We start from the raw sequence: 144,179 nt of genomic DNA on the forward strand, positions 1-144,179 counted from the left end.
AATTATTATAATTATTATTATCATTCTAAAGCACTTGGTAGTTTATAAAGCACTGTCCTCAGAACAACGCTGTAAGGTTTTGTATTATATTGTAATAAAAATATTATAGAGGCAGTTAGATGGCTCACTAGTCTAGGAGTCAGGAGGACTTGAATTCAAATCTGGCCTCAGATACTTAATATCTCTTGGCTGGACAAGTCACTTAACCCAAATTCCATTGCGAAAAAGAAAAAAAAAAGTATTATAGGAACCCATTTTGAATTAAATGAAAACAAAATGAAGAATGGTTAAATGATATGATCTAATGGTTAATTAGTGGCAAAAAAAATCTATATCTTTCAACTTCAAAACTGGAGTTTTCTTTAGAAATGATAAGGGATAATTGGGAAAAAGGAGAAATACTAGTTTAATTCTAGTCAACTCAATTCTATTGGTGGAAAGTAAATTGGATTTACATTTGTAGGACCTAGATTGAATCCTGGCTCTGAGACTTAATTTGTGTTCTTTGGGAAAATCAATCCATGTGAGCCTCAGTTTGTTTCTTCATCTGTAAAATGAGAGATTAGAACCAGATGGCTTAAAATTTCATTTTTATTATTATTAATTTAACAAACATCAATGAATATGAAAATCTATCTATACAAGATGAAAAGAAAAAGATCTGCATATGAAAATTTGAATCTCCACTATATATAGCCTGTTTGGATTTAATATTTCATATTGGACAAGGTTGCCCTGTTTATATGCATTCCCTTTCTGAACTTTCTTCTACTCTCATCTGCTTAAATGAATGATTCATTGATTCTTTTTAAAAGACTAACTTTGACAACCACTCTGCTCTCCTATTTGATCTCTTGTCCCTTCTCACTAAATAAAAACTATCCCTTGTAAATATGTATAAAATCCCTTTAAAATATATCTATCTGCTATCTGTTCATACATCTATCAATCTATCCATTGATATATTCATCTATCTATCTATCTATCTATCTATCTATCTATCTATCTACTACCTATCTGACTGAATACCAGTCTATCTATTTAATCTTGAGAGATGAGTGAGTTTGCATTTAGGTGAGGTGTCTCTTCCTCCAGAAAAGATTTCTTTATAATTTTCCATGTTGCATAGCTAGCTAGCCTTTTGGAATTCAAATGCTGACTTCTGCCAAATTCTGAGAGGCATAATACACAGGAGCATTGCCTGATTCCCCCATAGAGGCACTAAGATTTTCCTAAGGATTTAACCTGTCGAAAAGGCCTACACTTGAGAAAACTTTGCTTTTGTGACTGATGTTCCAGAAAATCCAGGTAATACCAGTAAGATGTCTATTGTCTGTTATAAACCAAAATATTAGAGAATGGAAACAAAATTAGCAAAATGTCACATTTTTTTTCTTGCACAAACTTTATTTTCAAAATGATCAGAATAGAAACTGTTTCCTGCACAATTTCTATGGGTCAATCAGAGTAATAAGAAACAGTCACTCAGGGTGTCTCTAAACACAAACTAGTACTTAGATTTGGTTTGATTTTTTTAAACAGATTTATTGTCAAATTTAGTCAATCCAATGGGTTAATGAGCAGTTGTCACCTTTTTTAGGTGCTCTATTTCCCAAACTTCAGGCCATGTTGCTTATTTCCATCCCTGTGCCTCAACTTCACCCTCTCAACCATAGCATAATAGGTGGAGCTCTGCACTTGGAAGTGCAATTTAGAATTTTGCCTTAATAAGAAAAACTTATTAACTATGTGATAATGGGGAAAGTATTTAACCTCTTAGAACCTCAATTTCTTTTCTTTCCCTACAAAATTGAAATAATATCTGTGGTGCCTCAGTTTCCTTCTCTGCAAAATGGGAATAATCATACTTGTATATATCATCCAGAATTGTTTTAAGGTTCATATATGTCAGTAATATAAAGTACCTCACAAACTTTAAAGCACTATGCAAATAGTAGTTATTATTAGGTTACTAGAATTTTTAATAAGACTTGGAAGTTTTTTCACTTAAAAGCATATCATATTTTTCAATTACATGTAAAGATAGTTTTCAACAATCATTTTTGTAAGATTTTGTATTGCAAATTATTCTCCTTCTCTTCCCTGCCAAAACAACAAGCAATCTGATATAGGTTATATATATATATATATATATATATATATATGTATATATATATATATATATATATATATATATACACACACACACACACACACACACACAAACGTGTTAAATTTATTTCCACATTAGTCACATTGTAAAAGAAGAATTGGGACAAGAAGGAAAAACCATGAGAAGGAACAGAACACACAAAAAGTGAAAAGAGTGTGCTGTGATCCGCATTCATTCTCCATCTTCCTTTCTATGGCTGTGGATAATGTTTTCCATCATGAGTCTTTCGGAATTGTCGTGAATCATTGATATTACTGAGAACAGCCAAGTCTATTACAGCTTATCATCACATAATATTTTTGTTACTGTGTACAGTGGTCTCCTGGTTCTGCTCATTTCACTCATCATCAGTTGATGTAAGTCTCTCCAGGCTTCTCCGAAATCATCCTGCTGGTCATTTCTTATAGAATACTGATATTCCATTATATTTCTATACTACAACTTATTCAGCCATTCTCCAATTCATGGGCATCCCTTCAATTTTCAATTCCTTGCCACCTCAAAAAGAATTGCTACAAACATTTTTGCACATGTACACCTTTTCCCTTTTGCTTCCCAGTGGCACTGCTGGATCAACAGGTATGCACAACTTTATAGTTTGGGAGATTTTGGTTTTCTTTAAGATAACAATATATTTTGTTGCATAGAATGTATATAATCTTAGCTCAAAATATGTTAAAATTTTCTTCTAAAATCTTTATATTCTTTCACATTGAAGTCATCCCCAAACTCTACCTGTTCTTTATTCCAATTACACACACATATACACACAATTACACACACTTCAAAATACTTGGAGATCTTTTGTGTAATTATCTCAACAGCCTTTCCTCTAATGGAAATTATCTACATGTACTGCAAGTATTAGCTGAGGGTCTTCTATCCAATATGAATGGCAGCTCATCTGGCTCAACCAACTCCTAGTGTAGGAGAGAGATGCTGCTGAACTTGGGCTTACTGAAAGATATTTACAGGTTATAGGAAATGGAAAGCAGTTCTTTATTACAAACCATTGGAGGAAGCAAAATATTCTCACAGATGATATTCCTGGGGGTGTGACATGACCTTTACCTGACCAACTATTGCTTCAGAGATTGTCACATAGAGTCAATTAAGCCTCATCTAACCGAAACAATGAAATGTTGTCCGACATATACTTAGTATGCAGTTGACTCTCCAGGCTGTTATGAGGAAAATTTATTTTTAGACAGCTAGTCATAACTATGAAATCTAGGTGCAGAAGACAGAAATTTATGTGTATGAAGTCTACCTGTTCCCAAATTTGATTTCACTTGGTATCAATTTCTAACCAATTGAGCTAATCAGTCAGTCAATAAAGCATTTATTAAAAGCTTACTATGTGCCAGGCATTGTGTTAAGTGCCAGGGATACAAAGAAAGGGAAAAGAGAGTGTTTTTAAAATGTTTTTAATTAAAGCTTTTTATTTTCAAAACATATGCATGGATAATTTTTCAACATTAACTCTTGCAAAACTTTGTGTTCCAATTTTTCCCACCCCTTCCCCTAGATGGCAAGTAATCCGTTATGTTAAACATGCTAGAAAAATATGTTAAATTCAACATATGCATACATTTTTATACAATTATCTTGCTGCACAAGTAAAAAATCAAATCAAACAGTAAAAAATGAGAAATAAAATAAAATGCAAGCAAAAAACAAAAAAAAAAAAAAGTGAAAATGCTATGTTATAAACCATACTCACTTTCCACAGTCCTCTCTCTGAGTGTGGATGGCTCATACCATCACAAAATTATTGGAACTAACCTAAATCATCTCATTGTTGAGAAGAGCCACGCCTTCAGAATTGATCATCATATAATCTTATTGTTGCCATGTATCATGATTTCCTGGTTCTGCTCACTTAGCATCAGTTCATATAAGTCTTTCTAGGCTTCTTTGAATTCATCCTGCTGATCATTTCTTACAGAACAATAATATTTCTTTTTTTTTTTTTTGGAATTTTTTTCACAGTATATATGCATGAGTAATTTTTTTATAATATTATCCCTTGTATTCATTTTTCCAAATTATTCCCCCCTCCCTCTATTCCCTCCCCCCGATGACAGGCAATCCCATACATTTTACATGTGTTACAGTAAAACCTAGATACAATATATGTGTGTAAATACCATTTTCTTGTTGCACATTAAGTATTAGATTCCAAAGGTATAAGTAACCTGGGTAGATAGACAGTAGTGCTAACAATTTACATTCACTTCCCAGTGTTCCATCTCTGGGTGTAGTTATTTCTGTCCATCATTGATCAACTGGAAGTGAGTTGGATCTTCTTTATGTTGAAGATATCCACTTCCATCAGAATATATTTTCATACAGCATTGAAGTGTACAGAGATCTCCTGGTTCTATTCATTTCACTCAGCATCAGTTGATGTAAGTCTCTCCAAGCCTCTCTGTATTCCTCCTGCTGGTCATTTCTTACAGAACAATAGTATTCCATAACCTTCATATACCATAATTTACCCAACCATACTCCAATTGATGGGCATCCATTCAACTTCCAGTTTCCAGCCACAACAAAAAGAGCTGCCACAAACATTTTGGCACACACAGGTCCCCAGAACAATAATATTTCATAACATTCACATACCACAACTTATTCAGCCATTCTCCAACTGATGGGCATCCACTCAGTTTCCAGTTTCTTGTCACTACAAAAAGGGCCGCCACAAACATTTTTGCACATGTGGGTCCCCTTTTGATAACTTTTTTTTGGCATATCTTCAAATTGCTCTCTAAAATGGTTGGATCCATTCACAATTCCACACCAGTGTATTAGTGTCCCTGTTTACCCACATCCCTTCCAATGTTTGAAAGACAGTAGTTTTTTTTAAAGAAGTATTTTTATTTCTTTTTTTTTTAATTTAATAGTTTTTATTTACCAGATATATGCATGGGTAATTTTATAACATTTACAATTGCCTAACCTTTTGTTTTAATTTTTCCCATCCTTCCCTCCCCAGAAGTATTTTTATTTCATTAAATATTCCACAATTACATGTTAAAATTTAAAGTTGTTTAAAAAATTGGAGTTCCAAATTCTTTTCCTTCCTCTTGCCCCTAAAAATTATATAAGACCATGCAAAATAATTTTATATTAGTCATGCTTGAAAAGAAAACACAAAAAAAACAATAAAAATTAAGAACTTAAAAAAGGTATGCTTCAATCTGCATTTGGAATTCATCAATTCTCTCTGGAAGTGAATAATATTTTTAATCATGGGTCCTTTAGAATTGTCTTGAATCAGGATATTGATCTGAGTAGGTAAGTCATTCAGCTGATCATCATTACAATATTTCTGTTACTGTGGTACAATGTTGTCCTGGTTTTCCTCATTTTACTTGGCATCAGCTCATGTAAATCTGGATGGGTTTTTCTGAAATCAGTCTGCTCATCATTTCTTATAGCATAATAGAATTCCCTCATAATCTTATATTACAACTTGTTTAGTCATTCCCCAATTTAAGGGAATCCCCTTAATTTCTAATTCTTTGCCTCCACAGAAAGAGCTGTTACAAATATTTTTGTAGAAACCGTCCTTTTCCCTTTTATATATTTCTATGGGATATAGACCTAGTATTGCAAGTTTGAAGGATATGCACAGTTTTATAGCCCTTTGGATATAATTGCAAATTGTTCTCCAGAATGGTTGGACTAGTTTATAATATTACCAACATTGCATTATTGTCCCAATTTTTCCACATACTCTCCAGCTTTTGTAATTTTCCTTTCCTGTCTTCTTAGATAATCTGAGAAGTGTGAGATGATATTTCAGAGCTGCTTTAATCTGCATTTTTCTAATCCATAATAAATTTAGTTCTTTTTTCATGTGACTATTGATAGCTTTGATTTATTATTTTGAAAACTATCTGTCCATATTATTAATCATTTGTCAATTGGAGAATAACTTGTATTTTTATAAATTTGACTAAGGTCCCTATATATTTGAAAAATGAGGTCTTTATCAGAGAAAATTGATACATTTTTTTCAGTTTTAATTTTGGCTGCATTGGTTTTGTTTGTGTAAAACCTTTTTAGTTTTCATGTAATTAAAATTACCCATTTTGCTTCTCATAATCTCTTGTATCTTTTGTTTGGACATAAATTCTTCCTTTAGTCATAAATCTGGCAGGCACATGTTTTCTACTCTGCCCTATTTATTTATATCACCCTACCCTTTATTTCTAAATTGCTTATCATTTTTTATTTGATTTTGGTATGCAGTGTGAGATGTATGTCTATGCCTAGTTTCTACCAAATTGCTCTCCAGTTTTCCCAGCAATTTTTACCAAATGGTGAGTTCTTTTTCCCCCGCAAAATTCAAGTTCAGTTTATTTTACTTATTTTTAAATTTTTATTTATTTTATTTTATTTTTTATTATAGCTTTTTATTTACAAGATATATGCATGGTAATTTTTCAGCATTGACCCTTACAAAACTTTCTGTTCCAACTTTTCCCCTCTTTTCCCCCATCCCCTCCCCCAGATGGCAGGTAGATCAATACATGTTAAATATGTTAAAGTATATGTTAAATACAATATATGTATATATATCCACACAATTATTTTGCTGCACAAGAAAAATCGGACTTAGAAATAAGGTAAAATTAACCCGAGAAGGGAATAAAAAAATGCAAGCAGACAAAAAAAGAGGGATTTGAAATGATATTTTGTGGTTCACACTCATTTTCCAGAGTTCTTTTGCTGGGTGTAGCCTGATACTCTTCATTATTGAACAAATGGAACTGATTTGGTTCATCTCATTGTTGAAGAGAGCCACGTCCATCAGAATTAATCATCATATAGTATTGTTGTTGAAGTATATAATGATCTCCTGGTTCTGCTCATTTCACTCAGCATCAGTTCATGTAAGTCTCTTCTGGTCTTTCTGAAATCTTCCTGTTGGTCAAAATGGTGAGTTCTTAACCCAAAATATTTGATCTTTGAGTTTATCAAAGATTACTAAATGATTATGATAATTTACTACTGTCTTATTTCTTAGCCAATACAAGAATATTCTGATGAGTATTTAGTTATATAGCTTGAAATCTGGAACTGCTAGACCATTTTCCTTAACATTTTTTTCATTGATTCTCTTGATATTCTTGATCCTTTGTTTTTCCAGATAAATTTTACTACTATATTAAAAAATTCTATAAAATATTTCTTTGGTAGTTTAATTGGCATGGTACTGAATGAGTAATTTTAATTTTTTTTTTTGTTTGCTTTTTGTTTTACAAAGCAATTGGAGTTAAGTGACTTGCTCAGGATCATACAGCTAAGTGTTAAGTGTCTGAGGCCAGATTTAAATTCAGGTCCTACTGACTCCAGGGCTTATACTCTATCCAATGTTCCATATAGCTTTCCCCTGAATAAATAAATTAGCTTAGGCAGAATTGTAATTTTATTATAATAATTTAGCCTACATTTAAAGAACCAATATTTTCCCAATTAAATCTATGAAAAATGTGTTTTTTGTAATTGTGTTTATGTAATTTCCGGGTTTGTCTTGGCAAGTAGATTTCTAAGTATTTTATATTGTCTGCAATTATTTTAAAATGGAATTTCTAGTCCTGTATCCCTGGTAAAAACCTCACCTAGTCATAATATATGATCTTTGTGATATCTTGCTGTAATCTCCTTGCTAGTATTTTGCTTAAAATTTCATATGTCTAAAATGAAGTAATTCCTTATCTTCACCACACAGACATCCCCAACAACCTTTTGACACAGGTGATGCCTCCTACATAAGACTTTATCCTATGCTCTTCTCCATCCTTAATTATTAACAATATCTCTCTCTCTTGAAATTATGTTATGATTTTGTTGTTATTCAGTCATTTTTAGTTATCCTGACTCTTCATGACCCAATTTGGTGTTTTCTTGGCAAAAATACTAGAATGGAAAAAAAAAATGGAAAAAAAAAAAAAAAAAAAAGAAAGAAAAAAAAATACTAGAATGGTTTGCCATTTTCTTCTCTAATACTTTATGATACTCTATATTAATTTTTATTTATTTACTACTGTGTTGTAAGTCCCAATAAAATTTAAGCTCTTTGAAGGCAGGGACTGCTTATTTTTGTCTCTCTATCCCCAGTGCTCAGGACAGTCCTTTAGGTACAGGACCATGGATTTGGAGAAATCTCAGAAAAAATACATACTGAACTTCACCTAAAGAAAGACATAGACAGTTGCAGCAAATCATATGCCAAGAAGCCATTTATTCAGGATCTTTGCAAATGATCCATTTTTATGTAGTTACATTGCTGAACATGGCTTTCCTGCTTCCAGAGATGGCCTTGGTAATTATATGGAAAGCCACAGCAGTGAATGTTTCTGAGGTTACACCACAATCATCATGTTCCTCTCACAGTTAAGGCTCCTTCAATTACAGGATTACCAACCAGAATAACCATAAGAACACCTTGGTATTATGCTCAACTTGCCAGGAACTGTGTTTTATTTATTTTATTCCTATCATTCTATCACATCCTTTCTTTTTAATAAATCTTCTGCTTATCATTCCTTAACTAGTTAATAATCACCCATTGTTATATGCTACTAGGATTTAAAAAAATATGAAATGACTATAAGGCAACAAATTTATTAAGCACCTACCATGTTCAATGCTTGGTATTAGATGCTGGGGAGAAGTTCAAAGAAAAACTCTAGGCTTACCGCTTTAAGAAATAATTGAGGCCAGAGAAATCACTCTCACCTAGGGAGGATGGAGCATCAGAGAGATCCTCAAGAAGAAGGTATCAACTGAGCTAGGAAGCATCTGAAAAGACAAAGATATAGGGAAGTCCATATAAAACAGTATATACTTCCTCCTTTCTACCCCTTTTAAAAAAATCATAGTAATTTCTCAAATCTCCCTATCCATCCCACTGAATTTTCCCTTGTAACATTGCCAAGCAATGAAGTATAACCAACTGATTGCAATTAAGTCTGATGATGTATGCTATATTTCCCACCCATAATCCTTCATCTGCCCAATGAAAGAAACAATATGTTTCCATTTTGTCTTCCATTACCAGAATTTTTCATTGCCATTGATCTCAGTTTAGCTATTTTTATAGTCACTGTGCTTATTAGGAGTTTGGTGAAGCTTTCTTTATTTTGTATCACTTTATATGTCTTCCTATGTTTCTCTGAATTCCTCGTAGTCTCATTACATTCCCCATGTCGAACATGTTGAGTCATTTTCTCATCACTGAACCCTACCCTCCCACTTTTTACTACCACAAAAACTATTACTGTAGATATTTTGACCTGCATGGGATTTTTCTTTCTAGAATAACTTACTACTCTTTCTCCAGTTTGACAGTAATGCAGAAGAATATGATAGTTTAGAGGGTATCACGGTTGAGACAAGATTTTTTTCTTTTAGAATAAAGGAGATCTAAGCCTGGTTGGAAGAAGAATAGAAAGACTCAGTCAAAAGGTTATTATTTTTAGAAGAGGTAAGCAACTGAATTTGGGGGTCCTCCCCCTCCCAACCCTGCTACCTAGTTAGTGGTCCACACCAGGAATTTTAGGAATAAATCATCACAAATCAGATCAGATGGTTTATTTTATCTCCATGTAAACAGTTTGCCAATGTGCTTGGGCAAATGCCAGTTTGATGGTTTAAACCAATAATTTTGTAACTTCCTGTCTGCTTCTTGGTCATTTTTAATGGGTACGCTATGCACTTGGTTACAGAATGTACATGGGTAGATTACAAAGTAGAAATTATGGTATAGCATTGGCCAGAACTCATGACATGTGTGGTATAATAAGCCTCCTCTAAAAACAGACTGGTCAGTGTGTCTTGCCAGAAATATCAGGAAAACCAATGGTTTCACCTCAGGTCCCTAGAGGAGTTTGACTAAGTATGGTCTAGAAAAGTATTTACTAACCTAGACTATATTAATTATTTACTTCCCTCAGTTTATACTGGCCAGTCTTTATTCTCCTCCCAGCTCTGGTCCTGACTTTCTTGACTTCTATTTCCTCTTGCTCTGTCCTTGACTTTTCCTCAACCACCTCAACCCACTCCCACATTTCAGTTCCCTTTTGTGTGTTGTGTTCCGTATTAGAAGGTAAACATACTGACAATGAGTTTTATGAGGAGGAAGTCCAGAAGTCAAGAGACTTACTGAGTTCAGAGATATCATGTCATGAGTGGAGCTATCCCAGCTATAGAGCAGAATAACTCATCTGGCAATAATATCACATTCTGCAATGAACTTTGTGAAGACCTTCCAGACATCAAGATCCAAATGTATGCCTACTTTTTCCTCTAGTAGGCTGTGTGTGCTTTTGTGGGAGAGATACTTGATAACTATGTTCTTGTGATAGTTCTTTAATCAATACCTTTACAAAAGAACTACTGAATCTATGATTGATTATTAAGGGAAACAATAATAATGATAACTAACATTTATATAATACTATGCACCAGGTACTGTGCTAAGAGCATTACAATTATTATCACATTTGATCCTCACAACAATCCTGGGAAGTAAGTACTGCTATCATTTCCATTTTACAGATGAGGAAATTGAGGCAAACAAGAGTTGTGTCTTACCCAAAGTCTCCCAGCTAGTAAATGTCTGAGGCTATATTTGAACTCAGGACTCTATCCCAGTACTTTATCTATTGTGTCCAGGAAAACAAATAGGAGATTGTTAGCTAGTTTTAGTAAACTCACAAAGTTATACCCAGGATCCTAAAAGTAGAAGTAGTTTCCCTTTTGGAGATCCAATTGACCAGTATGAATGAGTGTGGGTATGTAAGCCGAGAAATCTGTCAAATACAAATGAAGGAGTTAAATTTAACCACCAATTCATGTAGTGAGCATTAGATATTGGATTTCAATGCTTCATATTATGCATACTGCTTCCCTGGACCCTCACTCTAACACAATTATCCTTTATCTCTCTATTGCATTCCTTAAATCCCCTTGAAGATCCCAACACAAGTTGTACCTCTTCACCTCTCAAATCACCTAACCTCCTACATTAATGAAAAAATTATGGTCCTTTGTAACAATCTTCCTCATCTCCTCTGCTTTACAACTCAAAACTTTTCTGTATATTTCACCTATCTTTCGTGCCTCTGATGACAAGCTGACTCTTCTCCTTGGCAAGGCTAATCCTTCTACTTATGACTGCTAGGGAGATATGAATCTTCACTCTTGTGACTACCCCCCTCTGATTCGCAGGTGGGAATAGCCACCAGCTCCTCCTCCTATTGGGACATTTTTGGCTCTGTCACCTGGAGGAAGATAGGCACAGAGAGTGGCTGAATGATTTTCTGAATCCCCAAAAAAGATTTAGAGGGATGTGCCAGCCAACAAGTAACACACTGCTTGTTTAGGTTCTGAAGAAGGGAGGAAATAAATGAGTTGGATTCATCCTAATGCTTCCTGGATTGGAAAACAGAGACTGGGTCCAGCAAGGTGGGGGAGAAAGTGGCTCCCACCGTGCTCAAATAGGTCTTTTGTTTGTAGAGCGATGCTTTGTAAAAGAAGAGAAGGAGGAAATAGCCTGGAGGCATTTGAGCAAGAAAGAACTGTAATATGGCAGGTGGGATTCCAGATAATCCCACCACAATTTGGCTATTCAAGAACTGATGCCATTTCTTGGTGAGACGAAGCAATTGCTGGGGGCATAGTAAAAGGAAGACTGCTAAAAGTAAGGACTCCTAATTAAAGCAGTAATGCCTAACTGAAGCGATAGCACTGAGAAGGACCACTGAAATGGGCAGAAATCCAGCAACTGTGGAAATACAAAGTGGTGGGTGCATTTTGTAAACACAGTAAATGATGAAGCACTGACTATGAAAGCAAATAGGAGATACAACTTTTGCATTACCCCTCACTAGAGATGTAGGAACTGTGCATTCACAAAAAAATAAAGAAAGGAGGAAAAAAGATTCATGATCCAACAATCTCAAGGGCTTGCTGTGGGCAAATAGATAAGGATTCACTTTTCCATAATATCATTGCCTAAAATATGGATAGTATCTAGAGAAAAGTATTGACCTGAGCTCAGATGTTGATTGACCTAGAGATTGCTTGGGAGCAAAGTGGAGCTAGAAATGGGGAGATTCATGGAAACTTCCAGCTATAGGAAACTTCCAGCTATAGGCAAAAATGGTGTAGGAAAGCAGGACTGGAACAGAGAAGGATATAGAAATGGTACATAAAGTCCAGGACAAGACCACATAGGAAGTCATGATGTAAGATGGAGAGGGTGTTCTAACCTCACTTATACTAGATTGACACCTCACCAACTCCCAGTTTGGTGGTGTGAAATTATTTATACAAGGTTTAGAGCAGGAGATTAGGTAGATTAGGTAGAGCTGATCTTCCTAACTCAAAACTTTGGGAAAGGAAGAGGAAAATGGCCCTACCTCTTTGTGGCTGGATTTATTGGTTCATCCTATTAATCCTACTAATTATATTATTATTAATATAATAATCATTAATATAATTAATATAATCTAGACAAATCCTATTAATGCATTTCTATTCTTGTAATAAATATTTTATGTTCAAAATATTAATTAGTAGAGTTGGTTGTTTGCAGATGATCAGAAACAAGTCTATAAATAGTTAAATTAGGATTTTATTCCAGAAAGACACAGAGAGATGGAGACAAAGAGACAGAGAGAAATAGAAAAACAAACCTTTCCCTGGGGTAGAGCAAAACACAAGCCACATCAGTGTTATTACAAAGAAACCTTTCAAGGCTAAAGAAAGAGTCCATATAATCAGAGCTTTGCTTCTGAATATTTGAGCTACAAATGAAACAGGTTTTATTTCTAATGCCTGGTAAGGTTGAATACTGATAAAGGAAGTTGATATTGTTATTGGGAAGTGATAATATTTTTTGGTTTCACCTGAATCAGTGCAAATAGTCTATTCAAAGATTACTAAAGTACTTTTCTCAGTTCTTATTCCTCTTTTTGCAACTCAGGCAATATTTGAATACCCCTCCCCCTTTTGGGACACTCTTGTTCCTTAACTTTCGTGACAATGATTTCTTCTGATTCTTTTTCTACTTGTCTTATAATTATTTAATTTCCTCGGTTTGTTCATCAGCCTCTAATTATTTATTGGGTGTTATTCAAGGTGCTGTTTCATAATTCTAGCTGAATATGCTGGACCATATTCTCTTGGTGATTTCATCTATTCCTCAGGATTTAATTTTCATCTCTTGTGAATGAGTTCCAAATCTTCATCTCCATCTTTGACTCAGTACTTCATTATCTGTCTGTCTATCTCTATCTATTTATCTCTTTCTGCATATGAATGTAAAGGGATTTTGGAAATGAATTTCTTCAAGCAGAAAAAGTCTTCAGTGACTAGCTATGAGGATCTGTGAGAAAATCAAGTTCCAGATAATATTTTAAATTTCTCTCTTAAAAGGAACTGTGAGCTCTGAGCTGGGTGTGGCTGTGGGAACAGGAGCAGTGAGTTATAAATTCCACTGACCTGGGAGTTTTGGCCTGATCCTTCAGTTGTGGCAGCTGGTTGCAGCAGCAGCAGAAATGACAGAAGCACCTTCAATTTGAGTGATTGAGAAGATGGAATGGCAGCTGTAGTAGAAGTCTAAAATCTGAGGAAGCTGAGCATTGAGAAGCAACAGCTGCTTATAAGAGTCAGTATTTGAGCCCTGGAACTGAAGCTGGCTCTACTTTCTGTAGTCAGAATAGGATCATGGTTATTGATTTACCATATGTGGTTATCTTACTTTTCAGGTACCAGATGGATACTCCTTTGTTTCCACATGAGACAGTAGACATTTACTCCAAAGTTTTACTGTCCTTTAAAGTTATGTTTAGATCTATTTCTTTTTAATTAGCATCAAATACATTTTCACTAAATAAAAATTAAGTCTATGAACTGCTTGGAGTTCTTATTATTAAAGATAAGAATTATTATTAATAATAAGTTATTGCTTAAGTATGAAAACAACTAGGGATAGCTGAGTATTGTTTGCACTAGTTTACTACACGGAGGAATAAAGAGGTCTAATCTCTCTGTCTAAAATGCTAGAATTTTATCACAGAAGGGGACTCAAGCAAAAAAAAAGAAGAGAGAGAGAGAGAGAGAGAGAGAGAGAGAGAGAGAGAGAGAGAAGATAATTTTGTGATTTTAATTTGTGAAATTTTAAAAAACTGAACTTTCCAAAAGTCAAACTAAACTAAGTCCAGGGTTTTTCCTTCCTTTGCTTTACTTGAAAAATGAGTCAGAGCATCATTTTGCTATCTGTAGCAAAGCTAGTTTGTGGGATTCATAGTTTCACTCAGTTCTTCTCTACCACCTCTCCCCAAACATGCAGAGAGAGAGATCTTTCTTTGTGGGTAAAGTCAAGGACAGTGACTAGGAAGTAGGAACTACCTAATAGAAGGGATAGAGTATGACTGACTCTGGATGGCAACATTCACATTCCAAACGTGAGGGCCAGAAGGACTGTATTTATTTTTTTCATTTTCAGCTTTGCCTGCTTCATCTATACTCAGATAACTACAAATGAGAATTTTGATTATGGATTTTTCCCCTTGAACTTTTGACTCTACCTTCGTTTTGGGAAATTAGACAATGATTTACTACTTTTTTCTGATTCTGTTAAGGCAGAATTTTCTAAATAATTGATAGATAGTTGTACAACAAAACTATCATTTCCAAAACTTGCTTGCTTTGAACATCCATGAAATCAGTTCAGAGGCATTTAGCAGAATAGAGTCATTATTGCATCCCTACTATAAACCCATAGCAGTAGCTTTTAAAAAATATATTTTCTAATTGCTCAATTTTAAAATATTTTTATATTAATAAGATTGGCTTATAGCTTTTTTTCCTCTACTTTATCTCTCCCTGATTTGGGCTTAAAACCTATATTTGTCATATTTATATAATATATATTCCCCAATTTTATGTATACATATATAGCACAATAATATTCTATTACAATCATTACACAGCTTGTTTAGCCATTCCCTAATTGATGGGCATCCCTTTTATTTCTAATTCTTTGCCACAACAAAAAAGCTACCATAAATATTTTTGTACAAATAAGTCCTCTCTTCCTCCTTTTTTGGATGCTTTTGGGATATAGATCTAGCAGTGATATTGCTGGATCAAAGTGTATGCACAGTTTGATTGCCTTTTAGGCATAGTTCCAAATTTCTCTCCAAAATGTTTGGATCAGTTCACAAGTCCACCAATGATGCATTAGTGTATTTGTTTTAAAGAATGAATTTGATGATGTCTTTTTTTATTTTTGTAAGTTTATATAGAATGAGGATTAGTTGAAATTTAATTTTTGATAATAATAACAGCGCATATTTATATAATGCACTAAGATTTTGCAAAGTATTTTATATATATTATCTCATTTGATTCTTTAAAAACAGTTTTCCATTTTTTTTAAGTTTAGAATTTTAAATTCTATAACTCCCTCCCTCTTTTCCCCCCCTCCATGGTAAGCAATTAGATATAGATTATATATGTGCAAACATGTAAAATATTTCCATATTAGTCATCTTGTACAAGAAGGCTAGAATAAAAGAAAGAGGAAGAGAGAGAGAAAGAAAGAAAGAAAAAGAAAAAAGACTTTATTCAGAGACTTTGTCTATATTCAAATAATATCAGTTCCTGTTTCTGGAGACAGAGAGTATGCTTCATCATTACTCCTTTGGGATTGTCTTGGCTCATTGTCTTTCTAAGAATAGCTAAACTATTCACAATTCTTTAAGGTACAATATTGCTATTATTGTGTACAAAATTCTTCTGATTCTGTTCACTTCACTATGCAAATTTCCATATTTTTCTGAAATCTGCCTGCTTGTCATTTCTCAGCACAATATTATTCCATTACAATCATTACACAGCTTGCTTAGCCATTCCCCAATTGATGGGCATCCCTTTTATTTTTAATTCTTTGTCACAACAAAAAAGCTGCTATAAATATTTTTTGCACAAATAAGTCTTCCCCCTTTTCCCCTGGCCTTTTTTGGATGTTTTGGGGAGTTTGGGGGATATAGATTTAGCAATGATATTGCTGGAGCACAATTTGATTGCCCTTTAGGCATAGTTTCAAATTGCTCCCCCGAATGTTTGGATCAGTTCACAAGTCCACCAAAGATGCATTAGTATATTTGTTTTGAAGAATTAATTTGGTGATGTCCTTTTTATTCCTGGTAAGTTTTTATAGAATAAGGACTGGTTGACATTTAATTTCTGATAACAATAGCTCATATTTATATAGTTCTCTAAGAATTTTACAAAATGCTTCATATACATTATCTCATTTGACCTTTAAAAAAAATCTAATGAAGTAAATGCTATTATTTACTCTATTGGGAAAACTTCATTCAGGAAATGTTGAAGATAAAATTTTAATGCAATTTCTTTTTTTGTATGTTTTTTATTGAAGTTTTTTATTTTCAAAACATATGCAAAGATAATTTTTCAGCAATGACCTTTATAAAACCTTGTGTTCCAATTTCTCCCCCTTCCCCCCTCCCTTACATGGCAAGTAATCCAATATATGTTAACATGGTAAAATATGTAAATCCAATATAAGCATAATATTTATACAATTATCTAATGCAAGTTTTCTTGACTTCAGGTTTAGCATTTTTTTTTGTTAGGCTTTATCTTCAGTGATATATTTATGGCTTGTTCAATTTGCTTTCTGAAATAAATTGGGTTATTTGAAATGTTTATTTCCTGTATTGTTAATTTAGATATTTATATTTTTGTTGATATTCATCTATTTAAGTTCTCATTTTGTTGGCATATTTGTATATCATAGTTTTGATAATTTTCATTATTTCCTTTCCATTTGCTGTGAATTTTTTTTAATTTAGGAAATCTGCTTTGCTAATTTTTTTTTTTTGGTCAAATTGGTGGTTTGTCAGTTTTGAAAGATATATTTGTTGTATGGGGATGTTTTTGTTTTAACTTTTCTTTCTCTTTTGACTTTCAGAGTTTCTTTGTGCTTAAGTATTATTTTATTAATGTTCTAATTTTACTGATTGTACACTCAATTCATTAATTATCTTTTTTCTCTTCTGCTATGTATATATATATATATATATATATATATATATATATATATATATATGCTCAGATATATAAAATTTACTTTAAAGACTTCTTTAACTGCATCCCATGAATTTTATATTATTTTAGTGTTAAAAGCCTCTTTATTTTAAAAAGTTTTATTGATGCCTTTTGTTTTCATATAATTCTCTTTATAGAAATATTTATTGTTTCATTCATTTTTTGACTGATTCACTGTTTAGGCTATATTTATTTAGATCTGTATCTAGGGTTAGATCATAGGGTTAGAGTTGTAAGAGATCTTGGATGTCTAACATTCTCTTTTATAGGTGATTGAAACAGAAAGAGGTTAAGTGCTTTGTCTTAGGTCACATATTTAGTAAGTGGCAAAGTAAGATTTAAACCTAGGATCTATGACCTTGACTCCAAATACAAGAATTTTTCTGTGGCATCCATAGTTCTTTTGTGATTGATCTTTTAAATATATACATACATATAAATATGTACGTATTTAAAATATATATAGATATAAGTTTGAAAATGATGTGTTTACTATTTCTGCCTTTTTACAGTTATATTCTTTATGCACTAGCAAGTAATCACTATGTTAATAATTCCAGTTGCCTGATGGCATCTGTGTATCTCTTCAGTTTACCAGGTAGCCTGGGTAGTCCCATATCAGAATATTCATTTAGCTAAAATCAGGAAAGAATGAATAGCAAAAACAAAAACTAAGCATCCTAGAGATGCGGAAGTGCTAAAAGATACATAGTAACTAGATGAGGGAAATCATCCAGTGCTTCCTCCTCCCAGCAGCTAAATACCAGCTCAAAGTAACTTTCCTTACTCAAATCCAATAAGCAAAGAAATTGAGAGATGAGCAGGGTAGCACCTGTTACAGGCATACTTAGTGCTGGTTTAGCAACTCCTGAGTCATTGTTCTGGCTCTTTATCCAACTGGTTGATTTTTTTCATTAAATAGTATCAAACTCTGAGTCGCTAATAACAGGAAACTGTCTCTCCTATATTTCCACATGATGAGAACACCTTTGTATTCTTCCCTTATACCTATCCTCATATCCAAGACTAGCTTTGTAGTATTTCTGGTTCCAAGATGGAGAAGTAAGAAAGGATCCCTTTGAAGCCCTCCCCAAATCCCTTCCAAATAACTAGAAAATTACCTTGGAATTGATCTAAGAGCAGAGAAGCAGTTTACCAGCATGGTAGGGAAGATCATCTCACTGAGGGAGGGGAATATGATCAAATGGTATAGGGAAGAGGGGCAGCAGTCAGATTCACAGCAGGGGGCCTGCAGCAAGAGGTCTAAATTTGGGACAATCCAAGAGACCCCGCCCTCTTATAAACCAGCAGCTCTCTAGTGAGAGCTGTACATGAAGTGAGGCAAACCCCCACCCCAGCGCTTGATCCCATTGCTGACCAGTAGTGAAGCCCTATCCTGTAGCTGGCTAATAGTAAGACTCTGCCCCTGGGGATTACTTAGCAGAGAAATCCTATTTCTATAGCAATCCAGAAACTGGGTCCCACCACTGGGGCAGACCAGCAACAAAATCTCTCCTCCAGGGCACCCAAGAGGGGCCAATGATAAGTCCCATGCCCCAGTATAAACAAGAAGGAAAGCTTACCCTCCACAGAAAGCAAGCAGCTAAAACCTGAAGTTGTGAAAGTCAGCAGTAAGACCTCGAGCTCCAGCACTAAAAGCTGGAACAGTAAAAGAACCAAAGCCCAACTCTTACATAAAGATACTAAGTAACAAAAAGGCAGAAAAGATGACAAAATAACAAACCAAAAAAAAAACCAAACAAACAACTTAACTATACAAAATTACTAAAGTGATAAAGGGGATCAAGATATGAACCTAGAAGACAATAGTGTCAAAATGGCTATATGTGAAGTCTCAAAAATATATTTTGGTCTCCAGCCCAAAAGAAATTCCTAGAGGAGCTTAAAAAAGGATTTTAAAAAGCAATTTAGAAAAGTAGAAGAAAAATTGGGAAAAGAAATAAGATTAATGAAAGAGAATCATGAATAAAAGTCAATAGCATGGGGGAAAAGATTTACAAAAATTTACAAGAAAATAACTTCCTAAAAGCAGAATTGGCCAAATGAAAAAGGAAGAACAAAAGAACAAAAAAAAAAATTGCTCAGGAAAATAATTCTTTAAAAATTAGAATTGAACAAGTGGAAATTAATGACTGTATGAGACATCAAGACAGTATAAAACAATCAAAAAGAAAAAGAAGAAATTGAAATTTCTCATTGGAAAAACAGCTGATTCAAAAAAATAGATTCAGGAGAGAGAATATAAAAATTATCAAACTACCTGAAAGTCATGATAAAAAGAAAAAGCCTAGACACATCTTTCAAGAAAAATACACACATATACATACACACACTATATACATATTTAAGATGTGTGTGTATGTATATAAATCAGAAAGCAAAACTTAAATTAAAAGGATCCACCAGTTACTGTCTAAAAGAGATCCCAAAATGAAAACTCCCAGGAACATCATAGTCAAATTCCAGAGCTCACAGATCAAGGAGAAAATATTGTAAGCAGTCCCTCTCATCCAGAAAAACCCCACCATACTGTAAAGCTACAGTCAGAGTTACACAGGATTTGACAGAAAGAATTGGAAGACTTGGAATATGACATACCAAAAGGCATAGGATTTAGGATTCCAATTAAAAATCACCTACCCTGAAAAATTGAATGTAATCTTTTAGTGAGGAAAACTGGACATTTAACAAAAATAGAGGATTTTCAGGCATTTCTAATTAAAAGACCAGAGCTGAATAAAAAACTGACCCCCCCCCAAATACAAGACTCAAAGGAAACATTAAAAAGGTAAAAAAGAAACAACGAGAAAACATAAGACATTCAATAAGGTTAAACTGTTTATATTTCTATATGACAAAATAATTGTAAATCCTAACAACTTTATTGGCATAAGAGCAATTAGAAGTAATGTGTAGACAGAGGGGTGGATGTAAAGTTATTTTGATAGGACAGTACCCCTTCCTCCCCAATAAAAGAGTGAGAAAGAAAACTGCACTGGAAGAATAAGGAGGCAGATTGGATGTAGTAAATAATTCCACATAAAAGAGACATGAAAATTCTATTATCCTCCTCGACTCAAAGGGAGAATAACATATATACTTAGTTATATAACCATATAAAAATATAAATATATATATATATTTAATATATACATTTATAATATACATATAAATATATATATATATATACATATATACACACAAATCTGTCACACCATATAAGGAAGTAAAAAGGGGGTAAAAAGGGTACTTTACCACAATTTATTATACTTCAGCTGAAGTAAACAAAGATGGGGTAGTAGTCATGATCACAGACAAAGCACAAGCTAAAATAGAGCTAATTAAAAGAAGGAAAGAAGGAAACATATTTTTTTGCAAGACAATTGGGGATAAATAACTTGTCCAGGGTCACACAGCTTCTAAATATTAAGTGAATGAGGCACATTTGAACCCATGTCCTTCTGATATCAAGGCTGGTGCTCTATCCACTGTAACATCTAACTGCCCCATGAAACTGTCTTGCTGAAAGGTTAAACATTTAAGACTTATAAATACTAAGCAAACATGTACCAAATGATTTACCAACCTCATTTTGGAAGAAGTTGAATGAATCACAGGAGGAAATAGATAATAAAACTATACTAGTGAGGAGTCTCAACTTTCCTTTCAGAGACCTAGATAAATTTAATTAAAAAAATAAATAAAGAATAACTTAAAGAGGTGAACAAAATTCTGGAAAAAATAGGTATGATAGATCTCTGGAGAAAATTGAATGGGAATGGAAAGAAATATGATTTTTCTCTTAGCAGTACATTGCTACCCAAAAATTATCCAAAAACTGATTATGTTTAAGGACATTAAAAATCTTACAATCAAATGAAGAAAAGCAGAAATAATAAGCACATCCTTTTAAGATCACAATGCAAGAAAAACTACATCCAATAATTGATAAATGGAAAGAGAGATTAAAATTAATTGGAAATTAAATAATATAATCCTAAAAAACAAGTGGATCAAAGAACAAATCATAGAAGGAATCAATAATTTCATTAAAGAAAATGACAACAATGAAACAACATATCAAAATTTATGGAATGTAGCCACACAGGTACTTAGAAGAAAAGTTATATCTCTCATTGCTTATATGAATAAAATAGAAGAAAAGCAGACCAATGAATTGAACATGCTACTTTAAAAATCAGGAAAAGAACAATTTAAAAAAAAATCTCAATTAAATATAAAATTGGAAATCCTGAAAATGAAAGAAGAGATTAGGAAAATTGAAAGTAAGAAAACCATTTAAACTAATAAAACTACAATCTGGTTTCAATGAAAAAACCCAATAAAATAGATAAACAATTGGTTACTTTGATTTTAAAAAAGAAAAGAAGAAAACAAAATTACTAATATAAAAAATGAAAGCGGGGAACTCACCACCAATGAAGAGGAAATTAAGACAATTGTTAGAAGCTATTTTGAAAAATTATATGCCAATGAATTTGAAAATCTAAATGATATGAATACTCACAAAAATATTAATTACTCATATTAACAAAGAAGAAATAAAATACTTAAATAACCCAATCTTAGAAAAAGAAATTGATCTAGCCATAAATTAATTTCTTAAGAAAAATTTCCTAGGACCAGGTGGATTCACAAGTGAATTCTACCAAACATTTACAAAACAATTAATCCCAATACTATATAAACAATTTGGAAAAATAGGCAAAGGAGTCTTACCAAATTCTTTTCACATCATAAATATGGTACTTATACCAAAACCAGGAAGAGTCAAAATGGTGGGGGGGAGGAACTATAGCCTAATTTCCCTAACAAATATTTAAGAAAAATTTTAGATAAAATATTAGCAAAGACATTATAGCAATATAGTATAAAGATCATATCTATGACTTGTGACCTCTGACCAGGTAGGAATTATACTGGGAATGCAAGGCTAGTTTAATATTCAGAAAACTATCAGCATAATTGACCATATCAATAACAAAACTACTAGAAATCAAATAATTATTTATTATCATGATAATAGATGAAGAAAAAAAATCTCTTACAAAATACAGCATTCATTCTTGTTAAAAACACTAGAGAGAATAGAAATAAATGGAGTTTTTCTCAAAATGATAAAACACTATCTAAATAAAACCATTAGCAGGCATTATATGTAATGCAGATAAACTAGAAGCTTTCTCAACATAATCAGAGAGGATCAATGCCCATTATCACCTCTATTATTAACTAAAGTACCAAAAATATTAGCTATAACAATAAGAAAAGAAAAGAATTAAATGAATTAAACTATCAGTTCTGCAGATATGATATTATGCTCAAAAATGAACTAAAAACTATTTTAAATTATTAACAATGTTAAGAAGGTTGTGATAAATAAATCCACATAAATCATCAGCATTTCTACATATTATAAAATCCAACAGCAAGAGATAGAAAAAGAAATTCTGTTTAAAACCACTGTAAAACAATATAAAATACTTGGTGTGGTGATCTACCAGCCAAAACATACCCAGGAACACACGAACAATATATAACACTTTTCACAAAAATAAAGTCAGAAGCAACTGGAAAAATATCAATTACACATGGGTAGGTTGAGCTAACATAATAAAAATGGCAATTCTATCCAAATTAATCTATTTATTAATTCCATACCAAACTATCAAAAATTATTTTTTGAGCTGTAAAAATAATAACAAAATTCTTCTGGAAGGATTAAAGCTCCAGGATATTAAGGGAATCAATGAAAAAATTCAAAAGAAGAAGTTTAGATATACCAGATCTCAAACTGTATTATAAAGCAATAAGTATCAAAATAATCTAGTATGGGCCAAGAAATAGAGTGGTAGATTAGTGAAATAGATTAACCATAAACTACATTATGATAAAAGACCATAGTAGTCTAGTATATGATAAACTCAAAGAGCAAGTATCCTGGAATAAAAACTCATTATTTGAAAAAAAAAAAAAAAACTGCTGGGTAAAGTGGAAAAAACATTTCAGAAACCAGGTATAGATCAACATTTCAAACTATACACCAAGTAAGGTCAAAATGGGTACATGATTTAGGCATAAAAAGTAAGCTTGAAATAATTTGTCAGATTTATGAATAAGAGAAGAATTTGGGACCAAAGAAGATATACAAAGCATTACAAAATATAAAATAGATAATTTTGATTACATAAAATTAATAAGTTTTTGCTCAAAGCTAATGCAACCAAAATTATAAGGAAAACAAAAAACTTTTTTAGCAAATATGTCTTATAAAAGCCTCATTTTTCAAAAATGTAAAGAACTGAGTCACATTTATATAAATATAAGTCATTCCCCAATTGATAAAAGGTCAAAGGCTATAAATTACCTATTCATAGGTAATGAATTATTACAAGTAATTTTTATTTCTTTGTCTGAAAATTACCTATTTTCAGACAAAGAAATAAAAATTACCTGTAATCATATAAAATGCTTTAAATTATAGTTAATTGGAGAAATGAAAATTAAAACCACTTAGAGGAACCTCATACATATCAGATTAACTAATATAACAAAAAAAGAGAAAATTATAAATATTGGAGATGTGAGAAAATTGGAACACAAATATACTGTTGGTGGAGTTGTGAACTGATATTATCATTCTAGAGACAAATTTGGAACTTTGCCCAAAGGGTTATAAAACTATGCATATCTTTTGATCCAGCAATATTATTACTTGGTCTGCATCTCAAAGAGATTATGAAAAAGGGAAAAGGACCTATATATGCAACAATATTTATAGCAACTCTTTTTGTGGCAATTAAGACTTAGAAATTGAGGCAATGCCAATCAATTGGGGGCTGAATAAAATTTGGAAAATGAATGTAATGAGCTACTATTGGGCATTAAGAAATAATGAACAAGTAGATTTCAGAAAAAAACCTGTAAAGACTTGTGCAAACTAATGCAAAATTAAATAAGCAGAACTAGTAAAACACTACACAGTACCAGCAACATTGTGTGATGATCATTAGTGAATGACTCAGCTCTTCTCACCAACACAATGATTCAAGACAAGTATAAAGGACTCATGATCAACCATACTATTTGCCTGTAGAGAAAGAAGCAATATTGATTGAATACAGACTGAAGGAAGCTATTTTTTATTTTCTTTCTTTCATTTTTTCTTTTATTTGAATCTTTGTGCACAAGATTACTAAGATGGAAATGTTATACATAATTGCATATATGTGTAACCTACATTTAATTGATTATCAGTGAGTAGGGAAAGAAGACAAACAGGGAGAGATAAAATTTTGAATTCAAAACTTTAAATAAAAATGTTTTAAATTTTTTTGAGTTAACTGGTCTTTTTTCATAAACCAGCCCTATCTAAGCCATATTTACTTATGCAGAATTCTTTCCTCCCCCATCTTTTGGTTTTCTTTGCTCTTTTATTTCATTTGGAACTGACTTAAGTATACTAAAATTTATCCCAGATCAGATGCTGTTTCCTTTTTCTGATCTAAATATTTGATTTTATTAGTGTATAAAAATCCCAGAATGGAAACTCTTTCTACTGATAATTATTAGTTGTGTGTAGGCCTAGATGATCCATCCATCCCTGAAGCTTCCTTGATGTATTATTGTTGTTGTTCGAGTTTAGGATTCCCTATCTCATTCAGGCTAGAAATATAGCGGTCACCCTGATGTTTGAGTGGTCTAGATTTATGGCTATAAGAGAGTTGTTAAGAATCCCTTTTTAATCGGCCACAGGTTTTAGGAGTGAAAGAATTCTCTCATTCCCAAATTATTAGTTGCAAAATGAAAGTTTATTGTTGGATAGAAATCAATTTACCAAGAGATTGACTTCTATAGTGGCAAATCTATGGAAAATGGAGTTTTGCACAGAGAATGCAGTTCTCAGTGGACAGAAGGTCCTGGCAGTAAAGGGAACTACCAAGGTTCATCTGTAAAAGACCTTCATTGAAGGAAGCTATTATATTGGGTCTTACTGGGGCCTGGGACAGCCCAAGCAGATCAGACCCTGTGGAGGCTAGTGGGTGGAGTCCCAAATTGGCTCATCTACAAGCTGGGTTTCAGCTTGAGCTGGAATTTGAATAGAATTGAATGAGTTTCTTTAATTCAATAGGGTTGGGATTCTTTTGTTCAGGACCGAACCAACCCCACCTAAATAACAGAATGAAACTGTTCTTCTTGTTTCCCTTGGGCGGGGTCCCTCACTGAGGCAGAGTTGAAGATTTTCTCCTTCAAGGAGTTTTAGAGTTTCCGGGTCCCTTCTTCAACCCCATAGCTCAGTCCCTGTGATGATCAGCATGGGTGTTTTAATCTACACTCCATTTCTGACCTGGGCTGACTCACAGCTACCCACCAGGATACCAACTTCAGAGTAGACAACTGATTCACAGCCCATTGCAGCTCAGAACTCTTAAATTGAGTTATCCACAATCTCATCTTCCCTGGAAGCAGAAATTACAGGTATACACCCCATCCTTGGATCACTGGCACCTCCATTTTAAAGAAAGTGTCCAGGGCAGCCATGCTCACCCAAGCTTCTTTCTCTAGCAATCCCTAACTTAATAAATGCTGCTGGATTTGACTTGATTTTAAGGGCAGCACTCTACCTATACTCCACAATGAGGTAACAGCCTTGGGGAAATCCAAGAAGCATTTGAAAAAAACATTACATTTGAAATTAGAGTGTCTGGGTTCCAGTCTTCCTCCTGCCACTTATTACTTATGTGACCTTAAATGAGTTACTACTGTCCTCTCTGCGTCTCAGTTGCTCCTTTAGTCAAATAAAGGGATTTCAAAGATTTTTAATTTGGGGTGTGTGAGTTTAAAAATATTTTGTTGATTGTATTTCCATATGACGAGTTTCCTTTGTAATCCTATATACTTAGGGCACTTAAAAACATTGTTCCAAGAAATCTATAAGTCTTTTCAAATTCTTCCACATGGTTCTGTGACCCCTTAAAAGATTAAAAATCTCTGGAATGGTTGATCTCTAATATCAACTCATGATAAGTGCCTATCATATAAAATCTGTATTAAGTTTAGTGGTGGAGTATACCACAAATACACTATGAATATAGAGAAGAGTGGGGGAAACTGTATTTAAGTTTGACCACTTTACTTTCCCATCTGAGATCATGTTTTTACAGGGTCAGTATCCCTTCTAGTCAGTAATCAGTTATCTCAGTTCTTGATCAAATTACCCTGTCACAAATACATCTCCAGCTACCAATGGTTTTCAGAGGGCTTGGGGTCTTAGTCCTTATGTGTGATTCTGTCTATGATGTTCTATAGATGAAACTGAAAGGAATCCACCTTCTTCCTCTCCATGCTCCCCACCCCCCACCCCAAGGGCTCTAATCAAAAATTGGCATTATTTTACCTCAAGTCATTTGTCTTTCCAAAGAAATGATACTCCCACCTTGGGGCCTTGCATATTTCCTTCATGTGTAAGTGACTTCAGCAATCACCTCTACATATACACTGCCCTCCAACCCTGCCCCCTCGAGCTACTTTGTTGGACCATGAGAAATCTGTCTCATTGAAAAGCATGAGCCTGAGGTGACTGTCCTATGAGATCCAGATGCTGAAACACCTGGAGATTTTTAAAAAGTGAAGACTAACACTCTGATGTTTCAGAACAACTATTTCCATTCATTAAATTGTAATTCAATTCCTCCTTAGTGGCTGTGCCTTGAACAAACGGACTTTAAGGGAGATGAATCATCCTTTTGCTTGTATTGTGAAGGTCTTGGTTATTGACAGGTGACTAGAGAGAGCTCAGGATTGTTTCAGGCAAAAGCGGAATAAATTGGATTAGGTAATGACTTTCAGGGGATTTTGTTTGTTTCTTTCTTTTATACAAAATATATAAGATTATAAAAGCAGTGTGGAAATTCTCTAAATTGCAAATCTGAGTAAGGAAACCTATGATTCATTATTTTCAGGATCTACTAAACATAGGGAGCAGGCTAGACAAAGAATACATTAACCCTTTCCTTCAAAATGAACTTTGGTAGCTTTGTATCCAATTAGCCTGGCAGAGTTTGGATAAGGATTATTTGATACAAACAATGACTATAATAATGTGAATGGGAAATAGCAACTCCAAAAGTTGAAACTGAATATATGAAATGATTGTCACCACGTTTGATGTGAAAGGAGATAGTTGAAAATTGAGTTCTTTTTCTTCTCTGCAGAAACGGGAGACCCTGAGTGTGAAACACTATATAATTCAAGACTTAGTTGATGACTTTATTAGTGTCCCTGAAGTGTTTTTCCCGGTCTTTTTCTTTGCTATAAGAGATATGGGAGAAGTAAAGAAGAATATTTTAGGAAAATAGAGATGATGTAAAAAGTTATATAAATTAACTGGATGGTAAAATGGATAGAGAATGGACTTTGAGATGAAAAGACCTAAGTTAAAAACCTTTGCCATTTACTGCCATACTTACTGTATGACCTTGGGCAAATCATATAAAATGGGAATAATAATTATTTCTACCTCACAGAGTTGTCATGAAGATCAAATGAGATAATATATGTAAAGTACTATGTCAATGTTAAATATTATTATTAATAAACTATAAATTAAATAAAAAGATAATTTGAAAATTTCTATTATCTATTTTCAGGGGATTGAAGATACCCCACAGGCTGAAGTTTCCAAAATAAAACATTGCAAGGGTGATTTCACCCAGGAAAGGAATCTTTTGCCTTTATTGAAAGTCCATAGAGATGTCTTTGTTCTCTCACCTTCCAGATTCCTTATTGTTCATACTCTCCACACACTGAGCAAATACTAATTTTTTCTTGTATAAAAATGAAATTTATAAGAAAATAATGTCAATGTTTTAATTAGAATAATAAAATAGATAAGGGTAATAAAACAGTGTATTTATCATCATTCAACTTGGGAAACCCTAAATACTTTCCACTTGCAAGCCATTGTACTAGTTGCTAGTAAAGAAGAGTATACATTTTATTGGAGAGAAACAGAATGGGCTGAACTTTAAACACAGGATATACACAGAACAATTTCCAGCAGGAGTGCTCTGGTTTAATTCAAAATTCACCTTATTCATGCTTGAATAGTACTTCCATAGAGCACACTGGAAATAGACTGAAAGGAGGACATGAAAGGAATGGAGCTGACAGAAAGGTAAATGATCAAGAGAGGGATCAGTTAGTGGAGTCTTGACGTTTGACTAGTAGAAGGGTGAACCATGCTGAGTATACTCACCCTCCAATTCTTAGCTAGATAACTCATTGAACAGCTGAGTAGGCTATTTTTTCTATGTAGGAGAGGGTCTTCAGGAAGACTTTGGATGCTAAACTGGTGACTGGTACATAAAGTAAGGGAAACAAGAGCATATGGTTGGTCTTGTTTGGTGGTTATGGACCATCATAATAAGTCTACGAGTTAATTGAAAATAATTTTCCACCAGCCCTGAAGTCAGGTGGACCTGAGTTCAAATCTAACCCTGGACACTTAACACTTCCCAGCTGTGTGACTCTGGGCAAGATATTTAACCCCAATTGCCTCAGCAAAAAAAAAAATAAATAAATAATAATAATAATAATAATTTCTTCAAGGTCCCCAAATGTAGCTCAATTTGTTTTATTCAATGTTAATTTAAAAACAATTAAATAATTGTTGTTGTTTTTTTGCCCTACTCTAATACATTTTCATAATATGGATAAGACTCAATGTTCATGAAAGCAGAAAGAAAAGCTAGCTGGAAATACTTTGGATATAGCCACAGAATCAACCCTTGCAGGATAAAGTGAGGGAGAGAATTAGCTAAAACTAAATAAAACTTTTGAATGAATACCCTCTGTAACTCCCATCAGGAAATTCCAAAGATATGGTTCTCACAGCGATGGGAACATACTAACCAGTTGGACAGTTCACTATATAGCTTACAACACAGTCTCCCCATGTCACAAGGGTGCCTTCAGGCTCCCAGAGTAATATTAGATTGCACACATGCTGCTCTCTGGATTAGCTGCTAGATTTGCAAATGTATAGTTTACAATGTGGTAAAAGCATTGTGGGGGTGGGGTGGGGAAAATGGGGCTCTGAGAGGTTTAACTGACAGATCGTCTACTTGGGGTTGGGGGCTGGGTGGCTACCATTTGAAGCTCTCAGCTGTATTAATGTGGCTTGGGTGCCTTCTGTGCATTTATACCATAAGAATAAATCCAAAAAGTGATTTTATTGGGGGAAACCTTCAAATAGAACCTAATTTCTTTCTCTGGATAAGACCTCTGGTGCTTCTGAGGATTCATATAAATTTTTAGAGTTTGAAGCTGGAACTTTATTAGCAGTGGTTTCTTATTAAATGAAAAGTTTTTTATTCAAGGTGTGAGGCTCAGTTCCTCTTTACTCAGGGTTAGCTAGATATCAAATCAGTATGACTGGAGTATTTAGAGAAGGCTGAAAACCTGGAGCCCAGTGTTACCGTGTTATCTGGATGACCTAGGACCATTATCCCATCTCCTTTGACTATCCAGAGGGGTAATATGGCAAGGGAGGTTTTATGGCCTGGAATATTGAAGACCTGGATCCTCCTTAGTTTTCTGATTTGGGGGGAATCAATAAGTTTAGGACACTTTTTTCAATGTTCCAATATGGATTCTAGCGCAGAGGTGTCACATTCATTGTCTCCTTCAGCCCACAACATTCCTCAGTCTGGGTGAAGCAGATTCAAATATAATTGGGAAATTTTAAACAAAAATAAATTAAAATGCAATAAATCATAGATGATGTTAATTTGTGGTTTCCTAAATGGATATGATGAGTCCCTGAGTAACTGGGTGGGACTGACAGAGAGATGTTTAAATCCCTTTCCTTGCTAACTATATGGTCTCCCACTCTATTTCATATTTACCATTCCTGCTGTTTATTATATCTCTTCATTTTGTCTGTAACCTCTTCTCCTAAATAAACATATCTTTTGCCAAAGAGAATGGCCACTGTGAATTCTTCACGTGACCGAACCCCATATTTGGTGCCTTATCATTTGAACTAGGCAATAGTTTCCTATATCACATCAAATAAGCGACTCTCAAAGATCCTTGGGTATTGGCAACAAACAAGGTTATACCAGGACATAGCTCTCTTCAACAGTGAGATGATTCAGACCAGTTCCAATAGTCTTGTGATGAAGAGAGCCATCTACACCTAGAGAGAGGACTGTGAGAACTGAGTGTGGATCACAACATAGCATTTTCACTCTTTTTGTTGTTGTTTGCTTGCATTTTATTTTGTTTCTCTCTCTCTCTCTCTTTTTTTTTTTTTTTTTTTGATTTGATTTTTCTTGTGCGGTAAGATAATTGTATAAAAATGTATACATTTAAATAAAAGATCCTTATGTATAAGTCAGTGTCCTTGTTTCCTTCCAATCCTACCTTTTATAGGAAGTCTTTCCAAACCCCTCTTAATTCTAGTATCTTTGTCAATTAGTGTCTATTTATCATATATGTACATATAAATGACATAAATATTAGCTATTATTACTGGCATGTAGTAGGCACTTAATAAATGTTTAGTTTTTTCCTTCCTCTTGAGAATTTACTTTCTGTTTATTTTTGCCCTTTAAGTATTAAAAATGTCTGCTTACATGTTATCTTCTGCTAAAATATTATAAGCTCTTTGAGAATAGGGATTGTAAATGTTTATTGACTGTTTGCATGATGAATGAGTTGGATACCACTTTTCTAGAGTATTTTCAGCTATTTTGTCTTTAGAACCTAGAAACAAAGCTTGCCTTTGGCATTTTCCATTTCTTTCTCTGTTACTGCCCCTATCTCTTTTCAAGAACTCCACCCCACTCCACTTGCCCAGTGGGCTTAATTGTCCTCTTACCTGTCCAGTGGCTTCCCTCAAGTTTGTCCTCATCAAGTGCTCTCTTAGGCTATCTCCTCTCTATCCAAACCAAAGGAAACTATGTTAAAGATGAACAACTATTAATGGAGCATGACATCACAGAGTCAGAGCTAGAAGAAACAGCCAAGATCATCTAATTCAAATCCTGCATTTGAAATATGAGCAAATTGGAATCTTAAGTGACTTGTTCATAGGTAGTAAGTGACAGATTTGGAAGAAAAACTAGATCTTTATACTCAAAATACAATGCTCTTTCCTTGACATGATGAAGGCTTTTTATATGTGTCTGTCTTTCAAGATCTGCTTCTAGTAGGAAAAAATACCTTAACCCAAAGCAATGAATCTTTAAAGGTGAGATTTCAGACATCAAAAAAATAACTTGGGAATATGGAGTTTTTTTCCCTTCAGAATGCAGGAAATCTTCCCTATCCCTTCTGAAATCACATCTTTAAGGCACTCTCATTTTTTATTGTATTATGTAATAAAATACAATTTTATGTATTAGAAATATAATTCACAATTCTTAAGGTTTACAAAGCATTTTACTCATAACAATAGCATGAGGCAAATAATAAACACATTATCATCCCTACTTTAGAGAAAAGGAAATTGAAACAGAGCAAGGCTAGGTGATTTGGTCATGGTTCCATTGGTAGTAAGATGCAAATTAGAATCGAAATCTTTGTTCTCCAATTCTTCCTTCTTCAACCTCTGACCATTAACTGGAGACCAGAACCAGTCTGACAAGTAGATGTGTAAACAATTATTATGGGTGCAGTGGGAACAACACTGAATTTGAAATCACAGACCCAGATTTGAATCCTTAATTTGCCATTTAATGCATTTGAGACAAGAAAAGTCATGTGCGATCTTTGGGCTTCAGTTTTCTCATCTGTGAAATAAAAGGGTTTGACTTCATTACTTATCAGTTCCCTTCCAACTGTAGAGCTATGATCCACTGGAATAGGTTTTTGTTTCTGCAGTGTAGCATGAAGAGCATTGTTCTATCAGTGTGGTAGTATCCTGATCCTATACTGGGCTGATCAATGAAGATGACAATGTTGATTTTTTTTTTCTCCCCTTTCATTCACCCCATCCTCATGTGTGTTGGATTAATCCTTTCCATTCACTCTTCGTCCCCTACCCTCCTGTGTAACTTTCTTTTTAGCTGCGTCTTTGGTTCTTCCCCTCTGGAAGAGTGGTTTTCTTTTCAAACCAGCCTTGGAAAAACACTTGTCCAATGTCTCACTTACTGTATGAGTCCTAGCTCATCATCATAGCCTCCCCCTGGCAATAACTCATTGGTCTAGAAAGATTTGAGCCTAAACTTCTTTCTCTTCTCTGAAAAATTATTAAAAAAATGTGAATCAATAATTCACTTTTTATAGCTTGAAGTCCAAGCCAGAGAATTTTTTTTTTGGCAAAATAGATACCACAGTCATCAAAATCTATTTCTCTCTCTACTTTGGTATGTTCCTTTCCTTCCTTTCTGATACATTTGAGTAATGAAACAGATTTATCAGAAATGTAATGATTAACCACATTTTTAATACTTAAAGGGCAAAAGTAAACAGAAAGTAAATTCTCAAGAGGAAGGAAGAAACTAAACATTTATTAAGTGCCTACTACATGCCAGTAATAATAGCTAATATTTATGTCATTTATATTTGCTTACTATACTGCTACTTTACAATTATTCTTGCATTTGATGCTCACAATAGACATGCAATAATTGCTATTGTTATTCCCATTTTAGAAAACAAAAGACTGAAGCTCCAAATCCTAGAACTAGTAAGTTAGTTTCTCAGGCCATATTTGAGCTCAAGTCTTCCTGACTGTAAGCTTTTCATTGCAATCACTGTACCACCTACCTGCCAATGGAGACAGAGAAACAGGACCACAGGAACATCTTGCCTAGTATGCCTCCTGGTGTGGGAGGGAAAGGGGAAATCCTTCATCAACTTTCATCTCAAAGTCTAAACAGTTCCAGCAAACAGCCATCTGATTTGTGTGCATGGTTGGATCACACAGCCCATGTCCCATGGTTCAGTGCTGAGGGTCTCACAGTGGGCACATCCTCCATAGTTCTCCAGGGAAGTTGTATGGGTTTCCAACATAGCTACTGTTTGAAATCATAGCCCTCTCTCCTCCCAGCCAGTGCCATCCTTTAGTCATGGTATGTACCTCTTGTAATTTCCATTCTCTACCTTTCATAGTATAAGAGGTGCTAGCCTATCTGTCACAAAATGAGAGTTGCTTCCTTGAGGGAATGAGATAGAGTCACTTGGCTATTTCTTTCCCACTGGGCTATTTCTTTCCTGATTCTCAATTATCCATCTCTAGTATCCATATCTCTTGAGCAACCCCAAAAGCTGTTACACTGGTAAGACACTACCCACCCCATCCTCCAAAAAATTTTTCCCACATGAGTTTGTCTGCTGAGGTGTCTAAACCATATCATTAAGGTTATTATTTGGCATTCTAAGGATTTGTTAATCTTTTAGTTTTTCCTATTAACATGGCCACACTACTGGGAAAGAATAACTGAAAACTTTTTATTAGCTCATACTTCAGAAAAGATTATTTAACAATTAGTACAGATCAAGAGAGGGACCTAAAGGTAGAGGTAGAGGTGACCTTGAGAAACCAAGGGCACAAGGAAGGGGAAGATGAAAGAGGCACTAAGAGGATATCAAAGCACCATCTCATTGGACCCATAATTTTGTAGAGATTGGGTCAGTTAATTGATGCCTGTATAGCCTTCCATAATGAGGAAATCAGAGCATTACAAAATCAGAAAGACCTCCAAAGTCCCTTCTATGACTTCTCTAGCTTGGTACATGCTAACTCATCCCTCATCACAAACCCCACTACATCCAGTCCCTGCTTAAAGAATTACAATGAGGAGAACCACCAGTCCCCCGTGTCAGCCCATTCCACTTTTTGGCCAACTCTAAATGTTAAAAAGGTTTTCCTTGTACCAATCCAACATTTGACTCTAAAGCTTCCAACTATTACGCCTACTCTTGCTCTCTAGAGCCAAACAGAGAAAGCCTAATCCCAATTTAAAATGACAGATCTTAAAAGACTTAAAGACAGTTGTTTTGTAGGAATAAAACTTTTCAGCCTTTCCCACACTGTCCCCAGTATACTCTGTACTAAGGTGAACATCCCAAGTACCTCTTGTTGATTTTCATATGCCAATCCTTAATGTCTGTCACCATCCTGGTGACCATGCTTTGAATGTTTTTCATTTAATCATTGTTCCTAGTAAAAAGTAGTACCCAGGACTGAACACAATACTCCAGAAGGGAGTCTGACCATAGTAGATAGGGGACAACTCCTTGGAAGTAAAGAGGCTGCATCAACACAGCCATTGACCTAAGTGTTTTAGCTCGGAATATTTTTTTCGGCATCTCCATATATAGCAACAAAAATCTCACGGTCAGCCAAATGCTTGAAAGCGGCTGGTGAATATGCACCTAATCTTGGTAATTTGGCAGTACTGTCTTTGTAATCTTTATTTTCTCATATGTACATTGGGGATTGTACAAGGTAATATCAAAGGCAGCCTCCAATTCAACCATTTTAGGATTTTAAAAGTACTTCAGGATTTGAATCTCCACCTACCTTAGACTAACAAGCTACAGAGAGAAAAGAATAAAACTCTTGAGATCTCAATTGATTATATAGGCTGCTCCAGAACGACATGATAGGCAAAATAATAATAATAATAATAATCATAATCATAATCATACTTGCAATTATTATTTCATTTGATTCTCACAGCAACCTTGGAGGAGGATGTTAAATGCCCATAATACCACCATTATACATATGAAGAAACTGAGGCAGAGATAAAGTTGACTTGCTCATGGTCACACAGCTACAATTTAGGCTAGATTTGAACTTCCTGATTCTAGGTCTAGTTCTTTCACCACTTCACCCTTAAAGTTATCCTATATGTTTTCTTTCTCAAATATATCTCTTCTCCATATAGCTGTAAGTTTAGGGGATATCCAGACACCAAGAAGATATGGGCTCTCTTCTTTGAGGGGGATTTGAGATAACCCCCCTCAGGCCATGCTCCTGCATTTGGATAAGTCCCAACTAAAATCCCATTTTCTATGCAGTGGTCCTCAAAGTTTTTAAATAGGGGGCCAGTTCACTGGCCCTCAGACTGTTGGAGGGCCAGGACTGTAGTAAAAACAAAAACTCACGCTTTGTCTCCACCCCTCAGCCCATTTGCCATACCCCAGCAGGCCGCATAAACATCTGGCCCAAAAGCCGTAGTTTGAGAACCCCTGTACAGGAAGCCTTTTCTACCCTGCCTCAATTCTAGTGCTGCCTCTCTACTAATTATTTCCTATTTATCTGGCATTTAAGCTGGTATGTAATCTGGTATTTGTTTGCTTGTTGCTGCCCCCTCCCATTAAATAAACTCCTTGAAGATAGGTACCATCTTTTGCTTCATTTTGTATTTTCAGCACTTAACACAGTGCCTAGCACATTAATTGATTGATTGCTTCTACAAGCTAAACCACTGCTCTTAGTTTTCCTGATCACATTTCATCTCCACAACACTGATGTGCTTTCCTTGGCAGTTTCATTTATAGAGGAATGTTGTAGGATGGAGAAAGCATTAAGGTGGCTTCTTCCCTGTTTCTCTCAGATAATGTACTAAATCCAAAAGACTCAAAGACCCCTTTTTCTCCATTCATGACCCCTCAAAGGAATTTCATTCTTGCTCAGCACCTACTCTTGATGCTCTAGATATATTTATAAAAATGAAAAAGGTCATAGAGGGGAGAGAAGTGATAGTATAGCTTTTGGTCACTTTCTCCAAGATGGTGATTCCCAACTTGTTCTTGTATTTTCAAATCCTGATTTTGTTTTATTTTATTTTTTTAGTGACATGACATCACTTCCCAATCCTCTCCATAACCTCCTGTATACCTCATTCCTATCCTCTAATATTTCTCCAAAACAAGGTTGCTTGATATTGAAGGATATGTACTGGACCTGTGATTTTATTGAGGTCCTAGTGAGGAAATGTTCTTTACACACATATTTGTAACTTAAAGAGAGTTGCCTGGAATCAGAAAAGTTAAAATCAGGGTCACATAGCCAGGGTGTGTCAGAGATAGGCTTTGGGACTTATATTTTCCAAGCTCCAAGGCCAGCTCTCTATTTACTCTATGATGTTGTTTTTCATTGTCGCTGTCATTGTTATCAATTCCTGAAGAGCCAACAATGATAACAGCTGATTCTCCACCTCTGAGTGGAGTCTAACACTTCCTTCTTGAAACCTTGGATTCTTTCATGATCTCAAAGTGCCCACTCTCAATCCCTATGCTGATGAACTGAGTTGAGTCAATTTGCAGTCACTAATCCAACAAATGGATTATTAAACGGTTTGGAAATTCCAACTTCCTGCCCCTCTGGAAAGAGTCTGTCCTGATGTTACTCTAATCATTGTTAAAATATGGGCAACCCTTTTTTGAATGTCCTGTTAATTAACATTAACTGGAGTAGCAATGCAGTATAATAAATAAAACCCAACAACAAAGTCAATGTGAAAGTGTTGACAAGTTTTCACCCTACTTCAGAACATGGGTGTGGTAATTTTGGCTTCCATTAATGTTGCCACACTCCTGGATTGCAAATAGAGGAGTACTTGACTGAGTTTACCCAGGCTTTTTTTGTTTTTGTTTTGTGGGGTTTTTTTGACCAGTTTTCATAGCATTACATACCTTAAAGCATTCTATAAATTCGAGCTATCTGAATGGCAGGTTTCTGATTTCCTTGAGGTAGCTGCACAAGAAAAGAGAAAACTCCAAAGAAGGAAAGGTTCTTCCTCTCCTCCTCCCACCCCCTTTTAGTAAGAGAGGGAGACAACCAGGCCCTCACTCCCCAAATCCAGTCAATACTCTGGGACAAAGCACTATTTGTCCTGCACTAACTGTGGCTCTGTGAGAGAAAGACACAGCTAGAGACATAGAACTTGACAGGAGGAGAGAATCTGAGTGGGGAAATATATTTGAGTCAACAGCACAAAGACAGTTGTTAAAACTATGTAAGCAGATGAAGTTTTCCAGAATGCCTAAGTCTGGGAGCAAGAATTAGCTTTACTGCCAAGAGAGGTTTCTCCACATACTGAGTGACTTTTAAAAGTTAATCCCTCAGGGGTGGAAAAAACTGTCTCTTGACAAGGGTAGTTTGTTCATTTTTGTTGATGGAAAAAAAAATAGCCAGGGTGAATCACGTCAAATCTCCATCATTGGCTAATTGTGATATGTTTGTGAATAAGCAGGAGATCCGAGAAAGGCAAGACAATTAAAGAAGCAGCTTGCTAAGCATTTCAAGTAACTCATTTATTTTTTGATTTAACCAAAGCAAAAGGAAGACATCCCGACCTAACCCTTCGGCCTGGACACGTGGCAAGAAAGGACAAGAGACAAGTCTGGCTCCGTTGCAAGCGGCAGGGCGAGATCAGGTCACCTACTGCAACTGCGGGGATGAGGCCGGAGATGCTGGAGAAGCATCCAGTCACACAGAGAAGCCACATGTGGCCCAGCGGCAAATGACAGGGAGGGGAGGTGTCAACAAACTGAGATCCCAGAGAAAGGCAGGGTTGTCCGTGCATTGGAGCGCCCCGTGGCAAACCATCGCGTCTCTTTCAAGTTTCAATGAATAGAGAGGCTTCCTCGCCAATGCAAAGAGTTCCCGGGGGGAACGTGGACGTCAAAGGGAGGGGGCGAGAAGAAGGGGGAAGGGGGGGGGAGAGAAAGGTAGTTCATCTGTATTTTGTTGTTTGTAACATTCATTCGATCTTGTGTTATTGTGAGGGTGCAGAGGAGCAGCCTTCCCGATGGGAAGACCTAGATTTAATATTAATAACAGCTAGTCTTTACGTAGTGTTTTAAGGTTTGCCAAGTGCTTTCCATAGGCTGTCATTCTGATCTTCCCAAGAATCCCGTGCTATTATTATCCAGATTTTACAATGAGAAAACTGCCCGGGGTCATCCAGCTGGCGAAGGCGAGGCGGAATTAGAATTCGGTTCTTCTGGACTCCAAGTCCTGCGCTCTATTCGCTGGGCCACCTAGCTATTAAAAAAGGTTTAAGTCCTGCCTCTGGCACATGCTCCACGGGCAAATCACTTAATCTCCCAAAAAAGGCCCCAAATCCATAAGGAAGGTGTCAATCAGCAGAGATAGAAGTTCTTCACTGAGAGCTCCTGAAACTAATTAAATCACAGATCTAGCCAGAAAATAAATTAGTATGTGAGGCCATGTGGCACAGTGGATAGTGTGCTGGATCTTGATTTTTGAATCTTCATTTAGAGGCAGCAAGGTGGTAGCTGCGGTGAAGATAGAGCACCAGACTTGGAGTAAAGAAATTGAGTTCAAATGTACTTATTGATGTTGCCTGCCTCAGTTTCCTCATCTGTAAAATTGTCATTTTGACAGATGGATAATCTATAATTTTTTTTTTTTTTTTAGCAGCTGCCTCTCGGAATTATTGTTGAAGATAAAATGAGATAATCTAAAGTGCTTTGCAAACCTTATATAATTGTTGGCTATTATTATTGTTGTTTTCTGAATTCAAATCTCTGACACTTATTATTTGCTTAATCCTAGGCAAGATGCATTTTAGCTTCAAAGCTAGGGCCTCATCATGCTATTTAACCTATATATGTGTCAAACAACTCATCAGGAACTATTCTCCCAGGATTGGGATTTATTGTTAGTGTCTACCAAAGCTCAGATGCCTTATTAGGATGGGGTGATGACTAAATTCTCAAAGACTTCAGCAGAAAAACACAAGATCTAATAGCTTGCATCAAATTAGAAAGGCTTGGAGTGTGATCCTGAAGGGACTGTATGTCTGGCATCTGAAAACTAGACTAAGTATAGAGAGGATTATTACTAGAATAGCCAAAGAATTGCACATAGAATGCATTTTTTTTTCCACAGCAACTTTTGAAGATTGCCTACTTAGTTGTAAAAAGTTTATATTTAGTTGGGGAAAGGTTTCTCTCTTTCAGTGAAATCAGAGGTCCCAGAAGTACTGAAACATTGTTACTCAACTTTTCATATATCCTCTCTAACTAGATCAAGAGATCTTTGAGGCTTATTAGCCATTCTCCCTCCCCCCACCATTACTTATTTATCTCTTATGATTTCCATAAAAGAGATAAAAAATCTAGTTATTTACATAAAAAATAATACCCAGAACTTTCATAGCACTTTAAATTTTTTGAATTGCTTTATGTTATCTTACAGTAGCCTCATGCTAACACATCGAAGCAGGCAGGACAGTTATTATTACTTCCATTTGACAGATGAGGAGCCCAAGACTCAAAGCAGGGTCACACGGCTCGTAGGTATCATAGAGGGGATTTGGATTCAGATCTCTTTTGACATTGAGCCCAGTTCTCTTTCCATTACTAGGCTGCCTCTCTCATTTAACACTCAACATGTATTGATTTATTTTTTTCAGCTTCAGTTACTCACAGTAATAGCAGTCATCATCCATAACAGCAGCTTTAAGTGTGAAGAGCAGTTAGATTTGTGTATTCTTTTTAATCTGTGAACAGATTTTTGTAAGCAGTTCACTGGAAATATTTGTTGCTTACTGCTGTCATAACCACTCATGCTTATTTACAAAGTGCTTCCCCCATGACAACTCTCTGAGAAGATTGATAGTTGTAAATTACCTTTTGATAGGATGCCCATTCCTTTGAGATTGATAAGACAAGATTTAATATCTTTTATATTTCCTAATGGGAAACAAACTTTTAATTTCAAAGTTTGCACTGAAATGAATGCTTAAACAAACTTGTCTTCAGCTTTAAAAGGTATTATATAGTATATAAAATTATGTGATATATGTATTTGGGTGATTAAAATTATGGATTCTGCATATTAATTTAAAATCTTGTGACTATCAGATTGTCCCAGAGAACTTTCCAAAGTGGTGACTACCTTTTCAAAAAGAAGAGGTTTTTCACTTTGTTCTTTGCAGGATCAACAGTACCTGGATTACTTGTTAATGACCCTGATGTAAAGTCTTTGGCCAAAAAAGAACTGGGTAAACTTTGTCAAATACTCCTCTATTTGTCTGCAATCCAGGAGTGTGGCAACATCATAGAAGCCAAAATTACCACACCCATGTTCTGAAGAGGGGCGAAATCTTGTCAACACTTTGACATTGACTTTGTTGTTGTTTTATTTATTACCCTGTCTTGCTGCTCCAATAAATTAACAAGATAACAACAACAACAAAAAAACGATTGCCCATATTTTTACAATGATTAGAGAAACATCATGACAGACTCTTTCCAGAGGAGCAGGAAGTTAGAATTACCCAATAGTTTAATCATCCATTTGCAGGATTAGTGCCTACAAACCCCATTCAGCTCAGTTCGTCAACACGGGATTTGAGAGTGGCACTTTGGAGAGGTGAAAGAAGACAAGGTTTCTAGAAGGAAATGTTAGACAGTAGTGGAGAATCAACTATTATCACTGTTGGCTCTTAAGGGACTTTGGGGATAACCAGGAATTAGGAAGGTGCCCATTTTGTGCAAACTGATCAAATACAGATGTTCGCAGGGAGTTGACCTTATTGACCGTGTCTTAACTAAAGATTGCATGGTAAACAGCTGGTCAGTAGTAGGGAGAAACCATGTTTGGGCAGTAGTGTGTAAATGTGCCTATAGTTTGTAGGAAATGAATGACACTGCCCAGACATCTGTTCTATTGAAAAATGTTTCACTTACACAAACTTTGTATGTCAGGGAAATATGGTTAAAAAAAAAAAAAAAAGAATGCCTGCTTTTGCTGGGTGGCTTCTATGAGTGCTAGACTCCTAAAAGACTTAGGATAGAAATATTAAAAATTGGTACTAACTCTCCCCTCTTCCTGAAATATCAGATTTCATATAAAACTCATCAACTGAGCTAAGTATTAGGCTTGATCAATGGCAGGAAACCAGGGGATCAAATGTTAATAAATCAGAAACAGAAACCCCTACTTGAGCAGAAATATATCAGGAGGCTGAAAAATAGGGCAAAGCACTTGATAATTTTTTCTGGTTCTTACATATAGAGAAAACAAATTGTTCAGATGTTCTTTGGATGGGAACACAAATAAATAAGGAAATACAATTATTGTTTTCAGGGATGGGGAAAACAAAAAAACTGAAGACATTGAATTTGAAATAGCTTATTTTTATAGAGTCTGCCTAAAGGATCCTGATGGAAAGTAAAGATCTCAAGCACTTGTTTGTAGATACAATTTTGTAAAGGCTGATTTAGTTATTTAGAAATGACTTTATTAATAATGTACTAATAATATTTAAAAGCTGATAAGTAGGTTTTAATGCATATTCTCTCTTACGGTTATTCTTTACAAGGACCACACCTCCAGTGATGTATCTGCTTACAATCTCATTGCAATCTCTCCATAATTTTAAACATCTTTTCAGTATAATTTAATACTACATATTAGTGTCCCACTTTTCAGATGCAGCTGTTTCAGCCATCCAGTTCTAGAGGCATATGGACTTTGCTCATTTATTTCTGCAGACCTCGGGCATGCAAAAGCTGAGGACTGAGCAGTCAGCTAGTCAAGGGCAAGAAGTTATAAAAGGCTCACTGAGTGAGCTAAGATCAAATCAACAAATTGACATGTCTATAAATAACAAGTTCCTTTCTGCATTTTTGAAACTTTCAAGCTCTCCCAGCTTTTATTTTCTTTCATACCATTTTTCCCTCCCTCCCTCCCTTCCCCACCTTGAATAAAAGAGGACTCAAAAGGTCTTCGGTCTCTCTGGCTGGAAACTGTTTGCTTCTGTGAAAACAGAGGGCTAAATTAAATTAGAAAATCCTGGTATTCAGTAGGACAGAATTTCCCTTCCTTCCTACTTTCTCAGTTCACAATCTATCACCTAGAGTAATTAAGACCAGGGAGGTATCCTCTTCACTGGATTAACCTTAACTAAATTGTGTTCATTCAACAAATGCCCTTTTGATTAGCCAGAGCCAGGCCTGCTGGCTTGGATACACCCACCTTGTAATTCTACACACTTAATTAATTTCAGATGAATAGCAAAGGGGAGATAAGTTAAATTCCCCAATTAATAAACATATAGATTCTCATGCATTTTATCTTAGCTTAAGGTTTTCTTTCTTAAGGAAAAAAAAAAAGAGAAAAAGACTAACTGAAGGCTTCTAATAAACAAACTGAAAACTACATGCACATGTGATTGTGCAAAGCTGGTCACTAACTGGTTCTAGCTTCCTTGCAGAGGGCAGACAGCACAAAACAGACAGTGCAGCAAAAAGTAACGGCAGAAACATGATTTTGGTTTGGATTATTCTCTATGTGCTGACAGGAAGCATTTTTAGATGCTCCCCCCAGATTTTAAATCTTTAATTTTTTGTTTGGTACATAATTATTTGGGGGAGATTCTTAGCTGTGCTCACAATTGATTCCAGCAAATGTGTGTTTAAATATATATATATATATATATATATATATATATATATATATATATATATATATATATATATATATATATATTTCTCAATAGTAGATTATTGTGAGGAAGAAGAGGAATTCTCAAGGGATATAGTCTAAAGGTGTTTGTTTAATCACCCAGATTTAACAAGTATCTAAACTACAATAAAATTCACCATTATGGACCTCTCTGGCAGCAAAGAAAATGATTCCCTTATAATAAACTAGATGTGGGGGATTTTTACGCACTATAATTTATCTCACATTAAAAAAAAATGGCAAACCAGTTGCATAGGATAGATTTACAGTCTTTTTCTTAATCCCAGGAAATTTATATGTCTAGTCTCTAGTCATTTTAAAACAAACTAACTACTGATCTATATAATTGTATTCAAAAAGAGTCTCTATGGGTAGCTTTCTGGAAGGAGGCATTAGCGCCTTATGATTGGATCCAAATGAAAGAATATTTAGGGACTTAGGTGAATATATATTTGCTCTTTTCTTTAAAATCTGGCAAGGAATTCTAGTTACATAAAACAAAATATAGCTCCAGAATGTCACAGAATGTGTTTAATTAGGTGGAGAAAAACTGTTCATCGGGGGCTGGAAAACTAAGTAAATGACATAGTCCACTTCACACATGAGATTGCTTTGATTTTGTAAATTCTACCCTTTATTGTAATTTAAAGGCAGCTAGTTATGTATACTTTGGCTTTGGGTTCTAGCCATTTACCGAAAGTAATTAGGAAACCCTGTACCCCATTTTTGACAACCACTTATACATGAAGCTGATTAAAAATCATTACACATTATTTTGCCCACAAATTAAATAGGGAATTTAGTAACTAACCACTAAAAGGGAGTGAGGAGAAAGTGGGAGACTTGAGAAATCAGTTCACTAATTGTCTATTTGTAAAAAAGAAAATAAAAATCTTTGAGGTAGTTGATGCCATTGATGAGATAGCTACAAAGAACAAATGCTATTCACTGATGGCACATTTATGCATGTCTTACTTAGTTCACAATAAATCTGGGGCCATAGCCCACTGTAGTAATGGTTTTTCAGCGTCTATCACCTAATGAAGTGTCAGATTTTTCCTATCTTCTCAGTTTCAGACTTAAGAAAATTACACATGGATAGTTCAGTTCCCCATCAAGATATCTTATTCTCTTTAAGCACGGGTTATAAATTTTGGTGATGTAAAAATCAAGAAAAAATTTGTTGAGATTAAATTGGGCTGTCAGTGACCACTTATACTCTCTTCTGATCATCAGAATTCTTTGCAAAACTTCCTTCTGTCTATGGGGCAACCCCCTTTAAAAAACAAACTTTAACTTTAAAAAGATGATCCATTTTGTTGCTTGTGTCTCTCCATGTTGAGGAATAGCAGCTGAGATTTTCTCATGAAAGGACAGATGAATTTTGCAGTGAGTGATGTCTATAGATACATGATTTTAAAAAAATCAAAATATAATTATTTGTACAGAGACCTAGCAACTCACCAAAATATGGTGCGTCCTCATGGATCCAGAACTATTCTAAATCCTGGTCTGGGGGGTGATTTAAAGAATTCGTTAGGAGGATAACTAAATTATCTGGATTGGTTTGCTGCAGGGACATCTGTTCAGCCAAACAATGCTTTAAATTTAAAAAAGAAACACAAATAGGAAAACTCGTTAATTTTGCTAATCTAATGTACGTAGGCCCTATTGCTGGCAGTATAATTTCTTGTTCTCTCTGCTATTGTGTCGTTATACCCCTAACAAAATCTAGCTCGATACATTCTTTTCTTTTCTTTTTTTTTCTTCCAGTTTCTGCTTTTGAATTAGGTCCTTAGAGAAGTCCACGCACATAGGGGGCATGTCTGAATGTACTGTCTAATGGGGTTCTAAACAGTAATAGGAGAGAGTCAGAAAATAACCTTCAAGCTTCCCCGGAGTCCACAGTTAGCGTCCACCCCAGAAGAGAACTCCCAGACTCAGAAGTAACAGCTCTCTTGGAAAGGTACTGGGTGCTGCTGAGGGTGTTTAAACACCCCCTCCCACAACTGTTCGGCGCCGAGGGCTGAGCTGTCTGGCCTTTGTTTGTGGCCCTGACCCTACCATGAACCCAGGGGTGGGAATGAGCTCCCGGCTTCCCGGACTGCGCGCTGGAAGGCTGCAGGTGCTAGCTGTTCAGCAGGGGTGCAGCGCGGGGACCTTGCCCTTCCTCTCCCCGCCCAGGTGGCACGGCACCCTCCAGCCGGCTCCTCCAGGCCCGACAAGGGGCTGCGAGCCTCTTTAGCCCAGCATCTCCTCTCCTCCGCTGCCGCCGGCCACCCTGCCCGCCTACCTGTCCCGAACTCGTGCGCGCTCTCATTCTCTCTTCTCCAGTCGGCGGCTCAGAGCGCACACTTTTCCTGGGAGCGACAGGGACAGGAGGGCATGGTCACCAGAGATTTACAGCCCTGCTCGTCTTCTCGTCCTCCCGCGCCGAGAGAGCTCCTCTTTCCACCTCTATACTCAGAGAGCAGATCGGCACCAAGGAGTTCGTTCCTCCCGCGGCTTGAGACTTCCAGGTAGACTGGGCGATTCCCCGGCTGCGCCTCCGCTGGTTCCCGTGTGGGCCGCCGAGATGCTCTCGAGCTCCCTCCTCCCATCCCTGCCGCCTCTCAGAGGAGGAGGCCGCGCTACGCTATCAGCGGGATTGAGGGGGGCTGCTGGGGTCCCCGGCTCGCTGAGATGACAGGAAAAAAAGCTCAAACGCAGGCGGGTTTCCGATGATAGAAAAAAGGAGGAAAAGGGCCGGATCTGTGGAGGAGGAACAGATCATAGGGTTAGGTGTAGCCTTCCTGCCTCGCTGAGCTACCCAGCCCATTTTCATGCTGTTTCCTTTTCTTTAAAAAGGGGAGCCAGGCTCGGGAGCCGGCGCTCGGACGTTTTGAGATGAAGGTATATGTGAACGGGGAGAAGGAACTTCTAATGGGGATGTAGTATGTGTGTGTGCAGGTATGGATAACTGAAGCCAGAAAGGGTCCCAGAGTGACAGAAGAAAGTTCTTAGGTTGTTGCTTGGGTGACAAGTTAGTTACCGGGGAGGTTTAAGGGTTGGAGAGAAGGGGCTATGGGTTGTTATAGAAGAAAAAGGTGGCTCATAGATCCATAGAATTTAGAATTGAAAGGAACTAAAGGGGTTATCTAATCAACGCATACAGTTATCTAGTTTAGTCATTTTACATAAAGGGAAACCGAGGCCCCAAGTTGCTTGTTTAAAAGCACCTGTCACGCTAAATTGCTAAGTCAGCAGTAGGACTTGGTCCTTAATTTTTTTTTTTTCTACATCGTGCCATGGGGATGGAGAAGAGGGCCCTTCATTCTTTCATCCCTGTCTCAGGATCAAAATAGAAGAATTGGGGCTGACCCAGAAGGGGACACTAGGAGATTTGGGGATTAGAGATTAAGAAGCCCCAGCTTCTTATGCACATGGATAGCACATGGATCACATGCTAGGATTTTCCCAGGAATCCCTGAAGTATCCCTTACAGTTGGAGTCTCTAAGAAGGGTGGCAGAAGTGGAGAGCAGGTGGGGACAGGGAGATGGTCTGTTTATATGGTGACTTTCCAGAAAAGAAAAAAAAAAAAGAAAAGAAAAAAAACAGGAAGCTATTGTCCCAACTCAGGTTCTTACTTTCCCTCTCTACCAAACTACTGAGAGCTATTTGGTTTAGGGTGGAGAGGATGGAGAGTCAGTAATCTGGACAAGCTGTGGTTCTGAAGTCCATCTAGGCCTGAATCTCTTGTTCTGGAGACAGCTGAGAGAATTGGTTTCCCTGTTTCCATTCACCCATCCCACGGACAATGGGCAGAGAGGTTTGTCTATAGTAGTTCCGACAGGCAGATGCCAGGACCACTCTCTAGGCAAAGAGCTCAAAAACTTAAGAATAGGAATTGATTTGCAACTGAATTCTCCATCTTGGAGCTTGATGATATTAGGAGAATTAAATTCAGGTTCTATACCTCTTGAGATCTGGAACTATGTCCTCAACACCCTACCTAATAGTTCATTTCTCAAACACTAGACTGGCCCCTGGCTTGAGTATTTCTGTTTATTTATTTTTACTAAGGGTGCAGGTATGAAGTGGATTGTGGGGTAGAAGAAAATCCTTATTCTTGGTTAATTTCATTTGTCCTGCTCCCTTACTGTCCCTTTCATCAAATGGCTGCCACCTTCTTGTTACATCTCTGAATGAAAGGATTCTTTGGTTCTGCTTATTTATTACCTGTTTGAAAGGGGGACTTTTAAGGGATAGGAATTATAGGTTATGAAGTAGGGGGTTGAAAAAAGCAGCACTCTGTTCAGATACTAGTGCATTAGAGAAATAGATAATGCCCGTTTTGAGGAAATATAGACAGAAAGATTGCTTGACATGATGTGAGTCAGTTCCTAGGACCTTTTTGGGTGCTTTTAAACTTAGAAATCTTGGCCCTTGAACCCAAGAATCATGACTCTCTTTGAGACTTTCTTTGCCCCAACCCAATGGGCATCCTCCAGACCCAGCAGACAAGGGAATCTTGGGACATGATGGGATTTCCTGAGTGCCCTGCTGCCCAGGCCTCCAGCATATTTGTACCTTCCTTGGCCTCAGGCATGGGGCGGGAAGAGGAATGTCCCCTTGTCTCTCCTGCTCTTCACATCTGTACTTGTTTAAAGCTCAGCTGGTGGTCCCAGTGCTCTGGAATGCCAACTGCAGGGCTCTCCTTAAACAGCAAAATGCTCTGATTAAGGAGTCAGGGAAGGCAGGCAGTGTCTTCTAAGATGATGAAAACCCAGAAGACCAAAACATACTGAAAGGTTACTGTTCTGAGCTGGAGTTCAGAGCTGGCGGATCTGCAGCAGCCCAGGAACTCTGAATGCCAAAGCTTGCTGGCTAAGTGTCTCTGAAGGGACCTGAGACCAGGAGAAATGCTAAGAAAACGTGTCAGAACAGGGGCATGCTGCCTCACAGTTGTGTTCCCAAGTGTGTATATTTAGCCATCACACACCCCTATTTCCAAATACTCCAAGACATGAATGGGTGGGGGGAAGGGAATGAACTGTACTGACCCAGACCTGGCCTGGGCCATAGGCCCTTTTATGACCGTTGCATATGCTACCCAGACTTCCCTTTTATACTATACACATTTGATCCAGACAAATATATTCTAGTTATAACTTATAAAATAGGAGCCTAGTGGTTTGCATTTTTTTTTTTTTTTTTTGTCCAGAACTTTAAAAGCTACAAAGAAACCATGTCTTTAGAGAAGCAAATCTGGGATAAATGCAACTTCGTGTATTGCTTTTGTGAAATAAAAGCAGTTGAAACTTTCTGGGACTTAACTCCCCATGAGGCTTTTCTTTTTCTTTTTTAAAATTTAAATAAACTTGAAACATTTCTCTGGCATTTCACACTATGCTTTGGGACTCTTCAAGTCTGAAAGGTGGAACTAAGGCTCTTCTGTATTTCTCTGCCTTTTTGCTTACTCTGAAGCTATTGCCCCTACAAGGAAGTTGTTTTTAGCAATCTGGAAAAGAGAAACCATATGCTGAGTCAGCACAAAAATGGGCCCATTTCTTTCAATAACATTGCCTATATAATACATGTAGTCTTGTGGAAATAATGGGAAAAGGAGACTGGAGGTCAACTTTCAATGGCAGAAATGCCTCAAGGCCTGCTTAGTCCTACAGAGACTTGATTGAACAAGTGTCCTTCCTTCTAGAGGAAAAAATATGTCAAGGACATATCTCCTAACAAGGGTTAAATCAGAGCTCACTTAATGTGAAAGAGAACATGGGAAATGGAGCCAAAATACAATTCTCAAATCATAACAACAAGAAATCTTTTATCCTCCCTAGCAGTTATACCACAGAATGTTTAAACATGGCCCTCAACTCGGCTTTTGGGACAGTCAGGAAGACGGCAGGCTCCTTGGATTGGAATCTTAGTTTTCATGTAATATCTTGAAAGGCATTTCTCAAAAAAAAAAAAAAAAAAAAAAAAGTATTGTTTCTTCCTTTAGAATTTAGAAAAGAAATGTCTACTTACAGATCCTGATGGGACTGGGCTCTCCTTTTATTCAAGAATTCTGGTTTTCCAGATAGAAATAAATGGGACAAACAAATAAATAAAAGATTTATTCCTCAATCTGTTAAGAGAGATTTATACAGAAAAATTGCATGCATTTTGCTTAGCTGTTACTTGAATTTCCAGAATAAATCTCCCTACTAAAGAAATCTTTCAATTTCGTTGGTAGTAATTCAGTGTTTCTGGGGTAGCACTTAATAACACCCTTATGTTGGTTGTATCTGTGTTAAGTTACAACATTCTATAGATTTAAAAAAGCGTATAATAAGAGATTGGTTAAGTATTGCTATATTACTTCACACTTTCTCTTTTATAGTTAAATGAAATAAGTAAACTTTTCAAAAAGATTTCTTATGTTGATGTGCTTGTCCATGGGAAAAATATAGGCTGTTTCTAAACAATGAAAAAAGTATCTCCCTAGAAGTGACAAATTCAGTCACCTTGTTTGCAGTTACTTGCCTAAGTGGAGGAAAACCATCAGAATGACTGACTAGGGTTTGTTTTTCTTTTTCTTTTTTTTTTTTTTTTCATCCTTTATCTGAATATTTTGAAGTCGGGTAGAAGGCAGTCTTTAAGAAAGCAAATCTTTATTTTCTGTGAACCTTTTTAAAAAATTTTTATTCAAGTCTTCTGCAGAGAATAATTTACAGTCACACATAGAGAGGCACTAAGTATCCTAATATTATAAAGCAATTAGTATTTGATTAAGCCCAAGTATTGTCTTAATCCCTAGGGGACTAAAAACTTGATAGGGGGAGTATGTGAGAGTGTCTTAACCACTGAGAGAGAAAAAATATGGAGACAAAAATTCTTCTGTGGCTAAATTAAATTCCAGGAGCTAAATAGAAAAGGCATGACACTCACCTGCAACTTAATTATGAGTGCTTTACTTGGGTCCAATTGATTATAATTGTATTTGCCAATTATTTCTTACATGGATTTAAATATTTTAAAATAAGATTTATTGATATCTTTTGTTAGTACATCAGTAATTTCCAGATATAATCAATATTGAACTCCCTTCTTTAATAAAGGAAAACATTTAATGAAAGCCAAATAACTTTATGACATTGGTGTTTGATAGTATGCTATCTCTATAATTCTCTCCCTCTATCAATAAGAAGCAAGTATGTTTCATTCTCTGCTTTCCAGGCCTGAAATTGGTTGTTAATTTTTTTTTTCTGTTTGACTCTTCATGACCCCATTTGGGGTTTTCTTGATAAAGACACTGGCGTGTTTGACATTTCCTTCTTTAATCATTTTACAGAGGAGAAACTGAGGCAAACAGTATTAAATGACTTGCCCAGAGTCACATAGCTACTAAATTTTAGAGTCTGGATTTGAACTCAGAAAGATCTTGCTTCCTGATTTTAAACCCAATGTTTATTCATTGTGCCACCTAGCTGCCTTAGATTTGTTTAAATTCTGCCAATTCTGTTTTCTTTCCTAGTTACTTTTCCCATACTGGTACTGTCTAAGATGCTAAATTAATAATGCATATCACAAGTCTCTTAAAAAATTGAGAATGAAAAGTGCTATAGAAATCAAGCAATGAGAGGCACCATAGTATTGGGGAGAGTTCTGGATTAGGTATTGGAAGTACAGGATTGGAGTTCTGCTGCTGCTACTTATTCTACCAGTGTGACGTCGAGAAAGGCATTTCACCACAGTAAACCTCAGTTTCCTCATCTGTAAAATTAGGAGTTTGATTGGAAGAACTCAGATCTCCCTTTTAATTCTAAATCTCTGATCCCATATAAGAAAATGGTGATCAATAAACTTTAGACTGTATGGAAAATGTATTGTCTAAGTTGGAAAATCCTAAATTTAAAAGATGATATGTTATCAGAAATATCCGTAACAATAGTGAAATCAGGATTTGTATCAGTAGAATTCTCAAATGTCCCTTCCATTTTATCAGCAACACAACTGAAGTGAAAAGATTTGTGAACTGATACACAATAATTGGGATTTAAGGTCAGGAGTGCAATAGTTTCTGCTCCACAGTATTTGCTCTTTTTACTCAATCTTTAGATTTAGATTTAGATATTTATAAGGATAATCATAAGAGGAGGAGACCTTCCATTAACTAGATGATAAAATCAAAAGGAAAATTATTCCATTCTGCTTGTTGTCTCATACACTCCTGAATCATAGAGTTTAGGTCATGAATGCTTATGAATGCTAAAGTATCATAAAATTCAGTCATTTAAACAATCGAAGCAAAAAAAACCCACCCATACCACTTTAAATAGAACTTTAGACAACTCTGAATCTGAGACTTGGGAAGCAAAGCTTGGAGTTTGCTACTGGCCCAGAATCAACTTTGAAAATTAATTTCCCAGGGATTTTACATACTTTGGGTATAGAGGCTGGGGCTCTACACATCTTGAATAGTTAAAAACTAGAAAAGCCAAATGTGAGTCTCTTAACTGCATATGAAACAGGCAGAATTACAGTTATTTCCTCTGGTTGTAGCAACTTGAGTATTTTGGTGGCTATTAATGTGCAAAGAGAGATTAGAGTCCTAGAATCCTGAAAGATTGGACCTGGAAACGAGCCTGAAAGATCTCTGTCTAATCGCTTCATTTTACATGTTGAAAATGCCCAAAGCCCAGAGGTTATGATTTGACTAAGGTCACGTACCTTATTAATGGCACAGCCAGGACAAGAGTCCAAATCTCCTGATCCTTAGATCAATGTTTTTTCCACTACACCAACAGGCCTGCTCTGAGTTACAGATTTCCAAATAATGTCCAAGAAACTGACACCCATCAGTATGGTGGAAAGAGCTCAACCACATTCATTAGAGTTATGTGTCTAGGAACCCAAAATGCAAGCCAGGCTTTTTAAGCAGGGTCCCCTCATTTGTCTTCAGAAAAAAAGGCAGAATATAGGAAAAACAGAACTAATAAAACTTCGTCAACTTCAACAAGTTGGCTCACTGTGTTGGCAGCAAATGACAGCTTAACTCTTTACAAGAAACTCAGAGCACCTTGGAAAGGCGTCTATAGTCTGCTTTTGTTGAGTGAAGGCCATAAGGTATTTTTCCCCCCAAGATTATTATTATTGTTATTTTAGTGATGTATTTAGAAGTTTCAAATTCTTACTTATAACCAGAGGGAGAAGGAGTTTATATGTGTCTTTTTTTTATAGAAAAGAACAAGAACGATGAAGCTCATGTAATACTTATGGACCCATTTATTGGTCTAATGGCATGCAGAGCCAAGTGACATTTGTGGAATAGGTTGAATGAAGAAAGGTGTAAGACAGAAGAGGGAGAGAGAGAAGAGAGAGAGAGAGAGAGAGAGAGAGAGAGAGAGAGTGAGAGAGAGAGAGAGAGAGAGAGAGAGAGAGAGAGAAGAGAGAGAAAAAGAGAGAGAGAGAGAGAGAGAAGAGAGAGAAAAAGAGAGAGAGAGAGAGAGAGAGAGAAGAGAGAGAAAAAGAGAGAGAGAGAGAGAGAGAGAGAGAGAGAGAGGAGAGAGAGAGAGGAGAGAGAAAAAGAGAGAGGAGAGAGAGAGAGAGAGAGAGAAAAAAAGAGAGAGAGAGAGAGAGAGAGAGAGAGAGAGAGAGAGAGAGAGAGAGAGAGAGAGAGAGAGAGAGAGAGAGAAAATCATTTTAGATTATTTGAGAGAGGACTCCTGGGAGAGTTACAAGAGATTAGAAAATAAAATCTAAGGAGAAATGAGGAACTGTGGATTAATCAGATTAAGAAGAGAAGGATGAAGGACCTTTTATTTCTTAGCAGGTTATTTTACTGACAACAGAACAAAAGAACAGGATTTAAATTGTACAATAAAGGGCTTAGGTTGACCATAAAAGGGAGAAGACCTGGGTAGGGCTAAGAAACTCTTTGCAATGGCTCATGAACAAAAATTGCAAAATCTCACTTTCTGTGCATCCTCAAAAATGGGATTGATTCTCTATGACTTTGAGCCTATAGGGAAATAAAAAAATGGGCCAGGTTTATCCAAGGTTTTCCTCTATTTTATATTTCTATATTTCTGACAAACAGCATAAACACATTCCTACCAAGAAGAAAATGCTTCATCTGTCCATGAAGATTATATCCTAGGAAAAGGAGGAAAGGGGAAAGACAAACAGATCGACAATCAGAAAGCAAAGGGGAAAAATTTTTTCATGAGTGGTCTGTAGAGGTGGTAGTGTGGATGAAAATTATTTTCTATAATGAATTATTTTGGAAAAAATAAATTTTATTAATTTTTTTCCTATCATAGTCATTTCCACTGTGACTCCACCTTCTCCCTCCCCCCACTTCTAGTGCTGAATATTCATTTGTAACAAAGGAACAGCTTAAATAAAAGCAACTAACTCCATGGTCCTGTCTGACAACATATGCCATGTTTTACCCTTGCATAAACACCAACCTAATAAACCAAGTTGAGAGAAGTATATTTCATTTTTCTCTCCAGAGGATTAAAATTGAAGTTATTATTTTTAATTATTAAAATTATCCAGAACTTGGCTTCCTTTTGATATTCACTATATTCATCATGCATGTTATTTTTTACTTCTGTCTTCATCACTTCATATGTCTTCTCATGTTTACTATTTCTTATTGCACAATAATGTTTCAATACATTAACATACTTCAGTTGGTGCTATATTTTCTTGCTCTATGGGTACTGACATTGTTTCCAATTCTTTGTTATTACAAAAAGTGATGCTATGAGGGCTTTGGTATAAATGGTCTGTAACCTGACTTAACCATTAAAAAGTAAGCTATTTCTAGAACCAAAAAGGTTTCTGTGATAAAGAAGCTACCCAAGACATGAGCCAGAGTTACCAAACCTGAGGAGTAGTTAAACTGGTCCACTTGCTTCTTTAATTTGCTCTCTTAAATAGATCATAATTTTGGCCATTTCCCAGCAGTCAAGCATGAAATCTCTTTAGCTGGATGGCTCCCCATTCCTTTTGACCTGCATAAGAAATATTCTTCTCAAATCCCAAGAATACCCAAATCCAGAAAATTCAGAGATAACATACCTGGTTCCATTGGGCCCCTCCGTCTCTTCCCACCTTCCCCACCCCCAATCAAACTACCAAACTCTCACATCAATAAAAGGAGATTGGAATTCCATTATCTTTCTTTTCTCTATTTTCTGCTATCTCTCATCAGCCAGCTGCTAAATTCATCAGGAAAAGGCAGCACACAATTTTAAATTGCACTGTATGCAGAGAATCTTTTCACAAGGGAAGCAAAGGGCCAAGGGCTCTAGCTTTTGACCAACAGCAGAGCTAATTTTTATTTTGGCCAAATGAAGAGCTTCCTTTTACAAAATCTGAGCTCTGAAGTGCTTTATAAAATCTCAGGAAGTTCCTGCGTACTGTTTGTTAATTTCTAAGTTTACAACTCTGCAGTTTGAGTGGATGTTCTTCCTTTCATGAGATCCTCATCATTCAGCAACATTTATGTCTGTACGGTAACAAGATTTGCAAACAATTTTTACTTCCTTATTCCAAGTTGCAAACAGTGACCCAATTAGTAGGAAAACCAGTTCAACAATATAAATAGAAAAAAAAAAAAAAAACTAAACTAAAGTTAAAATCAAACATTGTAAGGAAAGTGACCAATTCCATCCTTTATTTTCCAAGGTGAAGAACATTGAGTCTGAAACACTGCATATACTATAAGATTTGATTGATGTGTTGGCTGGTTTTGCCAAATATCTTTCTCCCTTTTTCTTTTTTTATTTCTTGTTGTAAAGAATGACTCTCTCTGTGGGGAAGGGTGAGGGATATAGTGGAAAATGAAGGTTATGTAAAAACAAAATCTATCCAAAAATTAAAAAAAGAAATTAAGCAAGTTTTTTTTATTTTTTTTTATTTTTTAGCAATCTTGGGATGCCTCTCTCTTCCCCTGGGGTTGGAGGGAGACTCAGAGTGGGATGAAGGGAAACCAAATTGACAAAGAAAGATTTGAAAGGTCATTTCATTTTGAATGAACTGAAGCCTGTGGCCAATCTCTCCAGTGGTTCCTATGTCCATCCATCAACATGTACTCCTTACCACAGATTGATGCTTCCAGCAAAAAGTGGTGCTTCAATGGACGTGATCCAAAATGACTCATAACAAATAACGTGAGGCAAGAAGAGGCTTAGGGACTGGACATCTGTCATGCTGTCTATAATTAAAACTTTTCTCCCTTAAATGCTGTGGACAGAAGTTAAGCAATGTGTGCTAGGCTAGTTTTTGTGTGCCAGAGATAGTAAACGAACTTCTATTGACAACTTCTTCAGGAGAAGTGATGGATAAAACAATCTCCAGTGTTTAACACTGAAATTCAATGCTGCTGTCTTATAGCTTCTGACATTTTTTTTTTTTTTTTTTTTTGGTTTTTCTACCAAATACATATACTCCTGAAAAAAAAAAAAAACACAACAATAACAACAAAAAAACTAACATTAATATAGTTCTTTAGGTTTTGTAAAGAACTTTGCATGTTATCTGATTTGATCTTCACAACTACCTTGTGAGATAGGTATCATTATTCCTATTTTACAGATAAGGAAACTGAGGGTACATTGTAGTTAAGTTACTTGCCCAGAATCACATAACTAGTAAGTGTCTAAAACAGGATTTGAATTCATATTTTCCTGAATTCAAGCCTTGTCCTCTATCCAGTGTGCAAGGTAGTTACATTGAAAAGGTGTCAAAAGGGTTGCTTTAACATTTGGACCTTGATGATGCTTCTTGGGTTATTTATCATTTTCATTTGAATTCAATAAACATTGGGTATCTACTTTATGATACTATGATAGTGTGCATTCTGTTATTATAATGTTTTAAAATTTGTGAAGTCCTTAAAAGACATTTCATATTTGAATTTTGAAATCCCTTCCTGGTGGAGGGATTATATATACATATACATATACATATACATACACACACACATATTATTAGTCACTATAACAACAACTATTGCTGCTGCTTCTTTGTTTTCCTCCTACTACTCACTCTTCCTCCTTTTCTTCTTCTGTTTTCCCCAGAGTTACTCATTGTCAGAGTGGGCTTTGAACTTGTCAGAAGTGGCCTTATAAACTTCAAGTCCAAGACTCTAGCCACCAGTCTAGGCTGCATAACATTAGCAAATTTACCTGGAGATTTACTTTGTGAAGATGAATAAGGTTGAACTTCTCCATTCTTCTCATAATCATTGCTAGCACTAATGTTTATTGAGTACCTATTATGCCCAGGGCACTGCATTGGAGCCGAAAGAAGATAGGCTTGAATTATGTAAATTAATGGGTGGTGTTGACAGGATAATCATGAGGTTTGTACAAACCCAGAATATTATAGCTAAAGGCTACATCATCTCTACCTTCTTCCATTCCTTGAAGCCTGAAAGAGATAGTTTTAAATTAAGAATTTCTAACTCATCTCAGAGAGAAATAGATTGATGACAGAGGTAGAATGAGATGGAGGTCTAAGGGTTAGTCTTTGAGCTTCAAATTCCACCAGATCATTGAATTTTACTCCTAGGACTTAACATTTTTCTTCAACAAAAAAATTAAGAAAGTAAATCAAGGACCTCCATGTCCTTTTCCAGCTCTGTAATTATATGGTAAATTGTAACGGATTAGTAAAGGAAGCTGGGAAGAATGAAAATACCCCTATCCTCAGAATGAGATTAGAAAGGACCTCTGTTTTCCCAACTATGAAATGAACAGGTTGGACAAGAAGATTTCTAAAGTCCCTTTTAGACAAAGCATTCTATAACAACTGTGTCTTCTCCAAAACAACTTTTCACAGCCTCCAACATTTACCAATGTTGTTATTTCTGCCTAAAATATATCACCCAAAGGCAGATTTCTGGGGACCAGTCAATTAGAAATGAAAACCCAGGATTCTTGGGAGGCTTACAGTCTGCAAAGCTAGAGGATAAAGTTGGGGAACTGGATTCTAGGCTTTGTGACATAATCTCTTTGACCTTCTGGCCAGCTCTATAATCACCAAGCAAAGTCAGGAATGAAGATACCCCAAAATTCAACCTTTCTTCTCCACCTCTTCCCTTCACAAGAAATATGATACTATGGAAAGTATCTGAATTTTGAATACATTCTAGGTTTGAATGGACAAGTCTTTTGACAATTCTTAACATCTTTTAAAAATGAGGTAGTTGAATTTTCCAACTACAGGTCCCTCCTGTCTCTAAATCTATGATACTATGATCTAGGAATTTCAACATGAGTACCAAGAAAGGCCATTGCAGTATACAACAAAATCTACAACTTAGATCTGGTAACTTGGTTGACTGAAATATTGACTGAAAGGAAGACCAATAGGGAAAGAGAGTGAAAGGGAATTTTGTCTGCTTGCTTATTTTCTTCATAAATGGAGTAGTCGCTTAAGAATAAATGGTGTGATTTGAGGAGTCCATGAAGGATCTTTCCTGTACCTAAATATCATGAATAAAGATGGCCAAAGTTCTGTGACTGAGAATGCATTGAAATGTATTAAGTTTGATGTAGCTAGTTGGCATGGTGGAAAAAGTGTTGGATTCAGAGTCAAGAAGATTTGAATTCTAATCCATACATAATCCACACTTAATATCTGTGTGACTCTGGGCAAATACTTGATCTCTATTTCCTTAAATGCAAAATGCACATTATAATGGAATCTCTCTCAAAAGATTGTTGTGAGGATTAAATGAGATAACATAGATAAAATGCTTTACAAAACTTAAAATATTTTATTCCTTTCCTTATTCTCTTTTAAAAATGCAGCTACTCAAAGAACCAAGAGAGCATTGTACAGAACAACAAGACCATTTGATAATCAACTCTGATGGACTTTTCTCTTTTCAACAATGAGATGATTCAGGCCAATTTCAACAGACTTGTGATGGAGAGAATCATCTGCATCCAGAGAGAGGACTATGGGAACTGTATGTGAATCACAACCTAAGTTTTTTTGCCTTTTTGAAATTGTTTGCTTGGGTTTTTTTATCTCTAATTTTTTTCCTTTTTTATCTGATTTTTCTTGTGCAGCAAGATAAATATGGAAATATGTATAGAAGAATTGTACATGTTTAACATAGATTACTTCCTATGGAGGGGAAAGAGAAAAATTTGGAACACAAAATTTTGCAATGGTAAATGTTGAAAATTGTTTTTGCACATATTTTGAAAATCAAGAGCTATTATTTAAGAAAAATACAGCTTTTCAAAAAAGGCTAATATGTAAAATCCTAGCAAATAGTAAAAGTAGTTAAACTGTATCAATAAGATTTCCTCCCTGCCACAGAAGAGGTTGGTGCATCTTGAATGTGCCTGGAGTAGGGAAGATGTCCAAAGGAAAAGCCCTGAAGATTAAATTTGAAAATTTTCTTCAGGGTCAAACCATGAAATAGGGACACCTTCTGGTCCACCAGGAAATCAGCTTTAATAGAAGAAAAAAATCACATGAAGAAAAAAAAGTTATTGGGAGACAGCCAATGGCACCTGAAATTAAAAACTGAGCTAGGAAGGGCACAGAAGATCTCTCCAAAGCCAATGGAGGAAATCATCTTCTCAATAGATGGACTTGATTCCTTTCATCTGGAAGAGATGGTTCTTGCCAGTAAAAATTCCAGGGCATGACAAGATTTGCTGTCACGGGAAACAAATTTGTACTGGGTAAATTAAAAGGATCTTCTGGAAGATGGGACAAATTTGAACAGAGGGTGGAGAAATTCACATGGTCAGCTGAAACTTACTCCCTTGAAAGTGTATGCCAAAGAGAAGAAAATCTTAAAGAGGAAAAATAAAGGAATATGAGTCTTCTCAGTGCCAGATACACCATTTCCCTGAGTCAGACACATCATAAAATGTTGCAAAACTGAATGAAATGGATGGACTCAGTGGGTATTATAAATAATCAAAGGTTTTCAGTGTTGTAGCACTGAGGGGAAAAAATAGCACCAATACACAACCAAACAGATCTTAAAAGGTTGTTTGAAATAAGCTATCTTGGCTAGTCTCCTCAGCTTTATTTCACAACTGAGGAAATCTCTATGTCAAAGGCAGAATTTTTGTTTTGGAAACACTGAATAAGAAACCATGAGTTATTATTTAATCTTCTTCCCATCTTCCCTTTCTTAAAGTTTCCAAACTTGTGAAGGATGAGTTGGGATCAGTCATCTTATTTTCTGATAAATAAACCAGACTTGAAGTTGAAACTGATGTTGAAGATAAGGCAATATGATGGGTGTCTTCACTCAGAGGCAGGGAGAATCCAACAGGAACCAGAATTTAAGAGCCCCTACCTTGAGCCTGGTGGAAGGATAAATGGAGTTCACCACAAAAATTCACAGAATATTTTCCCTCCCCCCACACTAGGTGCTAATGATAGTTCTGCTTTATTTTTAAGAGAGAGAGAGAGGTGTGGATAGATTGCTTGTTGGATTTGGAGCAAGAAAGAACTTGGACCTTCGACACTTATTAGTTATGTGAATCTGACCAAGTCCCTTGATTTCTACATGCTTCATCTGTAGAACAGAGGTGCTGGATTCTATGGACTTTTTTTTTTTTCAAGTTTTTATAGTTATGTGATGCTGGACACCACTTAGTGTTCATATCACATTCCTCAACTGCAAAATGAAGGTAATAATATCTCTCATAATACTGTTGAGGGGATCAAATGAGATAGTATTTGTACAGGATCTTGATAAATGTTAGTCGTTCTTGTTGTCTATCTATCTATCCATCCATCCATTCTTAGATTCTGAATGTGGGAAAATAGTAAAAAGTCTTAGTAAATTACTTTTATCTAGACACTTTTAAGAAACTAGTTAAGGGGGCAGGTAGTTGGTGTAGTGGATAGAGCACCAGCCCTGAAGTTTGGAGGATTTGAGTTCAAATCTGGCCTCAGACATTTAACGCTTCCTGGCTGTGTGACTTTGGGCAAGCCACTTAACCCCAGTTGCCTCAGCAAAAAGGAAAAAAAAAAAAAAAAAGAAAATAATTAAGGGAAACAATTGGGATAATTTTCAACATTCATCCTTACCAAATCTTGTGTTCTAAATTTTTCCCTCCCTTCCTATTCCCTTTATTCTAAACAGTTGAGTTTCATTGAATTGAATAGAGGGATTTGAGGAATTGGAAACCCTCCCTGGAGTCTTTGAAATTTCATTATAAATGTTATGGGAAGTCAGAGAAGGAAAAGATTAGTATGGGCTAGAGTAGGTAGGACAGTCTTCCTAGGTGATTGGAGTTAAGTTGGATTTGGACAGATAGAAAGGAAAGAGGAGATAATTTCAGTGAGCAAAGTCACAGAAACAGGATTGGACCTGTCATATGCAAGGATTATTGAGGAGACTTTGTTCCATACCTGGAGATAATCCTTCCCCCGTCCCTGAAGCTCATGCATTTTCTCATGTCATTTCAGTGAACCTTGACATCCCAAGAACCAGACCAGGAATTACTGAGGCTGTCCAGATATCCATCAGTAGCCATACTCTTCTTGACCTCATGGCTCTTGGACTCTGAGGACATTTTTCTCCAAATCCTCCATATGGAAAACAGTTCTGTAGGGGCCTGGCTCCAAACATAACTTGTTTGTCTCCCTTGGGATACACAGTTGTTGTGAAAGTGCTTGTCATAAATATGCCAACCCAGCTACTCCCAAAGCACTTGACCTTCCTCTGCCCATCCTTCCCTTTCCATTTTCTGTCTCACTCTAGTGTATCAATATTCCTTCCTTCTCTTCTTCATTCAGGGATAATTTCTTTCACTGAAGCCTAATAGAGACAAAAAGGCCACGAAAAGTGATGAATTATGATGTTCAATCAGTTCTGCTATATAAAACATAAAGTACACTAGCATGCTCATTAGGGCTGCTTCTCCTGCCCAGAATGTCCCCAGTACAGACAGACTACTCCTCCTTTTTGTAAAAGTAAATGGAAAATCAAGTGATTAAAGGGATAGAGTAGAGGTTGAGGTTCTAATGGGGCTCCCTACTCACAGAAAGGTTGATTGTCACTTCAGAAGATTGGTTTGATTAAGAATGAGAGCTTTTGGTGGGATCAGGGGGAAGGAAAAATGATATAACCCCAGCCTGTCAAGATGAACTGCTTAATGATGGTGTGATGACTTATCAGATACTATGAACACTTATTTTCTTTATTCCTAGCACCCAGTAGTGAGACATGGGATCCAACTTTTGGCAGCAAGTGAGAAAAGGAAAAACTGATATACAGGTATATTGTCTTAATCCCCTTTCTCCAGCGAGGCCATTTACTCCTTAAGAGGAAGGAGTATATTTCCTTTTCGTATATTCTCTGCAGTACCTAGTCCAGAGAGGAGCACACATTTGTTCAATAAATATTTGGTGAGTGATTGATTTCTAGTCTATTTGTCTGGATTTGGACCCATTCACACACAACAACTTAGTCTACCTTCCTTGATAAGAGGCAGTATGGTGGTGTTTTTAATAGTATTTTATTTTTCCAAATTCATTCAAATTCCAAATACATTCAAAGATAGTTTTCAGCATTCACGTTTGCAAACTTTGTATTCCAATTTTTTCTCCCTTTCTCTTTCCCTCTCTTCTCCCCAAGAACAGAAAGCAATCTGATATAGGTTCAACATGTACAATTCTTCTAAACACATTTCTATATTACTCATGCTGCTCAAGAAAAATCAGAACAACACAGGGCAAATAATCAATAGCTATAGCAATCTAATATTTGACAAACCCCAAAACCCCAGCTTTTGGGATAAGAATTTGTAATGTTCTGTCATCTCCAGAAACTGCCGATCGCCCTCTGGGATGAGATCTACTGTCTCAACTCAATCTCTTGGCCAGACTCCTCCTCCTGCAGAGAGCTGCCAACTCTGACCCAGAGGGGAGACTTCTCTCCCTTGTTCAATGTTGCCTCCTTTATCCTCCCAGAGAATGGGCATGGAATAACTCAGGGGCTTCTGGGAAAAAATACTTCAACCAATGAACTTGCTCCTCCTAAGCATGCAAGCTCCTCCCCAGAAGTTCAAAGGGGTAAAACTCCCCCCAAAGGCTGGAACTAGAGAATTGTTAAGTACTGACTCAGCATCTAGTAAGAACCTAATATCTCATTATCTCATTAGCACTTAGTAAGAACCTAACATCTCCCCCTTTCTTTTGATTTAGAACATAGGGTGGTCATAACCTTGAAACATAAATCCATCAATATGGGAGGCATTACACATAATTACATAGATTACACATAGTAACATAGTAACATAATACATGCTAGAAGTATGTAACAAATAACATGATCAAATAATCATAAATTGAGAATTTATAAATGTCCTTAAGTCCATTGTCCATTAGTTTCATCTTGTGTTAGTAAATGCAATGATTCCTGCTGGTTTTAAAGTTCTTTAACAGTCTTCTTATTAGCCATGTTCTTTCAGTGTCAGATGTTTCTTAGATTTTCTCCTTGGTTTTGAGGTCTTTCTCTTTTTCTGTCTCTCTCTGTTGGACAAGGCGAATATGACTTGTTGGCACCCATCTGATTCCTTCTCCATCTGAAGAAATACAAGCAAACCCTCTCCCCCAGGCAGTTAATCTATCTAATTTCCTTCTCTTTACCACTTTCTAAATCTCTTCTCATCATCTGGCAATTACATTGGAGTTGTTTGCCCTGGACACAGCCCTGTTGGTTTAAAAGGCCTGTATTCTCCCCATGTGTGATCCATTTTTGCAATCTGATTGCCTTTTGGCTGATTGATCAGGTAATCCCTTTCTTCCATGTGATTGCTTTTCGGCTGATAGATCACATCAGAGTCCTGACCTTCTAAAGGCTCTTTGGGTGTAACCTCAGCTGCCACCATGCCCCAAGTCTTTTTTTGCGTGGGGCCCTGGACCTGGACCCCTCATCCCATTTCCCTGAATTAGTCTACACTCTGATGCCCAATGGAGTCCTCTGTTGCATTTTGGATATGGGGTATTGGGTCTTGTTCTCCCTCCGTCTTCTCACTCTATCTCCATAACTACACTGAGCTATTAGATGTCCAATTTTTCCACATTGGAAACATCGATGAATTTCTCTACAAGTCCCTTGCCAGGAGGGACCTTGTCTTTCCATGTTCATCATAGTCTGGGTGTAAAAAGCATTTGTTCCTACTGTAGCATAGCGTCTTATGATCTCCTCTAAAGAATCATCTTTGTCTAGTCCCCATATAATTCTTTTGCAAATCTCATTGTCATTTTCCTTAGCCAGATGTCTGGTCATTATTTCTGTAGCTGCATTTTCTCCAATAGTTCTTTTGACAGTAGTTTGCAAACGTCCCATAAAATTCGCAAAAGGTTCATTGGGACCTTGCTCTACTTTAGAGCCCTGTTCGGGCTCCAAAATGCTAAGGTCACGGCTAGCTCCTCTGAGGGGCTCAGAATAAGTCCTTGTAAGGATAAGCAAAAGTCCTTGCCCCTCGTTGGGTGCCAATATGTAATGTTCTGTCATCTCCAGAAACTTCCAATTGCTCTCTGGGAGGAGATCTGCTGTCTCAATCAAAAATACAATTTTTTGCAGAGAGCCGCCAACAATAGAACAATACAAACAAAACAAATGCAGACAAGATCTGCAAATGTAAAACATTTTTACATTTAAGGGTTCTGATAAAGGCCTCATTTCTAAAATATATAGATAATTGACTCAAATTTATAAGAATTCAAGCTATTCTCCAATTGATAAATGGTCAAAGGATTTGAACAGACAATTTTCAGATGAAGAAATTAGAACCATTTCTAGACATATGAAAAGGTTCTCTAAATCACTATGATCAGAGAAATGCCCATTAAACAACTCTGAGGTACCACTACATGCCTGTCAGATTGGCTAATGATGAATGTTGGAGAGGATGTGGGAAAACTGGGACACTGGTACATTGTTGGGGGAATTGTGAACGGATCTAGCCATTCTGGAGAGCAATTTGGAACTATGCTCAAAAAGTTATCAAATTGTATATATCCTTTGATCTAGCAGTGTTTCTATTGGGTTTATATCCCAAAGAGATCACAAAGGAGGGAAAGGACCCACATGTGCAAAAATGTTTGTGGCAGCCTCTTTGAAATGGCAAGAAATTGGAAACTGAGTGGATGCCCATCAGTTGGAGAATGGCTGAATACGTTATGGTATATGAATGTCATGGAATATTATTGTTCTGTAAGAAATGACCAGCAGGATGATTTTAGAGGCCTGGAGAGATTTATAGGAACTGATGCTAAGTGAAAGGAGCAGAACCAGTAGATCATTGTACATAACAATATCAAAATTACACAATGATCAATTCTGATGGACATGACTCTCTTCAACAATGAGATGAGTCAGACCAGTTCCAATGATTTTGTGATGAAGAGAGCCATCTACACCCAGAAAGAAGACTGTTAGAACTGAATGTGGACCACAACATAACAGACTCACTTTTTTGTTGTTGTTCGCTTGCATTTTGTTTTCTTACTCACTTACTTTCCTTTTTGATCTGATTTTTCTTGTGCAGCAAGAGAATTGATAAATGTTTACACATATTGGATTTAACATGTATTTTAATATGTTTAATATATAGTGGATTGCTTGCCATCTAGGGAAGGGGAATGGGGAGAAAGAGAGGAAAATCTGAAACACAAGGCTATGCAAGAGTCAATGTTGAAAAATTATCCATGCATATGTTTTGAAAATAAAAAGCTTTTTTAAAAAATCAGATCAAAAGGAGAAAAAACAAGCAAAATCCAACAACAAAATGGTGAAAATACTATGCTTTGATCCTCACTTAATCTCCATAGTTCTCTAATGAATGCATGTGACACTTTTTATCTCAAGTCTATTGGAACTGCTTTGAAGTCTATCACAGTTGATCATCATATAATTTTGTTGTTACTGTGTACAATGTTCTCTTGGTTCTGCTCACTTCACTTGACATCAGTTATTGAAAGTCTTTCTGGGCTTTTCTGAAGTCAGCCTGCTCATCATTTTTATAGGATAATAATATTCCATTACATTTATATACCATAATTTATTTAGCCTAACTGGTAAACATCCACACAATTTCTAATTCCTTATCACTACAAAAAGGGATGCTACAAACATTTTTGCACATGTGAGTCCATTATGATCTCTTTAATATACTACCCAGTAGTAGCACTGCTAATTCAAAGAATATGAAATTTTAAAGCTCTTTGGGCATAGTTCCAAATTGCTCTCTAGAATCATTTCACAACTCTACCAACAATGCATATGTCCCAGTTTTCCCACACCCCTCTAACAATTGTCATTATCTTTTCTTGTCATCTTAGCCAATCTGAGAAGTATGAAATAATAAGAGCAATATAGAGTAATGGGGAGATCACTGGACCTGGAGTCAGGAATACCTGAGTTCAGATTCTACTTCAGATGTTTACAAGTTCTGTGACTGTATGCAAGTCTGTTTCTACAAAATAGAAGTGGTGAACTCCTAAGATTCTTTCTTGCTTTAAATCTGTGATCTGCCTGCATATGCAGGTTCTGTTTGATGTCCCATTCAGATATCTATGTAGAGCTGTAAATAAAATAATTTGATACACTTAACAAAGTAAAAAGATGAATTCTTTGCTCTGGCCTTAAAGGCCAGATGGGCATTTGCATTAAGATAAATAACATATATATCCTTGGCAAAGGTACAAGGGCTTACATTTTTGAAATGGAGTAATTTTTTAGAATCCTTTCATTATGGTTTTACCACTTTAAAACACTAAACAGCAATAATAATAATAATACACTCTCCACCAACAATAATAGAAAGTTTTTTCTTTTAGAAACCAGAATCTTGAGACCTTATAAGTCAAGAAAGATGAAGGCCAAAAGATGGTATGATAGGAGTCTACAGGTTCTTGACTAGGAACGGAAAAGGGTCAAGATTGAATTGGTACTAGAATAAGAGAAGTCTTCGATGCTTGAAAGAGAATTTATGACAAATCAAAGATCATCCTAATTTACATCTTTGGAGAGTAAGCTTGTGGAAAGAATGATCACTGCAGGCAAATGTAATAGACACCAATGTTTTCAGTCTAAGTTGGGAGTACAGTGATGATCACAGGATTGACACTGTTTATTTTGTGAAACTATAAACTGGGGAAGACTTTGGCTTAGGATGTCCAGGATAATCTATTTAGCAATGCCCTCCAGTCCAAGTGGATAGAAACAATACTAACAAGAGAGATCAAAAAGATTCAAGGGATTTCCCAGTATTTTTTTTCCATAATCATAACAATAACTACCATTGAAGGAGGATCTTAACATTTACAGAATGTATTACATTAATTATTTCACTTGAACCTGACAGGCACTTGGGGAGGTGGTTGCTATGGGTAGAATTTTGCCTATTTTTTTCAAATATGAAAACTGAAGCTCATTGAGATTAAATGTCTTACTCATGGATGCACAGCTAGTATATGGTTGAGCTGGATTTGGATTTAATTCTTTCCAGCTTCCATGTCCAGAACTTTGTCCATTAGACATCTTATTACATAATTTTCTTTTTTGTGGTCCCTTTCTTCTAGAAATGTCAAAAGGCTTCCCTTTTTATAAGTTCACAGATGTTTAAAAAATGTCCTTTAGAGGCAGACAGTGATAATTACTCTCTGGGAGAAGAAAATAATGAACCAAGCTGATGTTAAGAGATTTGCCATCATGAAGTCTTCCCTGGATTTGTCTTCTGGACTCCTTCCTCAAAGGAGGCTTATGTGGTAGGAGGAAAAGTCATGGAACGTAAAGTCAGGAGGCACTTGGGTTCAAATATTAGTACCTACTGTTTGTGTGAAGATGGAAAAATTGTTTTATCCCATTGAGATTCGCTTTATTCATCTGAAAATCAGGACAATAATCATTTTTTCCCTACCTTTAGAGATGTTGTAAGGAATGCATTTAGCAAGTCTTAACGCCTTATATAAATCTGACATTATTGTTAACTGGTATTTATCTTCTGATTATTTACCAATGTTTTGTCCATTATTCTCTCATGGTACTTTTCAAATTTTGTCTGGCTTTTTTGATGTTCTTTGTATATGTGGCTACTCTAGGGTCAGATTATAAATCTCGTAAATCAGGCACTGTGTCTTATTTATTTTTGTGTTTCCCTTACCATTTAGCATATGTCTTGTATGTGGTCTAATAATTGTTTGTTGAATTAATAAAGGAATTCCTAAAGTGACAGTTGTAAAAATGTGCTTTAGGGACTTTCAGAGGGGCTCCAAGGCCAAAACTTTTATTTTGCTAATAATACTAATATATTTTAATTTAAAATGTGTGACTATCAAATAGATAAAACCCACATATACCAAGGTTCTTTGGGGTCTTCAATCATTTTTAAGAATGTAAAGGGATCCTAAGACCAAAAATATTTGAGAATGGCTGATCTAGAGTTAAGGAATATAAGAAATAAAAAGGATGAAGGAGAAAAGTTACAACTAGAATTTAGGTTTTTAGATATTACTAGAGCAGAAGTTTTTAGGTGGGAGTGCATAGATCCCCACCTCCCTAAAAGAGTCTGTGGACAGATTTCAGAATATAATGATTAAAATCATATAAATGGAAAGAAAAAATCAAAAATAAAAGTTTGATGATTTAAAAAAAGGAAGTTGGCTAAAAATATAAATGATAGCTGGATTTGCTGTTTTGTTGCATGTCTATATTTTAGAAAATGATGAAGAAAATGTTAAAAATGCAGATTAAACTTAAAGGTATGTCATTGGATACATGGATATAAATGCATGGAAAAGAAGGTGCTAGATTGTATCAATTTTAAAGAAAACTGAAAAATTTCACAGTAAGGTTTGAATAGTAAGTCCTGAATATGATTGGAGTCTCCCAATTGGCTGAGACTGTTAAATGCTTGATGAAATATTTGGAGCATACTAAGCAGACATCTTACCTTTTTCAACATCATCGGTGTCTAAGTACATCACTTTTTATGCTAAGTACCATTTCTGGGTGTCTCTCATTTTTGAGGAGTACAGAAATGAGGGGAAATGACATAGAAAAAAATAAACTACTGTATTTATACATCCTTGAAACAACAAACAAAAATCCTAATGGAGAAATTTTCCTCCCTCTTAACTTTCTTCTAGGATTTCCATTTTTAAATGTTTTTTTCCTCCCAGTTCTCTTATAGTAAGAAGAAATGACATGGTGCAGTAGAAGGATTATTGAATTTGATGTCATAATCCCAGGTTTCAGATCCCAATTTACAGCCTTTATGACTGTGGGCTAATTACTTTTTCACTTTAGGTGTTGGTTTCCTGTTTTGTAAAATAAAAGGGCTTGGATTTGATGACTTCTACAATCTATGATTGCACTAATGTTCCATAGTGGAAACAATGTTAATTCTATAGAGAGAAGACTCCAGGAATTTTGTGGTTTGGAGAGTTTTTGAATATGAGGTCATAAGATTTAGAGCTGATTGTCCCTATATTATATATGAGAAAACTGGGCCCTAGGGATGAGCAAGACTGAAAAGTGGCCCTTTAGAGAGGGTAGACCTGGTGTTCAGGTGCCTTGAAACCTTCTTCCTCTTCCACCATATTTCCCCCCCCCCCCATTTTGGTCTTTCTCCAACTGTCTGGTTATTTTGTTGTTGTTTGATCCATTACAAATAAAAATTCTGCTTTTTGGATAATAATAACTAATATTCATGTAGTGCCTATTATATGCACTATAATAGTGGGAGGTATTCTCATTTTGCAGAGAGGGTTAGAGACAGACAGTAGCTAAGTAACTTGCACAGAATCATAGCAGTATCTAAGGCTAAATTTGAACTGAAGTCCTTTTGATTTCAGGTCCAGAGTCCTATTCACTTTACCACCCAATTGCCTCCAAGATTTCAGAACTCCTCTAAAATGGATTTATGCTAAACCATATTTAAATATCCTGATAAAATGAATAATCAGCTACTTAGGGAATTTGTAACTAATTCTTTCCCTTCTTGTTTTTCTAATTCTGAGCAGCGAATTTGTAGTAGACCTAATTTTTAAGCCAGTCTTATGTGCAAGGCATGGTCTTTTTATTGCTTAATAATATTTTATATTCCAATTACATGTAAAGATAGTTTTCAACATTCATTTTTGTATGATTTTGAACTCCATTCCTCTCTCCCTTACCTCTCCCTTCCCCCAAGACAGCAAACAATTTGATATAGATTATACATAATCATTTTAAACATATATCCAAATTGTGAAAGAAAAATCACAAGAAGGAAAAACCATGAGAAAGAAGAAACAAACACACACACAAAGTGAAAATAGTATGCTTTGATCAGTATTCAGTCTCCACAGTTCTTTCTCTGGATGCAAATAGTGTTTTCTATCCCAAGCCTATTGGAATTTTCTTGGATCACTGTATCACTGATAAGAGCTAAGTCTATCATAGTTGATTATCACAAATGCAAGGTGTCATCTTCAACTGATGTGATTTAAGGAATGATAGGAAATTTAAGAAATGATAAGAAAGGCATTTTTCCACTTATATTCCTTCCATCGTTTATCATCAGTACCTTAAAATTCCACCATTAGAAATATATCCCTTTATGAATTGAAAGTAATTCAGTCTTTAGAACCTCTCTATTAAAAGGCAAATAATCTTTAGAATGGCATTAATTGATGTCCACATAAAGAAAGGGCTTGTAGGAATAGAGTGAGAGGAAATCATCTAGAAGATGGAGAAGGGTAGACTAAAAGGAAGTGGGAAAACCTGAAAGAAAAAAAAATTACTTTTTCCCACCATCTTATATTGGCCAGCCCTTGAAAACAACACTTAGAAGATAAGGTCTGGGGGCACCTAGGTGGCACAGTGGCTAGAGCACCAGCCCTGAATTCAGGAGGACCTAAGTTCAAATCTGGTCTCAGACACTTAACACTTCCTAGCTGTGTGACCCTGGGCAAGTCACTTAAGCCCAGACTCAGGAAAAAAAAAAAAAAAAAAAAAGAAGATAAGGTCAGTACCATTTTATCCTTACCTTAGTCCATGTGTGTAATTCTCTAATAATTTGGGACTAAAGATCACTGAACTTTTTGTTAAGACCATTGTTAGGGAATGAAAGAGATTTTAGTAGATCATCTAGTCCAATTATCTCATAAATGAGGTAACTGGGGCTTAGAGGGATGGCTTTGTCTGTCAAAGGTCATGCAGACAGTAAGTGGAAGAGATAAGATTCAAACCCAGGTCTTTGGACTCCATATCTAGTGCTCTATCCACTTCACCCTGACCATTCATTGGCACGATGATCAGATTAACAATGCATCTGACTTGTTCTCGCCATGGCTATGCCATCAGGAATTGAAAAATATAGTCATTCCAATCATATTACCCAATCAGAAAGCACTGTATTGAAAATTAGATCTTTGCTCTTTAAATTAGACTTGTCTCTACATTTCCTTCATCACCTTTACAAGTATTTTTGTTGAATATTTTGTGCAATTGATATTAATGATCAGCAGCCTGTTGAATCCATTTATCTCTGATTTTGTATCTTTCTAGGAATATTGAATAATAATAATGTATAGATGGGGAACACTTTAAATCAGCATCCTGTTCTGCTGAATTGAATATTTTTGATTTTCCTTTTTTTTTTTTTTTTTTTTTTTTTCTTTTTGAGAGGCAACCCAGTTAAGAAACTTTCCCAGGCTCACAAAGCTAGTAAGTGCCCTTACTGACTCCAAGGCCAGTGTTCTATCCACTATTGCCAAAATAATGCCTCAAATGTTTCTTTCTAAATTGACTCAGTCTCCCCATCTCACTCAAACTCAAAGCATTCACAGATTCAATTCCATTGATCATCAGTACAGAAGATTTGTTCTGGTTCTGATATCAGCCAGGTCATCTTCCTTAGGCCACCCAGAGTCCCTCCACCCCTTGTTTCTGGGGTCTCACCATACTGATGCTGGCCTTAGTGCAGACACCAATCAACCTAGCCATGAGCTCAAGAGACCTCCCAACTTCAGCTACCCCAGGAGTCAAGATTAGGGGCATGTGCCACCATTCCCTGCTCAAACATCTCTTTTCAACTATAATGGATAAATAATCAGCACAGTGAGATCTTGCATTCTCTTCATCGTTTAGTCAATTATAGAACGGTAGAGAGACAGGGTTTAAAGCAAGAAAGGTGAGAGTCCTTACTCTGCTCCCACCAGACTCCATCTCAAGGATAGTGGGCCACATTTTAGTAAGGACATTGACAAGCTGGCATATATCTGGAGAACAAAGAGCCTGGTGAGGAGACTAAATATTATCCCTTACAAGAATCACTTATTTTAAAAAAGAAAACCTGGGAGAATCTTCTTATTTGAAGAATTCTGTTATGGGAGGGAAATTAGACTTGTTCCCACCTGTAGATGATGATGATGATGATGATGATGAGATTGATGATGATGTGATGATGATGAGATGTAATAATCATAATAAATGATAATCATAGTCGTATGAAGGTTTGTAAAGCACTTCACAAATATCTCCTTTCATCCTCAAAACAGCCCTGGGTAGAGAGATACTATATTATCCTCATTTCATAGATGAAGAAACTGAGGCAGGAATAAGTTTAATTTCTTGTCCACCAGTCTCACAAGTTGGGGGCTGGTTTTGCATCCAGGTTTTGCTGATTCCAAGGCTAGGGTTCTTATCCATTCCATCCCCTACCTGAAGGGGGTGTACATTGCAGAGAACCAGGTCTCAGTTCCACATAAGGGAAAACTGCCCCCAAATGGAAAGGATTACCTTGAAAGCTAGCAGATTCAGGCTTCAAATTCACTTGTCCCGGAAGCAGAATGAGCTGTTTTTGTCCAGGATTTCATTGATCTCAAGTCCTTTCTCACTCTGAGGTTTTGTGAAGCTATCCACCTCTTTTTTCTTTCCCCTCTTCCTGCTTCTGCCCTCTTTTCCCAGCAAATCCTCCTCTCAAGGAAAATTCTAATATCAATCATTTGATAGTTGAGTTTTAAGTCACACTTTCACCTTTCCTAAAGACATTTGCATTGCAAACTTTTTCTCCAATTATGTGGCTATCAAAAAACAGAAAGCTGAGGTGGTCCAATAGGATAAAGCACTGAGGCTGGAGTCAGGAAGATCTGAATTCAAATTAAGTTCAGATACTAAGCAAATCACTTAACATCTGCCCACCTCTATCTCCCAAGTCTAAAATAGGAGTAATAGAACAACAATAATAATGCCTATTTCCTAAGAGTTGTTATAAGGATCAAATGAAATTATATTTATTAAGTGCTTAACATAGAGGCCACAGAGCAGCACAATAAGTACTGGTTCTTTTTCCTTAGCATATAGTTACAGTGCTTTAAAATAATCCTTCAAATGGCACAAGTGTAATTATCGTTATATATGAGGAAATGGAGAGGTTGACAGAGAAAATACACTATCTCAGGGATTTGAACCCAGGGTCTCCCACTCTTCTGAATAGATATTTTTTCCTACTGTGCTATTTTTTGTCTCCTTATGGGATTTCAAACATCGAAAATAGGGAAGGATATTTAGTGTAAAGGGGTTTCCTGCTTCCTTAGCAATATACCTACCACATAAACAGTCATTTACTGTATATCCCAATAGGTGGCCTATGACCACAATCTTGTAAATGGTGGCCCAGAGATTTCAGCCAGCATTGCCCCTTCCACCTCCACACACAAGGAAATCCTCTTTGTAGAATAAGGAGACAGAGTCTTTGCCAAGTATTTGTTGTATGGCTACTCTCTCCCATGGTAACAAAAAAAGGGAAAACATAGACATATATTTGGAATAAACTTCCAAGGCTAAACCTCAGTTGTTTCCCAAATGCCAAAGAATGGCCATTTCTTACAAGTCATCCCTGGCTAGAGCCCACACTGGACTTTGTGGCTGCCCAGGGAAGGCATCCCCCTAGTGGCCAGATAGCACATGAGACTGTAGGGGAGATAGAATAAGTGGGCTGCCTGGCATCTTGGAGTGCTGGGGAGAGAACCAGATGACCATCTCCTCATATGTCCCAGTGGAAGGTGACCGATGGAAGTGACAGCAAAGCCAGTGGTGCTCCTGATTGCTTTTCCATTCATGAAAGCTTTGCAAACACACACGGGGGGGGGGGGGAACGTGGGGTCATGGGCACACTTCTAGGTGGCTTGAAGTGGTTTAGAGGCTGGGTCTAAATATATAATAGTTGCTTTCGATTTTATATGAGAAGATTTATTCAAAAATAAATTTAACTAAAGAGGGAAAAAGAGAGAGAGAGAGAGAGAGAGAGAGAGAGAGAGAGAGAGAGAGAGAGAGAGAGAGAGAGAGAGAGAGAGAGAGAGATTTTTCAAGTTGACTCATTGCCAAGGATTGAAACATCGGAGGCAGCCAGGCCCTTCGGAGACAGCTGCAACATTTCACGGTGTAAAGTCAGCGAATTTCCACAAACCCGCCTGCCAGAGACCACAAAATGGTTTCAAACAACGGCTCGCTTCATGATATTTTTGTTTTTTGAGAAAAAGGCGGGGAGGGGAGCAGGGAGAATGAGTGTCCTTGCGCTGCTGAGTGGGCAGGGTGCACCAAGTTAGCAGATTAATGAAAATGTTTCCCTGGCATGGGGATTTTGATTGCTCTGCTGCAAAATTGCTTGCAGATTCAAAAACAACATGTTTCATCTCAAGCTCATTCTCTTGCCATACATTAGCACTTGTCAATGTAACCATTAAGCACAGTCGGTGCAGAAATTTAATTACAAAACCATTTATTTTATTGAAAGAAAAATAAACCCAAGCTACCTCAAATGCATTAGGTAGGTTCAAAACATGTTCAGCTGATAACACCCAAGGGTAGAGAGGCTGCTACAGGAATAAATGTGTCTTTCATGTGCGGTGGGGACTCAATATTAGAACCAGCTGCCTATAAGTCACTCTTTATTTAGTTTCAATTATGAATTAAAGAACAACTGATTTAATGAAGGAACTTCTTATATCTGAGTTACTCAACTGTGGCATTTGTTCTTCTCTTCCCTATCTTTTTAAGGGATGGAATTGAGAATATTAAGTAGGTGAACAGATTTTTAAAAAAATATTTCTTTTCTTCCCCACTCATGCTTGTCTTTTGTTCTCCTAATGTCTGAAGAATGCAAGGTCTGTGGTATTAAAGGAAGTAACAAAAATGTGCTAAACACATCAAAAAGTCTCCAATCTGTATCTTATTTATGCCCACGCACTCTCCACCATGGATGTCTTCTCTGAGGTTGGAGAGGGCTTAGGGTAAGAATCTCTGGCGAAATAATAGATTTCGGTCAAGTGGTGGGCTGATGTCATGTTATGGGCGGCCTCTGTCTCACTGCTAATGAGCTGCCAATAACAGGTCTGTTTTACTGTTTGCTGGAAGAAAAAAAATAAGTTATAACCTTAGTGGTTTGGACTGATTTGTCAATTTAAAGTATAATTTTTTTCTTTGAGTTATCTGCCCAGTTTCCTATAGGTACCCTCCCATGTAGGCCATTTGTTAGAGGTAATTGGGATGAGGAATTGAGTTTATATTTTCCCCTCACAAATGTGGAGTGTCAAAATTGCCAGGGAAGCATCTTTCAGTTCTCAAGAGAGACATCAAGAGACAGCAATGAGCAGAGACAGAGGCATAGAGAGAGATGGAGGCCTTTCACTCAACACTCACGGCTCTTTTACACTATGTTCTTTTGTTCACATTGACCTCCCCTTTTACCCCTCCTGCTTTCTCCTCATCCCACAACTCCTTGCCTAAGTAATACATTTGCTCATGTCATTATTTCCTTTTGTGGGATTTAGGGAGGAAACGATGATTCAGATGGGCCTCCAAGCTTGCTCTGGAACCTAGACCAACTTTCTCCAGAGGGGACACACATCTTTGTCTAAAGCTTAGCAAACACCAGTGTCCAGAGGCCAGCCAGTAGGAAATCCCCAGCGGGTCACAAAGTCTGGGATCCTTGAGAACTGAACTCAATACCTCCCCCAGACAGCTGTCCCTGCCCTGATCTGCTTATGACAGATGTTCTCTTTTTGAAAGGTAGGCAGAACCTGAACCAGGGCAAAAATATTCTAAATTAAGGAAATGTAGAGTCCAAACTGCTAAGTCCTTTGCCTTTAGATTCTGGAGCTTGGAAGGTTATGGGGACGAGAAGGTTGTGAGTTTTTCTTTAATTTCTATGAGATCTGGCAATCAAATTCAGCAATCTGCCTCAAGGAAGCCCCTGGCTGGCCCCCCATCCTGTTATCACAAGTGCACCAGCAGAGACATATGAAAAAACTACAAACATTCCCCGATGGGGTCAAGGAGGTGAAATCCCATTCCGTTGGAGACTTTCTTGTACTGCCATAGAGTGCAGGCCAGAGCTGGGGTGGGGGAGGCAGAGGGAATAGAGAGGGCCAGGTTGGTGAATGCAGTGTTACAGACTCCGAGTACATGCGGCCGACATTCTAGAGCATCACATCTCACTCAATAAAAGTGCTTGCCAAAGCTGTCTAGTTGCCATGACCGGCCGAGGAGCTCTTTGCCTGCCTCCAGCTCTTGTTAAGTGGTTTCTTTAATTGCACAATTCCATTTCTTGGTTTCAAGCAAGAGAGTCTCCTTAATGGTGTCCTCTAAAGCAATTGTACTGGTTTTTAAAATGATAGGATTTGGGGTTAGAAGTGATACAATAATGGGAGCAGGCCGACAAGCATTTCACAACTGAAAGAAAAAGTGCCCACAACATTCTAAACTTTAACCTGAGTTATTAATATTTTCTTCATCACTTTCTCAAGTCTGAACAATTTGCAAAGCAATAAATCAATTCCCATTTTGCAGAATTTGTAATTCTGAGCATTCTGCAATGCTCACATTGAAATTCTAAAAATCAGTTCTCCTGAATGTTTGGAACTTGCTCTAACACACTGCTGCATATCAATGATCTTTCAACCCAGTCATCTTATTAATAACTAAGTAGCAGAACCATGATATGGAGAGTACTGGATCTTGAGTTGGACCACCTATGTTCCAGTCCTGTCTCTAGTGATTATTTATCTGTGTGAACTTCTGCAAATCTCTTAATCTCTCTAAGCCTCAGTTTCCTTATCTGTAAAATAAGGGTTTGGATGAGATGACCTCTAAACTTCTTTGTAGCTCTAAGATTGATCCTAATGTAAAATGTTTTTTCTTTTCTTTTCCCTCACAAAACTAATTTAATTCAGTAAATATTTATTTATTTTTAAGTGAAGCTTTTTATTTTCAAAACATATGCAAGGCTAATTTTTCAACATTGACCCTTGCAAAATCTTGTGTTCCAATTTTCCTCCATTTCTCCCAACCTCCTCCTCTAGATGGCAAGTAATCCAATATATGTTAAACATGGTCAAAATATATGTAAATCAAATATATGCCTATATTATCTTGTTGCACAAGAAAAAAATCTGATCAAAAAGGAAGAAAAAGAGAAAGAAAACAAAATTCAAGCAACAATAACAAAAAGTAAAAATGCTATATTGTGATTCCTCACTTAGTTACCATAATCCTCTCTCTGGGTATAGAAGGCTTTCATCATCACAAGATCATTGGAACTGGCCTGAATCATCTCATTGTTGAAGAGAGCCATGTCCATCAGAACTGATTATCATATAATCTTAAAAAAATTGTTATTAAAATATTTTATTTGCAAAACATATGCATGGATAATTTTTAAGCATTGATCCTTGCATACCCTTGAGTTCCAAATTTCCCCTTCTTCCCCCATCCCCTCCCCTAGATGGCAAATAATCCAATTTATGTTATACATGTTAAAATATATGTTAAATCTAATATATGTAAACATATTTGTACAATTATCTTGCTGCACAAGAAAGATTAAGTCAAAAAGGAAAGAAAATGAATAAGAAAACAAAATGCAAATGAACAACAATAAAAAGAATGAGACCCACACTCAGTTCCCCACAGTTCTCCCTGGGTGTAGATGGTTCTCTTCATCACAAGATCATTGAAACTGTCCTCAATCATCTCATTATTGGAAAGAGTCTCATCCATTAGAATTGATTGTCAAGGGGGCAACTAGGTGGTGCAGTGGATAGAGCACCAGCTCTGAAGTCAGGAGGACCTAAGTTCAAATCTGACCTTAGACAATTAACACTTCCTGGCTGTGTGATACTGGGCAAGTCACTTAACCTCAATTGTCTCAAGGAAAAAAAATGATCGTTGTATAATCTTGTTGCCATGTACAATGATCTCTATCTTCTCACTTCACTTAGCATCAGTTCATGTAAGTCCTTCCAGGTCTCTCTAAAACCATCCTGCTGGTCATTTCTTATAGAACAATAATATTCCATAACATTCATACACCATAACTTATTCAGCCATTCCCCAACTGTTGGGCATCCTCAGTAAATATTTACTAAGCAACTACTTATTAAATATCTTTTCTGTATCTTTTCTAGAATACATGCTTATAAAGTATGTGTTGTATTCTGGAAAAATATTTTGATAGGATAGGACTCTTATACCCATGAAGCCCATCTAGGAGAAATGCTTTCAAGTCTAATCATTGAATTTGGAGCTGGAAGAGACTTTGAGATGCATCTCAAAATGCATCCCTATCTCCACCTCATCTCTATTTTACAGATAATAAAGTTTCCAGAATCCAGAAAGGATGACTGACTTCCCCAGGATGACATAGGTAATAAATGGAATAACTGGGATTTGAATCTAACTAACTGAAAAGCTAATTATTTTTCTATTTTTCAGCAAGAATCTGATTAGTATAAATAATTAATTTTAAAGAATATTTGAATTATTCAAATTCATACTATTTGAAGTTATAATTATGTAAAATGGGACAATCGGTTCTAACCCAGTAGAAATGCATAGTACAAATTCAAATAATGTGACTACTTATTGTTATTCATTAGTTGACCACATTGGGACCCAGCTGTATCATACTGCCTAGTATTACAGCATAATTCAAAGATATAGTATCTGGAATTTACATATTAATATATACACACACACACAAATACAATGTTTGTGTTCATAAATATTAACCTCAATGAGCCTCAGTTTTCTTATCTGTAAAATAAATATGAATAATACATTATTGGGACACTCAAATATATCTAAGTATGTATATGTATATGTATATGTATATGTGTATATATATATATATATATACCTATTTTATAGATAAGGAAACCAAGATTCAGAGAGGTCAAATGTCAGAGGTAGACACTGGACCCATGTCTCACAAACTTTTTATACAAAAAACATTGAAGTGACAAAGTTGACACAAACAGAAAAATCAAAAGGCATTTTCCCCCCTCAAAAATAAAAGATTCCCCTTATCAGTAATAATTAGAGAAATGCACATTGAAGTAATTCTAAAGTTCTACTTCACGCCCAGTAGACTGGAAAAGTTGACAAAAAAATGGTTGTAGAAAAATGAGCACAATAATGTATGATGAGTGGAACTATAAATTAGTCTGGCCCTTCTGGAAAGAAATTTGTACTATCCCAATGTCACTAAATTTTGCATACTTTTTGACCAAGAGGAAAGGGAGGGATTCAGAGAAACTTAAGAACACTTATCAACTGACACAGTGAGATGAACAGAACCAGAGGAACAATTCAAAAACAAACAACTCTGAGAGATTTAAATCGGTGTCTCTGATCAATGTAATGACCAATCCTGATTCTGGAGGACCAATGATGATCTTTACTACTTACCTCTTGACATTAAAAATACAGAATAAGTCATATTCCTTGTTCTTAGAAAATGTGAGAATTTGTTCTACTTGACTACATATATTTGTTATAAGGGTTTTTTTCCTTTCTTTTTCTATTAAATAGGATGTGTTCATGGAAAAAGGTAAGAGGAAGAGAAGATAAATGGTTTGTTCATTGAAAAATAAAGCAAGATGAAAAAATTAAGAAGTCATCTCTTAAATAACGTCTAAGTTTGATTTGGTGCAATTTCTGCCCACTTCTCATAGTTCTGCTTTCTTAAAAGCATAATACCTTTTGCAAGTGATAGTCCTTCAGATGCTTAAAAGCCTCAAGTCCTCCATAAGTATTCTCTTTTCTGGATTAAACATCTTCAACTCCTTCAATATGATGTGACCTCAAGGCCTTTCACTTTATTGATTACCTCTATAAGTTCTTCTTGTTATAATCATTTTCCTTAAATGGTGCTCAAACTGAACATAGTGCTATATGTGGATTTATTTGAGAGGATAATACTTTAACTTCCATAGTCATGATCACTACATCACCCTGCCATAGTTTCAGAGTTTGAAAGTTAGGAACTGATACACAGTATATATAAATGTATGGAAGCATCTTCTAAAGAGCTTCTATGACCCATATTGTGCCTTTTGTAAACCACATTATGCCTAACTTTGCATGGCCCTAACAAGCAATGGAGTTTAAATTCATTCCTGTAATAATTGTCCAGTATCCAGCTGACCAAATGGTCCAAATCTCCTGGGAATCCTTTCCTGAAACACCTGTCACTATTACTGACAGAGATTTAAGAAACCAACTGTTTAAACTCTTCTTGTCTTTAATAAGGGGAGAAATCAGGAGGCCTTGAATAATTATAGGCCCTTTGGAAACTTGGTCTTTTTCAGTTTTATTTCGTTGTTGGGTGGTAGAGCTGAAGACTTCATGAGGAAGAGTTGAAGATTAATTAGTAAATCCTAGAGGTTATTCACTGTTCCTTATAAGCTTGGGGGTCCATGAACATTCTTGTGGGATTACATGAATATAAAATGTTCTCCCTCAGGGTTGCAAAAAGGAGAGTGTAGTCTTTCTCAGGGTTCTGTGGAGGAAAATCTGTTTTTCCTCAGGGCTGGGTGCAAGAGAAATGTGGCCAATGAAACCCTGATCATCTCTCTTCTCCAGGTCTTCCTCCAAATACTATGGCAAGGGCTGCAAAAATAGGTATGAATACTACCCATTATCTCCTGAATTTTTGTGTGGGTAGTACCACAAGGTAAGGAATCTTCTCCAGGAGACATCTATTTATATCACAGTTTGCAAGCAGCAAGGGAACTCTTTTGAAGTATTTTGTGTAAAAATGAATAGCAGTTTGAAAGAAACTAGGCATAGACCGACACCTTATATTGTGTACCAAGAACAGGTCAAATGGGTAAATTATTTTAACATAAAAATAAAATTATGATATCAATCATTAGCAAATTTGGGGAACAAGGAAAAACATGCCTTCAGATTAGTGAATAAGAGAAGAATCAATACTCAATCAAGAGATCAAAAGAATCACAGGAATAAAATGAATAATTTAAATTTAAGTTCTTACACAAACAAAATTAATGTAGCCAAAATTAAAAGGAAAACTGAAAACTAGGAAAAAATTACATAGGAATCTTCTCTGATAATGGACTCATTTCTCAAATATACACTGAACTTGGTCAAATTTATAAAAATAAAAGCCATACCCAATTAATACATGGTCAAAGGAAATGAACAGAAAGTTTTGAGAAGACAAAATCAGAACTACCAAAAATGGTCATGAAAAAATGCTCTAAATTTCTAGTTGATTAGAAAAATGAAAAAAAAAAAAAAGATTGGCTAACATTATAGAAAAACAAAATGAGAAATGCTGGAGGGAATGTGGAAAAAATGGAACTCTATTACATTGTTGATGGAGTTGTGAACTGATCCAGTCATTCTGGAGAACAATTTGGAAGTATGCCTAAAGAGTTATAAAATTGTGCATACTCTTTGACTCAGCAATATTACTAATAGATCTCTATCCCAAAGAGATCTAAAAGGGGGAAGGGGACTATTTGTAATATTTATATTTATATCAGTTATTTTTTGTGGTGGCAGAGAATTAGAAATTGAAGTAATACCTATCCATTGGAGAAAAACTGAACGAGTTGTGGTATATGATTGTGATGAAATATCATTGTGTTCCAAGAAATAAGAAGCAGGATGTTTCCCAGAAGAACATGGGAAGATACTGATGCAAAATGAAGTGAGCAGAACCAGTAAATATGATACACAATAACAGCAATATTGTACAGCAACCAACTGTGAATGACTTATGATCAAGACAATGATCTAAGACTCTGATCAAGAAAAATTTCCAATAGAATTCTAAAAAACCCATGATGAAAAATAGTATCCATCTCCTGACACAGAACTGATGAGCTTTCAATGCTGATTGAAGTATGCTTTTTTCACTTACTCTATTTTTCTTGTTTTGTGTGTAGACATATTGCAATATAACTAAAGTGGAAAAAAAATTTTGTATGGCTTCATGTGTATAAAAAAATCATATTGCTTGCCTTTTCAAGAAGTAAAGAGCAGGAAGGAGAATATAGAACTCAAAATTTTAAAAATGAATTTAAAAAATTTACATGTAATTGGGAAATAGTTAATAAAATAAAAATATATTTTAAAAAATTATATATTTAGTATATATTTAGAGTAAGAGGTACAATAAGAGGTAAATAATTCATGAGTTTGTTTCTGGAGAATGAATTTTTCTTTCAAAGTCCAGAACACTTGCTGGTATTTAATCTTAGTGTCACAATCCCCAATGAAGTTCTCCAACTCAGTCCCTCATCTTTCTTCTCTTCCCCCCCCCCCTTACCTTGACTGAGAAAGGCACAACTGAGACTAGAGCTTAAAACTGCACTAAGACATTTTGGAACACCCTGTACTTCATAATGCATTTGAGATTTTTATGAGCTGATGATCCAAGATGTACAGTTTATTCATTTTCTTCCTTAAAAATAAACTGTGGAGAAAGTATCTTGGCCTAATGAAAAGTATTTGGCAGAGGACAGAGAGGGTAAAGAGGCAAAGGCTTTTACAGTCACGATATATGATAACAGGGGCAGTAAAAGAAGAACAGGATATTAGAGATTAGGGCAAAGGCAATTTTTTTTAACCAGACCAGTGATTCCATTGGTATAGGTAGTCCCCAGTGAGATAGCCCCTCAACCAACACAGCCCAACATCTGTTTTATAATTTATTGTTTGAGAGATTAAGTGACCACAGAGACAATATAGGTTAGAAATGGGATTTGAATCCAGGTCTTCCTGCTGCAAAGAATGATTCTCTATCCATTCCACCTCATTGCCTCTTAAGGCAGGACAATGAGCTTCAAATTGTTTAGTGGTTAAGTGAGCAGGGATGAGAGGCTGAAGTCAGTGATTCAGATGGCTGGAATATTTAGATTTTATTGGGAAGACTCCAGTGTCCAGGACAGATTTCCCCTAGGGAAAGATCTGATTACCAAAAGTCAAAGGGATGGTCTGGGAAGATTCCTTACAGAAACCATGTGTTCAGGATACAAACACAGAATCAACAAACACATATTATGTGCTCAATAAATATTTAGGATCACAGATTTATGTTGGGAAGGGCCATCTAGCTCATCCCCTCATTTGACAAATGAAGGGATGGAAGTCCAGAAAATTAAGTGACTTGACTAAAATGGTATATGTGATGTCAGAGGAAGAAATTTGAACACAGGTCCTCTGCTGTTAGGGTCAGTACTTTTTCCATGTAACCACAAACCTCCAGCTATTAGACTGACATGTACTTTACAATTTCAGAAATTTAGAAAAGATTTGGTTTGTATTTTATAAAAATGCTATTAAATTTGCTAGAAACGCAATGTTCTCCAGATCAGTGATGATTTACTACAATCTTCACAGTGATATTTCATGGAGTAAACCGCTGTCAAGTCAGTTTCCCCTCTCCTAGTTGAAAAAAGGGTCAGTTCTGAAAACTCAACCACATGCTTAAAGTAGCCAGTCTTCATGGCTACCCTCTCAAGAGCCATTCCATTGCACCAAAGAGATATAGTGATAAGTTAAGACCTGCTTGTCATCATATCAAGGAAAACTTCCTCCTGTTTAACAATAACAACAACTCAAAATTGTTATTAGAAATTCTCTGTGTCCCAGTTTTCTTCATTGGTAAAATGTAAATGATAATATGTTGATTGCCTGTTTAACAATGTTGCTATAAGGAAAGTGCTTTTACAATGCTCTATATCTGATGCCTGTGAAGTGAAATGTATTTTTATAACTTAAAAATATGTATTTACATATATATATAGTATATATGTATATGTACATATGCATATATACTATATATGTATACCTTATGCATTTAAAAACTTTATACTGAGAAAGGGTTGTAGATTTTATCAGATTGCCAAGTGAGTATATGAAACAAACAAAAAGTTAAGAATTCCTTTTTCATATTAATGTGAACTGATATTATCGATAACAAGAATATTTGTTACTCTGAAACTCCTTACTATATAAAGTTTAATTTCATCCACTGACCATAATTGTGTAAACACTGCACTACATTTCATCCAGTGCCTTATCTATGAACCATCCCAGAAAGAAACCATAGGTCTTAATAGCAAAGCATTTAATTATGTCAGAGTTAGCAAGTAAGGGAAATCAAGCAATAGAATTATTCCCCATATAATTACATGAAGGAATACAACTCTCAGATCACCAGACAAGCTGGAACACTCCACAGAAAAGTCATCCTTGCAGGTAAGGGAGGATTGTGATGTAATAAGAACACTTTTCATAGCTCACCTCCCCCGAACTCAGTTCTACATCACTGGTACTCCATTCATCTCTGAAGCGACTATGCTTTGATAAGCTATTGCTGCCCTCTGCTGGAGCTATCTCCTGCTACTGTGGGCTCTTTCCTTGGAGAGAGTGTTACTTGTGAGACTGTCCTGGGTCAATATATCTGGGGACCAGTAAACACTTTTTCAGTTCTTTTGTTAATCAGGTCTACCCCCTACTGGCTAATATTCAGGTATCTATTACACCTTTTATAAAACTTAACTCACAGTTTCCCCTCTCCCAACAGAAAGTCTTTCTTGAATTAGGGCACATAAAATCTTTCAACTTCCATGGTACCCCAGGAGCTTATACTATTTTGTGTAAGTCAATGTTTATAAGCTTCAAGGACAAACTCTGCAACAACATTAGAGGAAAATAGCTGACAATTTTTGCCCTGTACAAGTTTCATTGGCCAAAGGTTCTTGTCCCTTTATTATTATTTAGTTTAGCTAGGATGCTCTTTAAACTGCAAATATCCTTAGAAACATTGTTGTAGCTATTGTTGTTCATTCTGGAAAAGGACCAAAGACATCAAAATGTTATGGCTTAATTTGGGCATGAATTGGATTTAAGTGAAGCAGAGTTGCACAAACTCCTAAGCCTTAATTCTCTCCTAATTGAAGGACAGTGTAAGACAAGTCAAGATGAATGGCAATGGCAATAGATGATCCTGGTATCTTAGATGTCTGATGAAACTCTGAGCACTCCACAAAGCCTGCTTCAACTTCTTTCATGACTGTTACAACAAATTATTTTCATCTTTCCATTCTGCTAGGGGAAATCTTCATATGTTTGGGGTAGATATTTCCCTAACTCATTGATGGGTTTGAGGTCTGTCAACTACCCTCAACCTGGGTTAGTCCATCTACTGAGATGGAGATGGTTTTACTGAGATGTGCTTACAGCTACATGCTGTAGCTTCTTGGAGCTACAGGTGAGAGATGGGTGACAGATGGACACCAAAGGTGAATGAAAAGGGTTGCTCTGGAAAAGGTTTAGCAAGCATTCATGCCAATGGTGCTAGTCATATGAATAAACTATACATTAAGAGGGTGGTAACTCCCTTGCTCACATCTTTGTGGGAACTAGTATAATTTAATCTCACTTTAATGCCCAGTAAAGAAGAGGCCTGGCCTAGAAGGAGCATACTAATGTTGGTTTGGGGGACACCAGAAAAATATGAAAGCTTTTCATATTTGAGGAACAAGGAAAGGGAACCAAAGAGATAAAAAAAAGTCTCCAAAAATGAAGAATGGAAGACACCAAAAACAAAACTAAATTCTCTTTTTCTAGAGCTGGTTTTTTTCATCAGTATTTGCAGGGAAAATTATATGTTATGTCAGGAGAAAACTCACAGGTATTGGGAACAATTCTTCCCATCAATCTTTGGAGGACCATAATGAAAGCATAAAGGACCCTTGATTTCAAAACATAAGTCATGCTCCAAGGTAAATTGGATCAAAAAGTGACAAAGAGGACTTCCAACCAAGATGGCAGTGTGCTTGAGCTCCGCATTTTCTCGACAAGCCTCGGAGTTAATGCTTGACAGGAAAAGAAATCCACAAATAATCACCAACAGAAGACAACCTTGAAATTCGCCAGAGAAAGTCAATGTTTGCTCAGGGGAGGGTCGAACAGAATGGGCGCAGACTGAGGGCAAGTAGCAAGCGAGACAGGCAGCTTACACAGCTTCAACTGGAGAGGGGAGGGGTGCGATCTCTGCTGTTTCTGCAAAAAGACTTTCCCCAGTATGGATGTTCCATCTTGGCAGCAAGCCAGGAGCAGTGGAGAGGGTACACCAGAGGTGAAGAATAAAACCCAGGAAAGTTAGCGTCTCTTGGGACCCAGTCTCTTGGGACCTGGCCACCCCCACCCCCACCCGGAGTGACTCAGCACTTTCTCAGAGCCTCAGAGCACAGATGCAGCACAGCCATTGCTGTCCTGTTAGTGCCTCGCTGTTGTCTCCCGCAGTCTGTAGAGGAAGCCGGGAAACACCATCCAGCCCCATCCCCCCCCAGAAACAGACCAATTGTTGCTCTTGTCAATTTGTTTTCTTTGATTCACGCTCTGACAAAATGAACAAAAAATTTAAAAGGGCTCTAACCATTGACAGCTTCTGTATGGATAGAGAGCAGACTTCAAATACTGAGGAGACTAAAAGCAGATTGTCTCCAGAGGAATCCCCTAAGGAGGATATGATCTGCTCCTCAATACAAAAGACTCTCATAGAGGAAATCAAAAAGGCTCTCACAAGAGAGCTAGAAGAAAAATGGGAAAAGGAAAGGGAAGGTTGGCAAGAGAGTCTGGAGAAGTCATCCAGAGTGGATAAAGAGATCAAATCATTGAGAAATAAAATTAGTGAGTTGGAAAAAGAAAACAGCTCTTTAAAAAATAAATTGGATGAAATGGAAAAAAATTCTATAGAAGAAAAAATTTCACTTAAAAACTCAATTGGACAATTACAAAAAGATATAAAAAAAGTGAGTGAAGAAAATACATCATTGAAAATTAGACTCAAACAAGTAGAAATGAATGACTCAAGGAGAAACCAAGAAGTAGTCAAGCAAAACTAGAAAAACAAAACAATTGAAAAGAATTTCAACTACCTTATTGGAAAGACAACAGACCTGGAAAACAGATCCAGGAGAGACAATTTGAGAATAATCGGACTCCTTGAAAAATGTGAGGAAAAAAAGAGCCTGGACACTATTTTCCAGGAAATTATCAAAGAGAACTGCCCAGACATTTTGGAAACAGAGGGTAAAATAGACATTGAAAAAAATTCATTGATCACCTACTGAAAGGGACCCTAAAATCAAAATGCCAAGAAATATATTGGCCAAGTTCAAGAACCATCAGACAAAGGAAAAAATACTGGAAGCTCCTAGAAAAAAGCAATTCAGATATGGAGAAGTCACAATAAGGATATCCCGGGATCTAGAAGCATCCACATTAAAAGAACAAAGGGCCTGGAACATGATATTCCAAAAGGCTAAGGAACTTGGTATGCAGCCAAGAATAACTTACCCAGCAAAAATGAACATCATTTTCCAGGGAAGAAGATGGACATTTAACAAAATAAATGAATTCCATCTATTCTTGATGAAAAAACCAGACCTACACAAAATGTTTGATCTTCAAATATAGAACTCAAGAGATTTCTAAAAGGTAAAAAAAAATCTTGAGAACTATATTTCTGCCATAAAGATATGTAAAGAACACATGTATAATTTGTCCTAGAACCTAGAGGTGGAAAGGAAATTATATCATAAAAAAGGGTAAAGTGGTGGTACTACATCTTATGAAGAGGCAAAGGTAACCTATTATATCTGAGAGAAAGAAAGGAGGAAGATGAACATAGTGTGAATCAATAGACATATTCGATTTATGTTGAAACTTTTTCCACTTTATTGAAAAGTGAGAGGGAAGGAGTAACCTAAGGGGAAGGCAATACAGAAATTGTGAGAAAAAGGGGTAAAATAGGAAGAGGAACTTTAAGGTGGGGGAGGGATACTAAAAAGGGAGGGCTGTGAAAAGCAAGTGGTATTCACAAGTTTAATACTGGGTAGGGGGGTAAGAGGGAAAGAAAGGAGAAAAGCATAAGCAGGGGTTAACAGGATGGCAAGCAATATAGAATTAGTCATTCTAACCATAAATGTGAATGGGGTAAACTCCCTCATAAAGAGGAAGCAGTTAGCAGACTGGATTAAAAGTCAGAATCCTACTATATGTTGTTTACAGGAAACACACCTGAAACAGGGTGATACATTCAAACTAAAAGTAAAAGGGTGGAGCAGAATCTACTATGCTTCAGGTGAAGCCAAAAAAGCAGGGGTAGCCATCTTCCTCTCAGATCAAGCAAAAACAAAAATTGATCTAATTAAAAGAGATAAGGAAGGGCATTATATTCTGCTAAAGGGTAGCATAGATAATGAAGCAGTATCAATATTAAACATATACGCACCAAGTGGTACAGCATCTACATTGTTAAAACAGAAATTAAGAGAGCTGCAAAAATAATTAGACAGCAAAACTATCATAGTGGGAGATTGCACTCTCAGAATTAGATAAATCAAACCACAAAATAAATAAGAAAGAAGTCAAAGAGGTAAATAGAATACTAGAAAAGTTTGATATGATAGATCTTTGGCAAAAGCTAAATGGAAACAGAAAGGAGTATACTTTCTTCTCAGCAGTTCAATAAGGCAGAAATAGTAAATGCATCCTTTTCAGACCACAATGCAATTAAAATTACATTTAATAAAAAGCCAGGGGAAAATAGACCAAAAAATAATTGGAAACTAAATAATCTTATACTAAAGAATGATTGGGTAAAACAGCAAATCATAGACATAATTAATAACTTCACCCAAGAAAATGACAATAATGAGACATCATACCAAAATGTGTGGGATACAGCCAAAGCAGTAATAAGGGGAAGTTTTATATCTTTAGAGGCCTACTTGCATAAAATAGAGAAAGAGAGCGTCAACAAATTGGGCTTACAATTAAAATTGCTAGAAAGGGAACAAATTAAAAACTCCCAGACAAACACAAAACTTGAAATTCTAAAAATAAAAGGTGAGATTAATAAAATTGAAAGTAAAAAACTATTGAATTAATTAATAAAACTAAGAGTTGGTTCTATGAAAAAACCAACAAAATAGACAAACCCTTAGTAAATCTGATTAAAAAAAGGAAAGAGAAAAAGCAAATTGTTAGTCTTGAAGATGAAAAGGGAGAACTCACCACTAATGAAGAGGAAATTAGAACAATAGTTAGGAGCTACTTTGCTCAACTTTATGCCAATAAATTTGATAATTTAAATGAAATGGAAGAATACCTTCAAAAATATAGCTTGCCTAGATTAACAGAGGAAGAAGTAAGTAGTCTAAATAGTCCCATTTCAGAAAAAGAAATAGAAGAAGCTATTAACCAACTCCCTAAGAAAAAATCCCCAGGACCTAATGGATTTACATGTGAATTCTATCAAACATTTAAAGAACAACTAACTCCAATGCTATATAAACTATTTGATAAAATAGGGATTGAAGGACTCCTACCAAATTCCTTTTATGACACAGACATGGTACTGATACCTAAACCAGGTAGATTGAAAACTGAGAAAGAAAACTATAGACCAATCTCCTTAATGAATATTGATGCTAAAATCTTAAATAAGATATTAGCAAAAAGACTTCAGAAAACCATCCCCAGGATGTACGCTATGATCAGTATTAGTATAATTGACCATATTAATAAAAACCATATGATCATCTCAGTAGATGCAGAAAAAGCATTTGATAAAATCCAACATCCATTCCTACTAAAAACGCTTGAGAGTATAGGAATAAATGGACTATTCCTTAAAATAATAAGGAGCATATATTTAAAACCATCAGTAAACATCATATGTAATGGTGATAAACTGGAACCTTTCCCTGTAAGATCAGGAGTGAAACAAGGTTGCCCACTATCACCATTACTATTCAATATTGTTATTAGAAATGCTAGCCTCGGCAATAAGAGCCGAGAAAGAGATTCAAGGAATTAGAGTAGCAAATGAGAAAATCAAACTATCACTCTTTACAGATGACATGATGGTATATATAGAGAACCCCAAAAACTCTGCTAAAAAGCTATTAGAAATAATTCAGAACTTTAGCAAAGTTGCAGGATACAAAATAAATCTACATAAATCCTCAGCATTTTTATACATTACCAACACAACCCAAGAGCAGGAGATACAAAGAGAAATTCCATTCAAAATAACTGTCGATAGCATAAAATATTTGGGAATATATCTACCAAAGGAAAGTCAGGAATTATATGAGCAAAATTACGAAACACTTGCCACAAAAATAGTCAGATTTAAATAACTGGAAAGACATTGAGTGCTCTTGGATAGGCCGAGCGAATATAATTAAGATGACAATATTCCCTAAACTAATCTATTTATTTAGTGCTATATCAATCAGACTCCCAAGAAACTATTTTAATGACCTAGAAAAAATAACAACAGAATTCATATGGAACAACAAAAGAATTTCAAGGGAAGTAATGAAAAAAAAATTAAATGAAGGTGGTCTAGCTGTACCTGATCTAGAACTATATTATAAAGCAACAGTCACCAAAACCATTTGGTATTGGCTAAGAAATAGGCTAGTTGATCAGTGGCATAGATTAGGTTCACAGGGCAAGATAGTGAATAAAAATAGCAATCTAGATCTCAACTTTTGGGATAAGAATTCATTATTTGACAAAAACTGCTGGGAAAACTGGAAATTAGTATGCCAGAAACTAGGCATGGACCCACATTTAACACCACATACTAAGATAAGATCAAAATGGGTCCAAGATTTAGGCATTAAGAACAAGATCATAAATAAATTAGAGGAACATAGGATAGTTTACCTCTCAGACTTGTGGAGGAGGAAGGAATTTGTGTCCAAAGGAGAACTAGAGATCATTATTGATCACAAAATAGAAAATTTTGATTGCATCAAATTAAAAAAGTTTTTGCACAAACAAAACTAATGCAAACAAGATTAGAAGGGAAGTAACAAATTGGGAAAACATTTTTACAGTTAAAGGTTCTGATAAAGGTCTCATCTCCAAAATATACAGAGAATTGACTTTAATTTATAAGAAATCAAGCCATTCTCCAACTGATAAATGGTAAAAGGATATGAACAGACAATTTTCAGATGATGAAATTAAAACTATTTCCACTCATATGAAAGAGTGTTCCAAATCACTATTGATCAGAGAAATGCAAATTAAGACAACTCTGAGATACCACTACATACCTGTCAGATTGGCTAAGTTGACAGGAACAAATAATGATGAATGTTCTGCTACAGTCTCTGCTACCATATCCTATCCCTATTTTCCCACCATTATTCTGTGGCAACAAACATCAAATCTCAACTCTTCCCACCTACTTGCAGAAGGGAAAGAGAAGACATAGAATGGTGGGAGTAGCACTCAAAGAACTAAAGATGAGTGGGAACTAAAGTAGAGTCCCAGTATGTGGGAGGCTCCACTAGGTTTGAAAGAATAGAATTATGAAAAATCACAGATAGTAAGACAATAATAAAGAGAATTTAATATTCTCTTCTGTTAAGTACCATGCCTAAGTGTGAAGGGGCAGGTCAATTCTCCAAAAGTCCCCACAGCTGTGAATCATAACATACCTGAAGGAATTGTAAATCAGCCTTTACTAATGCAGATGTTGCTTGAGGATTGGAAATGAAATAAACTGAAGGCATGCTTTCTTTGGCTGCAGATGGCTCTCTCCATCACAAAACCATTGGAAATGGCCTGAATCACCTTGCTGTTGAAAAAAGCCACACCCTTTAGACTTGATCATGGTATAATCTTGCTATTTCTGTGTACAGTGTTCTCCTGGTTCTATTCACTTCACTTAGCATCAGTTCATATAAGTCTCTCCAGGCCTCTCTGAAATCATCCTGCTGGTCATTTCTTATAGAACAATAATTTTCCATAACAGACTAGTATTTTTAAATACATAAAATAAAATACATAAAATTACAAAGGAAATCCATTATATTGAAATATGTTTTTCCTCAATAATATTTTATTTTTCCAATTATGTGTAAAGATAATTTTCAACATTCATTTTGATAAGATTTTGAGTTCTAAGTTTTTTCTCCCTCCCTCCTTTACCTTTCCCCTCTCCCAGACAGCAAGCAATCTAATATAGTACAATCATTTTAAATATATGAAATACAATGTTTAGGTCTGACTTCATTTGTGTAGAAAGTGTTTTGTAGTTTTGCTCATATAGTTAGTTCCTGACTTTCCTTTAACAGATAGATTTCCAAATATTTTATTTGATTTTGTTAGTGATATATAAAAATGTTGAGGATTTATGTGGATTTATGAAATACAATTATTAAAATATTTTTATAAACAAGGTTATGGACCCTTGGTTAAGAATCTTGAATGTAAACAGAAGCCTGCTCTTCCTGTAATATTCCTTCTCATGTACTCCATAGAGCTAATGATAGAATGAGATTGTGCTCAATGAAGACTTTGTTGATTTATTGACTGATTGAAGTTGCTGATATTTAATAATAGACTTCATAGATTCACTCACAATTTGGGTAAATTTTTTCATAGTTGTGCCTAGTTCCAGTAAATCACCTGTGTTAGAACCTAGATGATCAGAAATGTTTTCTGTTCCTCTTCCTATTAAATGAGAAAATCAAAGTAATAGAATCTTAAAATTGGAAAAAAAATCCAAAATTAAGTATCCCAACCTTTATTTGAGGCATGCATCACTTTTACAATATTTACAAATAGTCAACATCATCATCTAAGTAACATTTTTACTATGTATCAGGCACTATACTAAGCCTTTTATAAAAATTATTTCAGTTGATCCTCATTAGCATACGATATCCTCACTTTGGGGAAGTGACTATTTTCAATGTAGTGGAGTATAGAAGAATATAAGCTGTGGTACAAGGTAAGCAAGGGGACATAGTACAAGAAGGTCTTGTTGCTTCTTCACTATACCAAAATGGTGCACCTAAGATATGCCTTCAAGCCTTTGTAAGTGCCCCATTCTAATCCTCAAAAAAGGGGTTTCCTTCCTTGTAGCTGTTCTCATTGCCACCCCTACATTCCTAAATACTTGGAAGCCTTCCCCTTTTCACACCCAGTCCTACTCCTTGGCCTTTGGGAATTTGAAAGGTATCATTCTTGTGAACTAGAGAATCAATTGCAGTTTCACAGATATTACTAGAAATCAGTGGGACACAACTCATACCATCAATGGAAGGATATTATATCTTGTTCAAAACAAAAAAAAATGGATCACTAGAGTAATACTGCATATCAATATGTTGAAAAATTTATGAATCTCAAGGGATATGCATTCTGTGAGGGTTAAAAGATGGAGAAATATTAGAGTAGGGAAGCAGGTAAAGCATTTATTAAGTACCAGCTATGTACCAGGAACTATGCTAAGTATTGGGAACATAAATATAATCAAGTAAAAAAGTCTCTGAATTCAAAAATATTATATTCTGATGGGAGAAGTCCATTCAAAAAAGGGAAGTGGAAGGAGGTGAGTTGTAGTGGTGGTGATGAGGAATTAGTGTGGAGGTTGGTTTTAGTTTGGTGATTTTTTTTGTTGCAAAATTAGGCAAAAACTCACTTGTACATTGTAGGTTGCCCAGCCAGAAGGAGGAAATGAATAATGATTCCCAGATGCAGCAGGCACTGGGGCATGATACAATTGAAATTGTGGATTTTAGCTCTATGGACATCTGCTAAAGGTCTTTGTCAAAGCTAGAATGGTTCACTTAGGACAAATATATGCACAGCAAAGTCTGTAGATGATGAAATACCAAGTTATTCCCTATTTTTAAGGCTATTTCAGCCACATCTTCTCTTACTATCTGACCCAAAACTTCCCACACATTTATTTTGTTTCTGAGCATGAGTAGTTTATATTATTTCCCCAAAGAGGAGCTAGAAGCAAGTTAAAATATAATTGGAGAGGAGAGAGCATTAATTTTTCAATATGGATAAAGCAATTACCAGCACCCTGGAAATTATTAAGAAAATGCCAAACTTGGGACAGTAGCTGAAAATATTCTACACAATGGAAATGCATGTTAAATTCTCCTCACAGTGGATTTAGGACTAAATTATTAGATGAAGGAGAGCTGGGGAAGTAGGATTATGGTCTCAATAAATAACACTTTTTAAGGCTATGTACCTGGGATACAATCAATCAATCAAACATTTCTTAAGCACTAGTTGTTTGTGAAACCTGGACAGTCTACCAGCGCCATGCCAGAAAACTGAATTGCTTTCATTTGAATTCTCTTAGGAAGTTTCTGAAGATCACCTGGCAAAATAAGGTACTAGATACTGAGGTCCTTTCTCAAGCTAAACTGACAAGCATTCAAACTCTAGCACAGAGAGTGCAACTCCCATGGGCTGGTTATGTTGTTCAAATGCCAAACATTTATTTGTATAAAAACTTCTGTTGGTCTGATCAGTCACAGGTGGGCACACTGTACCTTGATTCCAATATAATGATGTCATTTTGGTCCTCTGTGAAAATAAAAGACAACAAACAACAAATTAAGACTAATTACTATGTGTCTAGCATTGTGCTAAGGGCTGGATACAAATATATGTATATATGTATTCATGCACATATATTTCTGTCATTTATGTTTATTGGTGTACATGTATATATGTATATATGTATTTGTATGTATGCATGTATGTATACCTGTATTTTAATGTGTGTTTGTATGTATGCATATATATGCATATTTGTGTATATCCCTCACATACATATCTGCCACCAAGAAGTTTACAATCTAATGGGTGAAAACACTGAAAAAAGGAAGCTAAAAAGTGTGGGAGGTTGAAAGGAGAGGGGGCAGAATTCTAAAGGTAAAATCAGACAAGAGTTAAAATAGTGCACCCAGGTGAGAAATAAAATGTTCTGAGCTGGGGCTCCCTCCTTAAATGAAAGTCTGGGGGTTCATGGCTCCTCCCTCCAATAAGAGGGATAGAGGTGGTGATAAGTTATTGAGGTTGAGCGGATCTTGCAAAATAAGGAGATTTTCCCAATAATGAGTTTCCTGGAGCATGGTAGAGAAGTCAGAGCAGTCCTTAAAATAGAGTAGCCAGGCAAGAAATGAGGAAAGGACATAAGTAGACATGTGTATAAATACAAAGAGTGAAAAAAAATTTTACTTGCAGAGAGCTCACAGCAATTTTGACTAGAATAATGTAACACTGCCTCCTTCCTCAAGTTCCTGAGATCAGACTGACCCTAGTGCATTCCTGCCATTCTTCAGACTTACAGGTACAAGATCAGATTTGCTGATGGCATGTTTGTGGAATAAAAGGCTTTAACAATTTGGCCAAGGAAGAAGGGAAAGATGAAACAAGATGACCGAGGCATTTCAAATACTGCCAAGATGTTCCCAAAAGGAGAGAGAGGTGCCAGTGAACAGCCTGACTGCAGGAGGATGGGGGCCTCCTCTGCCCCATACTGACCGCCACATACAGGAGTCTTAAGATGAGAAATCCAGATTAGAGGCTCAATTATGCAAAGCATGAACTTCAATTCAGCAAATATTCAAGACCCAGGGGACTCCAACAAGGAATTCTGAGCTTACATGGAGTTAAGCTCATGCTGGGGAGGTCCGACCCCAAAGAGAATAATTTTTCTCACTGGTTCTATCCCTACATTGGAGTAACTCTTGATACATTTCTAAAATGAAGCTTTGGATTGACTCAAGTCCAGGGTTGCCCTGAAATGTGGGAAACAAGAAGTGCTTTACTTATAAATGAGCTCTTTTGGGGCTGGTAGATGGTACAGTGGATAGAGCAAAGGCTCTGAAGTTAGGAGGACCTGAGTTCAAATTCAGCCTCAGACACTTAACTGTGTGACTTTAGGCAAGTTACTTAATCCCAATTGCCTCTCAAAAAAAATCAAGTAAAAAAAAAAGAAATTAACTCTATGGGGAGGAATGTATGTACTCACAGACTTTAACATTTTATCCATCACTTTCTTACCTCTAGATAATCAACGAAACAGTATTTCAAGTCTTAATTTATGTTGTTCTTATTCAGTTGTTTCAGGTATGTCCAATGGCCCTTCATGAATGCATTTGGGGTTTTCTTGGCAAAGATACTGGAGTGGTTTGCCATTTCCTTCTCCAGCTCATTTTACAGATGAGGAAACTGAGACAAACATGGTTAAGTGACTTGCCCAACTAATAAGGGTCAAAGATCAAGTTTGAACTCACATCTTTTTTACTCCAATGCACTCTCCACTGTGTGACCTAGCAGCTGAGGTTTGCAGCATTTGCCTATTTCTGAGTTGTATAAACACAGAAAATCTAACAATCTGCTTTATCAATGTAGTTTGAACCAGCACAACTGGATCTCTAAAGAAATAGTATTCATAAGTGTCACATGTGGGACAGCTACTTCCTCCACCACAGAAATTGAATAACAAAATGGAAGGTAATGGGAAAATATTTCTTGCCTCCTTAACTATTTGCCGCTTAGATGTGCTAAGTGATACACATTTTAAAAAAGGCATTTCCTCCTCCCAAGGGGTTCACAATCTAATTAGAAGAGACAATACATAGAAAAGTGCTGCAATAGGGAAAATAAAAAATCAAGATGATCCTTACAGTGTGACAACTGTTGGCAGAAGAGGAAGGGCTTAAGGGGAAAGAAATGCCCCCCTTCACACACAGCTTACTGGAAATTCAATGGTAATTAAAAGCTGGAAAACAGTCCCCAAAGAGAGGAAAATCATCTTCACAGTTCATAGAGTCCACAGAGAAGTAATGTAGTTGCTATTGACAATGATCCTTTTTCCTGAAAGATAATTGCTCAGCCCTAGTCATTGGGGACCAATGTGGAACCCCTTGAGTCATCCTAGAAAGGTGCTCAGTAAGGACTAGAATGCATATGTCCAGCTCCAGAGGAAATGCTCCAGTCCAGTAATCAGTATTTTCCCTGATTACCCTTCCTACATGTTTACTAAATGCTTACTATGATTATACTACTGTCCAAGGTTCTGGGAATTAAAAAGACAAAAATATTACCTGGTTTCAAGGAGCTTACGTTCTACTGGGGTTAGGGATAGAGGAGATATAGTATATTCATTAATACAAAGTCATTTCAGGAGGGAGGAAATATTTTTTAAAAGTCAGAATAAGATGAACCCATCATAGAAAACCATGCCATTGGAATGAAGTTCAATTTAAACTTTTCCTATACAGGGCTTTCTCTGAGTATAAGTGCTTTGAAATCTCTGAAAAGTAAATCTTCTGGTTAGCTCTCTACATTACTGTAAAACATTTGCATGTGACCAACTGTTTAGGAAGAAAGGGAATATATCCCCATGATTAAAATATGTAGTAAATCTTTATCCATCTTTAATGGCTAAAATTCAAGGATCCTAATAATCTGGTTTCAATTTACCAACTTAACCTTATCTGATTCTATCTCATCCTACATAGATTCTGAACTCCATCCTGGCAGGGCTTTTCACATATGTAAGAAAGATGGATGCATTTCTGGAAGCCTTCTTTTCTTTTCCACCAGTAGAATGTAAGCTTCTCAGAAGCAAGAATTGATTTTTGTTTTGTTTTGTTTTGTTTTTTGTCTTTGTCATTTATCTTTGGAATCAATTGTAAGACATGGGAGAAAGTGGTGCAGGACCGCCCAGCATGGCAGACCTGCATGAAAGGGGATGCTATATTCTATAAGCAAAGCAGAATTGCAGTAGCTCAAAACAGATGTGAGATGCACAAATTTATAAATATTTCCACTTCAAATCCAAATATTCACATGGACTCTGTGCCTATCTGCACTAGAACCTTTTAAGTTTGTACTGATCTGATCCACCACAGTTGGACACACTGTACCTTGACCCCAATATTGTAATGTCATTATGGCCCTCTTCAAGAATGAAGGGCAAGAACCATCAACCACCTAGCACAGAGTTTTGATCATTGTAAATGGATAGATATCCCTCCCTATTCATCTCTCTGCACTGCAGTGTAACATTTTGTGGAGATGTGTTTTTCTAGATGGCTCATGAAGCCCTAGATGCCTCCTGCCTTTCTTCTTTCTTCCCTGATCTCATATTACAAGCTCAATAAATATTTATTTAATTGAACTGAATTGAATTAAATTGAATCTCATATCTTTGTTTCTACTGTTTCTCTTGCCTGGTCTAAGCAAAAAATGTCCCTTCTTTCCTTTTACACAACTCTTAGCCATTCTTCAATGCTCTGCTCAAATCAATTCTTTTGGCTGCATACCCCTTGCTCTTGCTCACTTTATACACTCCTTTCTGTGAATCCTAATGAAAAAGTTTTCACATATTGTCTTGCAATATTTCACAATTCTTTTATATAAACATGTAACCTCTTCAATTAGATGGTAAGTTCCTTGAAGGCAAGAGATTATATGTTTTTGTTCTTCAAGATGCCTAACCCTATCCTTTGCATGGATTAGGAAATAAATCATTGATCATTAAGTTGGAAAGTTGCAGAAATTAGAGTTTGAAGTTGGCCTTTAAGGAAAAGATTTATTTCCATATTAGTTCTGTTGTGAAAGAAGAAATAGAGCAAAAGGGAAAAAAACCCAAGCAAAAAAATAGTATGCTTCAATCTGCATTCAGACTACTTCAGTTCTTTCTCTGGATGTGATAGCATTTTCTATCATGAGTCCTTTGAAATTATCTTGGATCTTTAAATAGCTGAGAAGAACTAAATCAATCATAGTTGATCCTCACACTGTTACTGTTACTATGTATAATGTTATTCTGGTTCTGCTCACTTCATTCAACATCAGTTCATATAAGTAAATCCAGGTTTTTCTGAAATCTGCCTGCTCATCATTTATTATAGCACAATAGTATTCCATTACATTCATATATCACTCCTTGTTTGGCCATTCCCCAACTGATGGGAATTCCTTCCATTTCTAATTCTTTGTCACCACAAAAACAGCTGCTGTAAATATTTTTGTACTTATGCATCCTTTTTCCTTGAACTCTTTGAGACGCAGACATATAAGAGGTATTACTAGATCAAAGGCTATCTATAGTTCTATAAAATTGCTCTCTAGATGGTTGGATCAGTCCACAATTCCACCAATAATGCATTAGTGTTAGGGAAGAGTTTTCTAAGCAAATTCATAAAAAATAAGATAGGGGAGGTACCTAATTTACTTAAAAAATAAAACACCTTTTTTCATCTTTTTGAATATAGTATTTCAATTACAAATTACCTACTCATCAATGCCTGCACTCCAAAGAGTAAGAAAGGAGAAGCTGCAATCACCCAACTGAAAAGAGTGAGTATACCAGTCTTGAATTCTCTTAGGGACTGGTTTTGGAGTCTTCTTCACCCTGGAACTTACTGTCATGAACAGAAGCTTTTATTCTTTTCTTCCCTAGGTCACTGAATCATATAAGAAAGCATAAAATAAAGTAGCTATTACCAAGTGTTCAGAAAGATTCCAGATAGATGACATGAACCTGCTTATAAAAGAAGGCAATGTCTTCTCTTATTTAAAGAACTATAATCAGTCAACACATTGGTTCTGGTTAGGATTTACCTGCTGCTTTACTCTTGCTTCCCAGATGTTTAAAAGTTGAATTCAATGAATTTTTTCCTACTCTCATCTTTCTTGAACTTTCTACATATTTTGACCATAATCTTTCCATGAATATGCTCACTTTCCTTATTTTCCTTCACACTCTCCCATTTCTCCCTCCTGCCCCAATCTGCTTTTCTGTAATTTACTTTATTGGATCATCATTTACCTTCTTTCCCTAAATGTAAGAAAAACTATAGCTGACACAAACTGACAACATCTGGAGAATTTGGCTTCAATTATATGGTGATCACCATACTATTCCCTTGATTCATAGTCTTCTACTAGCTTGGCCGAATATGTACCATAACTGTCCCTTAGTTATCATCCAGAATCCTATCACCATGGTAATCTTATCCTAAGAACAACCTTCATCTTAAATCCCCAAAGAAACTCAGGCTGAATTCTCTAGGGGATATTTATCCCTCTTTCCCTGCTATATTGCACCTGGGACCATCTTATAGTCATATTTCTCTTCCTTCTACCTCCACAGTTATTCTCTCATCTCTTCCATATGTTTCCATATACTGCCTTATTCTTATTTAGGTTCTTATTACCTCTTATCGTGACTATTTATCTTCTTCCAACTTTGTAGAGAAGAAACACCCAAAATGGAGCTACCAAAATAATCTTTTCTAGGAAAGATCTCACTGTATCACTTCCTTGCTTATAAATTTTCATTGGCTTTAGGTTGTCCCTAAGATAAAATACAAACTCTTCAATTTGATTTTCAAGCTGTCTGGCTTCAATTTCCAGGGCCTGATCAAACATTGAAAGATAAAATCAAGAAGAAAACAGGCTTTTCAATAAGATCAGGCAGAAGTTTCTATGCAGGCACATATTCTGGAGGCAGGTTTCTAAAAAGGTATACTATAAGGTTCCAGCCTTAAATGGCTTTATCAAATAGGGAAGCCAAGTATCATAGGAGACAACTGAGACTAAGTGAGTTTCTAACCATTTTGTAGTGGACTGATTATCCAACCCATCTCATAGAGCCATTATGTATTGTGGGCCTCAAATAAGAAAACAAAAGAGAGAACATTTACATAAACTAGGAAGATATATATGAAGGGATTGACAGAATGATATCATGACTCCTGCATCTAACTTTCTTAAGGACTTTTTGAGGAATGTGAACAGAATCTTAGAGTAGTAGGTTACTCCAACTTCCATAGTCTGCATCCAAATTAAATACTATAATATCACATATTCCTTTTTCTTCTCTTTTCCAAAGACAGTTCAAGGAAGCATGACACAGTGACTAAATTCTTGATAAAATGAGGCTTAAGATAATATTTTTGGGGAAGGTTTATTTTTTATGGTCTGTTTGCATTACCCCAGTGGGCAAAGAGGGACATAGAGCAAGTACTGTCAAAGGACATGGTCCACCACAGCACAAATCCAATGTCAATAGTAGGAAATGCAGGGGTTTTGTTTTCCTTTTTTGAGACAGTTCAAGTGAAGGAGAGAGAGAGAGAGAGAGAGAGAGAGAGAGAGAGAGAGAGAGAGAGAGAGAGAGAGAGAGAGAGGATCAAAGATATAAAGAGACAGAGGTAGACAGAAACAGACAAAGAGGCAATTTCAGAAGAACAAGAAGGCTCATCACGTACGTGGACTTTACTCTTTAAGAGTTTGCTAAATTTATTCTTTGAGAAGTTTGTTCTAGTTAAACTCACTGACAAATCTTCATGATTTTGGCCAGTAAAGAGTCAGGCAATAGGTATCATTGAATCTAGAGAATCCAAGGCCCCCAATGTCAGTCAAAAAGGCAGACTTTCCTCCAGTGGCAGCCTTTACAAAATAAAACATTAACAAAACTAAAAACAAATTAATCTCTAGGACATAGTTACCAAGTTACCATAATTACCAAGATAGCCATCTCCATCTGCTAATATCCTTCTGATACTTCAAGGACTAGCCCAACTACCATGCCCTCCTTTAGTATCAGTAATATAGTTATATTACAGAAATGTATACATTATCTCCTTTATGTGAAAGATCTCTTGGTAAACAAAAAACAAAGCAAAAAGTTCTCCCATAATCTCTGATATCTCACAATTGGATGTGAATTTTCCCTTACTGAATTTCATCAAATCCTACTCCTATTATCATGACCTAATATTTCTTTATATATTTTCATGTCTTATCCCCCTGTTTTTATTATAAGCTTCTCAAGACAGTGGCTATTTCTAATTTATCTTTGTCTCTTCCCTGGTGTTTGGCAAATAGTAGGTATGGATTGTGTTGGATGAATTTTGCGGGTATTCTAGTCTCAGATGCTCTCTGGAGAAATTATTAAATCATCAATGTTGGTTTCCTCGTGTGGTCCTTTTCTGTGATGGGGCTCACTGAATCCAGATCCTTAGTGCCTTCATGATGCTTCTTGCTTATATTTTCCTTTCCTGCTTCAATTAAATCCAAGAAATATTAAGGTTTCTATATACAAGGAACTGGAGATACACTGGTAAAAAAAATAAACCAGTCTCTGCATTCAAGGGGGTTAGCACCTATGACTGAGGATGGAGAGATACAATATATTCAAAGAAAAGTGCCATATTGTTACTTTCCTAACAATAAGAAGTTGCAATTGGGAAAGGCTTTACATAGGAGATGGCAGCTGATTCTGAGAGATGAGGAAGTGGTATGCTTGAAGCCTAGAGGAAAGCTTATACAAATTGACAAAGATTGGAGAGAAAAGGTTAGAGAACAGCTAATGGCTTCTATGAAAAGGAGTGAATCCTTTATTTAAAGTAATATTTTAATATTTCCGAATTACATATAAAAATAATTTTTAACGCTGAGATTTTTCCTCCTCCCCTTCCCTCTCTCTGATGTGGTAAGCAATCTGATATGGATTATACATTAAAGTCAGTCAATTCTTAGAGACTGTCTCCCTGGTTTGGAGACAGCATGTAACGATCTTTGTTGATTGATTGATTAATTTTTCTTTTTTTTTTAACCTTCTTCCCTTTCTATTTTGCATTTATGTGTGACCTTTCCCTGTTAGAATGTAAAGACCTTGAATATAGAGACTATCTTTTTTTAACTTGTATTTTTATTCCAAATGCTTAGCACAGTACCCAACACATAGAAATTATTAAATTCTCTATCTATCCTCCGTGGATCTAGATATATAGTGGATACTTAATAAATGTTCATAACAACAACAATTTATCATATTTGATGAGTCTCCTTTTATGCCTTACTTGATAGTGATATTCAGTAAGATCCCTAAATAGTGTAAAGTACCCAGTATGTGAAATTTTCACTATGTTTACATACATTTAGAAATCTATTTTTAAATGACCATGGGGAACACATTATTAGAGAAGAATCTTTTAGGTTCTATTTTGATTCAATAAGTTAAATGTTGGAGATGAGTGGGAGTTGACAATTAATACATAATAGATGCAGCAAATATTTATGTTTTCTATATCTCTAAATCAGATTTCTGCATTTCACAGAAAATGTGAGTCTATTATATAATCTGTTGTGGAAAATTATTTGCAAAAGTCTGACTGTCCTTTCATATTTTCATTTAGGATATTTTTCATATGTGTATAGATCATTCTGAGATATCACTACACATCTGTCAGATTGGATAAGATGATAGGAAATGATAATGACTAATGTTGGAGGGGTGTGGGAAAACTAGGACACTGATACATTATTGGTGGACCTTTAAACGGATCCAGCCATTCTGGAGAGCAATTTGGAACTATGCTCAAAAAGTTATCAAACTGTGCATCCCCCTTGATCCAGCAGTGTTACTACTGAGCTTATATCCCAAAGAGATCCTAAAGGAGGGAAAGGGACCCAAATGTGCAAAAATGTTTGTGGCAGCCCTCTTTGTAATGATAAGAAACTGGAAACTGAGTGGATGCCCATCTGTTGGAGAATGGCTGAATAAAGTATAATATATAAATGCTATGGAATATTATTGCTCTGTAAGAAGTGATTAGCAGGATGAATTCAAAGAAGCCTAGAAAGACTTACATGAACTGATGTTAAGTGAAATGAGTAGAACCAGGAGAACATTATACACAATAACAAGAAGACTATATGATGATCAATTCTGATTGATCTCTTCAACAATGAGAGGATTCAAACCAGTTCCATTTGTTTAGTGATGAAGAGAGACATCTGCATCCAGAGAGAGAACCGTGGGAATAGAGTGTGGAACACAACATAGCATTCTCACTCTCTCTGTTATTTACTTGCATTTTGTTTTCTTTCTCAGTTTTTCTTTTTCTTCCTTCTTGATCTGATTTTTCAGTAAGATAATTCTATAAATATGTATACATATATTGGATTTAACATGTCTTTTAACATATTTAACATGTATTGGACTACCTGCCAGCTAGGGGAGAGGGTGGGGAAAAAGAAGAGAAAATTTGGAACAAAAGGTTTTGCAAGGGTCAATGTTGGAAAAATTACCCATGCATATGCTTTATAAATAAAAACCTTTAAGAAAAAAAAGAGAATCATAATCTTTTTTCAAGAAGTACTTAAAAACTATCTGTAGGAGCCACTAAAAACTCAACATGGATTTCTATGGTATTGATTTGGTCAGGTTCAGGTGATCCTGGTTTTTTTAAGAGACATTTTTACTTCCACATAGACAGTTACAAAAATGCTGGCAAATCTGTTCTGTGTCATCAAAATAGCACAGTGGGTAGAATGCTAAACTTGGCTTTAGGAAGACCAGAATTCTAATCTTGCCTGAAACACTTACTACCTTGTGAACTCAAGCAATTTGCTTTAACCTCTTCCAGCCTCAGTTTCTTTTTCTATAAAAATGAGAGGATTCAACCTGATGGCTTCTAACATCTCTAAATCTATGATCCTAGGAAGTAAAGTTCACTGAAGGGTCATACAATATTATAACCAGAACAGGTCATCCAAATCAACTTAGTCCTTTCCCAGGTAAGGTTTTTCTTGGGGCAGATTGATGGCACAGTGGATAAAGCCCCATCCTTGGAGTCAGAATCTGGCTTCATACATTCACTATCTGTATTATGCTAGGCAAGTCACAGAATCTGGCCTCATACATTTTCTATCTGTGTTATCCTAGACAAATCACTTAACCCAGATTACTATTTCCCCAATCCCCCCAAAAAACTTTTTTCTTTATACTACACTAGATAAGAAACTTCTTCCTCTGCACAAAATATTGATGATATAAAAAACAACTCAAATGAATTTGCCCTTCAAAATTGAGACAGTAGGTAACCTTCCCCTTACTTTCCTTTGAGAGAGAGAAGCAAGACTATAGATCACTTGCTGAATCATCAGCTACAGAGACCCATGTATTGCCATAGGAACAACAGAAGTGAATTCCCTGAAAAAAAAAAAAAGTTTAATTTAACCCTCCTTCATCCTCAATTCAGGGAACTGAGATTAGAACTAGGGCAGGTATTTAGTCTGGTAAATTAAATACATTCAGCCAAATAAGATAAACACCTAAAAGGTGTTAAACCAGTTTGGAGGCAAGAAAGGTAAACAATAAACCTGGACTTTTCCTGACACTTCAACCAAAGCTTTTGTGGTTGCAGAGAAAAGCTCCTGTACATTCCAGGGTGATTGTTCCCAAGCACTGACATAAAATCTTCTCACCTTTGGCTGGCCCAGGGCCACAAACAGCCCCATCAACTCATGGGAAGTGATTGAAGGGGCCCTTCCTCCTTTCTTTTCCGATGCAAGGTGGTGATACCAAACCAGCCTAATTCTTACCTCTTCCAGTGTTCTCTTATCTTTTTATAAACCTCTCTCAAATATCCCCAACCTACTTACCACAAGAGGTGAGACATCTCTCTCTAGAGATGTTCTTAGCCTAGAATTTGTGAATTTATTGTTCTCAGTTAATTAATCTTGAACTTAATTATAATTCGTTTCTTTGTAACCCTATGTATTTTATTTCAGGCATTTACAAATATTATTCTAAAGAGGAATCCATAGGTTTCACCATTCTGCCCCATGACACACAAAATAGCTGAGAGCTCTGATGTAGAAGTCAGTTAGGACATTTTATCAAGGGTTTTAGAATAGTTCTTTACCCTAGGAGAAAAGGCCATTTGGTAGTTGATATTCTTGGAAGACACTCATCCTATTGTTCTTGAGAGCATCATTCCCTTTTCACAGAAAAGAGGAGGTGAGAAAACAAAATATTCATTATAATTATGAGAACCTATTAAATCCCTATAGTAAATATAGTGCCAGCCTTGGAGCTAGGAAAACCCAAGCTCAAATTCTGCCTAAATTTTTTCTAAGATGTATGATTCTAGGTGAAGACACAGCCTCACCATGCCTTTATTTCCTATTTGCAAAACGAGTGTATTGAACTATCTCACCTTTAAGGAACCTTCTGGCATCCTATGATCCCATATAAACTTCTATAATACGCCAATCCAAGGAACTGAATAACAAAATGGGCAATTCAGTTTTGAATTCCACTTAGAAAATTCTCTACTATTTGAACACACAAAATAGTTGCTCCCTGTGTTTGGGGTTTATCTGTAGAACAGATTGCATGACAGTTTGGTCCAGAGGAAAGAAGCTATACTAAAAATTTTTAAATCTTCTTGAAGTCCACTTCCTACTTTTTTTTTGTGATACTCAGAATCAGATGCTGAGCTCTCAGATAGGACTCTATTATTTAGGTCTCTGATGCCCTGAAGCACAGACCCCCTTCTTTCTGAAAAGAAAGAAGGCTTTAATGCTAGATCAGGACAGAGAGAGGTTTACCACAGCTCACTTAGTACACTAATCTCCTTCCTAATCCCCCTAACCCTTCCAATTTCATAACCTTAGAGTTTCCCTTCACACAAGATGGACTACCAGATCAGAATATGTCTTCCTTCCCACAGACTGTTAGCCTTTTCTGTTATAATGGTGGGTCCTTCTACCTCTACCTTTATATCTTACATATGCTGCTAAAAGAAAGTGGAGAAAATCATGCAACCATTCTGACTGGGTCCCCTACAGATTTATGTTACATGACTTCGACTCGATCCTCACTGCTCAGGCAAACCTTTTATACCTCCCTAACTAATTCACTATCATGAGCTCCACACTGCTCTAGACCTCATACTCTTTCCCTGAGGCTCCCATTTCCTCCACTTTCTTGAAAAAATAGAAACCATTTACCAACAGTTCCCTCTTCTCTTTCTCTCTTTATTCTGCTACTATTTCCTCCTTTGCCACTATTTCATATGGTGAAATATGATGTACTTTTCTTTGTCAAGACAAACCCCTCTACATGCACTAGGGATTTGATACCTAATAAATCCAATTCATGCGTAATTCACCTTCATGATGCCATTGATCTTCTTCAAGAAAAAAAAAAAGACAAACAATAACAAGGATTATGCATAACATCTCTTCACAGAGAGGAGGACTTCCAGAATAAGTGTTGTGAAATAAACCTTGTCTCATCTATTTTATGTGTTTCTGCTTCTATTATAGTCTAAGTTTAAACATTATTTCTTAGGAAAATTTTTTGTATTAACTGTCTTTGTCATGTTATCTGAGACTAGTGGTAGTTGGCCTCAGGAAACCCAATCTATCAACTCAAACAAAAGTTTGAGAATGTTTCTTCTTCTTCTTCTTCTTTTTCTTCTTCTTCTTCTTCTTCTTCTTCTTCTTCTTCTTCTTCTTCTTCTTCTTCTTCTTCTTCTTCTTCTTCTTCTTCTTCTTCTTCTTATTTCTTCTTCTTCTTCTTCTTCTTTCTTCTTCTTCTTCTTTCTTCTTCTTCTTCTTCTTCTTCTTCTTCTTCTTCTTATTTCTTCTTCTTCTTCTTCTTCTTCTTCTTCTTCTTCTTCTTCTTCTTCTTCTTCTTCTTCTTCTTCTTCTTCTTCTTCTTCTTCTTCTTCTTCTTCTTTCTTCTTCTTCTTCTTCCCTCCCATTTTCAAACTCCCCTAGTATTTTTGAAGATACCACCATTCTCCCAGTTCCCCAGGCTCACAATGTAGGTATCTTTCTCAACCCTTCACTCTCTTTTATCCCTCTCTCCATGCAATCTGTTGCAAAATCATGTTAATTCCACCTTGCAACATCTCTCAAATATGCCCATCTTCTCTCTAATACCATATCTCTATACCATCACCCTGGTACAAGCCCTTAAACTTCATGCTTGATCTATTGCAATAGCCTACTGGTTAATATGCTTGTTACAAGTCTCTGTTCACTTTAGTATATAGTCCATTCAGCCACCAATGATATTTCTAAAATACAGGTCCAACCATGTCACCCCAATCAATAAACTCCAGTGGCTCCCTGTCACCTCTAGGATAAAATACAAATTCTCTTTTTGTCATTCAAAACTCTTCATAACTAACCATTACCCTCCTCTATCTCTCTTCAGTCTTCTTGCACCTTAGACCCCACTATGAACTCTTCCGTATAATGATATTGGCTTTTTTACTATGTCTTGCTCAAGGCAGTCCATCTCCCAACCCTGGAGATTCTCACTAGCTATACCCCATGCCTAGAATGCTCTCCCTCTTCATGTTCACCTCCTGGTTACCTTGACTTCCTTCAAGTTCCAGTTAAAATCCCACCCTCTACAGGAAGCCTTTTCTAATCTTGTTTATTCTAGTGACTTCTCTCTGCTGCTTCCTTCCTATTTATCTTGTAGATAGTTTGTTTAAATAATTGCTTTTATGTTATTTTCCTGATTAGATTGTGAGCTCTTCAAGGTCAGGAACTGTCTTTTGCCTTTCTTTACATCTCCACAACTTTATCTAATAGTACTTACTACATATTAATATTTATTTACAACATACATATAGCAACAATACAATTGTATGTCTGTGAAACCTGGACAGTATACCAGTGTCATTCCAGGAAACTGAATTATTTTTATTTGAATTGCCTTAAGAAGATTCTGAAGATCACCTGGCAGGATAAGATAGCAGACACTGAGATCCTTTCTTGATACTGCAGAGAGGGCAACTCCATTGGACTTGCCACATTGTTTGAATGCTAAATGTATGCTTGCCAAAAAGACTATTTTGTGGAGAACTCATATACAGGGCAAGCTCTCACAAGATGTCACAAAAAGTGATATAAGGACACTATCAAGGTCTCAAGAAATTTAGAATCGATTGTATGACATGGGAGACATTGGTATGGGACCACCCAGCATGTGTGCCTTTAACAGAGAAAGTGCTGTGCTTTATGAGCAAAGCAGAATTGAATTAGCTCAGAAGAAATATGAAATGAAGAAGTCACCCCAAATGTTCATAGGAACTATTTGTATCCATCTGTGACAGAGCACTCCCAGCTCATGTTAGTCTCAGCCACAGGCAGAGACTCTAACTTAGTGATGTCAGTCTGGTTCTCTTTGAGAATTAAGGATAACCACCACCAAGTTATTTACTAAATATCCAATGACTGACCTACTAAAATGTTTTACCTCCATAGAGGATCCATAAATCAGTTAAGATCCTAGATTTGAATCAAAAGACCCTCCATGAACTCAGCCAGTAATATATTGACAAAAGAAGTTTTGAATAAATGACTATTATGTGTATACGTTTGTGGAAATGAAAGGGTTTTCAATGACACTTATGTATCAGGTCATCAAATAATTATAGAAGAGTTTTCCTTAAGGAGTCTGGATTTAGTGACAAATAGAGGGTATTTAAGGAAATGGTAGAAAGTATGTGATATCACTACAAGCTGTAAAAATCATCACTTACTGATCAACTCTGATGGATGTGGCTCTTTTCAACAATGAGGTGATTCAGCCAATTCTAATAGTCTTGTGATAGAGAAAGCCATCTGTACCAAAAAAAAAAAGCACTATGGGGATTTTATATGGATCACAACATAATATTTTCACTTTTTTGTTGTTGTATGTTTGCTTTTTTTCTTTCTCATTTTTTTTCCTTTTTTGATCTGATTTTTCTTCATAGTGTAATAAATGTAGAAATTTGTATAAAGAATTATACATGTTTAACCTGCATTGGATTACTTGCTATCTAGGGGAGGGAGGTAGGGAAAAGGAGGGAGAAAAATTTGAAACACAAGCTTTTGCAAGGGTGAATGTTGAAAACTATCTTTGCATATATTTTGAAAATAAAAAGCTATCATTTTAAAAAATAAAAATATTGACCATAATTTTAAAAAACCCAAAACATCACCTACTTACTATCTAACAAGACATGGGTGGATCATTTACAAGCTTCCTGATCTATATCTTGACACTGGACCTAGATGGCTCTGAAGGAGAAAGTGAAGCAGGTAGTCTTGCACAATCCCTCACTTATTTAAATCCATTTCATTTGAATATCATGGCATCACTTCACTGATGTCCAAGGACAATGGACAAACAAGAAGACATGATCTGGTAACTGTAATTGCACACCAAAACTTGCAGTCTTTTATGGATTAGCCAATGAAAAACGTCCCATATTATAAATACAGTCTTCAAAATACACTGCCGAAATCCACTTTAAAAACTACTAGAATTAGTTTCATAAACTAAACTATTTCTCATAATATTCTGGATATAATCTTGATTCATAAAATTTCAAGACCATTTTAATAGATATCAAATATCAAATAGATACCATACCAATTACTCATAATCTACAAAATATATGGAATTAAAACCTTTTAGAAGATAGAAGATTAAAATTGTGAGGGAAATATATGACATCTCTTGTTTATCTGCTATTGGAAATTAATTGTGGGTGTTTTCAGAGAATCTACAGAGAATGTTCATACAATCTAATGCTATTCAACTACATAAAAAGCAATTGTTTTGCTGTGTGAGAGCATTTATAGAATACTGAATATTCCCAAGATAGAAATTATTTTAACTTCATAAAATTGATAAAAAAAGTTACAGAATGAACCAGTTATTTTCCAGACACAGCCAATGTGGGAATTTGTTTTATTGGCTATATATATTTTTTACAAATGTTTTGTTTTTAGAATACAACTGGAATAATCCTAAGAACATATGTCAAATGATAATATGACCAAAAATTATCAAATACCAGCAGAAATATGTAAAAAAAAAAACTACATCAACATCTAACCAATATTCACAGTAGAAAACTTCCATATCTTATCATCCAATTAAAAGAAATACAAAAGGAAATGGAATTCAGAAAACAATATATCAGAAATTCTTGATATACTTAATTAACAATTGAAAGTGAAACTCAAAAGATTAAGGTGGTATAAGGAGTAGAAGCAGCACAAAGAACAAAGTAAACAATTTGACATCAGTCAAAAACCACATTACAGAGACTTAAGAAATCCAGAAATTAGAGGGTGAGGGGGAACCCTTGAAGAAGGAGGTTGTAGAAAATGTCTGGTTACCTATATAGTTGAAAGAAACCCAACACAACAAAACTACAAGTTGGAACATGAAACCAAAAGCTTGCATACAGTTAGCATAATGGATGACAGAAGAATCACATCTGGGAACTTGAATGAAACTAACTTGCCAGCAGAATTGGAAAATGTAGAGTGTGGATAAGATGCGTGATCTTTGGCTCAAATGTTTCACAATGCACAAATGAAAAACAAAACATTTCACTAGCTTCTTCTCTGATGCAAGCCTGATTTTGACTTTCTCAGCAGAAATTCTTTACAGAACTTATGTTGATTAACAAAAGATGAGGCAATAATCATTCCTCTATATATGAATCAATTACATATTTATAAACTTTGTACAAAGCATTATCAGTTTATGTTGCTCAAAAATTTTATAAACACTTGTAAGAAAACATTACTAACTAGGGAACGTGTGCATTAAAATTACAGTTTTATAAAGAGCATCCCATTATCAGTTAGGTGATTATTGAATTATTATTTGACAATTATATTGCCTTTATTGACTGTCATAAAACTTTGACTCGGTGCTACTACAATTACAGATTTATTACATGCTGCCAAAATTTAAAGTAGATCTAAGCATAGTGAGATGGACAAAATAATTGATTGTTTACATGTAAAACTGTTTTCTATTTAAAATATGTCATTTACACAATAATGTTGATAGTTGATAGTGATTCAAGATCAGATCTGTACCACCAGAAATCTCCAGGCCCAGGCCCTGATTCACGTCCTCCAGGAATCCTACTCTGGTTATTCCAGCATATATGAATCTTTTCCCTTCCTGAAATAACATGACACTGTCTGTATCTTATTCAGTTCAGCACACAGTTCTATATCGTTTTCTAATTGGGAATGATGAATCAATGAAAGCTTCTTTAATTTAGATCAATTGGGGAAATCAGTGCTAATGGGACAGGTGAAGGAAATGTGAGGGACGCAACAGAAATTTGTTTCAGAAGTCTGGATGGCATATTTGATGTCTCCCAGTGCTAGCATCTTTCTGAGTCTGCCAAAGGCCAAAGTATTGGACTTCCCAGTTTTCCTGATGATGAGCACAAAGCAAGAGGTGAAACCTGAAGGAAATTCCAGGAATAGGGAGGTGATAGTCCCAAAAGTCCCACTGTAATTGCCCTAATCAAGTCAGAGCTGGGACACTGTGTCTCATCCATCTCAGAAAGGAACATTATACCTTTCTCCCAAAAAAGGGAAGCCTGAGGAAGGACTAATCTTGTTTTTGTGGACTTCAGGGGAGAGAATTACATGTGTTAGGTAAAAGTTACAGTTCCAGAGATGCAGATTTAAGATCAATGTAAAGGAACTGCTCTTAACAAGTGGCGTTGCCCTATTCCAAGGAATAGCTAGGGCAATTAGGTGGTACAGTGAATGGAGTGCCAGGTCTAAAATCAAGAAGACTCATCTTTATGAGTTCAAAGCCAGCCTCAGATCCTTATTAGTTGTATGATCCTGGATAAGTCACCTAACATATATCTGCCTACTTTCCTAAACGGTAAATGGTAATCATAACAGCACTTCTTTGAAGGTCATGTTAGGATCAAATAATATCTGTGAAGCATTAAACAGAATTTCTGGCATATAGTAAGCACTTAATAAATGTTTGTTCCCTTCCCTGTTACAATGGTGATGATGATGATTAGAATCACTGAACTTTTCCAACTCTGAAAATCCTGTAAGTGCCACTGAAAATTCCCCTCTTAGGATTTGAACTGGAAATCCTTTTGAGTCCCAAATCACCTCAATTGTTGTGAGAGAATTTTCTCAGAAACCCTGAAAGCAAGAAGCAGAGGACATCCATGTAGCAGCCCTTCAGTGTTCAGTTTTTACACCATGAAAATATGTCAAAGGCTTAACAATCCACATGGTGGCAAGAGGTACCTGGATGCTGGTCCAAGCTTTAACTACGTCATTGAGTAGCCTTTTGCATGTTACCTAAGTTTTCTGTGCCTGCTTCTTCTATGTAAAAAGAGAATAATAATTCTCTTTCTACTTCCTTCACTGGAGTATTCTGAGAAACCAATGAGGTCACAGAAGTGAACACTATAAAGTAAACTGAGGATCAATAGAACAAATGAATTAATGTACTGAAAGACAAGAGTGCATTGTTATGAGATCTAGAATAACTTATATTTAAGTGTAAAGGTGGGGTAATGATTAGAAATAATAGGAATCTCTCACGAAAAGCAAATATTACAACATTCTCTGGGCAGGAAAGTGACTTTGTCAGAGCTGAGGCTAAAGGGGAGAATTCTGGGAAGTAGTCCACCAGCCTTGAATGGACCAAGGAAAAAAAGCAGACACAGATATGGTGATGGAAATACTATTGTCCTGAAGGTCAGGGGATCTCATGTAGTCATGTCTCTGGTTGCCATGCAATCTTAGGTAAAGCATTTAGTTTCCCTGATTCTCTGTTTCTTTAGCTGTAAAATGCATTTGACTTATTTTGTTAAGGATCATTAAAATCCTTTTTAGTTCTTACATTCTATGATCAGAGTTATGGTCACCAAAGTACACTGAACTTTCCCAAGTTATGGTGAAAAAAACAACTGTGTAAATCATAGGAGTGGGAAGTAACAAAAGAGAGTGGGAAGTGGCGAAAGGAATTGTGAACCCGACTGGGGAGAAGGTTGTATGGGGAGAATCTGGTGGATTTTAAAGCCCATTTAAGTCATCAGTGTCACAAGACAGGGAGGAAAGCTGGCTTGGACTACAGCAAGAAGACAGTTAATCATCCCATCCCACTCATGGCTGCTCAGCCTTCAATTGGGACTCAATTTGGTTGCCAAGGTTCTAAAAGAACACTGATGATCTTCAGGGTGTCTAGAGGAAGATGACCACGTGATGAAGATCCTTTAGATTAGGCTGTCTGGGAATCAACTGAAGGAACTGGAAGTGTCCAGCCTGGAAAAGAAAAGGATTGGAGAGAGACTTGCAGCTACTGCTCAGCATTTTCTACCTGTCCATAAAGGGCAGAACTAGAGACAATAGGTGAACAAAACAAAGAGGCGCATTTTGACCTCCATAAAAATATTATTACATTTGAGCCCAGAATTTTAATCCCAGTTTCCTGAGAGTTCAGACAAAAATGAGAGTAGTTGATTTGTGATTTTTTATTTTCTAATAATGGCACTTCGTCGATTTTCCTAAAATATCAATTAGATCATGTCACTCCTATTCAATAAAATCAGTAGCTCCCTCTTAACTCTGGAGTTAAATGCAAACTGGTGTGTTTGTCACTTACAGAAACTTCACAGCCTCAATCCAATCAATATTTTTTCTAGTTTTATTATCCACAGCATTACTAATCCAGTTTTTATCCCTTTGGTTTGATTCTCTATTAATGATCTGCTCCTTCCCCATCCTTACTTGCTCAAATTGTAACTTCTACAGAAGGCCTTTTTTAAGTCTCACCAACTGGAGTGACTTGTTTTTCTCTCCCAACAAAAAATACCTTAAACTTATTTTGTATATATGTCATGTATTCTCATAGTTGTACATATTGATTCTCTATTTGTAATGTAAGGATCCTTGATGGCAGGGACACTGTTGATGTGAAGAATATGAGATGTTGCACGGGAACGCCCATATTGTCATCACCATATAAACAAAATAAATTTTTATTTCTTTTCTTTCTTTTTCTCTTTTGTCTTCTTTTCTTTTCCATCCCTCTTCTTACCTTTTCTTTCCCTCTTTCTTACTTCTCTCCTTTTTGTTTTCTTGCTTTTTTCCCTCTTTCTAGATTTTCTTTCTACCTTCCTTGCTTTTTCTTTTCTCATTCATTCTCTTTTCCTTTCTCTTTCCTTACTTCTTTCTCATTTCTTTTTCCTTTGCTCTGTCTCTCTTTGCCTATTCTCTTTCTCTTTCTCTCTCCTTTCCTCTTTCCTCTTTCTTTTCTTTCTTGTCCTTACCTCTACCCCCCTCCTCCACTTCACCTATGCCATAGTTTTACTATATTCTCTCAAGTTTCTTAGAACTAATGAGGTTGCTGAGCCCTGATAGCAAACATTCACAGCAAGTAGGAGGGTGGCACCCAGATACCCAATAAAGATGAATGGTGTTTTAGCTACTTGTATACACTTAAGACAAATCACAGTTCCAGAATAGTGGGCTAATTGTCGAAAGGATCTGACCTGATTAATATACCTCCCAAGAAATGTCAGACCTCAGACTTATACGGAGTCAAGGGCAGAACAAGAGGCCCGAGACTGGGTAGATTTCTTGTTGATCTCAAGGAAATTCAGGAAAATGACAAATGTGGCTTTGGCGTCCACCTGCTAAGTATAGATTCCTTTCTCCAATTTTTCCCCTTATCCCCTCACTGGGGTGGGTTTGGCAACAGGCCATCTCAGGCCAGACAGTCTTAAGAGACCAAAAGGTTTGTGAGAAGAAAAACACCTAAACAGAAAACTAATTCAGGGGCACTAGAGACCACACAGGTCCCAAGTCATGCCTTTGCCTCTTTCCTGAAATGCCTTTCCTGTTCTTCCTCTCTACTTTTCCCAATCCTACTCATCCTTCAAAGTTCATTCAAGCCCCACCTCCACTACCTTCTCTTGACTGCTCCAGCCCCCATAGCCCCCTTTTCCCTACCCTCATGCCCTAATCTTCAGTACTTGCTATTTTTAACTATTTCATGCCACAAGTCTTTTCCTAAAGTAGATTATAGAGTTTTTGAGAAACCTAGACTTCTTATGTTTTTATCTGCCATACTTATTCATTCAGCTAACATTTATTAAGTTCCTACTATGTACCGGGATGACATAAATTGACACAGTGATAGAGAACAGATCTGAGAGGAAGTCCAGGTTATAGTCTTGCCCCCATGCAATCCTGAGCAAGTCAGAGAACCAAACTCATGTTCTTTTTTTAAGCAATTTTCTAAAACGTTTAACTTTTAATAATGAATTTCTAAGACTTTAATAGGAATTTTCTAAGACGTTGCAGAACAGCTGCTGATCTACATTGGTAAAAGGAGTTTTCTTTACCAGGAAATTGCTAAACTGATGCCAAAAAAAATGTGCTAGGCACTGGGAATATAAAGATGAAAAATGACATAATCCCTGAAACTTGAGAAGCTTACAATCTACCCCTGAGAATATAACATATAAACAAATGAGTAGAATTCAAGGTTTTATACAACAGAGTAGAAAATGTATTGGCTTGAGAGTCAAGGAAACATCTCAAACCTTTGCTAGTTGAATGATCCTGAGTGAGTCACTTCATGTCTCCAGACCTTGGTTGTTTCATTTGTAAAATGAGATGAGATCTAAGGTTTTTTTCCAAGCTATCTCTGATCTGTATAAGGTACTCAAAGGAAATTTGAGGGGGAAGAGCTAGGAGAGATATAGTGTTTAAAGGTGAAAGAGTCCTATTAGTTATACACAAGGCATTCTTTCTTGGAGAGGTGGGGAGAATCTGGGAAGGTGTCCTGGGAGAAAGTGGCACCTGAATTGGGCCTAACAGGGTTTCAGACACACTGCTGGTTGCTCAGTGAGCACTTCCTGAAGAAACGAATTTTCCAATTGGCTCAACTTTACTGATACACCCATCTTTTTATTTTCTCTCTCTCCAAATAGACATAAAATAAGGAAAATACAAGTAGGGGAGAGGGATGTTTTAATAAGCCAAATAATCCAAGTTTTAAGCCTTCTCAAATTGGTTGGGGAAGGGGAACATTTATATTATCTGCTATTCACTTAGGGTTTTAATTTCCTGTTTTTTCTCAAAAAAGAGAGATTGCCTGTATTTTCCCACAAGCACACGACTCTCACAAGGAAACCAGGACTATTTATTAATTTAGTCGCATCCCACATGCCCCAACACATGTAATATATTTATCAGTGATTTCTCACTAGGGCTGGTCCAATGGACATTGAAAGCTACAAGGACAATCTCTAGTGCCCTCCATAACTCAGCTCAGCTATCATTCTTTTTTTGCTACTTAGTTAAATAATGTCCATTTTACAAAGTCTAGCTTAGATCTCACTTATTTCATGAATCTTTCCTAAATGGTAAGATAATCATTTATCTGGGAGAGGGGAAGACCCTTGGTGAGGGATACAGGAGGGAGGATAATTCTTAGTTGATCACAAGCTCAGTCTGAATCAGTACAATGACATAATACCCAAGAAGACTCTCGAGCAGCATTAAGAGTCAAAGATCTCAAGAATGAGATGATATAAGGCAATTAAGTGGTATAGTAGATAGAGCACCAACCCTGAAGTCAGGAGGACCTGAGTTCAAATTCAGCCTTAAATGCTTATTATTTGTGTAATTCTAGGAAAGACACTTAACCCTTATTGTTCTTATAAAAGAATGAGAAGTATGGTAAAAGACCTTGGGTAAATAGTATTTATTGAAGGATGGAGGGATGTTTGAATTGGAGAAGAGAAGAAGACTTGGTAGGGAGGGGAATGATTGATAACTTCCAGTGTTTGAAGGGGAAGTCATGCAGAAGAGGAAATGGACTTGTTCTGCTAGGTGCAAACCTAGGAATAAAGAGTGGGGGAAGGAGGGCAAAAGAGCATATTTTTAGATCTGATGTAAGGAAAATTTTTCTTGTAATTATGCCTTTTTCAAAGTGAAGTGGATTGCTTTGTAGATAGGTGGGAGAGGTTCCTCTCAATAAAGACTTTCAAGGGAAGACGAGGTGATCACTTACTGAATTACACACACACACACACACACACACACACACACACACACACACACACACAGTAGAAGGAATTCTCATTCAAGTGGAGGTTAGACTAACTGACCCCTCTGAGGTCTCAATCCTGAGATTCTGTGATACTAAAAGTCTACCGAGCCTGGAGTCAGGAAGGTTTGAGTTCAAATGTAGCCTCAAATACTTGCTGGCTGTGTGATTCTAGGCAAATTCACTCGACCTTTGTCTGCCTCAGTGTTCTTATCTATAAAGCAGGAATAATAATAATAGCACCTATCTCCTATGGTTGCTGTAAGAATTAAATGAGATTTCACTAAACACAGAGTCTGACATATAGCAAGCACTTAATAAATATGTTTTCTCCTATTCTTACCCTTATTTAAATAACTTGTTTAAGGTAACAAGTAGGTAATAGGATCAGGATCTGAAGAGGACTTGACTCCAAATCTAATACTTTACCCACTATAGCACACTCTAATCTTTTCATATCATACTGGGGAAACAGAATGGGTCCCTAGAATTTTTAGCAAAAGGCCACCCTCCTACATTCTGAGCTCTGATCATGCTGGGGTGTGTAAATGCCTGATATTCCCTAGGTTGGTTTAAAAAAAAATCTGTGGGAAACCACAGACCTCCACAACTATGGCTAAATGAAAACTTATCAGACCTATGGAAATGATCATATCCCTTTAAAGGGACTAATTACCCAGTAATTCTGACATTTTCCAAATTTTGTTTCTAGCATTTGAACATTTAAAATGTTTGTTTTCTCAAGAGCTGCTAAATCCTAATTCCATAGTCTTCATGTCTTTCTATTCCCATTTCCTTTTCCCTTTTGCCCTTGGATAACTTTATGAAAGAAAACACCAAGTAATTTTGCCACCCAAGAAAATTGATCCCAGAAGAATTTTGTTTGTTGCTGGTTTGTTTTATTCTGAAGTAGCTGAAAGTGAATTGTCGAACACAATGGCTCTTGTCCTTATATAAGCGTACCTCAGAGATATTGTGGGTTCATTTCCAGACCACTGCCATAAAGTAAATATCACAATAAAGCAAGTCATATGAATTTTTTGTTTCCCAGTGCATATAAAAGTTATGCTTATAAATAGTATTATGTCTAAAAACAATGAACATACTTTAATTAAAATAGTTTATTGCTAAAAAAATGCTAAGCCTCCTCTGAGTTTGTAAGTGGAGGGTCTTGCCTCAATGTTGGTGGCTGCTGACTGATCAGAGTGGTGATTGTGGCAATTTCTTAAAATCAGACAGGAATAAAGTTTGTACATGAATTGACTCTTCTCTTTACAAAATATTCCTCTACAGCCTGTGATGCTGTTTGATAGCATTTTTACCCATAATAGAAATTCTTTGAAAATTAGGATCAAATGGGGGGGACGGGGCAAAGCCAAGATGGTGGAGAAGATACACACGAATTTCTAAGCTCCCTTCTTCCCTCAATACCAATTAGTTAAATCAGCCTCAAAAATAACGCTGGTCTGATAAAAACCACAAGAATTAGAAATACAACTTACCAGCTGAAGAGAATCTGGAATTTCAACAGAAAAGGTTGGTTCCGAGGGGAGGAAAAAAAAAAGACCAGCACAGAGAGGGTTAGGTGCTAACACATTGTGCCAAGCAGGGCTGGGGAGAACTCTGGGATCATAGAAGCCACTGAGATAGAGGAATCTGACACAGGCTGTTAGCTCTTCTCTGCTTATAAAACAGCAGTTCAGAAGAGAAATCAAGCCACTTTAAAATATAAAGCCAGATCCTAAATCCATCCCAATCCGGAAATGAGCTAACAGATCTCTGCACGACTGTGTAGCCGCCTTCTGCTGCCCGGGGCTTCTCCTTGGGGTAGTTGAGAGCCTGAACAGTGGGGACACAGCCCAGGGCAGCCTTTAATCCACATAGTGCTGGGCTCAACCTGAGGCAGTGGAATTATAGCAGCAGCAGAATTCCCAGAGAAGTGGAACCTTTGAAGTAGGGACCATCGTTTCTGGGCAGACACTTCTGGTTTGAGCACAGGGGCTTTTCACGTCAATTGCTGATATCCCACAGCCCCACGGGAGGCTTTGGCTGGGGTTTGTGACTTCACTGTTCAGCCTTAAACCTCAGGGCAGTCGCTAGGCCACACAGCGGGGTCCTTCACTGGGTACTCCTCGAAGCTGCAGCAGTGCTAACCACCGCTGAGTCATTTCTGGGGAGGGGGGAGGGGGAACTCTTTCCCAGAGCTCTCTCTTAGCTCAGGCACAGGACTCTGCATCCATCTGGTCTGGGAGGAAGCTGGTAAATAAATAAATAAACTTCTTATCCCAAGGGCAAACCCCAACAGATTTTTAACAATGAGTAAGAAGCTGAAGAGAACGATTGACACCTTCTACACAGAGAAAGAGCGGGTATCCAACCCTGAGGAAGTTAACACCAGACAGTCTCCAGATAACACCCTAAAGGGGAATGATACCTTCCCCCCATCATATAACTCTTTCCCAGAAGAGACTATTAAAAAGTTAAGAGAGTTTGAAGAAAAATGGGGAAAGGAAAGAGAAGCTATGATAAAGAATAACAACGTCCTGAAATTTGAGTTGGAAAAAATAAAGAATTCACAGGAGGTGCAGGGAAACAAAATTTGTGAATTAGAAAAGGTTAAAAAAAATCACAGGAAAGTAGGATTTCTGAATTGGAAAAAGAAAATAACTCACTAAAAAAATAGTGAAATGGAAAAAAATTCAACAGAGCAAAATAATTCATTTAAAAACTCAATTGGGCATATACAAAAAGAACTAAAAAATGTGAATGAAGAAAATAACTCATTAAAAATCAGGACTGAACAAATAGAAATGAATGATTCATTGAGAAACCAAGAATAGGTCAAACAAAACAAAACAAAACAAAACAAAAATGAAAAGCTGGACAATAACATCAAATACTTACTGGGAAAATCTATAGACCTGGAAAATAGATCTAGGAGAGATAATCTGAGGATCATTGGACTTCCTGAAAACTATGATCAACAAAAGAGCCTAGATTCTATTTTACAGGAAATCATCAAAGAGAACTGTCCAGAGATAATAGAAACAGAAGGGAAGATAGGCGTTGAAAGAATTCATTGAACACCTTCTGAAAAAGACCCTAAAAAAAGAACTCCATGGAACATTGTGGCTAAGCTGCAGAACTACCAAACTAAGGAAAGAATATTGCAAGCAGCTAGGAAAAAACAATTCAAATATCAAAGTGCCACAATAAAGGTCATGCAAGATCTGGCTGCCTCCACATTAAAGGATCAAAGGGCCTGGAACCTGATATTCCAAAAGGCAAAAGAACAAGGATTGCAACCAAGAATAAACTACCCAGCTAAGTTTAGCATTTTCTTCCATGGAAGAAGATGGTCATTTAATGAAACAGAGGAATTCCATTTGTTTCTAAGAAAAAAACCACACTTAAACAAAATATTTGATCTACATCCACAAAACTGAAAAGAAGCAGAAAAAGGTAAAAAGAACTCTTGAGAACTGTATCTCTATTGTGGATATACAGAAAGTCCGCATGGATAATTTGATTTTACTGATATAATATTTTAAAAAAAGGGAAGTAGCAAAGGGAAGGGGATAGTATCAGAAAAAGGGAAAGGAGAGATAAAAAGAGGGAAACTACATCCCAGGAAGAGGCATAGAAAATCTACCACATCTGAGGGAATTTAGAGAGGGGGAGAAACATTGTGTGAATCTTACTCTCATCAGAGTAGGCTCAAAGAGTAAATAATTGACATATTTGTTTTTCAGAGAATTCTCTCTCACCTCATTATAAGAGGGGAGAGGAAAAGGAAAAAGGAAAAGAGAAATAAAGGAAGGGTACAAGAAAGGGGAAGGGACTTAAAAGGAGGGGGGAGGGATACTAAAAAGGGAGGGCTATGCATCACAAGTGGGGTCTAAAAATTAAATATTGGGGAAGGGGTTCAGGGGGGTCAAGGGATAAAAAAACATAATCAGGGGATAATATGATGGCAGGAAATACAAAATTAGTAATTTTAACTGTAAATGTGAATGGGATGAACTCTTCCATTAAACGGAGCTGGATAGCAGACTGGATCAAAAGTCAGAACCCTACAATATGTTGTTTACAGGAAACACACTTAAAGCAGGGAGATACATACAGAGTAAAGGTAAAAGGTTGGAGCAGAAGCTATTATGCTTCAGGTAAAGCCAAAAAAGCAGGGGTAGCCATCCTTATCTCAGATCAAGCAAAAGCAGAAATTGATCTAATTAAAAGAGATAAGGAAGGAAACTATATCCTGCTAAAAGGTAGCATAGAAAATGAAGCCATATCAATACTAAACATATATGTACCAAGTGGCATAGCATCTAACTTTCTAAAGGAAAAGTTAAGAGAGTTGCAAGAAGAAATAGACAGTAAAACTATAATAGTGGGAGATCTCAACCTTACACTCTCAGATTTAGACAAATCAAACCACAAAACAAATAAGAAAGAAATTTAAAAAGTAAATAGAACATTAGAAAAACTAGGTATGATAGACCTTTGGAGAAAACTGAATGGTGATAGAAAGGAATATACTTTCTTCTCAGCAGTCCATGGAACCTATACAAAAATTGACCATATATTAGGACATAAAGATCTCAAAATTAAATGCAGGAAGGCAGAAATAATAAATGCCTTCTTCTCAGATCACAATGCAATAAAAACTACATTCAATAAGAAGTTAGGGGTAAATAGACCAAAAAGTAATTGGAAACTGAATAATATCATCTTAAAGAATGACTGGGTGAAACAGAAAATTATAGAAACAATTAACAATTTCACCCAAGATAATGACAATGATGAGACATCATACCAAAATCTGTGTGATGCAGCTAAAGCGGTAATAAGGGGAAATTTTATATCTTTAGAGGCTTATTTGAAGAAAATAGAGAAAGAGAAGATTAATGAATTGGGCCTGCAACTTAAAAAGCTAGAAAAAGACCAAATTAAAAACCCCCAACCAAAATTCAAACTTGAAATACTAAAATTAAAAGGAGAAATCAATAATATTGAAAGTAAAAAACTATTGAATTAATAAATAAAACCAAGAGTTGGTTTTATGAAAAAGCCAATAAAATAGATAAACCTTTGGTAAATCTAATCAGAAAAAGGAAAGAGGAAAATCAAATTGTTAGTCTTACAAATGAAAAGGGGGATCTTTCCACCAATGAAGAAGAAATTAGAGAAATAATGAGTTACTTTGCTCAACTTTATGCCAATAAATTTGATAACTTAAGTGAAATGGTTGACTACCTCCAAAAATATAGGCTTCCTAGATTAACAGAGAAGGAGATAAATTGTTTAAATAGTCCCATTTCAGGAAAAGAAATAGAACAAGCTATTAATCAAGTCCCCAGGAAAAAATCCCCAGGACCAGATGGATTTACATGTGAATTCTATCAAACATTTAAAGAACAATTAATCCCAATGTTATATAAACTATTTGAAAAAATAGGGATTGAAGGAGTCCTACCAAACTCCTTTTATGACAGAGACTTGGTACTGATACCTAAACCAGGTAGATCGAAAACTGAGAAAGAAAACTATAGACCAATTTCCTTAATGAATATTGATGCTAAAATCTTAAATAAAATATTAGCAAAAAGACTTCAGAAAATAATCCCCAGGATAATACACTATGATCAAGTAGGATTTATACCAGGAATGCAGGGCTGGTTTAATATTAGGAAATTAATTATTAGTATACTTGACCATATTAATAATCAAAATAATAAAAACCATATGATCATCTCAATAGATGCAGAAAAAGCATTTGATAAAATCCAACATCCATTCCTACTAAAAATGCTTGAGAGTATAGGAATAAATGGGCTATTCCTTAAAATAGTCAGGAGCATATATTTAACACGTCAGTAAGCATAATATGTAATGGAGATAAACTGGAACCTTTCCCAGTAAGATCAGGAGTGCAACAAGGTTGCCCACTATCACCATTACTATTCAATATTGTTATTAGAAATGCTAGCCTCGGCAATAAGGGTCAAGGAAGAGATTAAAGGAATAAGAGTAGGTAATGAGGAAATCAAACTGTCACTCTTTGCAGATGACATGATGGTATACTTAGAGAACCCCAGAGATTCTAATAAAAATTATTAGAAATAATTCACAATTTTAGCAAAGTTGCTGGATACAAAATAAATCCACATAAATCCTCAGCATTTTTATACATCACCAACAAAATGCAACAGCAAGAGATACAAAGAAAAATTCCATTCAAAACAGATGTCGAGTATAAAATATTTGGGAATCCATCTACCAAAGAAAAATCAGGAATTATATGAGCAAAATTACAAAACACTTGCCACAAAAATAAAGTCAGATTTAAATAATTGGAAAGACATTCAGTACTCTTGGATAAGCCGAGCGAATATAATAAAGATAACAATACTCCCCAAACTAATCTATTTATTTAGTGCTATACCAATCAGACTCCCAAGAAACTATTTTAATGACCTAGAAAAAATAACAACAAAATTCATATGGAAGAATAAAAGGTCGAGAATTTCAAATGAATTAATGAAAAAAAAGTCAGATGAAGGTGGTCTAGTTGTACCTGATCTCAAGCTATATTATATAGCAGCAGTTATCAAAACCATTTGGTGCTGGCTAAGAAATAGACCAGTCAATCAGTAGAACAGATTAAGTACAAAGGACAAAAAAGGGTACAACTATAGTAATCTAGTGTTTGGCAAACCCAAAGATACCAATATTTGGGATAAAAATTCATTATTTGAAAAAAAAACTGTTGTGAAAAGTGGAAATTAGTATGGCAGAAATTAGATATGGATCCACACTTAACACCATATACCAAGATAAGATCAAAATGGGTCCATGATTTAGGCATAAAGAATGAGATCATAAATAGATTAGAGGAACAGAAGATAGTCTACCTCTCAGACCTGTGGAGGAGGAAGGAATTTATGACTAGAGGAGAACAAGAGATCATTATTGATCACAAAATAGAAGATTTCGATTACATCAAACTAAAAAGTTTCTGTACAAACAAAACTAATGCAAACAAGATTAGAAGGGAAGTAACAAATTGGGAAAATATTTTTAAAGTTAAAGGTTCTGACAAAGGTCTCATTTCCAAAATATATAGAGAACTGACCCTAATTTATAAGAAATCAAACCATTCTCCAACTGATAAATGGTAAAAGGATATGAACAGACAATTCTCAGATGATAAAATTGAAACTATATCCACTTATATGAAAGAGTGTTCCAAATCACTACTGATCATAGAAATGCAAATTAAGACAACTATGAGATACCACTACACACCTGTCAGATTGGCTAAAATGACAGGAACAAATAATGATGAATGTTGGAGGGGATGTGGGAAAACTGGGACACTGATGCATTGTTTGTAGAGTTGTGAAAGAATCTGGCCATTCTGGAGAGCAATTTGGAACTATGCCCAAAAAGTTATCAAACTGTGCATAACCTTTGATCCAGCAGTGCTACTAGTGGGCTTATATCCCAAAGAAATACTAAAGAGTGGAAAGGGACCTGTATGTGCCAAAATGTTTGTGACAGCTCTTTTCGTAGTGGCTAGAAACTGGAAAATGAATGGATGTCCATCAATTGGAGAATGGTTGGGTAAATTATGGTATATGAAGGTTATGGAATATTATTGCTCTGTAAGAAATGACCAACAGGATGAATACAGAGAGGTTTGGAGAGACTTACATGAACTGATGCTGAGTGAAATAAGCAGAACCAAAAGATCACTATACACTTCAACAACAATACTGTATGAAGATGTATTCTGATGGAAGTGGATATCTTCATCATAAAGAAGATCCAACTCACTTCCAGTTGATCAATGATGAACAGAAACAACTACACCCAGAGAAGGAACACTGGGGATTGAATGTAAAGTGTTAGCACTACTGTCTTTCTACCCAGGTTACTTTTACCTTCGGAACTCAATTCTTAATGTGCAACAAGAAAATTGGATTTACACACACATATTGTATCTGGGTTATACATAACACATGAAAAAATGTATGGGATTGCCTGTCATCTAGGGGAGGGAGTAGAGGGAGGAAGGGGAAAATTTGGAAAAATGAATACAAGGGATAATGTTATAAAAAAAAAAATTACTCATGCATATGTACTGTCAAAAAATTTTTTTAGAATTATAAAATTAATAAAAAAAAATAAAAATAAAATAAAATTAGGATCAAACCTCTCACACCCTGATTCTGGTTTATCAACCAAATTTATGAAATATTTTCCAATATTTTTGATATTTTAGGGCATAGAAGCCCAAGGAAAGTGCGAGAGATGGAAGAATGGCTGATTGACTGAGCAGTAATTTATTTATTAATTAACATTTATTAACATATAACAACATTTATTAAATATTATTTAAAATATTTATTATTATTTATTAATAAAATATTATTAAATATTATTAAAAATAAAAACAAAACAAAACAAAATAACAAAAAAAAAGTTCGCCATCTTACATGGGCATTTATCCCCAAACAATTACAATAGGAACATCAAAGGTCACTGATCATAGCTCACCATAACAGCTATCCCCCCCTCCTCCTTTTTTCTTTTTTTTTTTTCCAGATTCAATAGAATACAAGCTCTCTGGGGTCAGAAAACACTGTTTTCTTTTTTCTTTGCAAGTCTAGCATGTAGCACATGATAGATGCTTCAAAGGTCTTTGTTGAATTGAATTGAGTTGAATTATACTCTGGATGCTGAAACTCAGATGATTGGAATGACTGGCTCATTTTGTTGCTGTTCAGTTATTTTTCAATCATATCTGACTCTTCATAATTCCTTGGCAAAGATACTAAAGTAGTTTGCCATTTCCTTCTCCAGTTCATTTTACAGAGGACACTGAGACAAATAGGGTTAAGGAATTTGCCCAGTGTCTGAGGCTGGATTTGAACTCAGGAAGATGAATCATTTTGACTCCAGACTCAGTACTCTATGCACTATGGCTCCACCTAGTGGTCCTGTAACTTGCCTAAGATCTCATGAATGGTAAGTAGGCAACAGACTTGAGACAAGTAAAACTTCAAATTCAAAACAGTTCTCTGGATGCTAACCTGAATACCCTGTGCCCACAGGACCTTGTCCGAGGGAGAATCAGAATTGCAAGGAGCAGATATGCTGACATCAGAACCCAGAAAAGAGGAAAATCTGGGGATGGAAAGACAGAGCAGGAAAGGATGGGAGAAGGTGGAACTGAGGTACAGCTGCAGAAACAAAACCTGAATGCATGGAAGTAAATTATATATCCTTTCCTGGGAGCAGGTTTTTAGAATGGAGAGAGACAAAGGAGCCCAAGGACACTGGGCTGGAAGGGAGCTCACCAAGAGGAGTAAAGGCTGAGAGCATTGAAGACAATTCTACAATTCCACAGCTTCCCCATGATTAACTCTGAGCAGTCCATATATATATAGCCAGGCAGAGAGAATTATAGACATTGGCCATAAATCCTGAAGTATATCCTTGTTTCTTTATTTGTTCCTTGGTAAACACTAAACAGATGCTAAGGCCCTGAGAATCAATGATTAATTCTAGCTAAGGGTTAGAAAGGAGACAGTCAAACATCCATCAGGGCTAAGCCCTGACCTTGGCAAAATCAACCTATGAAAATTTGTTTTTAATATCTCTTTGATCTCCCTACTCCTTCTCCCGGTATTCAATGTTCTTCCTCACCCCATTCACTATTTCTGTTGAGGATGTTGTTTGTTGTTCACTCATTTTTAAGTTGTGTCTAACTCTTCTTGACCCTATTTGGAGTTTTTTTGGCAAAGATATTGGAGTAGTTTGCCATATTCTTCTCCAGATCATTTTTCAGATGAGGAAACTGAATCAAATAGGGTTAAGTGGATCATACAGATGAGTAATAAGAGACTGAACTAAGATGGTGGCCATTTGAATACAAAAGAAGGGGGAATATGCTAAAGATGTCATTGAGATAAAACAAATTAACAATGAGACTTTGAAACTAATTGAATATGTAAATTGAAGGATTGTAAAATGAAGAAGGCTCCAACATTTGTACTATCTAGGTAGTACAATGGATAGAGTACCAGACCTAAGTCTAGAAGACTCTTCATGAGTTCAAATCCATCATTAGATGAGGTGACCTCTTACTTGGTCTCCCTGATACCACAGTTCTCTTTATTAATCAGTCAACATTTATTAAGCATCTACTTTGTACCAAGCACTGGAATAAGTACTGAGGCTACCAAAAAAAAAAAAAAAAAAAAAAAGGTAAAAGATAGTCCATGTTCTTAAGGAGCTTACAGTCTAATGGGAGAGACAACATGCAAACTACGGTGTATAAAGCAAATTATATTCAGAATAAATAGGAAATAAATGAGAGGAGGCAGCAGGATTAAGAAGTTGAATTTTGAGATACTACTACACACCTCACAGATTGGCTAAGATGACAGGAAAAGATAGTGACAAATGTTAGAGGGGATGTGGGAAAACTGGGACACTGATACATTGTTGGTGGAATTGTGAATGAATCCACTATTCTGGAGAATAATTTGGACCTATGCTCCAAAAGTTATTATGCATATCCTTTGATCCAGCAGTGCTACTCTTGGGCTTATATCCCAAAGAGATCATAAAGGAGGGGAAAAAGGGACCCACAGGTGCAAAAATGTTTGTGGCAGCCCTTTTTGTAATGGCAAGAAACTGGAAACTAAGTGGATGCCCATCAATTGGAGAACGGCTGAATAAGTTATGGTAGATGAATGTTATGGAATATAATTGTTCTATAAGAAATGACCAGCAGGAGGAATACAGAGAGGCTTGGAGAGACTTACAGGAACTGATGCTGAGTGAAATGAGCAGGACCAGGAGATCATTATACACGGCAACAACAAAATTATGTGATGATCAATTTTTTTTCTGCTTGTATTCCCAGGGCTTAGCACAGTGCCTGACACATAATTGTTTTGTCCATCTATCCATTTGTTTATCAATTTGTTCATCTATTCTTTCCATTTATCCATCTGTCCAGCTAACTACCTCCCTCCCTTTCTCCCTCCTGGAATTCTCATATGAGGCCTTGGTTATTTTCCAAATTCTAGAGTTCCCTTAATATATTATACATATATATATATATATATATATATATATATATATATATACATATATATATATATATATATATATATATATATTTTGTATTTACTTTTTATGAGTACAATATTGTTACTCTGATAAATGTAACTTCCTTGAGAATAAGGATTGTTTCATTTTGGCCTTTATATTCCCAACACTTAGCACATAGTAGAAGCTTAATATAAGCTTGTCAGTTAATATGTAGGGAAAGGATTTTCATTTAATTGTTTGTAAACATTTAGCTATCTAACTATATACCAGGTACTAGTAAAAAATAAAATAAAATAAAACAGACACCCCAAAACAGTCCCAGTCTTCATGGAGTTTATAATCTGATAAAAAGATAGTCCAGATACAGATAATAAAAACTTTAAATGCCAAAGGAATTTGCCATCTTATAGACAATTGGAAGTCACTGTAGCTTTTTGAATAAGGGAGAAACATGATCAGAATGTTGCTTTAAACAAATTATTTTTGTATCTATCTTGAGGAAGAGACTAGAAACAGGAAAATCAGAAATAAACATTTATATTTTAATCCCATAGGAGCAATTATAAAACCAAGGTTATTAAATACTGACAAACCACTGGAGTTAGCATAGGGGAAGACTTCTTGAGGTTGATAGTCAACAAACATTTATTAAACACCACATATACACCAAAATGCCAGGCATTATGCTAAATGCTAAAGATACAAAGAAAAGCAAATGAGAGTCCCTGTCTTTGAGGATCTTACATACAGTCTAACGGGGGAGACAATATGCAAACAACTGTGCACAATCAAGTTATAAAGAGGATAAAACAAGACCCTCAGTGACCCTTACACTAGGCAGACCCCATAGATGTCAGTTGATTCTATCATGACTTAGTCATCCTAAGAGGGTTTTTTTTTCATAATTTTATATAATGGGAGAATAATTTCAGGATTTCCATCCATATGTATAAAGTTGGGGGTAGATTTTAGAGGGTATATAATCTATCACCATCATTTTACAGACAAGAAAATTAGGCATTGTCACAGAAGAGTAAACATCAAAGTTTGAATTCTCTGATTTCAGAAGCAATTGTTTTTCCCCCTATAGCAAACTGCCTCTATATGCCACTGTCCACTGAATCAAATGGCTCAAGAGCAGCCTAGAGAACCTGGAAAACTGAGGGCTACAAGAAAATGGAGTCCAGAATGGGCAAGGTAGGTAACAAGAATATATTTACCTCTTTGCCTTATCTTATCACTGCTTTTAAGGTCAAGGATGTCAACACAGACAAACAAGGCTTAGAACCTTCAAGAACCTAGGAAACATGACTACAGTGATGGGATTCACTGTAAATAAGCAATGCTCTTTATTTTAGTGCCCATTTGTAGTTCTCAAAATGGAGATGGGTGGGCAGAGCATGGTCCGAAAGTTGAAGAAAACGATTCTGTCTCCCCCAGGGGTAATAAGCTATATTGATTGCCTACTAACCTTGAAGAGAGAAAGGAAAGAAATATTAAACAAATCCCTATTCTCTTAGACCTCCTAATCTAAAGGAAAGATAGAATTTCTACCCTTCATTTCCTCTTGGTTTCATGTAGGTCAGATACCCACTCCATGAACTGGAAAAACTTCTGGTTTAATAAGGAAGACAAAGTCCATATCTTCAAAGGGCCATTGAGATGATGCAGGAGATATCATCCTTGTGTTGAGGGATTCGCATTTGAAGATGATGACCATCTGATATTTCCTTGTAATGTGGATGTCATACTGGATTCTCAATATCAATAGAGTTAAAAACTCTGACATCTTTTATCAAGTTAGAATGGTTTTGTTTATCCACTGGCAACAGATTTAACTAGGGCCACCCTAGATCTACATAAAAGACTGACTACTTGATCATGAATTTTGGGTTGCAATAACTTATCACTGTGGGAATCACTGAAAAAGAATTAAAGGTCAATTAGTCTAGCCTTCTTATTATACATGCAAAGGAGTCATAAAAAACTGTTTCAAGCTTCATAGGTCCCATGTATATAATAAAAGCAGAAAAATGACAAGACAGAAATATAACTACATTGCCCTTTGAGTTGTCATGTTTCTGTGCTTTTCCTTTGCCTCATCATTAATAATGACTCTGCAGAGGAGAGGAAATCTGTTGACTCTGCACCTCCTGCCTGATGTAAATCCAATTTACTTGCAAGTCAAGACATTACCCTTCTGATGTCATTGGTCTTTTGAGAACAAAAGACAAATAACAACAAAAAGCAACAATAATAATGGTGGTGATAATGGTGGTGGTACAGCTAAGTGGTGCAGTAGACAGAGTACTGGCAATCAGGAAGACTCATTTTCCTGATTTTAAATCTGGTCTCAGATACTCATTAGCTGTGTGACCCTGGACAAATCACTTAATCCTATTTGCCTCAGTTTCCTCATCTGCAAAATGAGTTGGAGAAGGAAATGGCAAACCCGTCTAGTATCTTTTCCAAGAAAATTCCAAATGGGATCACAAAGAGTTAGATACAGCTAAAGAGCCAAAACAAGTAGGAAAAGAAAGAGTAGTTAATATTTATGTAGCATTTCAAAGTTTGGAAAATGACTTATAAATATTTTATCCATCTCAAAATTTGGGGGGGGGGTAGTTGCTACTATTATCCTCATTTGTAGATGAGGAAACTGAGGCAGACAGGTTAAGTCATATAGCTAGTACATATCTGAGGCCAGTTTTGAACTCAGGATTTTCTCATTTCTGGTCTAGTACTGTAACGTTGATCCAGAGGTATCAAGGTGGTACTATAGAGCACGAGGCATTAATAGTTGTACCAAATAATTTGTCTGGGTTCTTTCTCCCAGTGAAAGGCCCTCACCCCCACCTTTATTTTTCTGAGGGGAATAGATAATATGAATTCAGGATAAACAAAAGTCTTGGGCATGTCATCTATTTGCCAGGTGTTGTGAATGCTAATATCTCTTTCATCCTAAATCCTATGAGTTTATATGAACTTTCAGTTTCCTTAAAAGAAAAGCTTGACAGACTCTCGGGAGAGCAAAATTTAGCACACACAAAAAAAATTGATATAAGAAAGGTCTAGCTTAGATACGCCCCTCCTCGTATCCATGGAGCCTGGTTTCAACTCTAAGGAAAGACAAATCTAGAAGGAGAACATAGTGTTCTTTCAGTAGAAGAAATCTGGTAAAAGGATGGAAAGTTAATCCTGCTGCAGGATGGCCACTCCCTGATTCCTCCCCTGGATTTTGAGGGGGTCAGAGATAGCTGGCCGGGTGGAAAGCGAGTGTGTATGTGTAGCTCACAAAAACTCATTCCCATGGATTTCCTGATGTGGTTAGCTCTCTTAGCCCACATCACTGAGATCCAGAACTTGTCAGAGTTGGGTCATCAGGCTTTGTGCTTGTTCAAACTAGGGACCAACATTGGGTTATACAACCCAGTCTGGTATTACTCAGAATTGTGTTTTTTAGCAGCTAAAATATCAACAGTCTCCATGGAAAGGTAGGTTTGCATATCTGTGCTCAAAGCACACACAGATTGCAATCCCCCACCAAGAGCAAATCTATAATTACTAGAGTGGCCGATAGGCTTTTCCCAAGAGGATCGCATTTCAGCTTCTAATGTAGTCATCTATAAGCCTGTTGGTTGCTGCTAATGAAATAAAACAAGCCAGGGTTAGTGGATTTGAGAAGGGATTTTCTTTCTTTCTTTCTTTCTCCCGAATGCTTTATCTTTTCTTGTCTCCAACTAAATTCTGGCTGTTCCTGCACCAGGACCAGTCTCACCCAGGGAGGAATGAGAATACAGTCAGCTTTTGAAACATGGATCTGGCTGAATTATGTTCAACCTGAGAAGGTTTTATTGCAGAGCTGAGATATTATTCTTCCAAAACCATTGAAAGTCTCTCCAGGGAGCCATTTTCTGACAAGCTATGCTATCTGTATATTGCTATATACAGATATTTATATAAATTATAAATTTATTCATTTATTTATGATATATTAATTTTTTAATGAATTTTCATGTTATCCTCACTTGAAGGATATACACACACTATATATATACACATGTATCTATATACATACACACATATGTGTTGTTTCTCCCTTAAGAATAATATATTTTTGAGAGCAGGGCTGTTTTTGATTTTTCTTTGTATCTCAGTGCTTAATATAGCATTTGGCCCAATAGTTAATGTTCACAGACATTGATTAAATTGAAGACTTTTGAAAGAATGAAAAGTATTTATTAAGCACTTAGTGGACTAAGTAAGAGGAATATAAATTAAAAGGGGAATCAATCCCTGACTAAAAGGATTTTTTGCATTTTTTGCTTGTTGTTGGTTGGTTTGTTTTTTCAATAGTTTTTATTTTTCCAATTACAGGTAAAATAGTTTTCAATATTCACTTTTGCATGATTTTTAGTTACAAATTTTTTTCTCCTTCCCTTACTTATCTCCCCCCCTCCCCAAGGCAGCAAGCAATTTTTAAAAAATTTTTTTATTATATATATATTTTTTATAATATTATCCCTTGTATTCATTTTTCCAAATTACCCCCCCTGCCTCTATTCCCTCCCCCCGATGACAGGCAATCCCATACATTTTACATGTGTTACAATATAGTCTAGGTACAATACATGTGTGTGAATATCATTTTCTTGTTGCACAATAAACATTAGAATCCGAAGGTACATGCAACCTGGGCAGACAGATATTAATGCTAACAATTTACATTCACTTCCCAGTGTTTCTTCTCTGGGTGTAGCTACCTCTGTCCATCATCGATCAACTGGAAGTGAGTTGGATCTTCTTTATGTTGAAGATTTCCACTTCCATCAGAATACATCCTCATACAGTATTGTTGTTGAAGTGTACAGTGATCTTTTGGTTATGCTCATTTCACTCAGCATCAGTTGATTTAAGTCTCTCCAGGCCTCTCTGTATTCCTCCTGCTGGTCATTTCTTACAGAGCGATAATATTCCATAACCTTCATATACCACAATTTACCCAACCATTCTCCAACTGATGGACATCCATTCATCTTCCAGTTTCTAGCTACAACAAAAAGAGCTGCCACAAACATTTTGGCACATATATGTCTCTTTCCGCTCTTTAGTATTTCTTTGGGATATAATCCCAGTAGTAGCGCTGCTGGGTCAAAGGGTATGCACAGTTTGATAACTTTTGGGCATAATTCCAGATTGCTCTCCAGAATGGCTGGATTCTTTCGCAACTCCACCAGCAATGTATTAGTGTCCCAATTTCCCCACATCCCCTCCAACATTTATCATTATTTGTTCCTGTCATCTTAGCCAATCTGACAGGTGTGTAGTGGTATCTCAGAGTGGTCTTAATTTGCATTTCTCTGATCAGTAGTGATTTGGAACACTCTTTCATATGAGTGGATATAGTTTCAATTTCATCATCTGAGAATTGTCTGTTCATATCCTTTGACCATTTATCAATTGGAGAATGGTTTGATTTCTTATAAATTATGGTCAGTTCTCTATATATTTTGGAAATGAGACCTTTGTCAGAACCTTTGTTTTTAAAAATATTTTCCCAATTTGTTACTTCCCTTCTAATCTTGTTTGCATTAGTATTATTTGTACAGAAACTTTTTAGTTTGATGTAATCAAAATCTTCTATTTTGTTATCAATAATGATCTCTAGTTCTCCTCTGGTCATAAATTCCTTCCTCCTCCACAAGTCTGAGAGGTAGATTATCCTCTGTTCCTCTAATCTATTTATTATCTCCCTCTTTATGCCTAAATCATGGATCCATTTTGATCTTATCTTGGTATATGGTGTTAAGTGTGGATCCATATCTAATTTGGCAGCAAGCAATTTGATATAGGTTATATATAGGCAATCATTTTAAATATATTTCCATATTAGTCATGTTGTGAAAGAAAAATCAGAACAAAAGAAAAAAAAAACACATGAAAGAGAAGAAGCAAACAAACCAACCCTCCAAAAAGATGAAAATAGCTTGCTTCCATCTTCATTCAGTCTCCAAAGCTCTCCCTCTGGATGCAGTTGGCGTTTTGCAACCCAAGTCTCTTGGAATTGTAAAACCTTACTTTTGACAAAGACTAGGTCCAATGTGGTCATGTATTTCCTGTTTGCTTATTAGCATACTCCAACATGAGAAGACCTCTAGGGCTGACCCTTCTTATAAGCAAAACAGTTAAACAATTATCTGATATAAAGGGGGGGGGGAGGATAAATAAGTCAGATGTGACAGTGTCCTCAGTTTCACTCTTAGAACTTTATTCTTTCAGGTTAGATATCAAACTCTTCCTAGTGTTTTAAGATGTTAAAAACCTTAAGGAAAATATAGCACAAAAGTCCTTGAGAGCAATTATCACATCTCTTCATTCCTTGAAAGGAAATTTGAAGTAATTTGAAGTTACAAGACATTCACTGAGGTGAGTGAAGAAGGCCTGGAAATGAGGAAAGAGACACAGAATAAAAAAACAGAAGGTGCTTAAATAAATTTTGTCCAATTCATATGCCAATGGACAAAGCTATTTTCTTATAAATGATCAGATGCTGTAACATTTGTAAAGTACTGGGAACATAGTAGGCACTTATATGCATGGTAACTTTTGTTATTGTAATTGTTATTATTGTTATTAATTACTACTATTCTTCTTTAGGCTTTGGATACTAACAACAAAAATGACAACAAATAATATTTATTGATAATACTTCAATGTTTGCAAAAACACTCTAAATGTGTTATGTCATTTGAATTTTGTAAGTATCAGTGACTAGATTCATTGTTCCCGTTTTACAGATGGGAGGTAGAAACTGGAGCCCAGAGAACTGAAGTGATTTATTTTTGGTTGCAAACAGGGCTCAGATCCTCATAGTCCTGATTCCAAGACTAATATGCTATTCACTTTACTATACTGTCTCCCAATACAATGAGAGAAACAGACATCTCCAAATTCTGTCTGGAGCTTCACTGACCCAAAGTACAATCTAAAAACACAAAATAGGATAAGGAAAACTTTTCAGTCATACCTTACATAACCTTGCCCCAGACAATCTTGTTGCATCATCCCTCCCTCCTACTCTGACACTGAAAGTTGAAGCAACAACTTGAATTGGTCAATATTCAGGCACTATGCAAATTGATGCCATGAACTATCTTAGTAGTTAGTAAGCTCCAGGTGCATTTGCATGTGCAATCCTTTCTTTCTCAAAACAACAACGTGTACTATATCTACATAACTGCTTCTGGCCTATTAAGTGTCCATTATGATGTTCATTTACCTAACGTTTATGTTTTTTATAGAGCTAATGAATGGCATGAGGAAAAATATGATCCTGCCTATATTAGATCAAATGAATCAGCCTAAAAAAATAGCATTAAATCAAAATATAAGTTTCCTCACATTGGATCAACTCTAGGTCCCCTCCTTCCTGAGATTTTTCCTCTGATTGGGGCACGAAGAGATGGTATGAGATAGTCTAGAGTTGTCAGCCAGGGCATCAACCTCTAAAAGTTAGGGGTGACTCTCATTTCTTTAATAGGCAGCCTATTCTACCAATGGGAAACAGTACAGTACACTGCAGAGGTGTCAGACATAGGGCCCATGGGTCTTATGTGCTGCCCAAACCAGATTAAAATTTAATTGGGAAATATTTAACAAAATAAATGAATTAATAAAAAGGAAATATATAAACACATGCGGTTTTCTAAGTCAACCTGCAGGGATCCTTATATATATAGTTTAGTAACCTCAGATTTTATTTTAATTTAACTTCACTGGCATAGTGGATAGAGTTAGCACCATATTCAACAAAGATCTACATTCTAACATCATCTCTAAAATATTCTGGTTGAATGACTATAAGAAAGTTTCTTACCTTCTTAGTACCTCTAGGCAATTCTTTAGGTTTTTAAGTTGTGGAAGAGTTGTGGATCTGTATAATTTGTCAGTGAAAGCATAGATTGGGTCAAATTTCAAAATAGATCTCAAAAAGATCTCAAATGGCACCTAGTTCAACCCTTCATTTTATAAATAAGGAAACTGAGGCTGAGAGTGATTAACTGATTTGCCAATGGTCACATAACTAGTAAGTGCCACAGATTCAACAACCCCAGATCCCCTGCTCAGCCTTGCACACTCTCTAGTATGCCATGCAACTTCCTCATTTACAAGATTAGATGACTCATCCAAGCTTTCTTTCCCCCCCCAAAAAAAATGTGCTCTGAAAAAAATGGACCCAAAGGAGTTTTTTTGTGTCCTTAGAGATGGAAAGAGATTCCTGATCAGTCAAGCACAGACCACTTTAGCTAGATTGACCTTGCCTGGACTCATTTGGAAATAACTAACTTGCATTGCTCTTCCAGCTCCCCTTCTCCCACAGCATGGTTCTCTCTTTTTCAAAAAAATGGCCGAAGTCTAAGAAGAGACACTAGTGGGGAAGATAGACTATGAGGTGTATTTCCCAGTAAACACAATTTTTGGACTAATTCTTTCCCCTAATTCTTCCTAATGGGGACATTCAAAAAATCTCTAGTAGCACCTGATAGTCAGTTGGGAGGTTAATCTTCCTATTTTCTCACCTGGAAGCCTTCCAGACTGCAGGGTACAAACCATTCCTCTGTCATTAGCACTCAGAAAACACACTTTAGCTGAGCTGACACCATTTTTTGCCCATGACATCATTTTCTGCTTTCCCCAGCATTGGGGTCTGATTTCCATGTCAAGGTGCATAACTCTTTGGTGAATAGACCCAAGTGTATTGGGGGAGGGAAGGCAGGGGAAATAACCTTTCAGCTCAGCTGTAGGTGTTTTCCTTGCAAAGACAAATATAGCCCAAGCTGAAATCACTTAGTGTCAATCAAGGTAACTGGAGCAGCTCTGTGTTAATAATGAATTTGGGTCACGTGGGACAGCAGAAAGAAATGTGTGATATAGTTGAGCATAATTTCCATGCAACACTGGCCTGCTTACATATTAGGCCACAGAATTTAGATCCTAGCTGAAAATCCACATGGTAATTTAATCTGATGCCCACATTAATGGCTAAATGGAGAGAATTATGAGAGGCTGGTCAGGAAAGGGTCTCATAAAACCTGGTTTCCAGGGTTGGCTAGAGGTAACCCAGGTATCCAGGTTATCCCTGCCTAGAATTGCCACAGTAACTCAAAGAGCACCAGCTATTTTCTTCTCTGTCCCCAAACTCCACCTCAGCACCCTTGGATGATCCCTACTCCAGCCCTATTCTATAGTTATTTATATGTTTCTTAACATAAGACCATGAAAAATAGCACATGAAGACATGGCATTGCCAGGACAGAGCATCAAAATACAGTGTGTAGGAAGCCATGAAGTATCATCAAGGTATTCAGTCCCTATGAAATGTATTTACATTTATAGTCAAATCAACTTTGGGGCATCATGATTTTTGAAGTGTAGAGCAAGGGAATATGTCGGCGGGCATATTCCATTCTTGTTTCATCAAGGGGTTCAAACCCCAACAATACCATTTTTGAGTTTTGAAGATTAAATTCATTCAATCAGCAATTCATTCAATCAATACTTGGTAAGTTCTGTGCTAAATACCAAGTGAAATCAAAATGTGAATACATGAGCCTATCTCTTATCTTTTAACATGCACTTCAGAATTCAAAGTGTAACAGCAAAAATGAATGAATAGGTAGATAAATAAGGAATCTAACTAGTGTTATTTTATCTCCCTTTTGGAGAGTATTTCTGAGAGAGAGCCCAGTGCAGTAAGAAGATACCAGGAATTTAGCCCTCGGTATACCACTAAAATGTTGTTGGCGGAGTCAATTTAACTCGTATCTCTGAGTTTTATTCTCTTCATCTCTAAGATAAAAAGGTTGGAGTAGAAGTACTAGGTATGTATTAAAAAGAGTGTTGGATATAGAGAAACGCAATTTGGATTTGGATCCTGATCTGTTACTTATCATCTATGGGATCTTGGATATGCCATTTTCCTTTAGGGACTTCTATTTCCTCATCTGTAAAATGAGAAGGTTGAACTAGATTTCTAAGTTCCTTTCTAGCTCTGAATCCTATTATTAACCTATGATTAGACAATCTTTTCAAGTGTGAAACTTTCCTTTGCTATTAAACATAGCAAAGACTTAAGACTTCTATAATTCCCTATCCTACTGCTTGCTTTCTTTCATATAAAAATTTTATTCTTCACTTAGACAACAAAATAAAAAAAGGGTTACTCTTCTTTATTTTTATTTTCAATTCCAAATTTTCTTCCTTCCTACAGTTGCTCCCTAACCCACTGAGAAGACAAGAAATATGATACACATCACACCTATGAAATCATGTAAGACACATTTCTGCATTAGCTATGTTCTCCTTTTCCCACCCCCAAAAAGCAAAAAAAAAAAAAAAATGAAGAAAAAAATGTTTCAGTCTGTTCTCTGAGTCCATAAGTTCTCTATCTAGAGTTGGATAACATTTTATTTCATGAGTCTTTTGGGATTGTAGTGAATTATTGTGTTTATCAAAGTTATTAAATGATTCACAGTATTGTTGTTATTGTGTAGATTGTTTCCCTGGTTCTGCTCATGTCACTTTGAATCAGTTCATAGAAGTCTTCCCAGGTTTCTCCAAAAGTATCCCCTGCATCACTTCTTACAGCACAGTAGCATTCTATTAGATAAGACATAACAATCATATACTACAATTTGTTTGGCCATTCCTCAATTGATGGGCATCACCTTAGGTTCCAATGCATTGACATCACACACACACGAAGTTCTATAAATATTTTTGTGCATATATGTCTTTTGACTTTGTTCTTTTGGAGGCCTGAGTCAAAATGCACAGTTTTATAGTACTTGGAACATGGTTTCAAATTATTCTCCAAAATGGCTGTACTATTTCACAGCTCCAACATAAGTACATTTTCCCACAGCCTCTCTAATATTTGTAATTTTTCTCTTCTTTTATCTTAGTCAATTAGATATATGTGAAGTTGTGTCTCAGAGTTCTTTTCATTTGAATTTCAATGTATACCAATAATTTAGAGCATTTTTATGTCTTTCTCAGAAAACTTCCTGTTTATAACCTTTGACCATTTATCAACAGGGAATGGCTCCTATTTTTATAAATTTGACTTTTTCTATGTATCTTGGAATAAAACCATTATCAGAGAAATTTAATGTAAAATTTCCCCCTCCCTCACTTTTCCTGTTTTTCTTCAAATTTTGGCTGAGACGATTTTTTTGTGTGTGAAAAATTTCTTTAATTTTTTTGTGATTAAAATGACTTGTTTTAACTTCCAGGAATCACTCTATCTTTTTTCAGTTGTAAATTCCTCTTCTATCCATAGATCTGAAAAGTAATTTCTTCCATGCTCCCATAATTTATCTCATTATCTTTTATGTATAAATCACATATTTTGAACTTATCTTGTTATATGATATATATAGATATGGTCCATGCCTAGTTTTTGCCAGATTACTTTCTAGTTTTCCCAGCATTTTTGCCAAATAGTGAGTTTTTGGCCTAATAGGCAAGATCTTTATGTTTATCAAAATAGATTCTGGTGATAATTGTTTCTCTATATTGTGTACCTAATCTATTGTGTGATCAAGCATTCTATTTTTTAAGCAATACCAAATTATTTTGATGATTACTACTTTGTAATATAGTTTAATATTTGGTCCTACTAGCTCCCCCCCTTCACAATTTTTTTCATTGATTCCTTTTTTTTTTAGTCTCAATCTTTTGTTCTTCCAGATGAATTTTGTTATTTTTTTCAACTCTATAAAATAATTCTTTGATAGTTTAGTTATTATGAGTCAGAATAAGTAAATTAATTTAGGTAGCATAGTAATTTTTGTTATATTGATTTGGTCTAACAATGAGCAGTATTCTCCAATTGTTTAGATCTGTCTTTGTATGAAGAGTGTTTTGTAATTATGTTTGTTTATTGTGTCTTAAAAGCAAACTCCCTGGGGGCAGCTAGATGGTGCAGTGGATAGAGCACCAGCCCTGAATTCAGGAGGACCTGAGTTCAAATCTGGCCTCAAACACTTAACACTCCTAGCTGTGTGATCCTGGGCAAGTCACTTAACCCCAATTACCTCAGCAAAAAAAAAAAAAAAAAAAAAAAGTAAATTCCCAAATATTTTATATTATCAGTAGTTATTATAAATACAATTTTGCTTTCTCTATTTCTCTGATGCATTTTATTGGTATTATATTGAAAGTCTGATGGTTTAGGTGTTTTATATCTTGAAATTTTGCTAAAGCAAGAATGTTTATGGAAGCCCTTTTTGTAGTGGCCAGAAACTGGAAACTGAATGGATGCCCCTCAATTGGAGAATGGCTGAATAAATTGTGGTATATGAATATTATGGAATATTATTGTTCTGTAAGAAATGACCAGCAGGATGATTTCAGAAAGGCCTGGAGAGACTTACTTGAACTGATGCTGAGTGAAATGAGCAGGGCCAAGAGATCGTTATATACTTCAACAACAAGACTATATGATGATCAATTCTGATGGACATGGCCCTCTTCAACAATGAGATGAACCAAATTAAATCCAGTAGAGCAGTAATGAACTAAACCAGCTATACCCAGTAAAAGAACTCTGGGAGATGACTATGAACCACTATATAGAATTCCCAATCCTTCTATTTTTGTCCGCCTGCATTTCTGATTTCCTTCACAGGCTAATTGTACACTATTTCAAAGTTTACAGCAAAATAACTGTATGGACATGCATACATATATTGCATTTAACTTATACTTTAACATATTTAACATGTATTGGTCAACCTGCCATCTTGGGGAAGGGGTGGGGGGAAGAAGGGGAAAAGTTGGAACAAAAGGTTTTGCAATTGTCAATGCTGAAAAATTACCCATGCATATATCTTGTAAATAAAAAGCTATAATAAAAAAAAAGAAATTTTGCTAAAGCTACTAATTGTTTCAATTAAATTTTTTGTTGATTTTCTTGGGCCCTTTAAATATATGATCATCTCTGATTTTTCTTGTACAACAATATAACTGTATAAATATGTAAACATATGTTGGATCTAACATGTATTTCAACATATATAACATATTGGATCTAACATGTATTTCAACTTATTTAACATTTATTTGACTACCTGTCTGCTAGAGGAGGGGGTGGGGGAAAGGAGAGGAAAATTTGGAACAAAAGGTTATACAAGGGCCAATGTTGGAAAAATTACCCATGCATATGCTTTGTAAACAAGAAGCTTTAATAATAAAGAAAGACATAGATAAATAAATAAATATATGATCATATCATCTGCAAAGAGTAATAGTTTTGTTTCCTTGTCACCTATTCTTTTTCTTTCCATTTCTTTTGCTTGTCTTATTGCTATATCTAGTATTTCTAGTTCTATGGGGAAGAAAAAATGACAATAACAAGCATTGTTGTGTCACCCCTGTTTTTATTGGAAAGATTTCTAGTTTGTCTCCATTATATATATTCTTAGTCTTGCCTTTTAGAGAAATACTAATCATTTAAAGAAAAGTTTCATTTAATGCTGTAGTTTGTAATGCATAGAATTTATTTTCAAAAGGAATTAGTGTTGTATTTTGTCAAAAGTTCTTTCTGCATATATTGACATAACCATATAATTTTTCTTATTGATATATTCAATTATACTTATAGCTTTCCTAATATTGAAATAACCTTGCATTCCTGGTATAAATACAACTTGGTTGTGTTATATGATCTCCATGATATATTGCTGTAATTTCCTTGCTAATGTTTATTTAACTTTGCATGTATATTCATTAGGGAAATTGTTCTGTAATTTTCTTTCTTTGTTTTTTATTCTCCCTGGTTTTAGTATTAAAAACATATTTGTGTCAGAGGAGGAATTTGAGAAGATCCCTCCTCTAATTTTTGAAACAATTTACATAATATTAGAATTAAGTTTTCTTTAACTCTTTTGTAGGATTTACTTGTAAATCTATCTGTCCTAGGTTTGTTTGTTTTTCCTTAGGGAGCTCATTTATGGTTTGTTCAATTACTTTATCAAAGATAAGATTATTTAAGTATTATATTTCTTCTGTTAATCTAGAGAATGTATATTTTTATCAATATTTATCAATTTCATTTAGACTGCCAGTTTTATTGGCATACAATTGGGCAAAAGTCATTCTTAATAATGTCTTTCTTCATCTTCATTCTTCCTTGATTGTTCATTCACTCTTCATTTTTAATATCAATAATTTGGTTTTCTTTTTTCTTTTATTAAACAAATTAGCCAATGGTTTGTTTATTTTATTGTTTTCTCCCATAAAACCAAGTCTTCATTTTAGTGATTAGTTCAATATTGTATTTTTTTAAACTCTCAATGTTGTCAATTACCTTAATTATCTCCCTTAATTATCAGAATTTCTATTTTAGTATTTAATTGAGAATTTTAAATTTTTTCTAGTTTTTTTAAAATTACATGCCCAGTTTATTGTTCTTTTCTCTATTTTATTGCTGTTTACAGATTCAAATTTTCCTCTTAAGTACTGCATCTTATAACATTCAGTAAGATGTCTCACTGTTGTCACTATTTGTGATGACGTTGTTGATTGTTTTTGCGATTTTTTTCTCTGACCCACTCATTTTCACATATTATTCAGGTTTTTCTGTGCCTCAAATTTTTTCATGCCTCAAAAGGACCTATGATGAATGGAATTTCATGGGTATTATGGTCCAAAAAAGGTACATTTAATTTTTTTTGCATTGGTTTGTGAAGTTTTATGGCCTACTATTAAATAAATTTTTATGATGGTGCCATGTATAGCTTTCTAAAAATGCTATGTTCCTTTCTATTCTCATTCAGTATTATCCAGAGATTTATCATATATAACTTTTCTAAAATTCTGTTATCTTCTTTTTGCTTATTTTATGGCAATATTTGTCTAGGTTTGAGAAGAGTAAATTGAGGTCCCCCACTAGGAACTGTCTGTTACCTCCTGTAATTCGTTTAACTTTTCCTTCAAGAATTTGCATAACATACTAATTAGTATATATAAAGATTCAATATTGATATTACTTTATTTTCTATGGAACTTTTAAACAAAATACAGTTTTCCTGAAAATTTCTTTTAATTAGGTATATTTTTGCCTTTGGCTCTCTGAGATCATGTTTACTACTCCTTCCTTTTTTATTTCTGCTGTGGTATAATAGATTCTGCCCCAGACCCTAATTTTAATTCTGTATGTGTTTTTCTGGTTTCAGTGTTGTTTTTGTTTTTGTTTTTGTATATACTGTTCGATTCTGGTTTCTAATTCATTTGCTATCATCTTCTATTTTATGGGTGAATTATCCCATTCATATTCAAGATTATGATTTTTAACTGCATATTTCTTTCAATCTTATTCTCTTCCATTTATCCTATTTTTTTCTTTATCATCTCTCCTCAATGACCTGTTTTGCTTTTGACCAATGCTTGCCTTGTTTTTATCATCCCTCCCTTATCCTCTTAGTTCTTTTTCCTCATAGTTCCCTGTTGGGTAAGAGAAATTTCTTTACTTAATTCTTTCTGGGTGTATATACATATATGTGCATATAAAATTTATATTTATATATATGTAATAATCTTACCTCTTTGAACCAGTTTAGATAAGAGAAAACCAGCCCCCTCCCCCTACAATTTCCAACTTGGTTGTAAAAATTCTTCCTTGTACCTGTATAATAATTTCCTTCATTCTTTTTCTTCATTGCCCCTGATTGCAGTGCATCCCCTTTTTTCATACTTCCATTTTTCTTTTGAGATCATTCCAGCATTGTAGACTCATACCAATACCATCTCTCTAAATAGACTCCTTCCAATTGTCCTAATTATAATAATATTCTTAGGGATCACATGCATCATTTTTTCCATTTAGGAATGTAAACAATTTAACTCTGTGAAGTCTCTTATGATTTCTCGTTCATGTTTATAATTTTTATCTTGTGTTTGCATGTTAAATTTTTCATTCAACTTTATTCTCTTCATTAGGAATGCTTGAAAATACTCTATTTCATTAAATATGCATCTTCCCAGTTTTTCTGGATAGGTTATTTTTGGTTTTAATACTAATTTCTTTGCTTCCAATAATATCACATTCCAAGCCCACCATTCCTATTTAGTGATAGCTGCTAAATCCTTTGTAATCCTGACTGTAAATCCACTGTATTTGAATTATTTCTTTCTCCTTGACTTAGGAGCTCTAGAACTTGGTTATAATACACCTAGAAGTTTTCATTTTGGAATATCTTTCTAGGGGTTATTGGTAGATTCTTTCAATTCCTACTTTGTTTT

General features: G+C 35.9%; 2 long non-coding RNA genes across 2 annotated transcripts; one reads left to right on the plus strand and one right to left on the minus strand.

The window, feature by feature from the left end:
- Nucleotides 1-6,610: 6,610 nt before the first annotated feature.
- Nucleotides 6,611-45,220, minus strand: LOC141554631 (uncharacterized). Its single transcript, XR_012485907.1, has 3 exons — nucleotides 45,142-45,220; nucleotides 8,930-8,992; nucleotides 6,611-7,111 (listed from the first exon to the last, which is right to left on the minus strand). It is a non-coding gene; the product is annotated as an uncharacterized LOC141554631 (long non-coding RNA).
- On the plus strand, nucleotides 44,972-67,053 carry LOC141554633 (uncharacterized). The gene is made up of 3 exons (XR_012485908.1): nucleotides 44,972-45,367; nucleotides 57,657-59,513; nucleotides 60,298-67,053. It is a non-coding gene; the product is annotated as an uncharacterized LOC141554633 (long non-coding RNA).
- Nucleotides 67,054-144,179: the final 77,126 nt, after the last annotated feature.

Source organism: Sminthopsis crassicaudata, chromosome 2, assembly GCF_048593235.1.
Source record: "Sminthopsis crassicaudata isolate SCR6 chromosome 2, ASM4859323v1, whole genome shotgun sequence".
Lineage (NCBI taxonomy): Eukaryota > Metazoa > Chordata > Mammalia > Dasyuromorphia > Dasyuridae > Sminthopsis > Sminthopsis crassicaudata.